General features: G+C 42.4%; 1 protein-coding gene and 1 long non-coding RNA gene across 2 annotated transcripts; both read left to right on the top strand.

Moving 5' to 3' along the window:
* Positions 1–56,927: 56,927 nt before the first annotated feature.
* On the top strand, positions 56,928–121,055 carry Rab2a (RAB2A, member RAS oncogene family). The gene is made up of 8 exons (XM_032906149.1): positions 56,928–57,209; positions 77,695–77,766; positions 88,331–88,398; positions 95,222–95,304; positions 95,819–95,911; positions 97,307–97,418; positions 117,672–117,740; positions 119,756–121,055. The coding sequence occupies exons 1-8, from the start codon at positions 57,164–57,166 to the stop codon at positions 119,849–119,851; spliced, it is 639 nt and encodes a 212-aa protein (XP_032762040.1). The 5' UTR covers positions 56,928–57,163; the 3' UTR covers positions 119,852–121,055.
* A 13,230-nt stretch (positions 121,056–134,285) lies between these two features.
* Positions 134,286–135,666, top strand: LOC116889398. The gene is made up of 3 exons (XR_004386379.1): positions 134,286–135,145; positions 135,394–135,462; positions 135,578–135,666. It is a non-coding gene; the product is annotated as an uncharacterized LOC116889398 (long non-coding RNA).
* Positions 135,667–140,162: the final 4,496 nt, after the last annotated feature.

Here is a 140,162-nt window from a genome sequence, read left to right as displayed (position 1 = left end):
TTGGACAGTTACTGGAAGGCGAAAGTTGCTGGGGTCTTACCTGTGGGCTTAGGGTAGAGGCACTCCTGGGAGGCAACTCTCTCTGGGAGGGATTTGGGTACAGAGGGCTGTGGGACATTCTTAGCTCCAGGCACAGATGGAGACTGTTGATGTATTTATTCTTAAGTAAATCAGTTGTACTTTAAGATACCTCTTCGAGGGAACTTATTTTCTTTGGTCCCAGGACAGTTTAACAACTAACTGCCATATGTCTGTAATTTCATTAAGACTTGAATGAGATAGCAAACTTAAATAATCAATTAAATCAAATAAATACAATTAAATTAATAATCAATTTTCAGAGGGGGAAAAAGGGAAGAAATCCATATAGTTACAGAGAGGCAAACACCTCCATATTAAGTCTCACATACAAGTACAAATGTGAAACAAAAGTGTCAAGTCATAGACACAGATGAACAGCTAGACACACAGACAATCACATGAAATCAATAATTATCATAAATACAGGCAAAAACTAAAAGAACACAAAACATGATTATGTTAAATCCAACTGTACTCTTAGATATTTAAGATAAATTGAGTTGTTTTGTTTTGTTTTGTTTTTAATTTATACAGAGATCTCTGTGCTTGTAGTGCCTAAAAGAGTAAAAGAAGAAAAAAAGAAAAATTTGGAATATTCAATGTACTGGGACTGGCAAACTCACCTTGTTCTCATTCCCCTTGAAAAAGAATCCTATGATACTCATGGGGTTCCCCGTTCTGGCCTAGATTCATCTGTCCAGAGTTGTCATTTATTTAGTATTGGGCCTTCCTGTGACTTGAGTTGCTAACATTTTCTAAGAATTCCTGGAAATTTTCTGCATGGACTTACAGTGCCTCTTTATCACAATTCTAAAAATACAGTCAAGTAGGAAGAGCAGCTATGCAAATAAGAACCCAAGGATTTGAAATCCCCCTATTTGGGGTTCTTTGGATTGTTTTGTTTTGTTTTTGAAACTAGGTTTCACTAGGTAGCTTTGGTGGCTTGAATAAGAATGGACCCCATACACTCATATTTTGAATGATTAGTCACCAGGGAGTGACATTATTTGAAAGAATTAGGCCTCCTTGGAAGAAATGTGTCACTGAGGTTGAGGTTGGGGCTTCTAAAAACCCGTTCTAAGTCTCTCACTTCCTGCTGCCGTGGATCCAGATGTAGAACTCTCAACTACTTCTCTAGCAGCATGGCTGCCTGTGTTGCCATGTTCCCCACCATGATGAGAATGGACTGAACCTCTGAAACTGCAAGCCAGCCCCAGTTAAATGCTGCCCTTTATATGAGCTCTGCAGTCATGGTGTCTCTTCACAACAATAGAACACTAAGACAGTAGCCTTGATTGGAACCTTCCTTTGTAGACCAAGCTGGCTTCAAACTCTCAGAGATCCGTCTGCCTTTGCCTCCAAGTGCTAAGATTGAAGACCGAGTTAAGATGAGCAGTTGACGTGAGAAAGAATAGACTCAGAGCTAGGAAGGTAACAGAATGCTTGGTTTGTATGAACAAGGCCCTGGGTTTGGTCCTCAGCACTACAAACATAAACCCGAAGAAGAAAGGGACTGGAGAGATGGCTCAGTCATTAAGAGCACCAGCTGCTCTTCTGGTGGACCTGGCTTCAATTCACAGCACCCACATGGCAGCTAAGAATTGTCTGAATTCCAGTTCCAGGGGATTTGACACCATTGGACACCAGTCAAGCATTTGGTGCACATATATGCAGTGGGGGTAGGCCAAACTCTGTGTGTGTGTGTGTGTGTGTGTGTGTGTGTGTGTGTGTGTGTGTGTGTGTGTGTAAGACTGTTCCAAACAAAACAGAGCTTTGGAAATCCATAAAGATGCTGATAGAACCATTAAAGTGTCCAGAAACACACAGAAAAGCTGAGCCAACCGGAGCTCAGCCACTTGGCCATTGGTGGGGGTTGGGGGCATGTGGAATGGAAGTGGGACAGAAGCCCCACTCAAAAAGAAAGCCAAGTGACCCTGGTGAGAACCTCCCTTCAAGGGAGCCCATGGCATTCACAAGCCTCAGCTCCGGATGTGAATTTTGTGGGTCCTTACTAGAAAGGTCAAAAGTGTAGAGGACTCTAAATTGTCATTCTGTGTATGACTCTGAGGGCAGCACCCAGACATTCTCTTTTAAAAAACTCATGTTATTTAAAAGTGAGTTACTCTGGGGCCTGAAAACAGGAAATAACAAGACAGAAAGCCTAAACTCAAACGGCCACAGCCCCACCATGAGAGACAGTACTAGAAACTGCCACAGCCCCATGAGAGACAGTACTAGAAGACAAACAGGAGGAACTAGAGGGATAAACCCTCTAGGCTGAGAAGTGCAGGTCACAAGAAGCTCTGCTCTTTAGTGACCAGGGTCTACCTAGTCAACTGAGAGGAACTCAGAAGTTGCATAGCCCTGAGCCTGAGGTCAGCCAGTGGACCAACATCTGGCAAGGCGCCACCTACCTGCCACTCACTGAAGAGTCTTGAGAACTCTGAAGTGTCTCCTTCTAGCAAAGTGATTAATGCTTAAGACATCTTTAAAGAACAAGACAGTTCTCCTATATAGATCTTAGTGTTCCCACATTCTCAACACAGCTGCCGACTAGTAGCCACCTCACAGAGTATGATCTGAGGAGACCCAGAACCCGCCCACTCACAAACTGCAAAGCTAAGTAAGGCCAGCCGAGGCCGCTGGCTCTAAAGTGAAGATATCTGTAGTATACAAGGACAGTTGTCCAATGCTCAATCAAGAGCAGGATAAAGTCCAGCTCACACCCACTCCTATGCAATTAGCTGTCCCCAAGTTTTGAGGACCTAGAAAGAGAACACACTGATACTTTTTTAACAAGCAGGTATGTATGGCCATTCTGATTCTTGATAAGGTAGATTTCAAACCAAACTTAGTTAAGAGAAACAAAGAAGCAATACACAGTATTAAATGGAATAACTCATCAGGATGGTATAACAGCAGTGGGGCCAAGAAGATGACTTGGCAGGTAAAATCGCAGGAAACTCATAAAAACCTGGGTTTGGATCATTTATACATGTGAGATATATATATATATATATATCCTAGCATGACCGTGTGTGTGTGTGTGTGTGTGTGTGTGTGTGTGTGTGTGTGTGTGTGTGTGCCCTTTTACCATTGCTGTGTGGAAATAGACAAGGGATTAGAGGGTTGCTGGGGCTTGCTGTCCACTTGCTTGGCTCCTAGTTCAGTGAGAGACCATGTCTCTCAGGGAATAAAGTAGAGAATAAAAAGAAGACATGCACATGATCACACACACAAACACACATACAAACACACACATACAAACATACACACACAAGGCCGAGGGGACCCAAAAGAAATTCAACAATTGTAAGTATATATGTACAAAATGGTGGGGCTCCCAATCTGATAAAATTAACACAAATATCTATAAAAAAGAAATCAGGTAGATCATGACACAATAGCGATGGATGACTTCAATACCCAACTCTTATGTTTAGAAATGACATCCAAATCCAAAAAGAGGATACTTTAAAGTTAAAAACTATAGCAGGTATCAAATAGATGTTAACAGACAACCACAGAATATTTGTTCAAATGATCAGGACATGGGACAGCCTCTAAAGTAAATGATGTGCTGGACTACACAGCAAATATCAACGAGTACAAAAGAGTCAAAATAACATGTTGGTTTAAAACAAAAAATCTGGTCATAGTGGAATAAACCAGAAGTTGATAGCAAGGAAAAGGATTGAAATTGTACAAATAACTAGAGACTGAAATATATACTTTGGAATGACCCAGTGGATCACTGAAGAAATCAGGAAGGAAAAAAATTTAGAATTGTATTAAAATAGAGATTTATAAGAACTTGGGGATATAACTAAGGCTCTGCTAAGAGGCAAGTTCATGGGTATACGTACATATATTTAAAATTCACATTTAAATAAATAACCTAATGATGAACCTCAAAGTCCTAAACTAACTAACTAAATAAATAAATAAAAACAAAAATTTTAAAAAAAAGAGAAGAACATATCAAGTCCAAAACCAGGAAACAGCAAGAAAAAGTAAAGATTAAAATTAGAATTGAATGTATAAAATGGAGACTACAAGAATAATACAAATGACCAATAAAACAAAGACTTGAATCTTTGAAAAAATAAACAAATCCCTAGACTAACAAAAAGAAAGTGAGAAAATTATCAAATTTGCAAATTTGACATGAAGAAAGTTACAACCGATTCCAGTGAAACCCAAATGATTTTTCGGAAATACCTTTGGAAACACATTTTGAAACAGCAGGAAAGAAGGCAGCAATGGATGAGCTCCTTGACTACATGAACTTCTGAAATTAATTCAGGAATATAGAAACAGAAATGAAATTAACAATTAAAAACTTCCACAACCAAAAAAAAAAAAAAAAAAAAAAAAAGCTCAGAACCGAACAGATTTGATGCAAGATTCTGTCAAGCCTTCAGGAAAAACAAATGCCAATCCTCCTCCAAACAACCCTCAGAGTAAAAGGAAAAGCTCACTACCAAATTCACTGGATGAAGCCAATGTGCTCTGGTACCAAAATTAGATGATACAATCACCAGATGATACAAGCCCTAAGGAAATCAGAGAGCAAGGAACATGCCTCACTCTAAAAAGGATGAACTTATATCTGGCATAGTATTAAATGGAGAGAAACTGAAAAGCATCTGCTCTAAACATAGGAAGGAAGCATTTTCTCATTCAATACAAAGTTCAAAGTCACAGCTAAAGCGCTGAAACCAGAACCTGTTCTTTGAAAAGAAACAGGATAGACAAACACTTAAACCAGTTAACTCAGAGAGAAAGGATATCTAAATTAATAAAATTAGAAACGAAGCGGGAGACGGTAACCAGAAACTCAGGAAATCATAAGTATGGTAATGGTTTGTATATGCTTAGCCCAGGGTGTGGCACTGTTAGAAGGTGTGGCCCTGTTGGAGTAGGTGTGTCACTGTGAGTGTTGGCTTTAAGACCCTCATCCTAGCTGTCTGGAAGTCAGTATTCTCCTAGCAGCCTTCAGATGAAGATGTAGAACTCTCAGCTCCTCCTGCACCGTGCCTGCCTGGATGCTCCTGACTTGATGATAATGGACTGAATCTCTGAACCTGTAAGCCAGCCCCAATTAAATGTTGTTCTTAGAAGAGTTATCTTGGTCATGGTGTCTGTTCACAGCAGTAAAACCCTAACTAAGACAAATGCATACTCTAAAAACCTACATTCCATGAAATTGGAAAATATTTTTAAATGGATGACTTCCTGGGTGCATGTAGCATAGATGAAGGTTATTGACTCTTGACCAGCAGGAAATGCAGCCTAGATATCAAGGTAAAGAGGTTTCTCCCCCTCCCATGCCCCCTTAAATATTCTTTCTATTCTAATTCGAGTGCACAATACAAGGGGTTGGTAGCACTGCAGGCCTGTAACCTTGGCACTGGGGGGTGTGGGTGGGGGGTATCGTAGGAAGACCACTGTATGTTCAAGGCCAGTCTGAGCTACTATGAAGATCAAGCTATGTCCTGCTCTAAGTTTCTCTCGATTGTGCAGACAGTAGCTTTCTACCTGTGCCTTGCCCTGAGTAAGTCCATTTTAAAAGCAGCAGTTGGCTTCACTTTGAAGGCAAGCATAGAGCCATAGTGACCTTCCATCTTCCTTGTGCATGTAGATACCTGTCCAGCATGAACCATGATACACACCTTGGAAAATAATGTGTTCATCGTGCAAGTAAAAAGGTGCAACCTGTGAACCTATGCCGTAGGTTGGGAGTACATGGACTCATGGTCATATTAAAACCATGCCAGAGAGACGAGTTTCATGAGAACTTATGGGCGCAAACAGCTCAAGAGCTTCACATGGACCCCCATAACCAAGAACCTAACACCACCATGGTGACTATAATGGCAGCCTCACCAACCTATTCTTAACTATCCAGTCCAGGGACCAACAGGCAGGGTCCTCTCAATTGTCCCTCAGACTTCAGCTCGGCATGGTCCAAATGCTTAATGCAGCAGGCTTGAGTTACCGTACTGCCATCTGTCTGTCATTTTCATAGACCAATTCACACCTCTCTCAATGATCCAGCATCTCTCAACCCAACCTGACCCTATGGGTGACCAAGCCATCTCAGTCAATGGGTTCTCCAGGCAGGGAAGGAGGATTAAAAAGAAAAAGACAATTAGAAAAGACCATAGCATGACCCCAGCCAGTGCTGAGGCTGAAGGGGGTTTGTTCCCAGTCTACTTCTATACCATTTTAAGTACATGCAAATAATAAGGTCAATCCTAGGTCAAGGAACAAACAGGGCAATAATCAAAGTCCCGTGATCACTGTTTCTAGGGGCTTATCAGGATGACCAAGATAAAAGGAACGCCACACATTCCTTTCTGAGTTTACGCTGAGCTTTTTATTAGCCCAAATGTAAATACTCTTCCTAGCCTCTTTCCTGTCCTAGCCCAAAGTTAAATTCCTACTGAACCTAATGATGTGTTCTGGCCCAATGTCAACTTTGCCAAGTTTCTAGGTCCCAAAAGCTTTCCACATATGAGCCTCTCGCAAGTCTCCAAACTAGGTTCCTAGATAGCTTACCTGGCTACTGCAATGACTCTGCTGACTCCAGGAGGGCGTCTTTGAACTCTGGTCTTTAAAAAACAAATTGCAACTATTTCGTGACACAAAGACCCATTTACATCTTCGCACGGTGATTTGAAAGTTAACATTAGTAAGGAGACATTCTATTTGCTGGGTATTTTTCATATGTATTTAATGTTCCTTAGGACTGGCGTTACAGACTGTCATGAGCCACCATGTTGGTGCTGGAAATGGAACCAGCGTCCTCCATAAGAGCAGTTATGACTGCTTTTAACCAGTCTTCCCAGCCCTATCTGGTGACAGTGTTAGCTTTTAGGTTGGGAGAGGCTAGCCATCTACTAAGTTAGTGTGTTTGAAAAGGTTTTGCCCCACAGCCATAAGGATGTTAGATCAGACATAGATAGGCAATGAATTAAGGGAGCCAAAGATAAGTAGCTCGAGATAATTTTGTTTTGGAACTGCAGCATCACAATTCTCCATACCACAAGGCTCTAGTCTTTTAGAATATTTAACAGACGTGTGGTGGAAGGTCCCTTCTAAGAAGAAGGGAACCTTTAATTCATAGTCACAAAAAAATTTAAAGGAAAGAAGTAAAAGAGATCAATAAATAAATGTGGCTTCATTGTCAACGACTGTAACTTTACACTGTCTGTGTTGTGTCACAACTGTGTCTGAAGTTCTAGACAAACTCCAGCAGCTGACTTTTATGAAAACTTTGGACATAACATTTGGTGTTGATGGTTACTTGTACTAAGGGCAAGCCACTGTTCCCTTCTTGGATGTTCTGAATTCCGTCTCTGGGTTAGATTAGGTCTTTGCCAGGATTCATACTTTGCAATCATCTTGGCACTTCAACAGACTTTCTTTTTGCTCCAATGTACTCGTCTGACCTGTGCCTTGCCTGAGATACCCTTTAGAAAGCAGTTTGCTGTGGAGGGGCCTGCCTGTGATAAGAGCAACCAGGAGGCTGAGACAGGAGGATCTAGTCTGTGATTAGTCTGAGCTACATAGCCAGGTCCTGTCTCAAAAGCAATCAAAAACAGAGAAGCAGCCGCCCACACCTCCACCATGTGCTTATCAGGAACACAGCTTTCGTGTTCACTTCATATGTATGTAAGTCCACATCTGTACGCCTGTGTAAAAGCCAGAGGACAACCTCAGCAGTCATTTCCTGTGTTCCAGTACCTTGTTTTTTGAGATAAGTTCTCCCATTAGCCTGGAACTTGGCAACTAGCTAGTGTCATAAAGACCAGAATTCTACCCTCTCTGCCTCCTCAGTCCTGAGGTTACACGTGTGTCACCACTTTGGGCTTGAGAGACAAGATCTTGGGTTGAGATTCCATCTTACGAAACTTAACCTAAAGTTGAACTCGAGTTAACCAACAAGCCAGCATCTCCAGGTTACTCTCTCTAACAAGCCCGCCCCTGTCACTTCACTTCCTGACAACCACCAATCAGGAGGAAAGCAGAAGTTACGTTCATGATTTGGCTCCCAGAACAGCCAACTATTTTAAAGGGCAACAAAATTCCATAGTAACCCCCCACCCCAAATCAGATGTGTGTGTGTCCAGCTGAGACCTGGAGTCTTCACCCTCCCGTCCTACTGCGTCAAAGATGGTGGTGTGGCCCAAACTTGAGCTTGAATGATGAGACCCTAGTGCAATCACACTGGAGTGGGCTCCTTGGTGGGCTTTGGGGGCTCTCAAACAAGGCACAGTAGACTCTGTTAATGAGAGTTCTGGAGCTATTTCCTGAATCACAGATGTTCTCCTTAAAGGATATTGTTGAGACCCTCTCCACAGCTCTTCAGACTACTGACCCCATCTTTCTGCCCGTATGCCTATGTCTGCTGTGCCTGTCAATGCATAATTGCTCAAAGCTGTGAAATTAGAACATCGTTCTGGACTGGCCAGGCTGTTATCATCTGAAGATGCCTGGGAAACATGCTATACACCATGCTGGTATACAAAGATACTGAAGGCCAGACTCCTCCTCTCTCACCTCAAGGCAGAACAATCACTATACCTCCAACTCTAGGACCTATAGAACCACACTGAGTAGAGAACATCTCTGCTAAGATTCTTCCTCTAGCCTGCCCAGCTCCATTCCTTAAGCCCTTCTTCTAAGAAGTCACCCTCACTCAATCGTCTGTGCAGGAAATCCCATCTATGACTCCATTTTAGGAACCAAACCCAAGGCTCTCCATGTTCAGCATTATTATAGGCTGGAATGAGATTCAGTGCTAGAATAGATTCTCCAAGCAACTCAACTGTTTGTATCTAATTAATTCTTTCTGTCGCTCTGTCTCTCTGTCTCTCTCTCCCAACCCCTCTCCCCCTCCACTCCTCCCCCATTCAAGCTGGCTCCAAACTCTCAATGAATGTGAAAATAACCTTGAACTTTTGATCTCCCTCCCATGTGCCAGTACTGCAGGTGTAAGTGCCATTACACTCAGGAAATCGAGCCTTGGTGTTCAGGCTCATAACCAACTGAATAACATCCCTTCGAGGACTCTGTCAGCAGAGGGCATCTTTCTTTTCTTTTCCTCAGTTCCCATGAGTATCAGAAGGAAGTTCTCAACTCAGCTCTTTTGGATTTCTGCGTGGCTTTATGCTTAACTTTTTCCCTGTGCTTTTATTCTCAGCACCTTTGCAAACAAATTAGGCAGCCACCATGTTTTGAACTGCATGAAATGTCAACGAACTTCGACAGAAGACATGGTTGGAGTGCTAACTCTTGCCCTGAGGACTGTATCAAGCATTGTTGTTTGAGGCCTGCCAGGCTGTCAATCTGTCTTTTGCAGTGACAGCATTTCCAATCACCCTTCTGGGTTCCAGTGTCTGGGTGTAGGTCACTTGGCTCAGATGCACTGACTTCATTCTCCTAGTGAGGGACGGAGCCTGGCCTAGTCAACACAAAATCAAAGCACCATAGTCCCCACGTTGCCAATGGATGGGATAACAGGAATACAATGAAACCATAAGGTTAGATTTGGGAGTTCCAATAAATCAGGCAGAAAATAACACCTCCACCCCCTCACTCATATTTTGAATGCTTATTCCCCAGCTAGCTAGTGTTGCTATTTCAAAGGATTATGGAACCTTTAGCTAGGGCCTAACTGAAAAGAAATAGGTCACTAGAAGAGCCAGGGAAGGGGTTAAAGGTTATACTGTGCTCCCTGTTTCCAGCTCGCGCTCTGCTTCTACTGTGCTTGAGGACTTCTGTCTTGTGTTCCTGATGCCACAACAGAGGGGCTCTGCCACACGTTTCTGCTACAAAGAGCCCTTGAAACTGTGAGGCAAACCAGTCTTCCTCCCTGAGGTGGCTCCTGACATCTACTCTAGTCACAGTGGAGCACGGGTGACTAAGGAGACTGCTTTTATGCAGCTTCTTCCAACATCTGGGAAGATGTTCACAGTGCCACGCTGAAAACTACACGTGCACTCTTCTGTCTTGTAACACAGTAGACAGGCTGAAGGCTGCTTCTTGGGAAAATAGAAATACCGTTTTTACTGGTCAGGTCTGCGTCAACTTGACACAGGTAGAGTCACAGTAGGAATCCTCAGGGGAGGAAACACCTCTACCAGACTGGCTTGCAAGTAAACCCATGGGGCATTCTTGATTAATGATGAGGCAGACCCCGGCCCACTATGGGCAGTGTCACCCCTGGGCAGGGGGTCCAGGAGTTAGTATAAGAAAGCAGTCTGGGTGTTTTCAAACGAGATAGAAAGGGGGTGAATCTGGGTAGGAGGTGAGGTGGGGAGAAACTAAGAGGTGTATAGGAGGGTGGGTGGCACAGGGGAGATATATTATATGAAATATAATGACTATAATGTGAATATGTCAGGATGCATTATACGGAAAGTCTATTTTAAATAAAGAAAAATGCTACCACCATGGAGGATTTTAGTAATTATCGAATTCTCATTTGCTTTTGTTCCTTTTTAAATTTCAAATAAATTACTCGCTTTAAAAAAAGAAGAAGAAGAAGAAGAAGAAGAAGAAGAAGAAGAAGAAGAAGGGAGGAGGAGGAGGAGGAGGAGGAGGAGGAAGGGAGGAGGAGGAGGAAGAGGAAGGAGGAGGAGGAGGAAGAAGGAGGAGGAGGAAGAAGAAGGGAGGAGGGAGGAGGAGGAGGAGGAAGAGGAGGAGGAGGAGGAGGAGGAGGAGAAGAAGAAGAAGAAGAAGAAAAGAAGAAGAAGAAAAGAAGAAGAAGAAAGGAAGCAAATAAGCAGGCAGAGCAAGCCTCTGGGGAGAAAGCCAAAAATCCACATTCTTCCATAGTTCATGCTGTGCTTCCTGCCTCTAGGTTCCTACCTTGAGTTCCTACCCTAACTTCACTTGATGGTATGTTGTGACTGGCCAAATTAACCTTTTCCTCCTCCAGTTGATCTTCATCGGTGTTTAATTACAGCATTACAAAGCAGAATGGAACCCAGTTATAATTAATTTATATCATCCAAACTCTAGCAGTAGTCTTCAGAGAGAAGACTCACCACAGACAATGGGTTAGGAGTGAGAACCTAGGACAAATGGCACAGTGCACATCTCAGAGAAGAGGCGACTAAGTCACCATCTGTGGAGGATCAGCCTCCTCTTGGAGAGGGATTCTGAGGAAGGGGTGTTTGGGAGCAGCAAAAAGAATGACTCAAAGTTAAATCATGGGTACAAGCTGACAGTCTGCAGTCTGCTCGAGATTGCTCCCTAGACTGATGTCTGTAGATAGCTCTTGGCTCTTCATTCTGCTCGAGACAGCTCCTTGCTAGAGATAGCTTTCTGCTCAAGACAGTTCTTCACGCTAAATAAACATCCCAAACTCATGAGCTTTCCATCCAAAGACAGAAAAGCTGCTAGAAAAAAAATTCTTGAATTTTCTAGAAAAAAAAAATTTTCTAAAAGAGTTCTGTTCTCCCTATGGTTTTTCCAACCCAAATCAGAAATTCTGTTAGAAAATATTCTAAAAGAGTTGTGTTTACTCCCCAGAGATCTCCCGGACTCTGAATATCGTGGAGTCGTTAACCTTGGAAGAGAGAACATTCCTTGAAAGGAGGAACATGTAAATGCGTGCATTATTATACAAGCAAGCCTTACATCCACAGCAACTGTCAACACTTGTGGAAGCCCACTCCCTGCTGGCTCTATTCCAGGGGTGGGAACCATGTCACTCTGTCCCTTGCTGGGCCATGCAGGACTTGGCAACCATCAACTGTAAGTAGAATGGTTAACTAAGGGTATGGGGAAGGCAGCACGAATACACGTGCAAGGCTCTGTTTTGATTCCTGATATCACAGAGAGGAGGGGGGAATGACTGCTGCATAGAGTTTCAGTGTGTGACACAATTTCCAACTAACATCCTGAGAAGCCTACGAACTGTGATTTGTGTCTTGTGGTTGTTTTGTTTTATTATCTGTTCACAAGTCTTTGCTTTCTGGTTTTTTTCCCCCTCTCCTCTGGTTTTGCTTGTTTATTTGAGGCAGAGTCTCAGGGGCCCAAGGCTGACTTTGAATGTCTCTGATCCTCCTGCCTTCACCTCCCATGAGCTAGGACAATACTGAGTGTCATTTTGCTGACTCCCTCAGGCTCTAACAGCCTAAGAAATAGAATTGAACACTTTAGAATTTTTACCAGGTTATTTTTAAAAAGGTCTCATAGGTTTATTGTTTAAGTGTTTGTTCCTAAAGTACAGTGGCTTGGATTTGGATTTCAGAATTAGTATTAACTAATCCCACGCCCTCAGGAAAGTTGCACAGCCTTAGGATTCTGTGACTGATGGGGTGGAGCAATGGCTCAGTGGTTAAGAGTACTAGGTATTCAGTTGCTAACATTAAACTAAATGGAGAGAAACTTGAAGCAATCCCACTAAAATCAGGGACTAGACAAGGCTGCCCACTCTCTCCCTACTTATTCAATATAGTTCTTGAAGTTCTAGCCAGAGCAATCAGACAACAAAAGGAGATCAAGGGATACAGATCGGAAAAAGAAGTCAAAATATCACTATTTGCAGATGATATGATAGTATATTTAAGTGATCCCAAAAGTTCCACCAGAGAACTACTAAAGCTGATAAACAACTTCAGCAAAGTGGCTGGGTATAAAATTAACTCAAATAAATCAGTAGCCTTCCTCTACACAAAAAAAAAACAAGCCGAGAAAGAAATTAGGAAACGACACCTTCATAATAGACCTAAATAATATAAAGTACCTCGGTGTGACTTTAACCAAGCAAGTAAAAGATCTGTACAATAAGAACTTCAAGACTCTGAACAAAGAAATTGAAGAAGACCTCAGAAGATGGAAAGATCTCCCATGCTCATGGATTGGCAGGATTAATATAGTAAAAATGGCCATTTTACCAAAAGCGATCTACAGATTCAATGCAATCCCCATCAAAATACCAATCCAATTCTTCAAAGAGTTAGACAGAACAATTTGCAAATTCATCTGGAATAACAAAAAACCCAGGATAACTAAAACTATTCTCAACAATAAAAGGACTTCAGGGGAATCACTATCCCTGAACTCAAGCAGTATTACAGAGCAATAGTGATAAAAACTGCATGGTATTGGTACAGAGACAGACAGATAGACCAATGGAACAGAATTGAAGACCCAGAAATGAACCCACACACCTATGGTCACTTGATTTTTGACAAAGGAGCCAAAACCATCCAATGGAAAAAAGATAGCATTTTCAGCAAATGGTGCTGGTTCAACTGGAGGTCAACATGTAGAAGAATGCAGATCGATCCATGCTTATCACCCTGTACAAAGCTTAAGTCCAAGTGGATCAAGGACCTCCACATCAAACCAGATACACTCAAACTAATAGAAGAAAAACTAGGACAGCATCTCGAACACATGGGCACTGGAAAAATTTCCTGAACAAAACACCAATGGCTTATGCTCTAAGATCAAGAATCGACAAATGGGATCTCATAAAACTGCAAAGCTTCTGTAAGGCAAAGGACACTGTGGTTAGCACAAAACGGCAACCAACAGATTGGGAAAAGATCTTTACCAATCCTACAACAGATAGAGGCCTTATATCCAAAATATACAAAGAACTCAAGAAGTTAGACTGCAGGGAGACAAATAACCCTATTAAAAAATGGGGTTCAGAGCTAAACAAAGAATTCACAGCTGAGGAATGCTGAATGGCTCAGAAACACCTAAAGAAATGTTCAACATCTTTAGTCATCAGGAAATGCAAATCAAAAACAACCCTGAGATTTCACCTCACACCAGTGAGAATGGCTAAGATCAAAACTCAGGTGACAGCAGATGCTGGCGAGGATCATGGAGAAAGAGGAACACTCCTCCATTGTTGGTGGGATTGCAGACTGGTACAACCATTCTGAAATCAGTCTGGAAGTTCCTCAGAAAATTGGACATTGAACTTCCTGAGGATCCAGCTATACCTCTCTTGGGCATATACCCAAAAGATGCCCCAACATATAAAAAAGACACATGCTCCACTATGTTCATATTATTTATAATAGCCAGAAGCTTGGAAAGAACCCAGATGCCCTTCAACAGAGGAATGGATACAAAAAATGTGGTACATCTACACAATGGAATATTACTCAGCTATCAAAAACAATGACTTTATGAAATTGTAGGCAAATGGTTGGAACTGGAAAATATCATCCTGAGTGAGGTAACCCAATCACAGAAAAACACACATGGTATGCACTCATTGATAAGTGGCTATTAGCCCAAATGCTTGAATTACCCTAGATGCCTAGAACAAATGAAACTCAAGACGGATGATCAAAATGTGAATGCTTCACTCCTTCTTTAAAAGGAATAAGAATACCCTTGGCAGGGAATAGAGAGGCAAAAGATTAAAACAGACACAGAAGGAACACCCATTCAGAGCCTGCCCCACAGGTGGCCCATACATATATAGCCATCCAATTAGACAAGATGGATGAAGCAAAGAAGTGCAGGCCGACAGGAACCGGATGTAGATCGCTCCTGAGAGACACAGCCAGAATACAGCAAATACAGAGGCAAATGCCAGCAGCAAACCACTGAACTGAGAACAGGACCCCCGTTGAAGGAATCAGAGAAAGAACTGGAAGAGCTTGAAGGTGCTCGAGACCCCATATGTACAACAATGCCAAGCAACCAGAGCTTCCAGGGACTAAGCCACTACCCAAAGACTATACATGGACTGACCCTGGACCCTGACCTCATAGGTAGCAATGAATATCCTAGTGAGAGCACCAGTGGAAGGGGAAGCCCTGAGTCCTGCTAAGACTGAACCCCAGTGAACTAGATTGTTGGGGGGAGGGCGGCAAGGGGGGGAGGATGGGGAAGGGAACACCCAAAAAGAAGGGGAGGGGGAGGGGGATGTTTGCCCGGAAACTGGGAAAGGGAATAACACTCGAAATATATATAAGAAATACTCAAGCTAATAAAAAAAATAAATAAATAAATAAAAAAGAGTACTAGGTATTCTTCTGAGAGTTTAGTCCCCAGCACACACATGGCAGCTCACAATATAACAGGACTGGATGCCGTCTTCTCTGCGCACATGGATATGTAGCCAAAACCCCCACACACGTTAAATAAATAAACCTTTTAAGAAAAACAAAGATTTTATGATTGAAAAGTAAAGGTTACTACGGTTCCTCTTTCACAGCATTAAATGAATGAGTGTACCCAGAGCACGAAGAACAACGTTCAGCACATAGTAACTGATCAACAAATGGTAACTTAACATCCATTGATTAACCTGAGGGTAGCAGTACATACCTACAATCCCAGCACTCAAGAGGCTGAGATGGGAGGATTAGGTATTCTAGACAAGCTTGAGATATATGACCACAGTCTGTGTCAAAAATAAAATTTCATGGATATGGAGAGATTGCTCAATGGTTAGAAACCCCGCCCTTCCAGACGTCCCAAGTTCAATTCCCAGCAAGCACATGGCAGTTCAGAATCTGATAATGGAATCTGATAATGGAATCTGATGCCCTGTTATGGTGAGCCTGAAGATGGAGCACATGAACACATAAAATGAATAAACCTTTAAATAAGTAAATAAATATTCATTTAAAAACAATCGTTAGCAAACTCAACATTGGCTTAAGGAAATGATAACAATTCCATCCATGTGAGAAACTGGCAACTCAACTAGCTTCAGGGGCTATAACCATGCCTGTGGCACTGGGTGACTCCCTTCTCCTTAGCTTAGCTCCTCAATCTTGGGCAGGCTTTTCTCCATTGACTTAGCACCTGCAAGCTCACTTTCTATAGCTGAGTGAGAACATTCACGGTTTGTCTTCCTCGCAGCTCAAAGCAAAACCTCGGGTAAGAGTCACATCAGGCCTCCTCGGCTTACGTGCCCATCCCCCAAGTCCAGCAGTGTGGTCGGTGTGGTGGTGTGAATGAGACTGGCCACCCCCCCATAGGCTCATACATTGAATGCTTGCTCCCTAGTTAGTGGAACTGCTTGGAAAGGATTGGAAGGTGTGGCATTTTGGAGTGGGTGTGGCCTTGATGGAGCACATGTGTCACCGAGGATGAGCTTTGAGGTTTCAAAACCCACACCAGGCTCAGTCTCTGTCGTCTCCCTCCATCTCTGCCTGCTGGTGCAAATCAGGATGTAAAGCCCTCAGCTGTGGCTCCAGCATCAGTCCTGTCTGTTTACCACCACAGTGATCATGGACTAATCCTCCAAACCAGCAGTTTTCGGCCCGTGGGTTGCAACCCTTAGTGGGGCAGACGTCAAACAACCGTTTCATGGGGATTGCCTAAGACTATTAGAAAACACAGATATCTATATTACGACATATTCATAAGAGTGGGAAATTACAGTTCTGAAGTAGCAATGAGAATAATGGTGTGATTGGAAGTCACCACCACATGAGGAACTGTATTAAAGGAAGGCAGAGAAGCCACTGTACTAAACTGTGAGCAAGCTCTCAATGAAATGCTTTCTTTTATAAGAGTCGCCTTGATCGTGTTGTCCCTTCGCAGCCAAAGGACAGTAGCTAAGATAGCCAGAGAAAATGAATCCAATGCTTCGGTTAGCTAGCCCTAAGCCTCTCATAAAATCCTGGAATGGATATATTCCATCCAGATACATGCACAGTAAGGACAGTTTAAGTGAAGAAGACATGAGTTCTGTCACCAGAAGGGAACAGATTTTAGATAAAGCTACACATGTTAATCTACCGTTGACTATGATGCCACGTGTGTGACAGTGAAAGACCCTGGTTCCCAGCCGAGGATGTTTGAAATTCCGGAGACCCCGAGGGATGGTAGGCGTTTAACCTGACTCATAGGAAACCAGGCTAGTCACTATCCGCAGCCCTCCATAGATTTGTGACCACCAGTCACGTAAGGGCAATGTCCCAAGCCCCTTAACAGGTAGAGGACATGACCACAAGTCACATAGACTCAAGACAGATCGCCATTATAGTGAGGTATCTAAAGGCCTGGAGGCTTAGCCGATGGATTTCCCTTCCCAGACACTCCTCCCTGCAAACTACTTAATCTCAGGCCCACTCTGAGAAGTAGGTAGGGTATGGCTTTACTCATCCATTTTCCGCCATGACAATAAACGCCTGGAAACCATGGACTGCCTCTTTTCATCAGGATCCGCCTTGGGCAGCCACAGAGAAGGCCTTGGCCTACAGAGCCGGCCGCAGTCTAATCTCCCGAAGGAAGCCTCCCTGCGCTTCCAGCAGCAACCGCCAAGCTCAGGCCCACTGCCGACTAGCCAAGCCCCACCCCCACCCCTGCCTCCGAGGGACCAGCCGGAGCACCCCCTCTTTACCCTCTCAGCCCGGAACTAGATCCAGCCCCACAGCCCCCACTCCATTTTCAGCTCTTCCTCAGCATTCCAACGGCGCCTGGATGCCCAAGAACCTGAGAACCCATCTCCTGCTTCCCACAGCCGGACACCAGACCAGGGGCGTAGATAAGCTCTCAGTCAGCTTCCCGCTGCCTCCCCGAGCAGCCCGAGCCCTGTGGCAGAGCAGACGTGGGACCCCACAGTTAATCCTACAGCCATGGTTCTTTTTTAAAACATTTTATTTTAAATTTTGTTTATGTGTCAAGGGGCGAGATACGTGTATGTGAATACAAATAAATGTCTATGGAGTCCAGAAAAGGGTGTTAAATACCTTCGAGCTGGAGTTACAGGCTGATTTAAGTGCTGGGAACTGAACTCAGGTCCTCTTCAGAACATGCTCTTGACTGTTGAGCCCTTTCTCCAGCCCCATAACTTGGTTCTTAAATGGCCCCCAAGAGCTTGTTGAAGGCTTGGTCTCAAGTGTAACAGTCGTCACAGGCGGAGCTTGGGGACAATATTAGGGGCTCTGACCCTGGATTTATCACTTATAGGCCTACTGGGAGGTGGTTGGAAACTTTAGGATGCGGAGTCTGAAGAAGTTGGTGCTTATGCATGTGCCCCTTCAGGAATGTACTTTGCCCCCCCCCACTTCCATTATCTGCCCTCCCCTTTTCTGCATCCTGGCTGTCATGATGTACACAACTTTACACTTCTGTATCTTTGTCCTATAGTTCTCTGGGTCAGGGCTCAAAAAAAAAAAAAAAAAAAAAAAAAAAAGCTCGTAGCTCCGTGACTATGGATGGCAATATTGATCCAAGATCAATCTTTCCTTCTGTAGGCTGATTTGCCCAAGAATGTTTTCACAGCAGTGGAAAACTTACAAATGCAGTGGGTGCCTCTTTCTTGAGAAATATTAAGAGATCAAGGATTTACTTGTCTCCACTCGATGGTGCTTCCTTGTGTATGAAGTGTACAGCTGGGTGCTGAGGCCGATGTGGGTTAGGTCATCTGGGTCCTTAATCACTATGAGAAGGGTGTCATACCACACAGTGAGAAGCAATCAGGATGAGACTAGAGAATGCAGGGGGCTGACACCTACCACTGTGGTGGCAGAGCTCTGGAGAACCACTCTGAGATGGGAGTGTGATCTTGGCAGAGATGAGCATCCTTCACTGAAACCATCTAAAGAGACCGACAGTATCCAAAATGGGGTTGGAATAGACATCTCTCGTTACTTTTGAGGATTTGGACTGCACACGGGTATTGTTGGGGAATCAAGGCTTTCTCCCAAGTTTCCCAAATGTAAAGGGTACATCCTTTTAAACAATAAATGTGAAGTATTTTCCTCACAGTGAAATGATTCATTGAAATTACAAGAGTTTGGGGGAGGGAGGTATGATTTTGTTTTGAGGCACCTTCTCACATTGTATCCCCAGCCCGAGCTGGCCCAGAACTCACTATCCTGCCTCAGCACCTCCACTGTAGGGGTGATGGGCATGAGCCACCAAATCCCAGATACAATTACAGTGATAATTAAGGTATTTTTCTTTCTGCTAGCGCCCAGACTGCTGGCTGGGGCTCTACCTGAAGGCAGGCTCTGCAGCTGTCTCCCATGGGGATTCTGAGTCAGTCATGGATGGCGTCTGTCAGGAACCAGGGCAAATTTCAAGGAGATTAAAAACGAGCTGACAGTGCCTACAATCTGGAGGTATTTATGGTTGCTGAGGCTGAAGTAATAGCAGACCCTAAGGGATTATGGGTAGAGCCTTGTCATGCTGACGGCTTGTCTCTGCTGATTAATAGGACGCTTTGACAGAGCAGGAGCTTAATCTTTTCCACACTGACCTGGTACCCATAACTCACCTTCTGGTTTTAATAGGAAAGTCAGGCACCTTGGTAGGACAGGGTGAAGGTGAGACAGTGCTTCCCCCAGCTCAGTATTGGAACGGGCAGACCAGGATCAAACTAAGAATGTTCGCTCTCGCCTCCAAGGCTGGTCATGACTCATGATTTCCACAGGCTTGCAAGGAAAGATCAGTGAGCATAAGAAAATAGCAAAAGTAAGCGGACCTTAAAGGAAATAAACCGTAGGAGGACAGGGCGAAGGACAGCACCACAAACTGAATATATTTGGGGCTGTGCTTGGTTGGTGATGAGCCCTGCAGACCCAGACTGAATAATCCAAAGACCCATGATCTAGGCATTAATCTGTGGATGGGACACTGTTGGGGCATAGGCTGAACATCAGAGGTGACATGTGATTCATAGGCCTGTGAATGTACAGCTCCACCAATGTCTAGAGTATACTATTGCTTTTTCAAACTAAGTAAGTTTTCTTTACTGATTGCCCAGGACTCTTGGATTTCAGGCCTGGGATTGAATCTGAATTTGTTTTGTGCTATGTGCATGTTCTGCTACAAATGTGCGCTCCTTCTGAGTCCTACGTTTTACTTCACTTTTGTGCATGACAGCATACATGTTTGGGTGAAGAACCATGTGTGCTGCTGGTAGGTGAGTATGTGTGTGCACATGTGCTTACGGAGGTGAGAGGTGAGAGGTTGGCTGTCCTCTTCAGTCACACTCTACCACTCTCACTGAGTTTGCCAGTTACTGTTAAGAAGCCCTGGGGCACCATCCTGTCTCCAGACTCCCAGCAGCTGGGTTTACTGAGAGGAAAGGGGGGAAAAGGAAGGGGAAGGGGAAAGAATGGGAAGGGAAGGGAGGAGAGAGGAGGGGATAGAAGGCTTATTGGTCAGTGAGATATATACATACAAATGCATACGTACATACATACATACATACATACTTACATACATACATACATATGATTTGTTAGAATGTCTTACAGGCTATGGTTCAGCACATAAAACAATGGCTGTCTACCAACAGAAAAATCCAAAAATCAAGTAGTTGCTCAGTCCAAGAGAGTTGACTGTCTCAGCTGGTCTTCAGTATATGCCAGAATCCCAAAGTAGGCTCTAATGCCAGTGAAGGAATGAACATGCTAGCAACAGAGACAGCAATAAAGCAAAGAGAGCAAGCTTCCTTAGAAGCTTGGATATTAGCCCAAAAGCTCAGATTACCCAAGATACAATCCACAGACCACATGAAGAACAAGAAGAAGGACAACCAAAGTGGAGATGCCTCACTCCTTAGAAGGGGGAACAAAAATATTCACAGGAGGAAATACAGAGACAAAGTTTGGAGCAGACTGAAGGAAAGGCCATCCAGAGATTGTCTCACCTGGGGATCCAGCCCATATACAGCCACCAAACCCAGACAATATTGCTGATGCCAAGAAGCGCATGCTAACAGGAGCCTGATATAGCTGTCTCCTCAGAGGCTCTCCCAGAAAATGACAAATACAGAGGCAGATGCTAACAGCCAACCTCTGAATTGAGAATGGGATCCCCATTGGAGGAATTAGAGCAGGGACTGAAGGAGCTGAAAGCAATGACAACCAACCAGAGCTCCCACGGACTAAATCACTACCCAGAGACTATACATGGACAGATCTATGGCTCCAGCTGCATATGTAGCAAAGGATGGCCTTGTTGGGCATCAATGGGAGGAGAAGCCCTTGGTCCTGCCAAGGCTTGGTGCCCCAGTGTAGGGGAATGTCAGGGTTGGGAGGTGGGAAGGGCAGGGTGGGTGGGGGAACACCCTCATAGAAGCAGGGGAAGGGGTATGGGATAGGGGGTTATGGACGGGAAACCAGGAAATGTGATAACATTTGAAATGTAAATTCAATAAATCCAATATAAAATTAAAAGTAAAAAACAAAAAAGAGTTGCCTTGGTCAACCCTAACTGAGATGGTCTTCAAAAGATCCAGGTTAAAAGTTAGCCTTTTTATTTCAAATAATATAATTAAGAAAATTACTTTCACAGATATACCCAGCCACTTTGTTTTTGGTTAATTCCAGATATAGTCAAGTTGACAACCAAGAGTGGACATCACAGAAGCAAAGAGGGAGGGAAGTTGAAGAGGAGAAGAGGGGAATAGAAGGAGCAGAGTTAAAGAAAACTGAGTCCAAAATTCTTGTTAAACAAAAGATCTGCCCTAAATAATCCTAACATAGATTCAGAACTCAAGAACCAGCAGGGTTTCTTGTTATCTATCAATGCCAGGCATCCTCTTCATCAGCAGGACTCCTGTAGGAGGTGGTATGGATGAGGGGATGTGGGGATTGTCGGGGGGATGTACACAAAAGAAAACTTTCACCTTCCCTGGTATAAAGGAATCAACGTTTCTTGGACCTGTATCAGTCACCAGAAGCTAAGGTCAGGTCTATCCCTTGCTAGGTACAGCTCCCTGACTTCTCTCTACACTGGTTTGTCTTCTACCTCCCAGATTTGTGGGGGAGGGGAATCTGTACAGAAGCCACAGCACGAGCACTCTCCACCTCTCATGGATACCCAAACCTTTTGATATCAACACAGCACGACGAACTAATGTCCTAAATTTAATACTGACAACAAGAAATCTTTGACAGCCAGGACAGCCACAACACACCCTGCCTGCCAATTCTGTCATTAATTGCTGGAACTTTTGACACATCCTCTCCAGCGAGTCCCAAGACCACTTGTAGTGCAAGAGGTAAACTAGTGACCCACCTGGAGTTCAATTAATAAGTGAGCGTTTGAGCGACAACACAGCACAGGTAACCGGATTTCTAAGCAATTGTCTTCCCACTGTAATTAATTTGTTTACTTATTCAACCTGCACAAATGTACATCTACATTCTATGTCCTTTATGCGCTGGAAAAATTATTTCCAGTCTTGTAAAGAATCGTGCCCTTTATCTCAACAAAAATAAAGTACAATATGGTGTTTCAGACGCTGGGATCAAAGCACATGGGAAAATGCTGGTTCTCTCTGGAAACTTCAGAAAAGGTTCGGTACCAGAAGTGACTTTAAAGACAAGCAAGGGACTAGAGGGATGACTCAGCAGTTAAGAGATTCTAGATTTGGGACATGGCAGCTCACAAACATCTATTTGTGCTCCGGGGTTGTAAAGCCCTCTTCTGGCCTCCCCCAAGCCCCAGGTACGCACGTGGTGCACAGACGCACAAGCAGACAAACACTCCTCCTCCCCACATAAAATAAAATCAATGCCTTTTAAAAAGACGAGTGAGTGATGAATATTTAGGGAGAGGATGATGAAGACCACACTCAGTACACAAGAGCAGGTCCTTAGTACTGTGCCAGGCAGTTTGGGAGAGAATGAGTGGGGGAGGGGGGGAACCTCAAGCTCTGACTTGATGGGAGTCAAATGGAAAAAAAACCTCATAAAGCAGAAGCAAGGTGACAGACTGGAGGAAAAGATGCCAACGTCCTACCAAAAGCAGTAAACAACGTAGTGGTAAATGCTTTTAATATGATCAAACCATTTGACCAACTAAGCCGACTTCTAGAAGGTTATCCCAAGAAAATAAAAACATACATACACGCATGCATGCATGCATACGTAACATACACACATATGATGAGGTTATAAGCTGTCCATCTGAATATGAGTTTTAGTGGATAAAACAAAACAAGATTTAAAATAAATAAGAAAAATAAGGACTTAAAATAAATGAAGTGGTACATCCTAGGAAATGCAAGATATGGGAGGCTGAGGCAGGAGAAACAGAAATCTTGCCATAGCAAGACCCTGCCTTATTCCTTATTCGGTGTGTGGTGGCTCATGGCTCTAATTCCAGCACCTGGAGGCTGAGGTGGGAAGATGGCTACAAGTGTGAGACTAGATTGGGTGACAGTTTTAGGTCAGCTTGACCCCATTCAAAAAAAAATTAGGGTTGGGGATTTAGAGCAGTGGTAGAGCGTTTGCCAAGAAACAGCAAGGCCCTTGGTTTGGTCCCCAGCACCGAAAAAAAAAAAATAAAAGCAAAATAGATGTACAATCACAGGTTATCGGGCTACCAAGTATGTTCTATCCTGGGAAATTCTCCATCAAGATGAGGAACGCTAAGCTCCGGTCTCTCGTTTACCTAATTCTTTCAATATACTGGGAGAGGCCCTTCCAAGTTCATATAAATAATTTTATACTCCGTTCTTAAAGAGAATTCCACCAGAGACTGCATATCTTTATGACGTCACAAATGCCAGCCCTATCCCCAAAGTCTATCTAGCATTAAATTTATATTTTAAATTATTCAATATTGCCAGGTGGTGGTGGTACATGACCTTAATCTCAACACCCAGGAGGCAAAGGCAGGAGGATCTCTGTGAGTTCAAAGCCAGTCTGGTCTACAGAGTGAGCTTCAGGACAGCTGACATCATTACACAGAGAAACCCTGCCTTTTTTTCTTCCTTTCTTCCTTCGTTCCTTCCTTCCTTCCTTCCTTCCTTTCTTTCTCTCTCTCTCTTCCTTCCTTCCTTCCTTTCTTTCTCTCTCTCCCTTCCTTCCTTCCTTTCTTTCTTCTTTTATTGGATATCTTATTTATTTACATTTCAAATGTTATCCCCTTTCCCAGTTTTCCTCAAGAAACCCATTATCCAATCTTCCCTCCCCCTGCTTCTGTGAGGGTGGTCCCTCACCCACCCACCCACTCCCTCCCACCTACCCACCCTGACATTCCCCTACACTGGGGAATCAAGCCATGACAAGAGCAAGGGCCTCTCCTCCCATCGATGCCCATAAAGGCCATCCTCTGCTACTTATGCAGATGGAACCATAGGTCCATCCCTGTGTACTCTTGGGATGGCTGTTTAGTCCCTGGGAACTGGGGAGGGGGGGGAATCTGGTTGGTTGGTATTATTGTTCTTATGGGATTGAAAACCTCTTCAGCTCCTTCAGTCCTTTCTCTAACTCCTCCATTAGGGACCTTGTTCTCAGTTCAATGGTTGGCTGTGAGCATCCACCTCTATATTTTTCAGGCTGTGGCAGAACCTCTCAGGAAACAGCTATATCAGGATCCTGTCAGCATGCACTTCTTGGCATCTGCAATAATATCTAGGTTTGATATCTGTATATGGAATGGATCCCCCAGGTGGGGCAATCTCCACAAATTTGGTCCACAAATTTGCTCCACAAATTTGTCTCCATATTGCTTCCTGTGAGTATCTTTGTTCCCTCTTCTAAGAAGGTCTGAAGCATCCACAATTTGGTCTTCTATCTTCTTGAGCTTCATGTGGTTTGTGAATTGAATTTTGGGTATCTCGAGTTTTGGGGCTAATATCCGCTTAGCAGTGAGTACATAGCATGTGTGTTCTTTTATGATTGGGTTATGTCACTAAAGATGATCTTTTCTAGTTTCATCCACTTGACTAAGAATTTCATGAAGTTGGAGCATCTACTGAGTATATGCCCAGGAGAGGTATAGCTGGGTCCTCGGGTAGTACTATGTTCAATTTTCTGAGGAAACGCCAGGCTGATTTCCAGAGCGGTTGTACAACCTTGCAATCCCAACAGTGGAGGAGTGTTCCTCTTTCTCCACATCCTTGCAATCATCTGTTGTCACCTGAATTTTGATCTTAGCCATTCTGACTGGTGTGAGGTAAAACCTCAGAGTTGTTTTGATTTACACTTCCCTGATGACTAAGGATGTTGTTTCTTTAGGTGCTTCTCAGCCGTACTATAGTCTTTGAGAATTCTTTGTTTAGCTCTGTACCCCATTTTAATAGGGTTATTTGATTCTCTAGAGTCTAACTTCTTGAGTTCTTTGTATACATTTGATATTAGCCATCTATTGAATGTAAGAAAGGTAAAGATCTTTTCCCAATCTGTTGGTTGCCGTTTTGTCCTAAACACAGTGTCTTTTGCCTTACAGAAGCTTTGCAATTTTATGAAGTCCCATTTGTCAATTCTTGATCTTAAAGCATACATCATTGGTATTCTGTTCAGGAAATTTTCCCCTGTGCCTATGTGTTCAAGGCTCTTCCCCCACTTTCTCTTCTATTAGTTACAGTGTATTTGGTTTTATGTGGAGGTCAAAGATCCACTCAGACTTGAGCTTTGTACAAGGAGAAAAGAATGAATTGATCTGCAGTCTACATGGTGACCTCCAGTTGAGCCAGCACCATTTGTTGAAAATGTCCTTTTGTCCCATTGGATGGTTTTAGCTCCTTTGTCAAAGATCAAGTGACCATAGGTGTGTGGGTTCATTTCTGGGTCTTCAATTCTATTCCATTGATTGACCTGCCTGTCTCTGTACCAATACCATACAGTTTTTATCATGACTGCTCTGTAATACTGCTTGAGGTCAGGAATGGTGATTCCCCCAGAAGTTCTTTTATTGTGGAGAATAGTTTTTCTATCCTGGATTTTTTGTTATTCCAAATGAACTTGCAAATTGCTCTTTCTAACTCTATGAAGAACTGAACTGGGATTATGATGGGAATTGCATTGATCTGTAGATTGACTTTGGCAAGATGAGCATTTTTACAATATTAATCCTGCCAATTCATGAGCATGGGAGAGCTTTCCATCTTCTGAGATCTTCAATTTCTTTCTTCAGAGACTTGAAATTCTTGTTATACAGATCTTTCACTTGCTTGGTTAGAGTCACACCAAGTACTTTATATTGTTGGGGACTATTGTGAAGGGTATCCTTTCCCTAATTTCTTTCTCAGCCTGTTTATCCTTTGGGTGGAGGAAGGCTACTGATTTGTTTGAGTTAATTTTATATCCTGCCACTTTGCTGAAGTTGTTTATCAGCTGTAGGAGTTCTCTAGTGAAATTTTTGGGGTCACTTAAGTATACTATCATATCATCTGCAAATAGTGATATTTTGATTTCTTCTTTTCCGATCTGCATCCCCTTGACCTCCTTTTGTTGTCTGATTGCTCTGGCTAGAACTTCAACAACTGTATTGAATAAGTAGGGAGAGAGTGGGCAGCCTTGTCTAGTCCCTGATTTTAGTAGAATTGCTTCAAGTTTCTCTCCATTTAATGATGGCTACTGATTTTCTGTATATTGTTTTTACTATTTTTAGGTATTGGCTTTGAATTCCTGATCTTTCCAAGACTTTTATCATGAAGCGTCCAAATGCTTTCTCAGCATCTAATAAGATGATCATGTGGTTTCTTTTCTTTGATATAGTTGACTATGTTGATGGATTTCCAAATACTGAACCATACCTGCATCCCGGGGATGTAGCCTAACTGATCATAATGAGTGATCGTTTTGATGTGTTCTTGGATTAGGTTTGCAAGAATCTTATTATTTTGACATCGAATTTCTTAAATGAAATTGTTCTGAAGTTCTCTTTTTCTGTTGAGTCTTGTGACATTTAGGTATAAGAGTAATTGTGGCTTCATAGAACAAATTGGATAGTGTTCCTTCTATTTCTATTGTTATGTCTCCCTGTTCTTTTCTGATTTTGTTCATTTGGATATTGTCTCTCTGCCTTCTGTTTAGTCTAGCTAAGGATTTATCTATCTTGTTGATTTTCTCAAAGAACCAGATCCTGGTTTTGTTGATCCTTTGTATAGATAGTTCTTTTTGTTTCTACTTGGTTGATTTCAACCCTGAGTTTGAACATTTCCTGCCATCTACTCTTGGGTGTGTTTCCTTGCTTTTGTTCTAGAGCTTTAGGTGTGCTGTCAAACTGCTAGTGTATGCTCTCTCCAGTTTCTTTTTGGAGGCACTCAGAGCTATGAGTTCATTAAGTTTGGGTATGTTGTACCTTTATTTTCACTAATTTCTAAAAAGTCTTTTCTTTCTTTATTTCTTCCTTGACCAAGTTATCATTGTTCAACTTCCATGTGATTGTAGGCTTTTGCCATTGTTGTTGTTATTGAAGACCAGCCTTAGTCTGTGGTGATCTGATAGGATGCATAGGATTATTTCTATCTCCTTGTATCTGTTGAGGCCTGTTTTATGACTGATTATATGGTCAATTTTGGAGAAGGTACCATGAGGTGTGAGAAGAAGGTACATTCTTTTGTTTTAGGATGAAATGTTCTTTAGTTATCTGCTAAATCCATTTGGTTCATAACTTCTGTTAATTTCACTGTGTTTCTGTTTAGTTTCTGCTTCCATGATCTGTCCATTGATGAGAGTGAGGTGTTGAAGCCACCCCCTATTATTGTGTGAGATATAATGTGTGCTTTGAGCTTTAGTAAGGTTTCTTTTATGAATGTAGGTGCCCTTGCATTTGAAGCATAGTTATTCAGAATTGAGAGCTCAATTTGGTGGATTTTTCCTTTGACAAATATGAAGTGTCCTGCCTTGTCTTTTTGATAACTTTTGGTTGAAAGTCGATTTCATTCAATATTAACATGGCTACTCCAGTTTGTTTCTTGGGATTTTTTGCTGGAAATTTTTTACTCTGAGAAAGTGTCTGTCTTTGTCACTGAGGTGTGTTTCCTATATGTGGCAACATGCTGGGTCCTATTTACATATTTAGTCTGTTAGTCTATGCCTTTTTATTGGGTAATTGAGTCCATTGATGTTGAGAATATTAGGGACCAATGTTTGTTGTTTCCTATTATTTTTGTTGTTAGAGGTGGAATTATATTTGTGTGGCCATCTTCTTTTGGATGTGTTGAAAAATTACTTTCTTGCTTTTTCTAGGGTGTAGTTTCCCTCCTTGTATTGGAGTTTTCCTGCTACTATCCTTTGTAGGGCTGGATTTGTGGAAAGATATTATGTTAATTTGGTGGTTTTATGGAATATCTTGGTTACTTTATACATGGTAATTGAGAGTTTTGCTAGATATAGTAGCCTAGGCTGGCATTTGTGTTCTCTTAGGGTGTGTATGACATATGCCCAGGTTCTTCTAGCTTTCATAGTTTCTGTTGCAAAGTCTGGTGTGATTCTGATAGATCTGCCTTTATATATTACTTGACCTTTATCCCTTAGTGCTTTTAATATTTGTTCTTTGTTTAGTGAGTTTGGTGTTTTGACTATTATATGTCAGGAGGAATTTCTTTTCTGATCCAATCTATTTGGAGTTCTGTAGGCTTCTTGTATGCTTATGGGCATCTCTTTCTTTAGCTTAGGGAAATATTCTTCTATAGTTTTGTTGAAGATATTTACTGGTTCTTTAAATTTGGGAATTTTCACTCTCTTCTATACCTATTATCCTTAGATTTGATCTTCTCATTGTGTCCTGGATTTCCTAGATGTTTTGGGCTAGGAGCTTTTTGCATTTTACATTTTCTTTGTTGGGTCAATGTTTTCTATGATATCTTCTGCCCCTGAGATTCACTCTTCTATCTCTTGTATTCTGTTGGTAATGCTTATGTCTATGGCTCCTGATCTCTTTCCTAGATTGTCTATCTCCAGGGTTGTCTCCCTTTATGATTTCTTTATTGTTTCTATTTCTATTTTTAGATCCTGAATGGTTTTATTTGGTTGTGCTTTCCTGTAAATCTTTAAGGGATTTTGTGTTTCCTCTTTAAGGCTTCTACCTGTTTACCTGTGTTGTCCCTTATTTCTTTAAGGGAGTTATTTATGTCCTTCTTAAAGTCCTCTAACATCATCATGAGATGTGATTTTTAAATCAGAATCTTGCTTTCCTGGTGTGTTTGGTTATCCAGGACTTGCTGTGGTGGGAGAACTGGGTTCTGATGATACCAAGTCACCTTGGTTTCTATTGCTTATGTTCTTGCACTTGTCTCTCGCCATCTAGTTATCATCTGGTCTTAGCTTGACTTGCTGTCTCTGACAATGGATAGACCCTCCTGTGCTCTCAGGTGTGTCAGCACTCTTAGGAGACTAGCTCTCTCCCAAAGGAATCTGGGTACAAAGAACTGTGGCACAGGGTCAGGTCCAGGCACAGATGGAAACCAAAAGGATCCTGTCCCAGACTGCTCCTCAGTTCCTGTGTCCTGAGGGCTGTAGGTGGGCGCCCTGAAGCAGAAGTGATGGTCACACCTGTGTTCCCAGGTGTGTCAGGACTCCTAGGAGACCAACTCTCCCTGTGGGATCACCCAAGAAACCCTGTTTTAAAAACAAATAAATTATATTAAGACAGGTACTCAACATGAATGGAGGGATGGCCACAAGACCCCACCCCTAACTGATAGCTATTGGCATTGTGTAGCTGCTGGAGGAGGAAAAGGAAGTTTTCTTCAGGAGTGTGACTTCTCATGGGTACTCATGCTCTCATGGCTGGTCCTATACCACGTGCATACTAGCTGGGCTCAGTGAGTTATGAAGAGGGGGAAAAGAGGGTATAAAGTTGGGAGGATATAATTGTTAGCCTTTTGTGCTTTCTTAATATATATTAAATGTATGTAATAATCTGTTCTATATTGATATTTTATGCATGTATATAATGGATTTTACATCAAAGCACCATGTGATGCCATATCCACCTACCATAGGTTAACCTTCTGTGCCTTTATTAATATCTATTAAATGTATGTAATAGTTTGTTTTATATTATTTTATGCATGTATATAATGTATTTTACATCTATGTTTATGTGTGCAAGTATGTGTTACTGTGCATGTCTGTATGTATGAGGGTACACATACATGAAAGCATGTGTGCAAGCCAGAGGTCAGCCTTTGGTATTGTTCTTCATGAGCTGTCCACATTAGTTTGGGAGAAAAGGTCTCCTACTAGGACCTGGGGCCTACTGAGTAGGTAGGCCAGCAAGCCCCAGGTATCTTCCTTTCTCCCTCTCCCTGGCCCTGGCACTACAAGTGCCCATCCCCACTCCTTGCTTTTAACAAGGGTGCTAGAAACTGAATGCCTCGCCTTTGTCATGCGTGCTGAAGATCAAACCCAGGTCTTCATGCTTGCATGGCAAGAATTCTCATGTCCTTTTTTAATTTAATGTAATGTCTTGGTGACCAAGGAAGTTTAATTAGGGTTATGTACAGGAAGGAGCATGTACAACTTTTCAGTGGCCCTTCCTTTCCCAGCAGCCATTAACTGCCTAAGGTCCCTATGAAACCCTTCCTGCTAGCAACCTGTGACTGCCTAAAAGTCTTCAGGAAGGAACAGGCCTCTGTGAGTCCTTTTCCCATCTGTAACTGAATGATCTTGTGCAGGGCTTAGCAGGTAATCATAGCTTTTGAGAGTTCAAGGGTGTAATGGCTGTCTCATGACCAGAAAGTAGCATTCCCCAACACTCGCCCTCTGCCAGGGTGCTCGCCGAGCCTCAGAGTGGTGGTATATACATCCTGTCTAGAGCTGGGCACCCCACAGTCCCTTATTCTGAGCACACTAACCAGCGAGTCTCTATGCAGTAACTGCCACTCACTACCAAAAGCTTCTCTAACCACTGCTGACAGCTCTGTCCTGTATATACAAACATAGATATTTAGAAGGCAATTTGATGGCATATTATGTCCCAATAACAGCAGTAGCATCCCAATCAGGGTCTATAACATCTGACCACAGGCCTTTCTTTCACTGGGCTTATAGTACTAGCTGGGAATTCACTCCTGTGGGGTGAGCCTCAAACTTGACACAAAAGCAGTTGGTTATTCCCGCAAATAACAGCTATGCAGCTATTGTACCAGTGGGCACATTTCGCCTGGAAGGTGGGTAGTGTGACACGCAGAAACCACAGCTGAGCCAAGTGGTTGATGACAATTCTCTCCCAGAAGCCTGCACGGCCCCTTTTCGCGCTGTCAAAGACAGCCAGCAGGAAGGAAGCTTCCGGTTCAATCCTAGTTTGATTCTGTATTCCACGCCCAAAGCATGTGACATCTCCACCAAGAGTCTTAGCATCTGGTTCTGGTGGACAGCCAACAGCAGTGGCCTGTATTGCTTGGGGGACCTTGAGGGCTTCCCTAACCAGGTAGTCCTTAAAATCGTTCTTCCCTTTTTTAAGACAAGCTTTCTCTGTGTAGTCCTGGTTAGCCTGGAACTTGTTGTGTAGACCAGGCTGGCCTTGAACTCATAGACATCAACCTGCCTCTTCTCTCAAATGCCAGGATTAAAGGCGAGCACTCTTGGCTAGTTAATATTTTTAATATTTTTTTAACACTGATGGAAATGTAGAGCAAATTAAGCTGCTCTCTGTTGCTGGAGGGGATGCAAAATATTGGCATGCTTTGGGAAAAAAAAACAGTTAGCAACTTCTTATGAGAAGTAGGTTGGTACAAAAGCCTCTGCATAAATATTTATAGCCACTTTATGATCTCCTCACACTGGAAACAACTGTTATGTTGATGAATAAATAGTATAAGGCATGTCCACACAACGGAATACTACATCGTGGTAAGTAAAAAGGAGCTACCAATACACCCGACAGCATTGCTAATGGGACACACACACTATGACAGGAGACCAAGATATAAGACAGGTGCCAAGACTTTGAGGCTACCATGGCCTCAATAGTTCCAGGCCAGACTGGGCTACAATGTGAGCTTTTGTCTCAAAGAATGAAATCGAAGAGTAGAAAAATACTGAATGGCATTAAACAGTGGCTATACTATCCAGCTTTCTCTACAGGAACAGCACCAGTATGAGGTACATGTATGAGTGTGTATATGTACATGCACACACATGTATGAGCATTTAGCTCACTGACTCACCATGTGACCTTTGACCCTGTCATCAATAGAGAGCCAGAAATCCTGATAGCTCCTCGGTCCAAAAGGCAGAAAGCCTCAGAACAAGAGGACTTATGATTGTGTTTCAACCATGGAGAAAAGCGAGGAAGTTCTCTCATGAGGAAGTGGTATGCAATGTGTCTAAAGGCATCCAAAGCATCCACTGCCCCCCTCCCCCCTGGCAGACAGGACAGCTCCAGATGTGCTCACTCAGCAAGAATGGGGCTTGCACATCTGGCTTCCTGTTGCTGCTATTTGCTCCCCCTGGGCCTGCAGCCCATGGGCGGGTGGCACTGCTCCTGTACAGGGCGGATCCTTCACCTACAGATGCTGTCTCTCCTACGTCAGCAACCTAGAAACACCCTGACAGACAAAGGCAGAAGTGTACCTGCTTTAAGAGACATATCCCACTTCAACCAAATTGACAATCAGAATTAATCATCCTGACAGACACGGATTTAAAAGTGACAGAGCCAGACTCAAGGCCATCGACAAGAATTCCAGCATGAGGGGGAATGAGGCAGGAGGACTTCAGTAAGTCTAAAGTTGCCCTGAACTACATAGTGTAGATAGATTAATAAACAGAGCAAGTTTTATTACTTTTCTCATTATTGTTACAAAATACACGAGAGGACCAATTTATGGTTTCTTTGGTTCAACTTCATGGCAAAAAGATGACAGAACGGCTCCCTGGCCGTGGAAGAGTGCGATGGAATTCTTCACATCAGATGGGATCCGAGAACAGAATCAATATCAGTGCCTGACAATGACCTTCAAAGACCCCACCCTGGTGACACAGCTCTGCCTGGACCAAGTCCTTAAAGTTCCACAACTTTTCAAAGCAGCGCTCTCAGCCGGGGATCCAAGTGTTCAAACACAAGAGCGTGTGGGAAACACTTCCCCTTGAACCACAGTGCAAGGGATAAAATCATCTATAGTTGTTTTTACAAGCCGCCTTAGAGTTACTATTGCTCTGTGACTAAAAGAAATTGAGAAGGGAAGAATGTATTTGGCTTACACTGCCATAGCGCTGTTCACTATTGCAGGGAGTCAGGGGAGGAACCTGGAGACCAGAGCTGCTGCAGACGCCATGGAGGAGCACTGTTTATTGACTTGCTCAGCCTGCTTTCTTACAGAACCCAGTTCCACCAGCCCAGGGGTAGCTCCATCAACAATGACTTGGCCCTCCCACGTTTATCACTAATTAAGAAAATATTCTACAGACTTGCCTGCAGCCTGACCCTGTGAAAGCATTTTCTCCCTTGAGGTTCCCTCCTGTCAGGTGACTTTAGTTGGTGTCAACTTGGCCTAAAACTAGCCAGCACACAGACCAAGCCTTTTATGCACAGCGATAAGAAATGACTGCATTAACACAGAAATAAAAAACATACATCAACATGTTAGCTGAATAATTTTTGAAGTATTAGGTGATGGGCGAGCATGGTGGTTTGAATGAGACTGGCCCCCAACAGGCTCATATGTTTGCATTCTTAATCCCTAGGTGGTGGAACTGTTTGGGAAGGATTAAGTGGTGTAGCCTTGTGGGAGGAGGTATGTCATTTGCGATGGGCTTTGAAGTTTAAAAACCCACTCCAGGCCTAATCTCTCTCTGCCTCCCACTGTAGATCAGGGTGTAAACTCTTAGCTACTGCTCCAGTGCTGTGCCTGCCTGGTACCATGCTGCCAAGTATGTTGGTCATGGACCCGACTTTGAAACAGTAAGCAGGCCCCCAGTGAAATGCTTTCTTTTTATTAAGTCGCTTCGTATCTCTTCACAGTAATAGAAAAGTAAATAAGACAGTGAATTCTAACATCCTTTTAATCATTAGTATTTTCTAATTTTTTCTTTTTTTTTTTTTTTTTTTTTTTTTTTTTTTTTTTTTTTTGTTCATTTTAAGACAGGGTCTCAGATATGTCAGACCAGCCTTGAAGTCATCATGTAAATGTTTCATATTTCTCCTTGTACTTCTCAAGTGCTAAAATTAAGTGTGTGCCACCACTCCCAGATACATTTGTTTTAATAAGTATCTATGTTATAAAAATTTAAAGTGGATTTTGATTGATAGTGACAGGGTTGAAAGTTCTTGGTTGTGTAGTTCATTTTGTTTGGATGCTAGAGATTAACTACAGGGCTTTAAGCATGCTTAGCACATCCTCTACTTTTCAGCTTTGCTTTAGCCCCAAACTGGGGGGAGGGGGTGTTAAAGGGCCTATCAGTCACTCAGAATAAAGTCCAGATCCTAGTGTACCTGAAGTCCTGAGTTTGAGGTACAGCATTACACACACACACACACACACAGAGAGAGAGAGAGAGAGAGAGAGAGAGAGAGAGAGAGAGAGAGAGAAGGGAGAAGGGGACAGACAGACAGACAGACACAGAGACAGAAACAGATAGAGACAGAGAGAATGCATAGAGATTAAAAACAGAATACAAGGGGGCTGGAGAGATGGTTCAGCGGTTAAGAGCACTGACTGCTCTTCCAGAGGTCCTGAGTTCAATTCCCAGCAACTACATGGTGGCTCACAACCATCTGTAATGAGATCTGATGCCTTCTACTGGTGCATCTGAAAACAGCTACAGTGTACTCATATAAATAAAATAAATAAATCTTTAAAAAAAAAAAGAGTACAAGAAGTAGACGAAAAAAAAACCCAAACACTTAGAGTATATCCAATATAATGTCTGATGGTTAAATATTATGATCCAGCCCCAAGGGCAGGATATTTGAAGCATATATCCCACAACTGAGAATGTAGCCCAGGCCCTAGCACCCACAAGGCCTGGAATTTGTTCTTTACTATAAAACAACAACTATAACAGAAAGAAAATAGGAAGAAAAAGGCAAATGCTTGATAGTATAAAACCATGCATGAGAGAGAATTATGATGGATGGATTGCCATCCTCATAAGATCAGGGTCTCTTAAGATACAAAACTCTGGGCATGTCTGTGAAGGAGTTCCGAGGTCAGGTTAACTGTGATAGGAGGACCCACTGTGAGTGTGTACTTCGGAGCTCAGCTACTTTAAAAGGTACAAGAAGAAGGAGAATCAAGGGCAGGGCAGAGGATTGTTTGTGGTTTTAGAGCCTTTTCCTTTAAGAAAAAATAAGGCCCATAGCCTTGCATGATTGTGCTGACACAGCGCTTGCTGAGAGCAGCACTGGGATTGCACGGGCTGGGTATACAGGGCCTCTTTTCATCCAAGTTGATGCTCTCTCTCCAAGCCTGGTGATCCCACCCCACGCTTTTGCTCACTTTTTCCTTGGCACTCGCCCACGCATTCAGGGCTTACTCATCGCAACCACTTCCTGGACGGCCCTGCTCCAAACCTCTGCTCCTTCCTGGCCCTCTGGAATGTTCTCCTGCCCCTCCCTCACCTCCCAGTATTCTTCCAGTCTGTCGGGAGCCCTTTGACACACCCATTGCACTGCTCCGACGCCAAGGCTCACTTTATCTCCTTAGGGTTCTTCACATCTCCTGAGCAGTGAGTACGAACCTGGCTGACCTTGGCAACAGCCTGAGAAAAGCCAAATCAGGATACATTGATGTACTTGGTCACTATATAATGTGCCGTTTCTAGATTAGCCCCAGATACAAACCAATGACAGAAGAGGAAGCACATTCGTTCTTCCTAATACATAAGTCCTCCTACCAACACCACCCGACTCCAGTTTAAATATAACAGAGGTAGATGTATTTAAACAATATTCAAACTGCTTTTTTTGGGGTTTTTTTTTTTTTTTTTTTTTTTTGGTTTCATGTCAGCAGGTCTTTGTAATCAATGTCTGTTTTTCAGTCTACAGGGATAACCATCAGCTTGACTGTCATGTAAGTTCACTGTGAGGGAGGATCTGGTCAGATCATTATGATAAAGAACCGTGCTTCACACAGCTGAAAGACCTAGAAATCTAAAGCTGGTAAATGTTTAAGTGTTTGAGGGTAGCTTGCTCCCATACCCAATCTGCTTTCTCATAATTTCGGATCCTTTTGTGTTCTGTGACATGTCGATACTGGTTGGGTGGAAACAGGAGACTCCTAGAACATCAACCTAAAGAAGAACTGATCAACTTTACTACAGAATTTACAGCTCTGAGCATGGCGAGAGGCAGCACAAAGAACACAAAGCCTGTCTGTCCACCTCCCACAGGCTCTGTGAAGGGTCCTTGGCTTTGTGAGTCAGAAGGGTAGAATAACCTTACAGAGTCAGGGGATCCAGCTTTATGGTGGTGACTGATGTCGTGGGAATGGGGACGATCTTTATTGCAATGAGTAAGGAAAGGCAAGTGCAGGAGGTATATACATAGCAGGGAAAAGAAGAGCCCGTCTGTCTCAGCCCATTTTGAGTGACTATAAGTACATATCACAGAACGGGCAAATGACAAGGAACAGAAATGTATTTCTCAACAGTCCAACAGCCAATGCTTACAACTCCCGAGTGTCTTGTTGCTGCGTCCTTACAGGGTGAAGAGGCAGGCAAAGGGCAAGCTCTTCACTCACCACACAACAAAGGACAATGAACCAACCCAGCAAGCATTCCTTACACAGAAGAGCTCTTCTCTAATCCACACATGAGGTCATAGTTTGGGGGACCCAACTAGGCAGCTCAAACAACCACACTCAGCTGAGAATCTTATTTTCAAACTATTTTAAACAGCCATCTTTGGATGGTGAATTATACTCCATTTCATTTCTACTCCAAGTGAAGTATATGATCTGGGTATGATCCATTTCTGACACTAACTGTGCAGAGCAGAGAGCCCTTACAGGTTAAAGACAAAGTCCTCTACAGGACAGCTCTCACTTCAAACAGTCAGGTTTCCCCAGGACATCCTCACTTCTCACTGACTTAGTAAATACAGAGGCTCTGTAACATCCTCACCTCAGATCTGATCATTTGCTAGAGCATGGTATTTGTAGTAACATTTTATTATGAAGAGTGCATGTGGCTGCATGGGATGCTTAATTATAAATCCACAAGAAGATTGAGGAAGAGGAATTCAAGGCCAACTTGTGTTACACAGCCAGGCGCTCTCTCTCTCTCTCTCTCTCTCTCTCTCTCTCTCTCTCTCTCTCTCTCTCTCTCTCCTCCTCCCATCTCTCTCCCTACTCTCCCTCTCCCCGCTCTCCCACCCCTGTAAGAGCAATGAGATGGCACAGTAAAGACACTCGTTGCCAAGCCTGACCTCAGTCAATGGTGGAAGGAAAGAACTAACTCCTAGAAATTGTCCTCTGACCTCCTGCCTTGTACCACCAAGGCATGTGTGCCCACATATATGTACGTACACTTAATACAATTTTTAAAAGAAAAAGGAACATGCTCAGAGCAACTGAAACCCAGAGAACATGAAACAGCACCCTTTCAGCACATTACTGTGGTTAGATTGTGAAACTCATGGCTGATTACATCAATAACCACATGTGGATTCCTACCTCTGACTTCCTCTCTGCAGTCAAGGTGCACCAATAGCCAGGGGGACATTGGTGTCTCCACGTGACAATGAAGCACCCCAGTCTCCTTACATCTGCAACTTTCTCAAAACAGTGAAGAGGTAGGTGTCAGCACATACCGACTAGAGTAGCTTTGGGCTAATCCCTGTCAAGCACAATAAAGAGTGGCACCTTATGACTTTCTCAGCCACACAGACACCTTCAAAGCCTGAAGATTGCATTTGAAGTTTGTTCTAGTTAGGGTTACTATTGCTGAGATGAAACACCATGGCAAAAACAAGTTGGGGAGGAAAGGACTTATTTGGTTTATGCTTTCATATATGTGATATATACATGAAATATATATATTTAAATATACATGAAGTATATACATATAGAATTTATTTGTATTTTATGCTTATTGGTTATTTTGCCTGCATGTCTGCCTGTGTGAGGGCGTCATGTGGGTGCTGGGAATTGAACCAGGGTCTTCTGGAAGAACAGCCAGTATGCTTAATTGCTGAGCCATCTCTCCAGCATGCGTGTGTGCATGTGTGCGTGCATGCATATGTGTGTGTTTGTGTGTGTGTGTGTGATAAAATACAAATAAATTATATATACTTTATATTTTATATTTTCTTTTCACCTTAGGTTCATTAGTGGTTTACACTTTCACTGCACTGTGCATCATCAAAGAAAGTCTGGACAGGAACTCAAACAGATCAGAAACCCTGATCAGGTTCCTGATCAGTTATCAGATTGAAGTTCCCTCCAATCAGATAACTCCTACCTTGTGTCAAGTTAACATAAAACTAACCAGGACAAGATTCTATCCTACAATGACCAAAGGAGGGAGGAAGGAGGGAATAGAGAGAGGAAGGCAGGAAGGGAAGAAGAAGAGAGGAGGAATGAAGAAAAGAGAGAGAATGAAAGAGAGGACAGAGGAAGGGAGGAAGGAAGGAAGGAAGGAAGGAAGGAAGGAAGGAAGGGAGAGAGGGAGGGAGGGAGGGAGAGGAAGGTAGGTATAAAGTCGTGATCAGTTTTAATGTCCCCTGATGACGCACACCTCCTAGCATTTTACCTTTCGGCAATCCAGAGAGTTTGGCCATATAGCCAACTCTTACCACTTATATAAACAAATATAATTAGAAATTTGATGAGCTTGTGTATTTGGGCTTTTGGAATGCTGTTTTTACAGTCAGCTTTCATGCTGTGAGGAAGCCCAACAACCACGTGCAGGTCCCTGTGTAGAATAACCTGACAGCAATGGCCAGCAACCCCAAGAGCTCCCAGCAGGTAGCCAACACCATCTACCAGTCTTCTCATCAACTACTTCAGCCCACCAGCCGACAGCAAAAGACAAGGACCACATGACCAACCCTGAGGATCATAAGAAACGGTATTTCTAGTGGTCTAAAACACCAATGAATAACACAGACACAAGACTATGAGAGCAGAAGTCTAAGGAACATTACGGGAGCCGCTTGTTGGGAGAGGTAAGAAGCCTTCTCAAGGGAAGCAAGAAAAGTCATATGGCCTAAATGAAACGTATAGAAAGGCAAACAGACAAGTGCTTGCACACATGCATTTATTCCCTGTAGTAATAGTATATTTAAGTAGGAATGGAAAGCCCAGAGCTAGAACGGCTATGTCTATTTTTGTGTCCTAATATAGACTTGCTGTTATGAGCCATCTGTGCCATGAACTCATTGTGCTCAGACCATCTGTAATGTTCCTGATCTAATGGTTTAAATGATGGCTCATGCCCTCATTAGAAGATGTCAACATCTCAAAAAGAAACATTTGTTGCAAATGGCAAGATACTGATCACTCTACATTGCATAAAACAGCTCAGTATAAATGAATCTCCTTAAGGGCAGGAAGAAATGAAACAGCAGGCCCTCAGCCCCTTCTACAGACCTGGGTCTTTTACTGTTTCTTATCTACTCATCCTCTTGGTAATCTCATGAGCAGGTATATTATTCCATTTCTATTAGTCAAGAAATAAGACTTCCAAAGTTTATTAACTTCCCCAAGATTGCACAGCTAAAAAAATAAATAAATAAAAATAAAAATAAAGCAGAACCACGATTTAAACTCCAGGCTCCCTTCTTCCAAAACCTGAAATCTCTGTGGTAGCTGCGGCTGGTTGCCTTCCCTGAAGGCTTCTTCTGTTCTTTGCTCTGTTCAGCTTCTCCATGCAGCCAGTGGGCTACCTTCTAGAATAGGTCTTATCTACAGAGTTGTTTCTTAGCAACGTGTTCAATTGACATTTGAGGCTGGTCAGTTCTTCCCTCTGCAGGCACCGCCCCATGCTCCTTGATATATTTAGCATCCCTGAACTCTGCTGTAATCATTCCACCAGCCCCAGACACCCAGTCGTTCCTGCACACCAGTGTTTTGCTTTAGGACGCCTGGATCCCAGGACGTCTTGTGTGCTTCCTGCGAGAGATGAGATCAGTGGTTTACCTGATGGTTGGTAAGGCAACCATTGGAAAGAAGGGTTCAGGTTAAGCAAGAAGTTTGGACCAATGAGATGCACAGGGAAAGTAGGCTGGGAAGGTCTCTGCAGGAAGCTGAGCACTCTGGCAGAGTATGCCTGAAAGAAACACCTCTTCAGCCCTGGGAGGTTATATGTGGTAAGAAGCACACAATTCCTCTGAGAAGTCATCATTAACCTGAAAATGAAATACTAGAAGCAAGCAGAGCCTTTCAGAAAGGCAGCTCAGGTGCAGCCATCACTCACACATCCATGTTTAGGTGGAAGACAGAGCAATTGATCACTATTGCTGAAGCAATGAAAATGAATAGTATATTCCCAGTGCTGACTTTCAATTTTTATTTATTTATTTACTTTTTACTTCACTTTACATTTCCCCCTCACTGCCCTTCTCCTGGTCTTCCCCTCCCATGACCCCTCCCCCATCCTCCCTCCCCTTTAATTGTTAACTAGGTGAATATCTTACCTGATACCATCTCCTTTATGGCCCTTAAGCCTGCCCTGGGGGTGTAGCTCAATTGGTAAGTCATTTGCCTAGCATACCTGAATTCCTGGTCTCAGCCCCCAAAACCACAGAAAACCGGGCATGGCCGAGGAAGAAGGATCAGTTCAAGGTCATTCTTTGCTACATAGCTAGTTGGATGCTAGGCTGTGCTATGAGACTGAGGTGTGTGTGGTTCAAGCCCTAAAGACTTTCTGCCAAGGGATCACCACGCTCATTTGAGTCACCAACTTCATGGCACAGAAAGTAGCCAGGGATTTCTGTGTAAAACTTCTCTCACGTGTTCCACCAAGCTGCTTCTGGTCACTACCCCACAAAGGGAAAGCTATACATACTTGCTTAACTGGCTCTGCCACTCTAACACACACACACACACACACACACACACACACACACACACACACACACACACAGTGATGTAGTAACCACACCTAGTCACAGTGTGGTGTGACTCTATGGGATTTTCGTCTGCTTGCTTTGACTTAAAACCTTTTAAAATTCATTACAGAAAATTGCTGTCTTACACACACACACACACACACACACACACACGACACACTAGATCCAGCACCACAGTGCCCCAAGATATCTGGTTGATATCTTGCCAGAAACACACATCCCAATTCCGTGGCGGCTTAGTGTCTCTAGCCCCCCCCCACACACACACACACACACTCTTAAACTTCAATCGCTACATGAAAGACCACACAACACAATAACCTCTGATCCAATTGATAAGATATAATTGCCCACCTAGACATACAAAGCCTTGTACACATCCATCCCTTAAGAACATTCATAACAACCTTAAAGGTACAGAGTGGAATCTTAACGTCAGCTTCCATGTTCTCTCGGAGGCTTCTCTCTCCAGTTTCCTCCCCTTCCCTCAAACTTTTCTCCCGCCCATCCTTCCTTTTCGTCCAATGACAGGCCTCGTTCTATCCTGTACCTGCCTTCACCTGCATAATGAAATCGTCCCACGTATGTGTGTCGGCTTTGTTTGCCTGTATGTGTACCCTATGCATGCCTTTCCTGCCGAGTCCAGAACAGGGTGTCAGATCCCCTGGAACTTGTGTTACAAAATGGTTAAGAACAGCCTGATGTGAGCGCTGGGAACCGAACCTAGTCCTCTGAAGGAGCAACCAGTGCTCTTAACGAACGCTCCATTACTCTAGCCCCTTCTGCACTTTGTGAGTAGGCTAGCCTCGAACTCTGTTTTCCTGCCTCTGCCTTCTGAGTGCTACAATTACAAACATCTAGCTGTCCCTACCCTTCCCCAGTCTCTCTTCCCAGCTCGGGGTGCCCCCAGCCTGGGATCTATAAATAAAAATGTTTATACTTTCAAAATCTCATAACTTTCACAACTTTCTGTTCAAATACTCAATTGTGGCTGTTTGGAGGGTTTGTGTGAGCCTTTGTTTGCTTTGGCAGTTGCTATCAACTTGCTACAATCGATCTGTAAGAGAGTCTCATGAGGGGCGGACTGGATTAGGTTGGCCCTTAGACACGCCTGTGAGGGACGTTTTTTAATTGGCTGGGTCATTCTGTGGCTTCTAAGAAGGTGGGAAGAGCCGCCCACAACAGGAGCAGCGCCACCTTATGGGCTTAGCCTTGACTAAATGGAACAGCCCTGACATCCACAGTACTCGGCCTCTAAACTGGAGAAGCAGTCTCGCGTGTCTGCTTCTGTGACTCCTGGATGAGGGTGAACCGCAGCCTGAAACAGGAACGTGAAACAAGCCTTTTCTCCCTTGAATTGCGTTTGTTCAGGGAAAATGAATGAAGTCATTGTTTTGTGGTTTTGTTTGTTTGTTGGGGGGGTGGGGTATGCTCATGCATGGGCTTTCTGTCTTAGTCGGTTTTCTCCACAGAAGACGTTCCCTTCTAGTCCAGGTGGACTTCTATGCATGCTGTCTGGGTCCTGCCTCCTCCAGCCTCTCCCTTTGGTCAGACCTCTCTGCAGCATAGGCCGCTCTGCCCTAGGCTGACACGGACATGTCTTGCTCTAAGACGTCCCTGTTGTCCTCCACAGCGGACTTCCTTCAACAACACCTGGGCCTGCTTCTCTGTCTTTTCGTTGTTCGCAGCCCTTCCAATCCACCCTTAAACATCGCCAATCCTGAGCTCCCTAATGAAGTGCATAGCAGTGTTGACGAGTTTTCTCTAAATGATAAACCTATCTGGATTTCGGCCACCACAGTGCACGTGTCTTCTCTATACTAAATGTATTAACCAGTGCCTCTTCCAAAACTATTTTTTTTTTCAAGGCTAGAGAGATGCACCGGCTGCTCTTCCTAAAGACCCAGGTTCAATTCCCAACACCCACATGGCAGTTCACAAAGTCTGTAACTCCAGTTCTAGAGGACCTAATGCTCTTTTCTGCCCTCTCACTATGGCCTGGACTACATAGTGAGTTCCAGACTGATATGCATCATTAGAAAACAAACAAACATTCTATCACATTTTACATGAGGCTAAATAAAAAGTATAGAATATGGCCCGTGATTCTCAAGAGAACAAACTAAAAATTAAAGTGGAGTCCCTCCTTCTAACCATAGACAGAACCAACTTGAAACTAAGTTGCTTATCTAAACTTCTAAGATATCCTGATTAGAGAAAGAGCAGCCAGATCTTCCAAACAACCCAGTTTCTACAATAGTTGCAAGGAAGTTCTCACTACTGTAATCCTGATACAAAAAGTAACCTGAAATGGCGGCCAGTTGCTTTTCTTTTTCTTTTTTCTTTTTTTAAACTCTGTAAAGAACTAGCTAAAATGGACACTTGGCTCTGGCAGGAATAGGCTACTGTTTTTACTTGTTTGTCTCCTAGCTAAGGGTGGCTTTGAACTTAGATTCTCCTGCCATTGCCTCCCAAGTGCTGAAATTACACACACGGACCACGGTGCCCAGATCAAGCACTGTAAAACCACCCCTTTCTGCTTCCTCGCTAAAAGGCTTACTACATGTAAAATGTGTTGTGAGAGAATCTTGACTCGTGTCCGGACAGACCACGCCAGGCCAATGCAGCTCCACATGAGAGAGGTTTATTGTGGGGGAAGGGGACAAAAGAGGAACAACAGAGACAAAGGGAGAAAGAGAGAGAGGAAGGGGCAAAGATCAGGAAGGGTCTGCCTTTTATTTAGGCTGTGACATAATGGTTCTCAGGTAAATGTGGGAAGTAAACTAAATGGACACTGGGAATGTATGGCGATTGCCATAGCAACAAACACCAGTCCTGGTCGCCTATAGGTGACGTCACCATCATCGCTGGGGTCGGAGGCTATCTGCAAACAACCATAAAGCTGGCTTCTGATACCAACAACAGGGAATAACATGTTATTCAATTCTGGAATCAAAAATCAAGCCAAGTGATATCTTTTAGCCAACCCGATAGAACTTTGTCCCTTAACAATAGGTTCTGCCTAATCAGAGTCTGGGACCACATGGATGGGATGGGGGTAATTTAACCTTTCTTTAGCTCTAACTGAAGCTTAACTGTGGAAGTTAACATGGAAGCCATCAGAGTCACTTATGTAATGTTCTTTTGATAAATTTTTTTTAAAAAGTAAAGCCTGATTTGGTGGTACCTTCCTATAACCTCAGAGGGAAGCCGTGTGGATGGAGTTCAAGGTCAGCCTCAGCTCCTCCGTTTGAGACAAGTTTGGGCAACATGAAACTCACCTCAAAAAACCAAACCAAAACAAAAGAGGTGAAGCTGGGAGGGTTATGCAGTAAGGATGCTTACCCCAGTTGTTTATAGTGACTCACAAGAGTATTAAAAAACAACAACAATAAACAAACAAACAAAAGTCACAGGCTTACAGAGAGGCCACAGAAACCTTGTAGGAAAAGGAGTTCTGAAAACAATACATCTGCCTAGCAACTGTCTGTTCAACCTCCAACCAATACCAACCCTGTTACTAATCACATGAGCAAAGATTACTGTTTCAAAATATCTGATGTATCCTTCCTCAAATGTATCTTTAAATGCCTCCCTTGGAAGTGGTACAGCACTTGCCTAGTATACGTAAGGCCCAGGGGTGGATCCGGAGACTTGGAAGGAGAGGGAAGGATAGGGAGTCTAAGAAGCAACACATACGTTATACTGATAACATTTGCATCTGGAACGTCTTGGTAATTTCAATATAATCCACATGTCTTATTTTGCATATCAGTTGCTTTGATAAGGCAGCCAGAAGCTTTATCAAGTTGCTAAAGAGTCTGTTGTTACAAAGGAAAACAGTATTCACTCCGGTGGTAGAAGCAGGAGGATCAGGAATTCAAGGCCAGCCCAGACTACATATAATGGGAGGGGAGGGAGGGGGAGAGAGTGAGGAGGAATGTAAAGAGAATCTCTTGTATTGTATGGAAGCATCACCTATTAATAAAATTCTGTTATCCTATTAGCTTAGGCAGGAAATAGGGAGGTGGGAGTTTTGGCACAGAGAGAGGAATTCTGGGATAGGGTCAAGCATAGGAGGACCCTAAGGATGAGATGCATGAGACCTGAGCGGAGGTAACTGACCATGTGGCTTACATAGCATAGGATAAATGGGTTATTGCTTGTGAGCTAGTCAAGGAACGTGCCTAGCTATATGGCCTAGGTATATGCATCTCAAAGTCATTTTCCTGGGGCCAGGAGGAAAAGCACATCATACAGAAAACACACTATAACAGGGAAGATGGGGGGAAAGAGGGAGGAAGAAAGGAAAGAAGAAAGAAAAAGGAAGGAAGAGAGCATGAGAGAAAATAAACACGATATTGCTTACTGTTTGCACCTGGCATATGTTCTACCATTAATCTACACCAAATCCCACTGCCTAATTAAAGAAAACCGGGCTGAAGAGATAGCTCAGAAGGGCATTTATTGCTCTTTCAGAAGACTCAGGATCACTTCCTAACTCTCACATGATTGATGATTCCCACCATCTATAGTAACTCCAGTTGCCAAGAATCCAGTGCCTTTTTCTGACCTCCGTGTGCCTGAGGCACACATGTGGTAAGCATACATGCATTCAAACAAAATACTCATACCCAAAATCAATACGTCTTTTTAAATTTTCAAAGAAAAAAAAAACCTTATACTGTTTCTCAGTCTAGTTATTTGCTTTGGGAAACATCTTGCTAGATGGCCCAGGCTACTACCCTTGACTTCTCCATCCCCCTGCCCGGCATGGTGAGTGATGCAATTAGTCCAATTTTGAACCACTGCTCTCCTATTTGGGGCTTCAAGGAAATCTATAACTAGCAATATAGCCTTTGGATTTCATTTCTTTTCTTTTTTTTTTTTTTTTTTTTGGTGTGTTTTTGGGGAGGGAGGCATGTTCAATTGCAACAGAGCATAGTGGAAGTCAGAAAGGAACGTGCCTAGCTATATGGCCTAGGTATATGCATCTCAAAGTCAACTTACTGGAATCAGCTTTCCTCACCCAGTGAACTTAGGTGGTTGAATTAAGATGTCAAACTTAGCCGCGTGCCCTGTCCCTGCTGTGCTAGCTCCCATCCCTGGCCATTGGATTTTATAGTAAGGGCTTATCTACTAATTTTTCTTGTAGCCTGAACATCCAGAGCCTCAATACATCCCTATTTTGTGAACATAACGCACACATCGTTTCCTTGTGGTGGACAAGTATGGCTTTTGCTATTTGTTATGTGCTGGTAACTTCTAAATTTGTCTGTGGAGGTTGGAGCTGCCATGAGACCCACAGATCCAGCAACCCATGCTGTTACTCACCGGCTGTGACCACACGAGGAGTGATTTAGTTTCTTTAAGCTTCTTCCTCTATAAAATATTGTTTAATTATGTCGTAGTTTTTCTCATCTTGACGCACACGGGAAGAAGGAACCTCAGTTGAAGAACCGCCTCCATCGGATTGGCTATGGAGCACGTTTTAATTGGTAACTGATGAGGAAGGCCCTACCCACTGTGGGCGGTACCATCCCTAGGCAGGTGGATGTGAAAGGTAGCTGAGCAGGCCAGGAAAATGAGTTCTGTTGGTTTGGGCTTCAAGGTTCTGCTCAAGTTCCTGCTGTGGCTTTCCTGGGTGATGGATAACGACTGGCAAACTGAGTTTTAAGCTGTGTTTCCTGCTCTCAGCCAGCCTCCTGTGACTGGAAAGGTAAACATAGTTGGCCTTTCATATCCCTGGGCTCAGTATCTGTGAACCAAAAGTATTTGGGGGAAGTAAAAAAAAAAAAAAAAAAAAAAAGCTATATCTGCTTCAAATGAATAGACGTTTTTCTTGTCTTTATTCTGTAAATAATATTACATGGTGTCTTAATCACTGCTCTATTGCTGGGAAGAGAGACCATAACCAAGGCAACTCATAAAAGAAGGCTTTTAATTGGGAGCTTTGCTTACACGTTTAGAGGTTTGGTCTACTATCATCACGGCAGGGAGCATGATGATATGCAAGATGCGGGTACAGTAGCTACGAGCTACATCCTGATCTGAAAACAAAGAAAGGGAGAAAGAGACACAGACAGACTGACGGACAGACAGACAGATTAGGCCTGGCATGGGCTTTTAAAATCTCAAAGCCCACCTCTAGTGACACACTTATTCTAACAAGGCCATCCTTCTAATCCTTATATCAGAGTTCCACTACCTATCCAAATATATAAGCTTATGGGGGTCATTCTTATTCAAACCACTGCGCATGGCAACTATTTATAGAGAACAAATGATAAGTAAAATAATATAATATAATAAAATTAAAAATAATATAAAGTAGACAAGACGGAATGTAGGCTTAGATTTTTCAAAAGCTACTTTAATAAGGGTTCTTAACACTTCACAACTCACAGTCCACCAGAGGTAAGGGAGAAAGATGGCTAATAGAACAAGGGGGATGTGGACCTGTTTAGAAGTAGATCTTTGGGGCAATTCCAATCTTCATTGTCAGACGTCCAGTCCACTAGCAAAACAGCAAACATGAACCAGCAGCAGTGCTGAGAAGAAATTGCGAGGCCCTGACAATATGCAGAAGTCCAATGAAGCAGCAATAAGCAGTCGGAATGCCACCAAAAACTCTTTGGTGAATTTCTGGCTACAAGTGAGGATCAGGGAATAAAGCAAGGCAAACCAATGCCAGAGTGTCATCTGTCTGTTGAGTTACACTTACACTCTTTCCAAACCTCACATGTTCTCTCAAGTATCCACTCTAACAAAACATCACACGCCCTTTCACTAGGGCAGTTCCAGAAAAGCACCATGTGTCTGTTCTCAGCAAAAATCCTCTCATAAGATAGCTTCCAGGAAATCAGAGAAAGGACTGGAAGAGCTTGAAGGGGCTCGAGACCCCATATGAACAACTATGCCAACCAACCAGAGCTTCCAGGGACTAAGCCACTACCCAAAGACTATACATGGACTGACCCTGGGCTCCAACCTCATAGGTAGCAATGAATAACCTAGTAAGAGCACCAGTGGAAGGGAAGCCCTTGGTCCTGCTAAGACTGAACCCCCAGTGAATGTGATTATTGGGGGGAGGGCGGGGAGGGGAACACCCATATAGAAGGGGAGGAGGAGGGGTTAGGGGGATGTTGGCCCAGAAACCAAGAAAGGGAATAACAATCAAAATGTAAATAAGAAATACTCAAGTTAATAAAGAAAAAAAATATATAATAAAAATTTTTTTTAAAAATGTAAAATTATCTTAATTATGTAGAAAAAGAAAAAAGCAGAGTTGATGTTTTATTTTGCTATAAATGGAAAATGTAGATGATATGTTAATATTCCTATATTTCTTTTATTTGGATAAATAAAACCTTTGACATAGTAATAAACGATGCCAAGTCTTTTGGTAGCAAAAATTAAATAAATAAATAAAAAGATAGCTTCCAGAAAAACATCACGTGACACAACTGAGTCGCTAATCAAACCAGCAATTCCCACTTCAAAGATGTACATGGGCTATATGTAAAGTCTGTGCTGTTTTATAAACAAGACTTGAGTGCCTGTATGATTGGGTATCCCTGAGGGTCCCGGGACCAAATTGCCATCCATACCATCTATACCAGGATATGACCACATCTTTGTATGTGGTGGGTTCCATCTCCTGCTATTCTCACTGTTCAAACATCAAATAAGGTGCCGTTGTAAACTGCAAGTATTTCCTAATCAATTAACCTTGAATTAAAGAAATTATCTTAAGTGAGCCAAACCTAATCAGTTGCATCCTTAAAAAAAAGGTCTGCATCCTTCACTGGGCAAGGTGGCAAGTGCCTGTGTCCCAAACATTTGGGAGATAGAGGGAAAAGGAAAAGGAATTTAAGGTCAAGGCTAAGCTAGGCCCTAGCTCAAGCCTTAGCACAAGGCAAACCTGGGCAACTTGAGATATCATATCTCAAAGGAAACCGCAAGGGAGAGAAGGAAGAAAATGAGAGAAGACACAGAGGGAGGATGGAAGGAAGGAAGGAAGGAAAGAAGGAAGGAAAGGAAAGAAGAAAAGAAGGAAGGAAGGAAGGAAAAAAGGAAGGAAGAAAGAAAGGGAAGAACAAAGATAAGAAATAAAATGTTACGGCATGTGTTTATGGTGATAGGTCCCCACCTAATGCGTCATGTGAACCAGCACATGGGGTCAGAGTGTCAGAAATCATTCATATACTGACTAAGTCAGAATAGTTCAACTCTACATACAATGGCCGGGGAAATATAGTCTACGGATCTAAATGTATCCCCAACTCAGCCTTTCCTCGGTATCGGTAAAAACCCATACACATAATCACATGAGGAGTGACAGACGTTAGAATGGGGCTGGCAAGATGGCTCATCAGATAAAGGCACTGGCTGCCAAGTCCTATGATCTGAGTCCAAGTTCTAGATCCTGCGGCGTAAGCATAACTCACATATAACCCATCAGTAGCACACTAAAAAATTAAATACGTTAGAAAGAAGAGGCAGATAGGACTGAGTAAAGTATCTCGGGTTTTTATTTTCCAGTTTTTATTTAAAATATTGACAGTGAGGTGCTTGAGAGGACCTCAGCAGTTAAAAGCGTGTACTGCTCTTGTAGAGGACCTGACTTCAGTTTCCAGCACCCACACTGGGCAGCTTGGAACCACCTGTCACTTCTCTATGTCTTTGGGCTTATAATGGCCAGGTACCAAGATGACTCGACCTGTGCCTCTGGTGTTAACGCCACCACCTGCATTGTCCTGTGGCCGATCTATGAGAACAACTGGACACAGAATTAATAGCATGTTTTAAAGCCATTTTTAAGCATGTTTAAAGGGTTTATTTAGAATGTGCACTTTGGAAGAATCTGATGCCTCGCCATGAGGACACTCAGTCAGTCCCAAGGAGAGAGTCACCTGGCCTAGAACTGAGACCTTTGCCAACAGCCATTACCATCACATTGCCCTGGCTGAGGAAAGAAATGTCGACCAGTGGTGCCTTAAACAAGAACTCCCACCAAAACTACTCTTAGATTTCTGCTTTAGATTTTATTTTGCTTGTTGTTCTTTATGAGATGGGGTGTCTTGTAACCCAGGGTACCCTGCAACTCACCCTGAGCTGGGGATGGCCACAAACTCCCAATCCTTGCGTCTTTACCACCCAAGATGTAGGAATATGAAGGCACACCACCACCACGAACTCTTGATGCACAAAAAGCATGTGACAAAAACCAAAATGCTCTTGTTGTCTGGAGCTATGCTTTACTTTTTCACAATCTATTCATCTGTAGTTCTTTTTGGGGATGGGGCAGGGTCTGGCTACATTGCTGTCGCTGGCCTAATACTATGAAGCCCCGGGTTTGCCTTGAATTCACAATGACCGGTCTCAACCTCACAGATATTGGGATTAAAGGCATATCTCGTCCTTTCTAGGTTCTCAAGAAATGACTTCTAGATTCTCTAAATTAAGAAGCAAGTGAAGATCAAAGACAAGCATGGTGCCAAATGTCCGTGATCCTAGAATTCAGAACACAGAAGCAGGTGGGCTACAAGTTTGAGGTTAGCCTGGCCTACTATAGCTAGACGAGCGTGAGAGCGAGAGTGGGAGATGAGAGAGGGAGAGAGGGAAAAGGAGAGGGGGGGGTGGAGAGAGAGAGAGAGAGAGAGAGAGAGAGAGAGAGAGAGAGAGAGAGAGAATGTGCTTGTATATGCCATTCCACACTTCACATATGGAGGTCAGAGAACAAGTTGAAGACGTGCCTGGTTGACCAAGCTACAAGGATTTTTGCCTCTGCCATGGCCATTTTCCTCTCATTCCCTATGTCAAGAATCAGGAAGAGACTGAAGCAGAGAGATTATACAGCAAAGGGAGGATATAGAAGAGTGCTAACCTGTGACGTCACAGTCCTCTGTAACATTTATTTTGTCTCATACAGAAGACAGCAAGGACGGGTCTCTCTGGGCTCACTTCTCCCAGGGACAGAGCTAGCTTCTCATGTGCCCTGAGAATAGAGACAGGAAGGCTCCCTCCTTACAACATTTGACTCTCTATAAAGAGAAAAGAAAACACATTGGAACACATGAGGTATGTCCCTTACGCGCTGCATCATAAACCCTAATTTTCCAAATCAAGGAATACGTAGAGTTAACACAAAACACAGGACGTCCTCAAGACAAGGTAGGGGTGGGTAAATGAGGGAGGCCAGCTCAACAATGGAGCATGTGCTTAACGTGGATGGGCAGTGGGCATCCTTGGCACCAAATCCTAAAAATGACAACAGTTTTAGAAGGCAAATAGGAGGTGAGGTCTTGGGTCTGCTGACACCAACTTACAAGGCATAAAGTAAACTCTGTTTTTGATGTTACAAAGTTCTGTAGAATGGGCTGGGGTGAGAGTTTATTTCGTTAAGTGCTTGCCACACAATCATGAGGACCCGTCTCAATCTTTACCACCTATGTAAGAAGTGGTGTGATTGGAATCCCAGCACTAGGGAGGCAGACAGGAAGATTTCTGTAGCTTCCCGCCAGCTAGTCTACCCAAAACAGTGAACTCAAGGTCCCGGTGAGAGACCCTGTCTTACAGAAATGAGGTGGATGGCACCTGAAGTCATCTGAAGTTGACTTCTGGCCTCCGTGTGCACATGGACATGCACGCACACATGCACACACACACACACACACACACACACACACACACACACACACTACAATCAATCAATCAATCAAATTGCTTGGTTCTGTAGCAGTCAGTGTTGTTGTGGTTGTTTTAAAGACGGCTCTTCACTGTGTAATCCAGCTTGAAAATCAAGTCCCCTACCTCAGCTGAGATCCCTGGAAGGACTGGGTCTCTTAATATTGTCAGATACACTGTAGAGAACCATACATGTGAAATAGAGCATGCATGCTTTCTCCAAGCAGTAATGTGCTTTTCAGTAATGTGCTATCTGCAGGAACTCGAGTAGGTTCGCAGCTAGACTATCTCTGCTGAACACATGGAAGATTTGAAGAGGAGGTTTTCAAGGTCAATTAGTCATTTGGGAAAAAAACAGACTTCATTTCAGGTCTCCCAGAATCCAACAGTGGACCACCTCCTGACAACTTCTTTCAGAGTTGTGGGGGCTGGGGGAGCTAACACTATTCTGGTTTTTAACTTGCTTTTAAGTTTTTACTAATTATTATTTCAAATATGTACGAAGTGCTGTCTTATGGAAATGAGATTGTTGTCATTTCAGTAATTAATTGTTCCTCCGACCCATTCACTTAGAACATTCCCCAGAACGTCTAGCTTACACATACAAGCAAGTTTCTTACACACTAACTAAGGATATGAACTTACCATTTCAAATTTTGGAACCTGGGGTTGTAGCTCAGTGGTAGAGCCTTGCTTTTATGTGCAAAGTCTTGGGTTCAGTCCCCAGTTCAAACCCCAGTTCATATATATTTTAAAGAATGAGCAGAATGGGACAGTAGATAGAAAAGTGGTTTCAATGGGTCATGCAAAAAGACGTGGTGCTTTGAATGAGAAAGGCCCCCTTAGGCTCCTATATTTGAATACATGGTACCCAGTGGCTAGAACAGTTTGGGAAGGGTTAGGAAGTACGGGCTTGTTGGAGAAGGTGTGTCACTGCGAGCAGGTTTTGAGGTTAAAACATAAAGTCCAGTTAGCTCCCTTTCTTTACCTTGTAAGTACTGTTCCAAGAGAAAAACTTTCAGTTACTGCTCCAGTGCCATGCCTGCCCGCTGCCACCCTCCTTGTCATGACGGTCATGAACGAAACCCTTGGAAACAGAAAGCGAGCCCACAGCAAACTATTACTAGGTTAAGTTGCCTTGGTCATGGTGTCTTCTCACAGCAGTAGAGAAGTAACTAAGATTCTAAATGAGTCAGAGAATGCTAAGAATGTCGCCTCCATTATCCTGGAAAAGGCAAATGAACAAAGCAGCCAAGCAGAGTGAAGGGGTTGATGCACTTGGAGGACTAGGTCTGGCAGCCATTGTAGAAACTAATGCCCTGAAGACGCTCTGTCTGTACAACCCACTCCCATCTCCCAGGAGAAAGTGCAGGCCTCTAAGATAACACAGCCCCTCTCCTGGAGCCTTTACTAGCCAATTCTACTCACGCTCAGTGCAGTGAGACCCTGATGTCCTCCAAGAAACCCCTTAGTGGGCTCATTTCACACCTGCAGTTCTTTGAGAAAAGTGAGAAGGAACATAGGTGTGTGGGTTTGCCTTCGATGTTGACTACTGGCTGCTGTGTGCATGTGCTCCTCACTGGACAGTTTAGATTGAGACTAAGATATAGTTTTTAGCAACATATACCCAAGCTTTTCAATAGATACAGTGGTAAAGTACTTTGAAGCTCATTCTTCCTCCAGAATTGTTGCTGAGCTTATTAAGTATTTGCTAGAAAATCATTTCTATAGGTTGCTTAGAAATGGCTGGGAGAGGCTATTTCACGTGGTTCTCGGTTATTTCTGGGTCGTAGTCCTCTAAAGAATGCCTCCCATAAAATTGTACAAATGGAAATATATACATTATCTCTTTCATAGCATTTCAGAAGACCAGTTAGGAAGAAAAAATTACAGTCTTTCATATTCCTTCCTAGCCTACATTCCTTCCTCCTCTCTCAGAATCTCTGGATTCAAAAACCAGAGAAAATGGAGGCCGAAAATTTGTGTTGGGACACTGACTACAAAATTCAAAAACAGTATACTTTTAAATGTTAAAGAGAACTTGAACAAGGAGTTATTTAAACACATAGTCAGAATATCTTTAAATCCCACAGTTTCAACCCTCAAGCCACCAGAGATGATGTAAGACTGAGACTGAGGTGACTGGAGCTCATTCCTATGAGAACAAAAGTAGCTGAAAATCAAATTCAAGTGGAAAATCCCAGGAAGTCTATTAACACTTAGTTTGGGGAATTTTTATTGAAAAGTACATTTGGGTTTTATAAGCTAATTAAAATGTCTTAAATGGCATGTATTTGTATCCCTCCTTACAAGAAAATTCAAGGCAATGTATATGATTGGAGAAAATAAAACATACTATTATAAGGGACAGAAAAACATAGAGGGAAGAACCCGCCCTCTTTTTGAGACTGGGGTCTTGCTGCGTAACCCAGACTGGCCTCCAATCCACGCTTCCTCCTCAGTCTTTGATGTGCTAGAATTACAGGTGGGTAGCACAATGAGCAGCTCCAAAACTGGCTTGATCTTTCCTTTTAAAGATTTATTTATCTATTTAATGTATATGAGTAGACTGTAGCTGTCTTAGACACACCAGAAGAGGTCCACAATAATCTAGCAAAACACTCAAAAACAAAGAAAACCATGTCCCCACTCTGATTTGATCATACTGCTGTGCTGAAGCTGTCCACTGCGATCTCTGTGCATTAAAAAAACAACGGCCCTGTACATGAACACTACACCAGGGACGCCTGTGGCCCTGGTATCCTCACGGGGAGGGGGAGGGTTATGCCTTAACTGGTACGTTTACATCTGGAGAATGGACAGACACCCAGCCGAGCAAATTCCAAGGTAAAGTAGGCCTCCTAAATGACCAACTTCAGCCTTGTACAGATCCATACACTGAGAGGCAAAAACAATTTGTCACAGTCATCCAATCAGGAGAGAGCCAAGACCAGAAGCCAGGTTTTCTAAGCTCTTTATACCACATTGCCTCTAGCACTGTGTATATATTTCTGGGTTTTTTTTTCCCTGCATACCTAATTCTTTCCCTTCATAATTCCCCTTGGGACTCCTATATAAACTTCATATGTGTATAGCTTTACATGGCCTGACTCAGGCAACTTGTCTGGCTAGCTGTCTGCTCTAGGGAATGTTCTTGATTCCAAAGGAGGATACAGACATTCTAGAGAGCTGTCATTCAGGGACTGAGATAGTCAAGACCACACTCTAAGAGTAAGGACTTGAGTTTCTGAACAGTCTCAGGAAAGATGACTTGGGTGAAGTCAATTAGATAGGAAGCACAAAACAGCCTGAAACCTGAAGGACCCGGGGAAGGCCCTAAAGACCAGTGGACCAGATTTTCAGATTTTCACATCAAATTCCTGAACCTTTAGCAAACCACATCCCACATAATGAAGAAAAGCCTAGTGGGTTTCTGCTTGTCAGTGATGCAAATGAAGTAGCAACCAACTTCAGTCGTCCTAGCATGATGCCATGATCTATAATCACAGAATGGCAGATTCCCAAAGGAAAGCAATGACAGTCAGCAGGAGGCTGGCCACAAAGCCCACTCATTCCTCCTCCAGCAGTGTTTCTTTCTGTTGCCAACAGAAGAGGGTTTGAAGCACTAAATTAGCTTCCTTACACAACTCTTAAATCCCCTGAACAGATCCATGAGCACCATTCTGCTTTATTCCGCGCACACGTGTGCTGTGTGTGTGTGTTGTGCTGTGTGTGTGTGTGTGTGTGTGTGGTGTGTGGTGTGTGTGTTTTGTGTGTGTGGTGTGTGGTGTGTGTGTGTGTGTGTGGTTTGTATGTGTGTGTGTGGTGTGTGGTGTGTGTGTGTGTGGTGTGTGTGTGGCATGTGTGTGGTGTGTGTGTGTGTGTGTGTGGTGTGTGGTGGTGTATGTGTGTGTGTGGTGTGTGGTGTATGTGTTTTGTGTGTGTGTTTGTGTGGTGTGTGTGTGTTTTTGTGTGTGTGTTGGGTGTGTTGTGTTGTGTGTGTGGTTTTTGGGGTGTGGTGTGTTTGTTTGGGGGTGTGGGGGTGTGTGTGGTTTGGTTTTTTGTGTTTTGGGTGTTTGGTGGGGGGGTGTGTGTGTGTGTGTGTTTGTGGTTGGTGGTTTGTTTGTGTGTGTGTGTGTGGTGTGTGTGTGTGTGTGGTTTGTGTGGTATGTGTGTGTGTGGTGTGTTTGTGGTGTGTGTGTGTGTGATGTGTATGTGCATATCTGTGTGTGTGATGTGTGTGTGTGTGTGTGGGGGTGTGTGTGTGTGCTATGTGTGTGTGATATGTGTGTGTGATATGTTTGTGTTTGTTTTTTTTGTTTGTTGGTTTTGTGTGTTTTGTGTGTGTGTGTGTGTGTGTGTGTTTTGTGTGTGTGTGTGTTTTGTTTGTGTGTGTGGTGTGTGATGTGTGTGTGTGTGTGTGTTTTGTTTGTGTGTTTTTGTGTGTGTGTGTGTGGTGTGTGATGTGTGTGTGGTGTGTGGTGTGTGTGTGTGGGGGGGGTGTCCTTCCATTGTGGTTTCTAGAGAATGAACTCAAGACAGGCTTGCCTGGCAGGTGCTTTATCTGTTCATTTTCAGGACACATTTTTTTGAGACAGGGTCCCATGTTTGACCCCTCAGTGTTGTAAAGAATGATCTAGAACTCCTGACCCTCCTTCCTCTATCTATCTCCCAAGGGCTGAGATTATAAATGCATGGCAGGCTTGTAATAACCTTTGTCCTTTTGATACACGCTTTCCGGTAACTGGTTCAGATGCAATCTCTCCAGAAAACTGTTTAGATAGTTAAACTCTGTCCTCCCCCTTCTTCAAAACCTGGGCTTTTAAAGAACTAAGTCTGCTTCTTGCTGGTACCACTAACAATATATACAGGATAGAGTCAAAGGCAAAAACTTTGAACTGCACACACACATACACTTCTTATCAATTCCATCGTGTAACTTAATATCAGGTATTTATTTCAGTGTTTCATACAATACATATACAGAACACGATTAAGCTACATATCGTATACATTACATGAATATACAACATGGCACTTAGAATTATGGTCTGATAAATGGCATGCAAAGGTATATCTACTTCAATATTTATACAGATTTTTTTGTTTTACATATTTTAAGGAACAGCATAACAGCATAGTATTCCATTATAGGGGCATACCACAATTACTAGCTCCCGATTTAGTTTCCCCAAACACTACACACACAAGCACACAGACAGAGACAGACACACACAGACAGACACACACACACACACAGACACACACACACACACACACACACACACACACACACACACACACACACACACACACACACACACACACACAGAGCGGAACCTAACCTAGCCTGCTTGGTCTCCTCGCGACGCCCGGACACCCAGCCTGGTGGGCGGGGCTCCGGGATAGGCGGGACTCCGACCGGAGGGCGCGGCCACGGCTCCTCCCCTCTCCTCCGGCGGCGCCGGCGGCGGCAGCACTTCCGGGTCGGCGCGGAGGCGGGGCGGAGGCGCCGCGGCTGTTATTGTTCCGAAGGGCTGGGCCGCTGCGATCCGCGCTCGGTGCTGTCAGTTCGTCCCGCTGCCCCTCGGCCCTTGCTGCTGGCTCTGACGGCGACCGACGGCGGGCGGGGCCCGGGTTCGCGGCCGAGCGGCGCCGGTGAGGGCGCGGAGGAGGCGCACAGCGGGAGGAGGAGCCGTGAGCCTGGCACGGAGCGGCCGCGGCCATGGCGTACGCCTATCTCTTCAAGTACATCATCATCGGCGACACAGGTGAGGCCGGCGGCGGGCTGTAGGAGACCCAGAGCGGGCAGGAGGGGCAAACGGCGGTGGCGCCGGTAGGTACAGGTCGGGCGGCGCGGCGCCTCCCTTCCTCCCATCCTCCCTCGGTCCCCTGGCCGCCGCTCCATTTCCGCAGTGCTGGCGCTGGTGACGTGGGCGCTGCGAGCGGCCGCGGCCTGGCTGGGCCTTCCCCGCTTCGCCCGGGCCCGCTGCAGCCCAGCCGGCGGCAGCCGTTTGCCACTCCCGGAGAGTGTGACAGCAGGATGGCCGTCCCCGGGGCCCCGCCTCGTCTGTCTCTGCGGCCCGGGGAGTGAGAGAAAAGCCGAGCGAATTAGAGCGTGACAGGCCCCAGTCCGGATTTTTCTCCCTGGTCCCACCTCCCCGACCTGCACGCTTCCGTCTAGGCCCTGGCAAGGCGCACCCCGAAGTGGGACAGCCTGTTGAGGAGAAAAAAAAATTGAAAAAGGAAAAAAAATCTTTTTTTTTTGAAACATCCTCAACCTCCAAGTCCTAGTAAGTCAGGTCACATGACTCAGTGGCAGGGCAATTCTTCTCGGGGTCATTAAAGCACTGTAGACTCTGGCGACTTTTGCCACGTGTATGCTGGGATTATTTGATTGGATAGTAATGCAAGACAGGTCAGTGCTCTGGGTGTGAGCATACAGTGGGTATGCTGACTGACTACTGATTTTTTTCTTTTTTTTTCAGTTGTGTCAAGTCCAAGATCACAACTGCTAATTTTCAAGTGACCTCGTGTACATTTGTAGCAAAAAGAAAAAAAAAATCAGTCCCCACTTAAAAATAGCATCCTAATAAGTTTCTCAAGCAAATAAGCAAGCTGTTCATGAAATACTTTGAATACCTGCGATTTGGGCCTCATTTCGAATCTAATAATAAACGTAAAGCTTGTTTAGGTGTTAAAACTATTAATACATCAGAGTCTGATTTCAGTGCTGACTGTTGCACAACCTAGACCCCTTACACAACTTTGTAAATGTAGAAGCAGCTTTGAGGTTGCCCTATGATGTAGCAGGTTCTATAAGTAACTCTGGAAGTATGTTGATTGCTGCCCAATAAAAACTTCCTGCTGTAAATACAGTTTTTCAGCAAGGGATGTGTGTGTGTGTGTGTGTGTGTGTGTGTGTGTGTGTGTGTGTGTGTAAGGAAACTGGATAGTTTTCTATGCAAGGTACTGGGTAAAGCCATATTTTGTAAACTGGGAAAGTGGTATCTAAAATAAAAGCACTGAGTTATAAAAAAGCAAAATTGGAGATGTCAGATTAACTGCAATATGCCTGGGTTTGTGAAACGGGAGTAACTAAGCACTTGGTTGTCTGAACAGCAGCACAATTTAGATTGAGAATTTGCAAGGTGTCCTGTTTTGATGAGGGATCTATTGTGGATTGACAAAGTAATGTGCAGGGAGTAATGGGAGGACAGATACTACTGAGCTGGTGCTGTGTTCTCAGGAAATGCGTCCCCATCCAAATACAGTCCCTGTGCGTACCTTAGACACTTCTTGGCATTCTGGTCCGACCTAGTTCTGGCATTTGACTGATTGACACTGGGCTGTAGAGTAACACTTCGTCCACACTCCAGTTTATCTAGTGTAGTTTAACATCAGTTTACCCTGAACTACCTTGTCAAGAGGCAAGCTCTTGCTTTCATATGCCTTTGCCTTTTTAGTTTGATCCTCAGTGAACTGAAGTACCTCCTGCTCCTCTAGCATTCTTTCCTACCGCATCACCTTGCTGTTGCCTTCTGAGGCTTGTCTTGTCCGTCCTTCTCCCTCTGTTGGCCTGCCTTCTGCCATTATCTTTCCCTATGAAATTTTGTTAGTCTTTTAATTAAAGCCTTGCCCAGGCCTTCCATAATGCCTGCAGAATCAACATCTCTTGACCTCTTATATACACCAGTATTCTCCTGGTACCTTGGTTAGAAGTGAGTGCTTATTTTCTGGATTATAGTTCTCAATTTATATCATTTTCCTGATGTTTATTCCAGACTTATTTTATAGGTGTTTGTGTGGGCATCTGCATTTGCTTATGTACTTCTTGAGGGTAAAAAAGGTTTGCTGTATGGTTCTGTGCGTTAGGATGAACCTAGTCAAAGGTAGACCTTATATAGTTAACTACGTTAATCAGGAGCCAAATGGACTATACTTCGACTACTATACATTAATAATTTCAATTTTTAATTCCAATTCTGCTACCTTTTTGCTTAGTGCTTTTGCTTGAAATTTTCTACCATTTTATTTCATAGAGTATACTAACAAGTATAATGCGATTTATAAAGTGTAAAGTGTTTTTGCTTTGAGCAAGCCTAGCTGAGTAATGTAAGTACATAATAATTATCAGAAAAGGCCAATTTCAGGAACCGAACATGTCTGTGAGTTTTTAACCTCATCATCAATCCTTCTGTCCCTCATCCAGATACAAAAGTCCACAAGCCACTTGTGTTTACTCACAGCTAAAAATGCCCCCTTTTCTTTTGCCTAGATTGTGGTAAAACTGCCTTTCCTGACCAACTCTCTTCCTTCCCTGTTGGATTACAGTGGTCTTGTCCTCGCCTGCCCCGTTCTCTGGTCCTCCACCCTTCTTCCCCACTCTACTAGATTTGAAATGATCCTTTTTATTAGAAGGCTTTTCTTCTCACTATTGTGTGAAAAAGTTTGTGTACCTTGTGAGGAACTTCTTACTGCAGAGGTAACATTTGAGCTGAAGTTAAATAATGAGCACAGGTTAGGTGACCTAGATTAGAGATTTGAGAACTAATCACGAATGCAGTCCTCTTTGTCCAAGATTTTATTATTTGAACTGTTAAAATTGTGAAGTCTTAATTTTTTGAAATTTTATGTATGTGCATGAGTAACTGCATATACTGTATATGCATGTGTGTTGTGTGTGTGTGTGTGTGTGTGTGTGTGTGTGTGTGTGTGTGTGTGTTTATACCATGTACTTGCCTGATGTCTGTAGAGGCCAGAAGAAGGTGTCATATCAAATCACCTGGAACTGGAGTTGAGCTACCATATATGGTTATTGGGAGCTAATCCATGATCTCTGAAAGGGCAGCAAGTGCCCTCAACAATTGGGCCCTCTCTTAAGTCCCCAAATTAAGAAATCTCGTAGGGAAGAAAAAAGAGTCTCAAAATCTTAATACATTTATAAATAAGCTCCTAGTGTGATTCTCATTTGTCTCCACACTCCTGCTTTGATATCAAGGTTTGATGGCTGTACCATGGGTCAGACAATTGCAGTGCAGAATTACAGATCATGCACCCCAAAATGCAAGGTCTTATTTATTTGGTGAAAATTATTCTGGTGCACTGGTTCACATGTAAAACTATTGACACCTGGGGATCTGACAGTTGCCCTTCTGGAATGAAGTGGGTGGTGACCTTTCTTTCTTATCGAAGAGGAAAGCACTGAGGTCTTCTTCCTGCAGAGAGGAAGAGCCACCTAGCAGTAAGGTGTCGTGATTCCACAGAGGTGTCTCCACTGTTAAACTCAGTAGAAATTGGACTGTTGGTGGAGTGGAATGGTGTGAGTGCTGGATTAGGAGATGAATGGATGCAAAAAGCAAGTTACACAAGTGTAATCTATACTTGCATCCCCTTTTCTTAAGTTTTAATACGGTAATATTGGTGTTCATGTTACTTCCTGTGTGCATGGCCCAGCCAGGTTTCCATAGTGGCTGTCAACTGTATTTCATGTTTTAGAGTGTTTGGGGAAGTTTTCAATTAGCAATAATGACTCCTTGTGTAAATCTCATGGGCTACGACCTACTACCACAGGAAAGTTCCTGCAATTTCATTTGGCTGCTCCTTCTCAGGCTTGGAGGCTGTGTCCTGTACTGCAGAAGACAGAGCCACATAGAGCCTCTCCATCTCACCTCTACCTACCAGTTTTCTGTTAAACCTACCTACTTGATTTCATTCACTTTGCTTATTTCCAAGCTTTAAAATACTCTACATTTTAACTGCTGTTCTTTGCTTAGTAAAAGATGCTGGTTTCCCTGGGCTGCCACTCCAGGTAGTCACCTTCTTTTACTTCTTGTTTTTTAATTCAGAGCACTTGAGTCCTTTCATCTCTTGAGATGGTATTTTATTAGTTCCATGGTGACTTTTTATTCTTTCGCTTGCTCAGTGGTGGTCCTTAATGCTAATTTTTCTAAAGATTTATTTATTTCATGTGTGTGAGTACACTGTCGTTGTTTTCAGACACACCGGAAGAGGGCATCGGATCCCATTACAGATGGTTGTGAGCCACCATGTGGTGCTGGGAATTGAACTCAGGACCTCTGGAAGAGCAGTCAGTGCTCTTAACTGCTGAGCCATCTCCCCATGCTAGTTTTTCTAAATTGACACTTTTCTTACTATTTTCTTTGTTTAAGTAATCCCTGAGGAATACTAAGACTTGGTTTGTATGGACTTTTCTATCACATCAACCTTAGCACTGTCTGGGTGGTAGATTGCCATAAAGAATTCTTAAGGCTTTTTGTGGTTTCTGTGTAATATCAGTGCCCCGTTGTCTGCCCCAGGGCTATTCACTTTTGCTTGCTTGCTTGCCTGCTCGCTTGCTTGCTTAGATAGATAGATAGATAGATAGATAGATAGATAGATAGATAGATAGATAGATAGATAGATAGATAGATAGATTGATTGATTCTCATTTCTGAAATGATTCTTCTGCTCCTGGTTCTTCAGTGCTGGGATTACAGACTTATCTAGTCCTTATTTTTTTGTTTGTTTGTCTGTTTTTTTGGGGAGGGTGTCCTGTGTTAATTTTGTTTTTGCCATTTGTTTTTATAGACAGATTTTATATAGTCCGGGCAGGCCTCAGTTTCTTGGTACAGGGAAGGATGATGTTGAAATGATCTTCTTGCTTAGTCTTCTCAAGTGCTGGGATTACAAAGCAGGCATGTACCAGTTTGCACAGCCCAATTTTTTATCTTATTTATTTATTTATTTATTTATTTATTTATTTATCTTTAGTTAAGGTCTCCCTTTTGTAACATAAGATTCTCCTGTCTCTGTTTCCTCAATGCTGGGTTTACTGGCTTGTACCACTGGGTCTGTTAGCTTTGAATGTTTCAACACATTCATTTGGTTTCATTTTACAGATGAAAAAAGGTAAGCTATGTTTAGAAAGACTTATTTTTAGTAATCGTGGTACAAAGACCTTGGGCTGTTCAATACTGGTGGCCTGCTTCCTTCCCTTTGCGCATCTATCCCCACCTACCTCAGTTTTACCTTTACCTCACTATACATCTTGGATAATCTGGGACTTGCTGTACAGATCAGGCTAACCTCAAACTCATAGAGATTGCCTGCCTCTGCTTCCTGAGTATTGGAATTAAAGGGGTGTACCGCCATGCTAGGCCCCCTCAATTTTGCTTTTTATAGCTGTGATAAAGTTAGGTTTCTCCCAATTATCTTAAATACTCTCATCTTCAGGGGGACAGCTGATTAGTGACTTTGTCTGTGAGCAAATTGGGAGAGGAAGCGAAGATGAACATTGATAGCTGTGCTGTTGCAGCCAACTCCTTGAAGGCAGGATGTGCCTGGCAAGGGCAGAGCTTCCAGGAATGGTAAATGTGTGATATGTAGGTTTTGCTGGGCATGCAGCATGGCATTCACCAAATTATTCTTCATTTCTAGAAATTGTAAAGGGCACAGAGACTGGTGAGTTTTTGTGTAAATAGGGAATATAGGATATATTAATTTCCTGTTGTTAGTGTAACATGCTACCAGAAAATTAGCAGCTCAAATAAAACAAATTTATCTTAGCATTCAACAGTTCAGGTGTATGGCAAAAGTCTTGGCAAAAGTCAAGCCTTTGGCAAAGCTGGGTTTTGTTCTGGAAAGTCCTTTCTCATATAGGTTGTCAGCAGAACTTAGTTCCAATAGCGGTAGCTGGAGGGCTCTTTGATGGCTGTCATTTGAGGGCTTTCCCCAACTTTTCATATCCATAACCATAAGCATATATTCATAGGATATACCATACCTATATTCATAGGATACAGAGAGTACATGCACTGTTTTTTTCTCTTATCTTCAAAGGCAGTAACAGACAGTTGTCCACGTTTTTCTTCTGTCCTGTCTTTCTTTTTTGTGTGTTGGTTTGGTTTGGGGAAGGTCGGTTTTTTGTTTGGTTTGGTTTTGTTGTTGTTGTTGTTGTTGTTGTTGTTTTGGTTGGTTGGTTGGTTTTGTTTTGGTCTTTTGTTTGGGGGGGGTGTTGTTTTGTTTTGTTTTGAGACAGAGTTTCTCTATGTAACAGCTCTGGCTGTCCTGGAACTTGGCCCCAAACTCACAGAGATCCACCTGCCTCTAACTCCTGATGGCTGGGATTAAAGCTATGCACCACCATTGCCAGGCCATGCACTGCCTTTCTAAATCTTCTTCTGTCTCCCATGTCTGGTTAATCTAGACTTTTAAAGGTGCATATAATTACATGAGTCCACCTGGATAACCAAAATAACCTTTCCTTCTCCCAGTCTTGAGTTTTGTTTTTGCTTTTGTTCGTTGGATGTTACTTTCTAGGTCTCATTATATAGTCAATGCTGGTCTGGAGCTTGTAGCAGTTCAGCCTTCTCAGCTGCTCAAGTGCTGACCTTAACATTCATCACCAGATCTAGCTGCTGTGCTGTTGTATAGGGCAGTGTCTCTGCTTTTGTAACTCATGGTATCTGAACATAAGTGTCCATGGAAACACTCTGTTTTCATTAGTTGAGGGTTAGGAAGCAGTACGACACTGCTCAGAACTAAGTTGGATTTTAGACTCCGGCCTTCTGACTCCAGAATCTCTCATTTCCCCTGTATTGTGAAGATTCCTTTGCTTCTCCCAAGCTCCTTATCAAAGTCTTTCGTGAGTTTGCTGATCTCTTGGTTTGTTGAGTTGCTGTTTGGTGCTGCATAGTCCTTTAGTTCCTTTATTTAAAGAAACAGTATCTGCACTCATACAAACCAGGAGTGGCCTCTAATCCAAGCACTCAGGAGGCCAAGGCAGGCAGATCTCTGTGAGGCCAAGGCCGGCCTGGTCTACAAACTTCCAGGACGGCCAGGACTACACAGAGAAATCTTGTCTTGAAAAACCAATTTTTAAAAAAGAAGAAAAAAATACGTTTAATTGGGCTTACTGTCTAAGAGAGTTAGTGTTAGAGTTCATGATGACAGAGCAAAGGCATCGCCACAGGAGCAGCCAGGAAGTTACATTTTGATCCACAACTATGAGACAAAGACTGAGAGAACACTGAGAATGTCTTTCTTTTGTAACCTCAGAGCCTACATACCCCCAACTCCTACCCCCACCCCACCCCCACCCACCACCTTCCAACAAGAACAAGGCCAGACCTCCTAAACCTTTCCAAACAGTTCCACCAACTGGGTGCCAAGTGTTCAAACAGACAAGCTTATGGGTGCCATTCTCATTCAGACCACCACAGTGTGTGACTATGATTCTGTCTTGTTTCCTTGAATGATTTCCGTAATTATCTTACATTTGTTTTTAAAACCAACCCAGATTTGACCATGCTGCCTAGTGTCCAAATAATACAGATTAAAAAACCAAACAAGTTCATTGTTTACTCTCTGTGTGTCCTGATATATTGATTTCCTTTTCCAGCCCCCAGGACATTGCTGCTTACCTTCTTTGTGACCGCTTTCTAAGTGGTTTGCTGCGGCTCGTCTTTAGTGTTCCCAGCCTCTGGTGTATTTTCTTGTACTTAGCATTTTTCCTTTTTTGTATCTACATGGTTTAATAAATATTCTTATATTAAGATGGTTAATAGTCTTTTTGTCCATCCATCCGTCTACAACTCCACTGGTGATTTTTTCAATGTATGTGTGCATTTATTCCTGTGGGTACATATGTGTAGATTCATGCACGCATGCACATGGAATTCAGAGGTTAACATTGGATGTCTTCATTTCTGTCCACCTAGGTTTTTCTTGGGGGAGAGTGTTTTTTGTCTTTTTGGACACAGGATCTCTTGATGAAGCTGGAGCTCACCAGATTGGCTAGACTGGTTAGCCAGAAAGTTCCAGGGATCCTCCATCTCTGCTGTCTCTCTCCCCCCAACCCCAGCCTTGCACATATTCTCACCATACCAGGAAGTGTAGTTCTTGGTCCTCTAGCTCTTGCCAGTCTTTCTACTCCCTTCTTCCTTGATGTTCCCTGAGCCTCAGGTGTAGGGATTATGTTGTGGATATTATCAGCTGGGACTGAGTACTTCATGGTCAGTTGCTGTCTTCATTTTGACAAGTTGCAAGAATTCCTGTAATTTATATAACCCATTACAATATTTTAAAATTTATTTTGAGTCTATAATTTGAAAAATGAAATGTTTTGTATACATAGTAATCATTGAAGATTTTAAATTTATTTCTGCTGCTAGGTGACACTGTTAGACAGGGATTAAGACATAGATGACAAGCATATGGCTTTTTTCACACATCTCACACAGGAAGCAATAATAGGAATATCACATTTGCCAAGATATGTCACCTGTATATTATAGAACATTATAAAGGCTATTGTTCTGTGGGACTAAAATATAAATTTCTGAATTTTCTGTTTGTAAAACTGATATAAGTCCCATTTTTTTCCTCTAACTTCATAGTGGTATTTGAAATTCAAGTGTCAATTATGTGTCTCTTATTTATATACTGCTGGTATGCTGTTCTAAGTAGTGTGTTCGTGCTTGGTATGCTGACAGATGCCTGTAATTCCAACATCTGAGAAGCTGATACAGGAACATTCCGAGTTAGAAGCCAGTTTAGGGTGTATAGTAAACGTCAGGCAAGCCTGACTATATCAAGGTCTTATCTCAAAATTAATTAACTACTGTTAATTAAATAAACTTTGTTGAAGGCAGGCATTTGTCCATTTTTAGCATTAACTGCTATGCATCTAGAAGTCAAATGGTATCACAAGCCCCTCTGGTTATTTTGGCCTACACCACACTCTTGGACACTTTTCAAGAGTTAGTATTTATAATTAGAAGATTTTGATTGGTGTGGTGTCTCCACTGTATGATCTTGTTTAAGCTCAGATCTCTGCATCTTATGTAATGCCAAACTTACATACGTCTCTGGGTTTTTTTGTCTTTTGAGCTTGATATAAAACTATACATGTACTTTATAAACCACAAAGTGGCTTACTAATAATAGTACTTAAAGTTAATTGTTCCCTTCATTGTTCCCTTCATTGAACTTCCTAAAATTAAATTAGTGGGATAGGCCTTGCCTATTTAAAAAGACTAGTTTACTGATTTCAGTCTAATTCCTTGAGTTGAAAACAAGATGATCACAAATTGTAGTTATTTTGATCTTGATGTCCTTTGTATTTAATAAACTTGAAAAGGTTCTTTTCTGTCTCAGATGTCTTCCTGAACTACCAAGACTGGAAAAAGTATCAGAGAAAGATATCCCAGTTTTTACCAGTCTTTGGAAACCAGTGGTAGGGCAGTGGTAACTTTCTCCCTGGACTTCTGTACTTATTTTAATGATGTTCTGGCTACTTTTGTATCAACTTAGCACAAGCTAAAATCACTTGGGAAGTAGGACTTTCAATTGAGAAAAAGGTCTCTACACAGTTGGTTTATAGGGAAGTTTATAGTGCATTTTCTTAGTAATTGATGTGGGCAAGCCCAGCCCATTTTACATGGTGCCACTTCTAGGCTGGTGGTACTGGGTACTGTAAGAAAGCAGACAGAGCAAGCCATGAGGGAGCAAAGCCTTTTAGTAGGCAGCGCTCCCCCATGGCCTCTGCATGACTTCCTGTCTCCAGGTTCCTACCTGTGTTCATGCCCTTCCTTCCCTGGATTACGTGACAACACCTTAAGTAAGATTGGGTGTCAACAATCTAGAACATGAAGTAATCCCTTTTCCTCCTCTAGTTGCTTTTGCTTGTGGTTTTATTAAAGCAATAGAAACCATGAGACATCACATGAGGGATTTCTCTCTTTTTTTAAACCCCTTTTTTAAAGAAGGAGGTTTGTAGCTAATTCTACAGACCTGTTTTGTAAAAATGAATCTGTTGGTAGAGCTATCACATCTGTTTAGATAAAGTAATACTCCCTCAGTTTCAAAGGGGGAAGTAAAAGTGTGCATGGCCCTAATCACTGCTACTTAAAACTTTACCTCAGCCAGTAGATTAAAATAACAGAATGGCTCACCAGTTAGACGTTAGAACAAATAATTTTATGTCTGATCCTTGTATCCTAATTTCATCAATGGAATTGTACAGTAATTACTATTATACTTTTTTCAGAGTCCTTTGTAACACCATGTATGTCTTAGTTTTTAAAATCTCTGCATAGTTAAATCATAATTAAATCTGTTTCTGATGCTCTTAGTCTACCCCTGTGCTGTTCTATTAGAAACCAGCTCTACTTAAACAAGATTTTTTTTCCTTTTTCCTTTTTCTTTTTTCTTTTTTCGGAGCTGGGGACCGAACCCAGGGCCTTGTGCTTGCTAGGCAAGCGCTCTACCACTGAGCTAAATCCCCAACCCCTTAAACAAGATTTTAGTAAAAACCTTGGCTAGTTCACAGAATTTGGAGGAAGGTATAGTAGAACCAAGTTTCAAAATGGACGTGATGGAGGACAGTAGGACACAGTGGTGTCTGTCATACAGCCTACTTAAGGAGGTGGTGGGCTCGTGCCAGCAGCTCTGTCGGGCTCTTCCATCTGTGTTGTGGCAACTGTGGATGGTTCTCCTGGTGACCCTTGGCGTTGTAGCACCCTCTCAAGATTCCAAGTTCTGAGCAGCAGTATCTGATTGGCCCGGTCTCTGTCAGTTTTCCACCTTAGCTTCCAAGGCGCTCAGAGATGCTCAGCCTCCAGAGCTCTGGGATCAAAGGTCTGTGCCAGCACACACAGCCACTTTACCTTTTGTCTTCAATGTTGTTATGGTAATTTGTACATTTGTGTCAAAAGTCAGATTTCTGGATCAGCTGCTATTTGTACTTGAAGTTTTATAGATGTTGCCAGAAGACCTGCATAAGTCTGAGGGTGTTTAATCTAAACTCCCTGTATATTTCATGGTCTTAAATTTAACAAGCTAATTTTAACATTAATTCTGTGGATTAATTAACTAGTCTATATTTTCCTAATTTAGCAATTTGTTTTTGTTAATGTTACTCCTTTGGTTCTTAGCTTAATCTGTAAATTACATAAAATAGTTTATTTTGCTTACAGCTTTTAAACTTTACAATAAAGCATTTATGTCCTAACATACTTCTTATAGGTTATGTATAATAGATTTTATTCCATAGTTATAATATATGATCTACCTTCTTTCCATAGCATTGTGAAAGGATGTTTTCTTTTTAAGCTACTTGATTTTGAGACAGTGTTTTACTTTAGTCCAGGCTGACCATAAGTCCTCAGTGGCCCTTCAACCCCAGTCCCTTGTAGTCTAAAGTTACAGGAATGCAGCACCATGTCTACTTTTGCTTTATTTCCCAACTCTAGAAGCCTTTATTTAATAGGTTTATAGTAGAGTGCAGTTGGCCTCACTTTTTTCCATTTTATTTTTTTAAAGATTTATTCATTTATTATATATGAGTAGACTGTAGCTGTCTTCACACACAGCAGAAGAGGACATCGGATCTCTTTACAGATGGTTGTGAGCCACCATGTGGTTGCTGGGAATCGAACTCAGGACTTCTGGAAGAGCGGTCAGTGCCCTTAACCGCTGAGCCATCTCTCCAGCCCCCATCTTATTTTTGAGATGGGGTTTTTCTGTGTAACCTGGCAGACTTCAAACTTGCAGTTTTGCCACCTTGCCTCCCAGGTACTGGGCTCACAGGTACTTTGCCCTCCAGCTATGTTTCAGATAAGCAAGAGAAAAGTGTTTGGATTTCTCATGATGGATTCATTTTATCATGAACCATAGCAAAAGTAGTGTAGCTGAGATCTTCCAGTAGCTGAGTTGGGTCAGATGCACGTACTTCCATTGTGCTTTGTGATGGCGTGTGTGTTTAAGGTCAGGATGATGCTGGGTGTCCTTCCCCAGGAGCTTCCCTTGTTTGAATTCTTTGAGAAAGGATCTCACTAACCTGGCACTTGTCGATTGGGCGAGTGAGCCAGTGAGCTGGCTCCAGAGCGCTCCCTGGCCTTAGCTCTGCAGTGCCGGGTTTACACACACAGGCCACTGTACTTGGACTTTTCACCTATGTGCTTGGGATTGAACTCAGACTCTCCTGTGTCCATTGCAAGTACTTTGCCTACTGAACCATCTCCCTAGCCCCTCCAAGGTTTCTTTTAGACAAGGCACAGGGTGTGCTACATTTTACATAGTAGCCTCGGGCTCAGAAGTATGTGCAAGCGTATTCTAACCTTGTGCAGTCAGGTTTAACATTCTGTGTTTTGTTCTAGTTCATTTTGTGTTGGCTATGACTCACTAAGTTGAGCCCATGACCTAGCTAGCTATACTCAGAATTTAAGACCATTATCCTGGGGCTGGAGAGATGGTTCAGTAGTTAGCGCACATGCTGCTCTTCCAGAGGACCCAAGTGTAATTCCCAGTGCTCACATCAGGTCGCTTGCAACTCCCTGTAACTCCAGCTCCAGGAGTTAGCTCATAACTCTGGCATCTTCAAGCACCTGCACACAGGTACACAGCAAACACAATTTAAAATAATAAAAAATATTTTTAAAAGTTATTATCTTGGGGTTTTATTGCTGTGAAGAGATACTATGACCACAGTAACTCTTATAAAGAAATTTAATTGAGGCTTAATTAAAATTTAATTGGAGCTTGCTTATAGTTTCAAAGATTTAGTCCATTATCATCATGTCAAGAAGCATGGCAGTGTACAGGCAGTTGTGGTGCAGAAAATGGAGCTGAGAGCCCTATATATTGATCTGCAGGCACCAGAAAGAGACTGTGTGCCACACAGTGTAGCTTGAACATAGGAGATTCAAAGTCTGCTCCTACAGTGACACTTCCTCCAACAAGGCCACACTTTCTTTCTAATAGTGCTATTCAAACACATGAGTTTCTGGGGAATCATTCCTATTCAAACCACCACACTTATCCTGAGTGACTCTCTGGTTCCAGCGACAGACATATGTGTTGAGAAGTAGGGTGTGCTTTGTCCGGATTTTACCCCAGCACTGGTGACTTTCTATGATTGAAGCAAACCAGTGGGGAAAGCAGAATGAGCTGCGAGGAAGAAAGGAACAGGCATAGTATTATTTTGAAAATACTTATTTGCCCTACTTGCTATTAGATTAACACATAAGTTACTCCCTAAGAAAAGTACTAAATGTTTTCTATTTTTTATTCATTTGTTTTTATTTCATATAGACGTGTATGTGTGTGCCTGAGTATATTGTCTGCACCACATTCGTGCTAAGGGGCTGTGATGATCAGAAGAGGTATTGGAGCCTCTGGAATCAGAGTTACAGCTCTGAGCTGCTGTGTGGGTGCTGGGAACTGAGCCTGGGTCCTCTACAAGAGCAACAAGTGCTCCTGACCACTGAGCCATCCTTCTTAGTCCTATTTTCTGATTTTGAATTAACATATCTAGCTTTGTATTTGTGAATGCATTACACTTAAGCTAAGCTTTTCTACACTTAACCTATATTCTAGATCTTCCTATTTCAGCAATTGAATTTGGCTTATCTTACTGGAGGATGTTGTTAATTATGCCAAGTATATTAGCCAGAGTTTACCTGGCTGACAGGAAGTCATCCAAAATTTGAACAAAGCAGAAACAAAATCAGCAATTCTAAACTGTAAGAAATTAGAGTCAAGATGGGGAGAAGACTGGCGAAGGGATAGAGAAAAAAAAAATTAAGGAACACAATGAAAGGACTGAGGGTGTGGCTCTATTAAAGCTGCCTAGTATGCACAAAGCCTTGGGTTTACTCCCCAGCACCACATAAAAGCTGGCTAGGCATGGTGTAATCTCAGCACACCTGTAATCTCAGCATGTAGGAGATAGAGGCAGGAAACCAAATGTTTAAAGTCATTCCCGTCTACATACCAAATTTGAGACCAGCCTGGGCTACATTGGACTCAGCCTCAATAAAAATACAGAAAGAAAGAACACTGGTGGGGGAAAACTGAGAGAAGGCCCTCCCTCTGCCATTATAGTGAGGCAGGACATAATGGAACAGATCTGGCACCTAGGTGTCTTTGGAGGGATTGCGGCTCAGGTCAGCCCATAGCAGTTTACTGAGGAGCTTAGATAGGTAGGATCCTGCTGGAACTCCAGAGGCAGCTGAAGCAATACTGGGGGAGTTGGCCATAGAGAGGCACAAGTGCTGTTGCTGTCCGGAAGCTGGGCTGTGCCCTGCTGCAGATCCTCTGATCTCACTAGCAGACAATTATCAGTTGACTACCGTCCTAGTATACTCCTGTGAGTTTACCTTTTCAAAGGAAAATCACATGTAAATTCAGGATAGATCATGGCAGACATATGAGATTCTAATGTAGCACAGTCACACTTTATTCCCTAGAATACTATCCTGTCTGAAAACGTCCCATTTAAAAAATAATGTTGGGAGGCTGGAGAGATGGCTCAGCAGTTAAGAGCACTGACTGTTCTTCTAGAGGTCCTGAGGTCAGTTCCCAGCAACCACACAGTGGCTCACAACCATCTGTAATGAGATCCGATGCCCTCTTCTAGTGTGTCTGAAGACAGCTACAGTGTACTCACATACATAGAAAAAAGTTGAAAAAGTAGTCATTTTTCTTGAAGTGTAGACTAGATTTATCATAGAGGAATGAGTAGTCTCTGTTCCCCTACGCAAACAGGACATTAACTCAGCGTTCCCTGAGCATCTGCTTTCTGAGGCTGTTGACTATTAGAATCATTTTCAAATGACCAAAGAGTACATCTTAACTGCACCTGAGGAAGGAAGCACAATTGCACTCAGACAGTAAAGGTACAGTTTGCTAAAGTAGGCCTGAGTGGGCAAAATGTCAGGCTTGTCTTTAGGTTCTAGGAAAGGGAAAAGTACCAGCTTGCTGCCACTTTGTGTCTTCTTCATGTGTCTCAGTAGATGTCATTAGGTCAGTAGTGTGGTCACTGTAATATGAGCAAGCAAGGCTTGAAAACCTAAAGCAGTCCTTCTTGTCAGTGCTGTACAGGATTCAAGTCTAGTCCAGTAAATAGTAGGCACCTCTCACATTTGTTGGATGGTAGTAATCACTGAAATACAGAAGGTTCACCAAATGCTTAAAAAATAACAATAGACACTACTTTGAAGAATTAGATACGCCCCCTGCTCTACAGAGTTAATATCCACAGAGCTGGAAATTGGGAGTAGTTATCTTAGTGGAGGATACTCCTTTCTAGCAAGCATTAGGCCCTGGATTTAGTACTTAACATGGGGATGGGGGTGGAGGAGAGTCAACAGAGCCAGCCATGATAAGGTCTCTGGTCAAGGAACTGGATATAGACTATCTTCTGAAACACCAGCTTATGAGTGAATATATACTTGTAATGGCATAGCAGGAGTATCAGATGTTAAAATAACCTTCCCCTTCTACTTCTTTACTCCCATATTTCTGGCACAGTTGTATCTAGTAGAGATTGGATAAAAAAAATGGATACTGATAAAAGTTAGAAAATACCTTGTTTGCGTAAGCTAATAAATTTCTAAAGAATGGACACTTCAAATGTGTGCTCCTTTATTTTTAAATAAAAGTTATGTGTATACTAGTACAAAAATATTAAAGGTCTGAAAACTGTCTGTGGAGATGAAAAATGGCGCTGTACAGGAGAGGTATAGAGCTCCCGAAGTGCATGTGCCCACATGGTAGTCTTTACTGAATACAGCATGGAGTAGGTGGGGGAGTTTCTCTGCAGTGGAGAAACCTGACAAATTGCTTCAACCAGGATGAACAGTTACTTTTTATGTGTTAAAAATAGAAATCTTCTCTGTGGCCTTCCTCTCAAACACTCATGACCTGAACCTAGTCATGACAAAAATGAAATTACAGGCATCACCAGCACAGTTTTTTATTGATTATGTAGCAGTCTTTCAGCTTTGTCAAAGTGCTTGTTTTTACTGCTTTCCGTTTTTCAGGAGAGTATCTTGCATTGTTCAAACTATGGGTGGCATTAATTTCTTTATTTCTGTGCCCAAGTAGTAGTATTCAGAACATAAGCAGGTGAACATTCAATAAACAGCTGCCATCTTCCTTTTGTGGGGTTATTGCCTTTTCAGGGTGTTAGGTTGCTGGTTGGTTTTTTGTTTTGTTTATAGCAGCATGGCTGTCTTCCTGACTTTCTTCCCTATGTCTTTGTTTCTTTAACCTTAAGACAAAGCCTCTTATAACCCAAGCTGGCCTCAAACTCTGTAACCAAGAGTGAACTAAAACTTATGATCCTTTTGCTTCTGCCTCTAGTGCTGATATTTCTGATGTATGCCACCATGCCTTGTCCTTTTTATTAACACAGAGAAATGTATAAAATATCAGATTTTGTTGCATTTTCACATATGTATAGAACACACATTGATTATATTCACCCTCTATTACCTTGTTCCCCTCTTCCTCTTCTCTAATAATCCTTCCCTCCTCCCTCCCCCACCCCTCTTTTCCATAGATAGGACATTCCAGAAAAGAAGTGAAGCTTTTCTTTCTAAGTCTGCTTTATTCTGTCTAACACGGTCCTTTCCAGTTATGTCATCCTCTTAATCTTTACTAATACTCCATTATGTATATACATCCTGCATTTGCCTTAGTTCTTTATGAGGCCACCTGCCCTTAGATTTAGTCCACATCTCAGTTCCCGATTAGTTTATCTTGAAATTCTTAGACACATCTGCAGTGCCTTCTTTCCAAATGAGATTGTGGATTGAAACTGTCATATGTCTTTAGGGTCCCTATCTGCTCAGCTTGCTGTCATCAGTGACCAGAGAAGTGTGCAGTGGGACAATGGAAAGACACACAAAATCAATAATAATGTTAAATTTTAAAAACAGCTGGGGCTCTCAGTATGAACCACCAATCAAAGAACATGCACAGGCTGGACCTAGGCCTCCCACACATATGTAGCTGATGTGCAGCTTGGTCTTCATGTGGTTCTGACCAACTGGAATGGGGGCTGTCCCAAAGCTGTTGCTGATAGGTGGGACATGTTCTTCTAGCTGGGCTGCTTTGTCTAGCCCCACTGGGGGAAGAAGCGCCTAGCCACACAGAGACTTGAAGTGCCAGGGAAGGAGGAATGGGGGAAAGACTGTGGGAGAGGGTGACCAGGAAGGGGACAGTGAATGGGGTGTAAAGTAAATAAATAAAAAAATTAATTAAAAAAATGAAGATTGCTCTTCTGGACAATATTGGCCTGCCAACAGCATGCAAACAGTTCTGAAGTCACTTTCCTTAGCCAGAAGCTGATATGCTTAAAGATATTCTTAAAATATACCTTTAAAACTTTTGACTAGGCCAGATAAATTTTGATAGACATTTTCTATTTTCTATATTTCTGTATTCATCTTGAAGAATCATTAATGCTTGTATTAAAGTCTTGAATTTTCAGAATACTTTTAAATTTTGTTATTTGAACCTGTGATATTCCTTTGAGGGAGGAATAGTGTTCTCTCTTTCTCTGTTTAGTTTTCGTTTTTTCTTTTGCATAATCTGTGCATGTGTGTGTCCGTGTATGTGTATGTTAGTATTATTGAGTACCAGACCAGGGCTTTGTGCATGTTAGGCAATGCTCTACCACTGAGCCACGCAAGTCACAGTCCTGATAGGATTTTCTTTTTCTCATTTTACAGACAGAAAAATTGAGCTGAATTTTTATAACTTTTTTGTTCAAGATTTATGAGTTAATGGCTAAAAGAGATTTTAATTAAAGTTAAAAGGAAAGACTAGTGAATATTATAATGAAGTTGTTTATAGCAAAATGGTTTCTAAAAAGCTTTTGTCTGGTTACAAAATAAACTTTTTTTTTTTTTTAATTCTCTTTTTCGGAGCTGGGGACCAAACCCAGGGCCTTGCGCTTCCTAGGCAAGCACTCTACCACTGAGCCAAATCCCCAACCCCAAAATAAACTTTTAATATTTAAGTTATACTTGAATTTCTACTATAGGATCTGTATTTGAATTGTATCAACATTTAGAGTTCTAATCACAGATTCTCAGAAGACTGAGACTGGAAGATTGGTGTAAGTTCAAGGACATAGCAAGACACTGTCTTAGAAAACCAAAATTAAGCAAACTTAAACCTAGACTGTTCATTAACTGGAGTTTTGTTTCCCACCCCTACCCCTTCCCCCTCTTCCTCTTCCCCTGTAGGACCATTGTACAACACTGTTCTGTACTAGTTAGCAGTATTCCACGCTGTTCTGTACTAGTTAGCAGTATTCCATGCTGTTCTGTACTAGTTAGCAGTATTCCACGCTGTTCTGTACTAGTTAGCAGTATTCCATGCTGTTCTGTACTAGTTAGCAGTATTCCATGCTGTTCTGTATTAGTTAGCAGTATACCACGCTGTTCTGTACTAATTAGCAGTATATCACGCTGTTCTGTACTAATTAGCAGTATTCCATGCTGTTCTGTACTAGTTAGCAGTATACCATGCTGTTCTGTATTAGTTAGCAGTATTCCATGCTGTTCTGTACTAGTTAGCAGTATTCCATGCTGTTCTGTACTAGTTAGCAGTGGCCCTGGCGCTTTCCAGACCGGTGACTTTTCCCCCTGTCATATTTTGAATGTAAATTGTTTGGCTTGGGAAAAATAGGATCATCACCAATTTTTAAGACTCTTGAAATTACCAGAAATTCTAAAACGACCCATTGATTTCTTAGGAATCTGAGTTTCTTGCAAAGTGTTTCTTGCCCAAAATCTCTTGAGGACTAAGTAGATGAAACTTCAAGCTTTAAGACCGACCTTATAGATAGCTTCAGGAATTTGAATTTTAATGTACCTTGATGTTAATTGTTTGCTACGGACATGGTCTTTAGGGACTTGATTCTCACAGTGCTATGTCCTACAAAGGGAACAATCAGTGACTTGAACCCTAAGTTAAATAAAAAATAAATTAAAATAAAAGGCTGAGGTAGAAGGATTGCTTTGTTTTGAGTTCAAGGACAGCCTCTGCTACATAAACCACGGCAGGAAAAAAAGAAGAGAAGCAGACGAGATGGCTGCAGCACTATTACATGCATCATGTGTGTTCACAGAGAAGTCATGAGCCTAATGAAGGCCTTAAAGTGTAGTATTTCTTATCAGCTTGTCAAGATGGAGCAGTGGGAATACCTGACAGGAAGCCTGCTAGCCTAACTCTGAGCCCTGAGCCCCTCTGGTGGAATTGGTTAATTGCTGCAGTTGTCCTTTGACCACCACCCATGCATCATAGCACACACTTTTCCATACATACACATACACACCACGAAGAGTATTTTCCACATCAGATGTTTTGGAAGAAGAAATGATGACTAAATTTTAGATCTTTCCCCAAGGAACTTTGTTTATAAAAGAGATGAAATAGCCATTTAAATAACTGATAGTATAAATTAAAATTAGTAATACATGCCTTTTCAGAAATAGAAGTCCATTAAAGATCACATCTAGCTAATGGAAAAAAGGCCTTCACAAATGGAGGTGATCAGCCTCACCAAGCTCAGGGAGAGGTAGGAGACGATGGTCGTTAATTGTTTGCTGAGGAAAGGAGTCTTTGCCTTCTAAACACATCTGTCGTTTCCACATTCTCAAAATACCGCTGCCTTGGTCTTCTCCTTTTTCTGAAGCCATTTCAAGCAAAGGCAGTGTGGAAGTCTGGCTTACTAACTGCTGTGTGATAACTGCGAGGTTGCTGAACAAAACTAAGTCACCCTCCTCGAAAGATGTGGGCGTGTGATGTGAGGTTCTTGACGGCTGTGCACCGAAGAAAGGATTCAGTACAGCGAGAAGCGTAACCGTGGGGGTGAACGGGGCTGGCTAGCTAGTGCTCAGAACCTACAGAAAGGCCTGGCCTACCTGTGAAGAAAAGGGATGCTGGGTGCTCTAGGACTGAAGGGACTCGGACAGCGCAGATGCATGGAGGAAGCTTGGCATAAAGAAGTGAAACATTTGGTAAAAGAAAAAAAAAAACTCTTGGATTTAGACGTTTTAATTAAATTAGATAATGAGTTCTAGAGTTACTCTGTGTTCTAAGTGTGGTATGTGATAACTGATTTAGTTCGCCCAACTCTGTGATAAACATGCATTCTTATCCCCATTTTATAAATGACACAGAGGACAACACACGTCTTATCCATCTTCCCAGGGGTGGGGGGTGCTGTGGAAGGATTACTAAGACCTAGTTGCTGTTCTAGAACTTCAGCCGCCATGCCTCCTTTGCATGGAAAGCTAGTGAGTAAGAGCAAAGGGTTATTTTAAGAAATTGAGAACTGCAAATTATGACTGGCTGTTCACAGCAGCAAAGGCCCTTGCTGCCAGTCTTCTAAAGCCAGTCTTAAGTTCTGTGAGATATTTTTTTCTGATCGTTTATTCGTGTTTTAATTTCCAGGTGTTGGTAAATCGTGCTTATTGCTACAGTTTACAGACAAGAGGTTTCAGCCGGTGCATGACCTCACAATTGGTAAGTTTTCTGAAAGAAAACACATTAAATGTTTTGAATAACTTATGTATAGTATACTAGGGGTCCATTGAACAAGCAGTGAAACTAGATTTGTTGTTGTGCAAGATGTAGTCTCTATTCATTTTACAAACAAATATATAATAAAAATAAATATTAACTAACTTTTCATACAGGATTAGAGTATGAAGGACATTAATATTAAAATTTCAATTCTATTTAATTATGAATTATATTTTTAAGAGACAAAATTGCACCACAATGGATGCTTACTGGAAACTGAAACAAGTCAAATTGTTTCTCCACTTCCCATTTCACCTTTTCTGTGTCTACAGTGAAAACAACAGTACCTCTCCACATTACCATAGCAGTAAGTGAGCTGTAATGGAAGGCACTAGAGCAGTGCCCTCAGTGTGGCCATACTGCATGTGGCCTGTAGTCACTGCCCACTACGAAGTGTAAATGAGACAGGTACTAGTAACAAATAGTCAGTCAGTGTTAGTTACTACTTTACATAGTGTAAAATACTACTTTTTATCAATACACAAAGCTTCGAAAGTTAAAATGAGTGAAAAACTAAACGTTTTAGATGGACACTGTTTGTTTGAAAATTCTATTGGTGGTCAGGCATGGTGGCATGATCTTGCAAACCCAGTACTTAGGAAACAGAGACAGGAGCTTCACCACAAGTTCAGAGCTAGTGTGGTCATCATAGCAAGTTCTAGGGCAGCCAGAGCTATGTACCAAAATGTCTCTTTAAAAAATTAAATTTATTTATCACTAGATGGATGGGTGGGTGAGTGGGTGTTGGATGGATGGATGGATGGATGGATGGATGGATGGATGGATGGATGGGTGGGTGGGTGGATGGATGGATGGATGGATGGATGGATGGGTGGATAATCTAGAGCAGTGGTTCTCACCCTGTGGTTTGCTACCCCTTTGGGGATTGAACTATCCTTTCACAGGATTCAAACATTAGACATCCTGCATATCAGACATTTACATTAGGATTCTCACACAAAATTACAATTATGAAATAGAATAAAATGATTTTATGGTTGGAGGTTACCAGCCCACAACTTGAGGAACTGGTTTAAGAGTCATTGCATTAGGAAGGTTGAGACCCATGGGAGATATGGGGGATCTGACAGGTAAGTAATCTAGCTGGATGATTCTTCTGCAACCTGCTAACAACTGGAATTGAATTAAATAGAGAAAGGGGGAGTACTTGGCAGTTGTAGTTCTTTTGTTGAGTGACATTCTCTCACTGGATGCCTGGTCCTGCTGGTGAGTTGTGTTAAGACAGATCTCCAGGTATAAACAGACAGTCCTTTGCAGTCCTCTGCTTTCACCTCCTGAATTCTGGGTCACAGTTGTGTCCTACCACACTCAGTCTCTTCATTTTATTATTTTATTTACTCATTACACTTTACTAACAGTGAATACAGAAGGATCTAGGCGTTCAAGGCTAACCAACCTCAGCTATGTAGTGCGTTTAAGTCTAGTCTAGACAGCATGAAACCCTATCTCAAAAAACCAAAACCAAAGGACTGGTGAGAGGAGGGTTAACAAAAAAATAAGGATGTGTGAAAACCTCTTAAGTCTTTTGTTTGTGTGTGGGTTTGGTTTTTGTTTGTTTTAGTGGTTGTGGGGTTTGTTGTTGTTGTTGGTTGGTTGGTTTTGTTTTTGGAGTTGTTCTACATGGATAGTGCTTTCCCCAGACAACATGGCGATTAAATGTAAAACTTAGTACTGGGCATAGGATTTCTCACTGTGAGTCTTTATTGGTCAAGGAAGTTCCAGAAGTACCTACAATAACTCAGGTTGTTACCATTGCTCTTGGTTACCCACAAGAACTTAATAAAAGACCAACCCCGATGCTAAAAGTACAACCCAGTATTATTACAGGACACAAAGAAATCAAATAGAACTGATCTGGAAATTTCTTATGTGTTGGCCAATGTTTGTAATGCGGGAAGATGCTGCAGCTTGTGTGGGGGAGACAAGCTATCAAGGCTCTTACCGGGCAGCAAACCCTGCATGTTACAATATCCTTTCAGGCAATGTGTGCCCACTTGTGCAACGGTGGCACAAAAGTTATGTCAGCAACTAAACGCCTTTTGATTAGATGTGAGGCCTGCTCCACATATCTGAAACTGTAAATTTGATCAAAAGCCCATGGCTAGGGAGGTCATAGGCCCTAGGCGCCTTAGGCCTTGGATATATTACTGTTGTCTTATTAGATGAACATAATGTTAAGCTGCCTTCCAAATAGTTGTACAGATAGTATTGTCCTTAACAGTTAATGCAGAGCTTCACGACTGGTCCAAGTGCTGAGAATAAGTAAGTGACTATCAGCTTCCAGTCCTTAGTAGGACATCTATATCAGGCATCCACCCCCAAGCTCCGATAAAAGAGGTAGTACAAAGAAGGTAAAAATTGGAAGATGGAGAAGATTGCTAGGAAGCGGTATCTTCTGGATACCATATGACCAATTCACTCATGAACTCACTGCAGCTATGGTGACTTACACAAGAGCAAGAAACAAGATGTCAGCATTCCAGTAGGCAGCACTAAAACTAGGATTCAGAGATTAAAGAATAAAGAGGACATGCATCTGAAGTGGGGATGCGTTTGGCAGTGGGAACAGAATTGGAGGTGTATATGATCAAGATACATTGTTTATGTTGTGTTTATAAAACATGATATGAGACCGGGAGAGGGTGCCTTAGCAGGCCCTGGCTGAGGCCTCTCCCTGAGGTATCAGCCATATGACAGGACTAGTGTAAAAGGAAGTTTATTTGGGACCTGGAAAGGGGGTCTGGAGAAGGGAGTAGAGGCAGAGAAAGGAAGGGGACAGAGAAGGACAAAAACAGAGAAAGAGGAGAAGAGGCCGGCTGCGGATACAAGGGAAGAAAGAGAATAGATGGAGAGAGGAAAGCTTGGGGGTGGGTGGGGGACAGGCAGGCCAAACAGTCCTTTTAATGTGGGCCAGGCACGGCATAGCCACCTGGCTGCGGCTAGCTAACGGAGCATTGAGGAAATACTAGAGGTTACACTTATGAAACTGTCAAAGAGTAAAAGATACTTTCAAAAAGATGTAGTAGTGGCCTTTTTTTATTGCTGTGATAAAATATCATGACTAAGGAACTTAGAAAGCATTTGATTGGGCTTATGGATCCAAAGGGTTAGTCGCTGATGGTGGAGTGAAGGCATGATAGCAGGAACAGCAGGAAGCTCATTTCTGGAATCATAAGCAGGAGGCAGAGAATACACTAGGAGTGGCACAAGCTTTATAAACCTCAAAGCCATACTTCCTCATCCTTCCTAAACAGCTACACCAACTAGGAACCAAGTGTTCAGATATGAGCCTGTGAAGGCTCTGCTCATTCAAACCATCACAACAGAAAGACTGTATCAACAGATATACCCATAATCTACTTGTTTGGATAATCTCTAGTATATACAGTGATGATGGGTGGAATGGGCAATATTGTTTAAATCTAGTTCCATGGCTTTAAAAAAACAATTTTTTCCTCAATGGCTTTGGAATCCTGGTAACTAGTTGTAGGAGAGAGTATGTCCTAAAATGACTAGCCAAACAGTTGTTTCAATGTAGAGTATTTCTAAAACTTGTTCTTCCTCTTGCCTGACTCCTGTGCATAGATACATAAATTGGTGCACTGCACCCAGTAGAGTAAACAGACCTGAACCCATCACAAAATGGCATACCCTGTCCTGTGAAGAGAGACTAAGAAAGTTGTTGGAAATTCACACGCTGCCAGCTGACTTCACGCTAGGTTGTTGGCTGACAGCAGACACTGAAGATTGGAGGCTAAAGGAAAAGAGAAGTCAGAGGTCTTTTCTATTTCACTCTTAGCCTGGGTTGACTTATGTTCCCCATGTCCTCTGATCAAGAAACAGCAGCAGTTTCTTCTTTGGTTCATCTCTGAGCGGAGTTCCCACCTTTCTTTGAGTCTCTTGCCTCTTTCTGTGTTATAACAAATTCTTTATACCAGACATTTAAGTATTTAAGTGTGGTCTCCGCCTTTCTGACCAAGACCCTGCTTAGTATACCTTCCTTCTTCACATCCTACTCTCAGAATTTTTATTTCATTTTAGAATTTGTTTTTATTCTTTGTCAGATGTATGTATGTATGTATGTATGTATGTATGTATGTATGTATGTATGATTTGTATGTATGATTTTAGCCCCAGTTGCCCATAACACTGTTAATTCCTCTTTTCGTTGAAACTCTTCTCAGCAAGCCTCTCTCTTACTTTCACATTTCTTTTTTAATGTTATAATAAGGTTCCCTGCATAAGCATGGGTGGGAAGTTATTTACTGGAGCATGGGCAACTTGCTAGTGATAAAACTGAAGAAAGCGACCCCTGCCTCCAGGCACCATTAACTATCCTTCAAGGAGGAGCAGAGCCTCCTGAACCCTTCCTTCTTCCATGATGAAATTTGATAGATGTATAGTGAGCACAGCTGCAGTGAGTCCGTGAGTCTCTCAGCTGTCTTCTGTCTGTCCAACACTCTGCCAGTGTTCCCTAAGGCTTGAAGGTAGGTGTGATATACGTCTCACTTACGATCAGGGACTCCATAGTCATTTATTCTCTGTACTCTGACCAGTTGTGAGCCTCTGTATTAACCCTTTGCACTGCAAAAAGAAGCATCTCTGTTCAGGGCTGGCTGGAAGCTACACTGTCCTATAGGTAGAAGTGTAAGTGTTTTGTCCGTTCAGTTAAATAAGAGTAGATTCCCCTTTACAGCCTTAGGCCTCCTTTGTCATGTATGCTTGGCCAGGTTTACAGAACCTGCCGTGAGTGTTCTCCTGTGCAGTGAGCCTTAAATCCAATCAAAAAAGCAATTAGTTATCTACATAATTTTCATGGCACTATTATACCAATAGACATATCTTGGCAGGCAAGTTGATTTTTATAGTTGACAGTAGTCACAGCTGGGTCTCTGTAGCACCTTTTGGCACAATGTAAGCTAACCAATGGGAAGAAAGCTTCCAGGTCAATTCTAGCTGGATTGATTCATGTCCTGTGACCCAAGTATCTAGTACCTAGGCAGTGTCAATAGCTTGTACTGTTTTAAGTGTCTGGCACCTCCCTTACCAACAACTTTAGGGAAGTAGAGTTGTTGGCACTGGGTGTTTTCATGTTGCCTCTTAAATAACAAAATGCACCTAACAGATTAAGCAGATCAAAACTTTATTGTTTTAAGTACTTCTTTGTGTCCCATAAAAACTGAAGAAGGGAGAACCTGGGTCTCAGCGGAAGAGGAGCTTAAGCCTGTAACGAGATGGAACGTCTGTCTCTGCCACCCATTCCCCTAGGCTTTATTTTTCTCTGCCTGTTCCCAGTGGAGGGTGGGTGGGTTGGTTGGTTGGTTGGTTGGTTGGTTGATTGGTTGGTTGGTTGTTTGGTTGATTTTCGGGGTTTTGGTGGCGGCAGCGGTGGTGGTGGTGGTGGTGGTGGTGGTGGTGGTGGAGGAGGAGGAGGAAGAGGAAGAGGATGATTTTTGTTGTTGTTGGTTTGGGGGGTTTTTGGGGTTTTTTTCCTATCTCTATGACAAGAAATAGTTACTATAATCAGTTCCAAAGTTGTATCATTCAGAAGATTAAAGAGTTTTGTAAATGTAAATCCAAGTTCTTTGCAAAAGAAAGTTCACTGGTTCAATTGGTACAGACCCACTTATTATCTGGGAGCTACAGATGTGTGTCAGCTCAGGTAAGAGGCCCAGGGTCAGCTTGCTCGTCTTACCAACTGTCCTGGTAGTGGGGTTTAGATGCTTAGTCACATAATTCCTAGCCCTTAAATGTTAGCTGCTTACTTTACTTACTCTTCTGTTGCTGTGAAGAGACACCATGACCAAAGCAACTTATGAAATATTTAGCTGGATCTAATGGCAAATAACTTTAATCCCAGCAGTTGAGAAGTAGAGGGAGGTGGATCTCTATGAATTCAAGACCAGCCTGGTCTACATAGACCCTTAAAAACAAAAGAAACAAAACAACAAAAGAAAGCATTTAATTGGAGGCTTGCTTAGAATGTCAGAGGATGAGTCTGTGACGATCATTGAGGGGAGTATGGTGGCAGACAGGAAGGCATGATATTGGATCAGTAGCTAAACATTTACATTCTGATTTTCAAGTTGTGGGGAGAGAGAGACTAGACCTGAGTAGCTTTTAAAACCTCAGAGTCCATCCCCAGTGACACCTCCTTCAACAAAGCCACACTTAATTCTTCTGAAAATAGTTCCTCCACCTTAGAACCAAGCATTCAAATTATGAGCCTTAGGGGACCATTCTCATTCAAACCACCACACTAGCTATCTTTTTTTTTTAACTTAGTTTTATGACAAGCAGTTCTATTCTCTTCATACACCCTGTCTCCTGAGCATATGGTTTCTATCAGTTTGCTTTCTCAACCTTGTCTCTTGCTTTTTTCTAAGTCATGGAGGCAGTGTACACTGTTGAAGCTTAGCTGTTTGCTCTCCACTGAATACCCAGCAGCTTTTATTCCTCACAGCTCCTCTTCTCAGTAGGAATTGGCTTGCCACTGCTGCTGTTTCCAAATTGTTCATATCTCACACTGTAGCTTCCAGTTATAGGAAATGAAATTGTATATCTATTACTGTAAGTATTTTTATTCAGAAAAGACACAGAAATGCTAGAAAACAGCCAGAGTAAATGAATTTTGGTGTGATACCCAGCATCAATTTAGGTAGTGAATAGTAAGTCTTCCTTTAAAACTTTATGATTAGGATTGTTTTTCCTAAAAAGCTAACAAGTCTTATGGAAGAAGGATGTGGTCATTTCAGCTTTTGAGCTTTGTTCAGAGAAACTGCATTCAGTGGGTTGGAATATTTGCTAAGTATCTTCATCCTGTTGCACAGGTGGGTTTGCCCTTTGGATATGACATACTTAAGTTTAGGCTGTCACTGTAGTGGTTTGAATTAGAATGTCCCCCATATGCTTATATATTTGAATACTTAGTCACCATAGAGTACAATTGTTTGAGAAGGACTATAAGGACTAGAGGGCGTGGCCTCGTTAGAGTGGGTCTGGGGATAGACTTTGAGGTTTCAAAAGCCTATGGCAGGCCAAGTCTTCCTCTCCCTGCTGGTTGCCTGTCGATCAGGATGTAACATTCTCAGTTACTGACCAATGTCATGCCTGTCTCCTTCCCACCATGATGATAATGGACTAACCTTCTAAATTAAGCAAGCCTCCAGTTAAATGCTTTCTCTTACAAGAGATGCTTTGGTCATGCTGTCTCTTCACAGCAATAAAACAGTAACAAAGACAATGACCAAGAAAGTGTTAAATGGTAGAGGGCTTGAGAGGTGTTTCCATAGTGAAGAGTGCGTGCTGTACAATCATGAGGACCAGAGTTCTGTCCCAGTACCCATAAACCCCAGCTCTGAGGAATCTGACAGCCTCTTTGGACCTCCATGCCCACACAGGACTGTGCATCTGTTTTATTCAAAATACACTCACAGACTCATTCACACACAAGTCTTTCGTTAAATATTAAGTGATAGAAGAAAAGAAATAAAAGATTAGGTTACACACATATATACATATAAAATGACTTACAGGCTGTGGTCCAGCTAACCCAACAAATGGGCCCAAGAATCCAGTAGTTGTTCAGTCCACAAGGCTGGGTGTCTTAGCTGGTCTTAAGACTGTGCTGGAATCTCAAAGAGGTAGGCTCTACTGCCAGTGAAGAAATGGCCTTGTTAGTGAGGGCAAGAGCAAGAAGGAGAGAGCAAGGCTTCCTTCCTTCCTCACAGGTGTGCCCAGCCATTTTGGGATTTTAGTTGATTCCAAATGTTGTTAAATTGACAACCAAAATGGCTATCACAGATAGGGAATACTCTCATATGTTGTTTATCCTTTGTCTCTGGGAGTTGTTAAGATAAACCCAAACAGCGATTTATAACTAGCTTCATGAATGTAATTGCATTATAAAATCTAGAGGCCAGCATGGACCTTCATCGTGGGTGTGACGTAGAAACGTAAACAGAAGTTAAATACTGACCACAGACTTCATCAGGCCTGCCACTCTCGGCCCCTCTTTTCCTCCACTGCAGTTGACCCGGACACTCTACATCAGCTGCCCAGTGTCCAAAGCACAGCCAGGACCTTGCTCGTACCGGTGCTTAAAACCACTCAACAGTTTCAGTTTCACACATCTCCTGTCTTCTAAGTCAGTTCCTCTGGATTCCGTGCCACCTGTAATCCATTGACACTACCTTGTCCCTGATCTGCTCACTTCCTCTTTGCCAGGCTCAGCATGCTCATTACCATTCCTGCGTGCACTTCTCTTCCCTCTCACGCCCTCCCTGAGCAAACTGTAGATTAAATCTGACTCTCTGCTCCATCTTCCCGTACCATTAGACATGGCTGGAGACAAACATGCTGCAAGTCTCATTTTTAATTTCTTAGACCCCAACTCAAGGGAACTTGCTGTATTGCCTGATAGTTGTACCTTATTCCTCGTTTGTAAAACTGTACCATATTTTTTTTATATATTTAGCCATGCAATACTCTAATTTGATTACCTTGGTTTGTATTTCATTCAGAAAAAAAAAATGGGCAAGTCAAGAAACTTTTTCATAGGTTCCCAGCAGCTCCGCCTTGAGAAGCCTGTGCCCAGGAACTGCCTACCCTCCCTCACCCCCCGCCCATCGTAGAGGAACTCTGCAGATCCAAACAGCATGCTCACAGATGTCTGCCCACCTTAGTGGTTCATTTTCTTTCCAGTTATCATTAACTTTTCCATTTTAAGTGATTGCTTTTTATGACTCTTTTTCTTTCAATAATTTGCCTTCATTTTAACAAAATTTCTCACAAAAAAAATTATCCATATTTTCTACCCTTAATGTCTCTGTCTGTCTCCTCTTCCCTCCTCCTCTCTCCACTTCCCTCTCTTATTTGGTATTAGTGTTGGTTTTTCTGAGACAAGGTCTCATATAGCCCAATGTGGTCTTAGATTCAATGTGTAGCTGAGGATGGCCTTGAACTCTTGGTCTTGTCTCTGCTTCCCAAGTGAAAGAATCATAGGTTTGTACCACTACATCCAGTTTTCCACTTTCCTTCCTGAACTCTCTCATTAACCCCTCCCACTGTGCCTATTAAGCTGTACATCTAAATATGTCCCTTTCTTAGATGTTGAATAGATAGCTAACACATCCCAAATGGCTTCCATATCAGTGTGGTAAAAGAACCCTTTTCTTTTCACCCTCGCTTTTATTCAGCTTGCTCTCTTCCAATTTTATCAATCAAAATAACAAAAAGTGGTTGTTGCCAATTTTTAAATAACTATTGTGAATATGAATATACTCCGTAGACCTGTAAGATGTTTCAGTAATTAAGGGTTCTTGCTGCCAAGCCTAGCGATCCAAGTTTGATCCCAAAGACTCATGGTGAAAGGAAAGAAGTATCTTCTGGAAGTTGTCTCTGGTCCTCTCCATGCACTGTGTGAGATCCAGACACACACACACACACACACACACACACACACACACACACACACACACACAAACACACGTGCATGCATGCATAAATACATACATGCATGCATACATACATACATACATACATACATACATACATACATACATACATATGTGAATAAAGATGTTGGCTTATCTGTTCACTTGTTTGAAGGGCTTTTATGCCATTGGGTGGTGGGTGGTTTATGTGTATCTCTAGCCAGAAGAGATATTTTTAAAAGTATTCGTGCTATGAATGTACATCTGTGTGTAGATGAACAGATGTGAAAACACTATGTTTTCTGTAGCGTAATTTTTAGTTTTACATTTTTTATTCTAGTACCTCATGACTCCTGTGTCTCTCTTCTCTAGATTTCCACTATTTCTGACCTGAAAATCATGAGCATAACCATTAGTTTCTAGGTTATGTATCCCAAGAGTAGAATAAGTATTAAAATGCCAAGTGAAAACCGTAGCACGCTGTATATCAATTCTCCTTCTGTCTACCTCCTGATCACAGATAAAGGATTGTAAGGTGGTAAACTGTATATATTTTCTTGTTGGCTTTGCTTTTTGGAAAACGGTCTCTGGAAAACGCAGGCTGTTCCAGGCTCACTTTGTAACTGAGGATGGCCTTGAACTCTTGATTCTCCAGCCTCTCAATATTGGCTTTACAAGCATATGCTATCATGCCTAACTGTAATTGTGAATTGTTTTTCTTTTCTTTTTTGAGTCAGGGTCTTTCTGTATATCCTTAGCTATCCTAGAACTCACTTCGTAGGCCAGGCTAGCTTTGAACTCAGGAAAGTCAAGCTGCTTCTGCCTCCCATGGATGATTGAAGGCATGTGCTTGCCTTGGTTATCTAGAGTCTAGGTGATAGCAATTTGGTTTCAGTGATAACTTCCAGGGTACCTGTGACTTAACTTCTATATTTTCCAGGGTTAGCAGCTATGTATATCAGATATCTCCAAACCAAGCATTCCGTGTTCAATAGTCAGGTGTGAGGTATTTACTTGGTTCTTTTAACATTGTTTTCTGTTCTATTCAGGTGTAGAGTTTGGTGCTCGAATGATAACCATTGATGGGAAACAGATAAAACTCCAGATCTGGGATACAGTAAGTATAGCATTTATGAGAGTACCTTTGCATTTGTGGTTAAGATTAAATGTGTCAGTCACCAAATTTCTACAACCCTGAAATGAAATGGACCTAGAAAAGATTTTTCTTAATATTTAGTGATTTCAACAGGTAAATGTGCCTGCAGGAACTGAATATTGGTTGACAAATCTGTGGGAATCCTTAGGCCTTGTGATCTGAATAGAAACACTCCAGGAACTGTATATATGTATAGTTTTTAAATGTTTACTTTTATGAGTATATATGTACCCCACACAGGTGCAGGGCACATGGAGGCAGAATAGGGCATTGATGCCCTAGCACTAGAGTTACAGGTGGTTATGAACTGTCACATGGGTGCTGGGAACCGACCTCAGGGTCATATGTAAAATCAGCAACTTCTCTCAGCCATGGAGCCATGTCTCCAGCTCCTAACAACTGTATTTTTAAGAAAAAGAATCACCAAGTCTCGATTTTTAAGAAGGAATAAATGTGATGTAAAATAAAAATACTATTATGTAGATATTGATCCTGAGCACTTATAAGTTTGTTTGATTCAGTCCTTATTACTGTAAGCCTCTTAACAAACCCGTCCTATTTCCATCACTTCCCATTCGACGAACTAATGCTGCATGTAAGCTATATGGTTTTAAATGGTGTTTTCTCATATGAATCCAGAATAAGAAAATGATTTGAATTTGCAAACACTATTCTAATTACTGCCCACCTTTGTGAACCCTCTTACACTATACTCAGAAACTTATTTTTCCTTTTTTTTTTTAAGATTTATTTATTTATTATATATAAGCACACTGTGGCTGTCTTCAGAGGGCATCAGATCCCATTACAGATGGTTGTGAGCCACCATGTGGTTGCTGGGATTTGAACTCAGAACCTCTGGAAGAGCAGTCAGTGCTCTTAACCACTGAGCCATCTCTCCAGCCCTTATTTTTCCTTTTTAAAAAATTGTTTCTGAGTGAATATTTTTTAGATGCATAAAGTGAAGCTACAGTAGCTACCATAAGGCAGCAGTTTTCAAATCCTACGTATTTAAAAAACCATGAAGAGCTTCAGCTTTTATGGGTTATTAGTATAAGTAGTACTATATTAAAAGTTAAAATTGGGAAACTTATTAGATACTTGGGTCTTTTGCTTTCATATCTGGTATTAGGGGATCTAACAAGACTTGATGTATATTAGGCATCAGTATATTAGTAGAAGTGATAAGCACTGAGCTATATCCTCGGTTTCTAATTCATTTTAAAGTAATATTAATAAGATGTTTTAAGGCACATAAACAATACAATATAAATGAAAATTAATTCTACTTTTCCAAAGCAAAAATAATCAGCTATATTTTTGTAGGAAGAAGATTGATGTAGTGTTATGGTTTTGAAAATCTCTCCTGTCTGCTTAGCACAAGATACTGGAATCCCTAGTTTCCTCCTACATCAAGTCCCACATGTGTTTAGCTAAAGGGTACAAAGTCCTGCAAGTAGCTAGTTGAGGATCGCATCCCCGTACGCAGTACAAGGGGATGTAGTCTCCATATGGCCCTGTTCTCCTTCCCTCCATTCACTCATTTTACTTTCTCCCTTGACAATGCATGCAGAAGCTCTTGAGAAAATAATCAAAGAGAGTACCCACTCTCAGACTGCATTGCTGAGAACAAGCAGGTTGCTGGGGGTTGTTTGCCGTATATGGATTACCTGTTATTTCCCAAGTGTGCCACAGTTGTATTTCAGATGGTACAAGGTGACTAGATCTCTCTGCTCTGCTCTGCCTTGGAGTTGTCCATTGCACTTCATTTTTCTGCCTTCTGACCTCCTCTCAGTGGAAAGCTGACTTACCCGTGTCCTTTTTGTCTGTCTGGTCAGTTGGATTTGTGCTTTGTTTTGAGATAGGGTCTCCCAGACTGTCCTGGAGCTAAGCTGTAGAACTGCTCTGTAGACTAGGCTAGCCTCGAACTCAGAGGTCTTCCTGCCTGTGCCTCTTGAGTTCTGGGATTAATGGTGTGCACCAACACACCCAGCATGTGTCTATTTCATAAGGGTTTCTACAGCCAGCCTAAAAGAGTCGGCCTAAAATGTGTTAACACTGCCTATGATACATGTATGTGTTGGTGTACATGTGACTGTTTGGAGATGCCAGCAGTCAATGTCAGGTATTTTCCTTGATCATGGTCCACCTTGGTATCCTTTTGTTTGTGTCAGAGTCTGCAGCTCATCAGTTGTACTAGGCTGGCAGTGAATTCCAGGGAGTTCCCACTTTACCTCCAAAGCCTTGGGGTTATAAGCACACCACCATGCCAAGCCTTTGACCCGAAGACCGGGTGTTTGAGTGTAGGTCCTCATACTTGTGAGACAGGCACTGTAACAACTGAGTTGTGTCCCTGGCCCAACACATTTTTTGACTTAGATTTTTCTCAAGTAACCTGACTTCAAATCAAAACTACATGGATAATCTAGGCGCAGTGGCCCATGCCTCTAAACCTTGCATTTGGGAGGGTGGAAGCAGGAAGATCAGGAATTGAAGATCATCCTTGGCTACATATGAATTAGAGGCCAATATAGACTATATTAGACTTTGTCTCAGAGAAACAAATGGAAAGGAAAAAAACCCTACATGGAAGGGCTTGAAAGTATGTATCTCATAGATCAAGTGCTTGCCTAGCATGCATAAAAGTCTCGAATCTTCCTCTCACATCTTAAAAGGCAGAAGGCAGGAAAGAAAAAGCATGTTAAGAGGAAAATAATATATGTAAAGTCTTTCTCTCTTAGACATTTAAGAGTATGATCTCCAATTGTCTTAGTTAGGATTTCATTGCTGTGAACAGACACCATGACCAAGGCAACTCATATAAAGGCAAACATTTAATTGGGGCTGGCTTTCAGTTTCAGAGGTTCAGTTCATTATCATCATGGTCAGAAGCACGGCAGCATGCAGGCAGACATAGTGCTGGAGGAGCTAAGAGTTCTACATCTTGATCTGCAGGAAGCAGAAGGGACACCGCCTGTAGCCAAGAGTCTCTTTTCTGCATTGGGTGGAGCTTGAGCACTGGGAAACCTCAGGGCTCACCTACACAGTGACACACTTCTTCCAACAAGGCCACACCTCCTAACAGTGCCATTTCCCATGGGCCAAGCATATGCAAACCACCACACCAACTAAAAGGAAGTATTTTCTGCTTCACTAAAAGCGTTACATAAAATAAGTTGCTTTCTTAACTGATATCCTTATACAACATACATCACTAGGCATTGTTTAATGTGATCAAGACTACTTGCTGTGTTTCCTAAGCATGCCTTCATACCTTAAAGAAGAAAGGAAAATAATCATAGCATGCAGAAAGCTGAGACAGGAAGATCAGAAGTTCAAGGCCAGCCTGGGCTATGGGTGACTGACTCATAATCAAAAGAAATTGTTTTCTGCCTACACCCTGTGTTTAAGTCACCATGTGTTAGGATGTTGTTATTTAGTATATTCTTTAATATTTTTTTACAGTCCATTCTTTATCCCCTTCCCGGTTTACCCTCTGACTGTTCACATTTCATACCTCTTCCCCCTCAACACCCCTCCACCCCCGTCTCCCAAGAGGATGTTCCCACCAGACCTCCCCACTCCCTGGGGCCTCAAGTCTCTTGAGTGTTTTTGTTTTGTTTTGTTTTCTTTTCTTTTTTTTGGATCTGGGGACCGAACCCAGGGCCTTGCGCTTGCTAGGCCAGCGCTCTACCACTGAGCTGAATCCCCAACCCCAAGTCTCTTGAGTGTTAAGTGCATCTCTTCTCACTGAGGCTGGACCAGGCAGTCCTCCGCTGTATATGTGTTGGGGGCCTCATATCAGCTGGCGTATGCTGCCTGGTTGGTAGCTCAGTGTCTGAACAATCTTGGGGGTCCAGGTTAGTTGAGGTTGCTGGTCCTCCAATGGAGCCGCTTTCCTCCTCAGCTTCTTCCAGCTTTTCCCTAGTTCAGCCGCAGGGGTCAGCAGCTTCTGTCCATTGGTTGGGTGTAAATATCTGCATGTGACTCAGCTGCTTGTTGGGCCTTTGGAGTCATGCTAGGCTCCTGTTTGTAAGCACGCCGTGACATCAGTAATAGTGTTGGGGCCTCTCCTTTAGCTGGATCCTGTTCTTGGCCTGTCACTGGACCGCCTTTCCTCAGGCTCTTCTACATTTTTGTCCCTGCAGTTCTTGTAGACAGGAACAATTCTGGGTCACTTGATGCCCTATCTTTCTACTGGAGGTGGACTCTACAAGTTCCCTCTCCCCACTGTAGGGCCTTTCATCTAAGGTTCCTACCTTTGAGTCCTTAGTGTCTCTGACCTCCCAGGTCTCTGGTATATTCTAGAGTGTCCCCCCACCTCTTACCTCCTGAGGTTGCCTGTTTCCATCCTTTCTGCTGGCCCTCAGAGCTTCACTCACCACCACCCCCAGTACCTGATCATGTTCCCCTCTTCCCCTCCCTGTCCCCTTTCCCACCCAGGTCTCTCCCCTCCCACTGCCACCCCATGATTGCTTTCTTCTCCCTTCCAAATGGGATTGAGGTAGCCTCACGTGGGCCCTTCGACTTGTTAACCTCTTGAGTTCTGTGGATTGTATCCTGGGCATTCTGACTTTTTTGGCTAATGTCCACTTATTAGTGAGTACACACCATGCATGTCCTTTTGGCTCTGAGTTACTCGCTCAGGATATTTTCTAGTTCCATCCATTTTCCTGCAAAACTCATGATGTCATCATTCTTAATAGCTGAATAGTATTCCATTTTGTAAATAAACCACATTTTCTGTATCCATTCTCCTGTCGTGTGACAGCTGGGTCACACATACAGCTTCTAAATAACTTTTTCTTACAAAATTTTCATCTTCCTTTTAAAATGTTGTTCTTATTTACATAGCTAGAGTTTTATTGTTAGGTGAATGGCTGGCTAACAATCAGAAATAAGTATTACTGTAATACTGACTCTCACAAGTCTAAAGTATTGAATAGCTAGCTCTTTGGGAACAATCAAGATAACACATTAAAGTGCCTTCTATAAACACACTTAGGTTAGCCCTGCTGGGACTAAAGAAGAAGTGCATTTGAGCATTGGATTCATTTCATTTAATCAATAGTGTTAAGACAAAACCACTTGGAAGTGCTTTTGGATCTATGAGGACAAAAGGGTTGAATGTGGAGTGTAGTAGCCAAGCCCTTGCACTTTTTGAAACCCTGGAGGGTTTGAACTGATCCTGTAAGGAATAGAAAGTGGATGGATAGGTGGAAGGCAAAGAATAGGTTTTTAGGAAAGGAATAAGAGAAACGACGTTAGAGAGATTTAGAATATTGGTGATACCAGTAGGAAAAAATTAGCTCTGAGTTTGTGTGTGTGTGTGTGTGTGTTGTGCTGTGTGTTGCTTGTTCTTGTTGTGTTTGAGACATGGTCTGGGGTAGCCCAGGCTAACCTAGAACTTACTTTTTGTCCTAGTATAGCCTAAGCTCAACAGCCATCTTCCTACCTCAACCTTCTAGGTATTCGAATAGCAGGCATGAGTTGTGTGGCTGTGTACTTTCTAGGGGTTGGTTGGTTGGTTGGTTTGTTTACCCTCAAACTATGTGAAAGGAACTGGTTGGGTTTTGTTTGTTTTTCCATGCTCCCATTCAACTTAAGACATTTTAAATATTAGAACTGGTTTCTGGGAGAGGGCATGTTAACTTAGATCTGGTCGTTATTGTTGTTGAATGAGTCTACTTGTGTGCAGTGGAATACTGACTATTTTATGCATGTGCTAAGACACTTGATTACACAGTTCCCTTCAGCATGCTTTCTCTGAGTGTCATATGAGGACCAGTCCCAGTTCTAGGCACTGAGAGTAAGTGACATTCTAGGCAGGGAATATTCTTGAAGGGTCAACAAGAGAAGTTATTGGAACAAATCAGAACATGATAAAAAGACTTTATATTTGCATCAGAAACTCAAGACTCAGAGCATGAAAACCTAAATATCTTTCACGTTCATATATTTTAAGTGCAAAAATTATTTTATAGTTATAACCTTCCTCAGCCTTGCTTAGCAGAATGTTAATACTATGAGATAGAAAAATTATTGAACTGGACTTAATCTCTGGAGCCTGTTTCACAGGATATAAAGATGACATTTACATCCGGTTGCCTCTTGACAAGCATTATATGTCAGATGCAGAGGAAATTGATTGTGTGAAGAAAAATTATATAAATTCAATTCAGAACCTTTTTCTGTTTTTCATAATAAAATGATTGCTCAGAGAATTCCATCTTGTGGCTGTTGAGAGCCCACTGCAGTTTATGGTATAACTGATAAAATCTGCATCCTTGGCCTTCTGACAACCTTTCCACCAGCAGATGGTGGGCGTAAAGATGTCATTCATCATTTATTTACAATGGGCTTTATTTATTCTAGTGTCAACAGCTGCCCCAGGGAGTGGGTTATTGAATTCAAATGTGAGGCTCTGGGTTATTTGCTTCCTTTCAAATTTGTCTTCAGGGCTTAGTTGCTAGGAGTCCATTCTGTGCTCTAATAATGATTCATGTATTGTGAAGCCATTCAGTAAATTGGGTTGTCAGGGATTGCCAAAAAGGGTTAGGGGTCTTGTTTGGGAGAGGGAGGGTAGTGGGAATTGCCGTCTGTGCATCCTGGTGAGTGGAGCAATAGTGCTGTTGTATGATTTCTCCTAAGACCAGTGAGTTTTCCCCTCTGCTTATGACTGCCTTTCCTTTATATTTAATATGTAATATGTTAGCACGTAATATGGAAATGTAAGAAGAATATCATTTTAAAGGAAACTTTTCAACCTTTTGTTCCTTCACAGGCAGGGCAGGAGTCCTTTCGTTCTATCACAAGGTCATATTACAGAGGTGCAGCGGGGGCTTTACTAGTGTATGATATTACAAGGTAAGTATATGCTAGTTTTTCAGCTCACTACAAGGAGACTATTTCTAAATAAGTGTGGCTACCAATAATAAAATGGTATTACCTTTACACTTTAGCTACTCACCCTTAAAACTGTGTCTTGAGTCAAATGTAAATGTATTCTCAAAGTCTGCATCTCAATTCTTTCTTATTTAAATAAGCACCCCAGATCGATCAATATTATATACTTTATATGTATTATATATATAATATAATATAATATAATATAATATTTTAAATATATAATATTGTATATTTACAATTGTAATATTATATTATAGTATATAATATAAATTTTCTAAACTCTGCTAGCAGTTGTGCTTATTCTAACTGAAATGTAATCAGTGAGCATTAAACCCAAATACTGTGCTTTAAATCTGGCTCTCATGGTGTGGGTGGCTGTGGCTAACATGGCTAATGCTGGGGAGTGTAGACTGCTTTACTGTGTACTATGCAGAGAGATGGTGAAACTGTAACCACATACCATCATGTTTAGGAGAGACACGTTCAACCACTTGACAACCTGGTTAGAAGACGCCCGTCAGCATTCCAATTCCAACATGGTCATCATGCTTATTGGAAATAAAAGGTAACTGAAAGCTTCACTTGCATTAATGGTGAGCGGTGTGGTTAGTCTCTGTGACTACTTTTCCTGTAGATTCGTCTGCGTGAACATTCCTGGCTTCTTAAATTTAAAGTTTTATTTAAATCCTGAATGTCATTTAGATCTTACTGTTATTGAGTGTTTATTCCTTGGTTTTTATTGTCCTCTGGTTCTTAGAAGAGTGGCAGCTTTATGGTGCCTGGTAGGAAATTTTAGGACTTTTTTTAGGCATGGCACTGTAGGCTCCAGGTAGAATGTGTTTCTAGGTATTGGGAACTGACCCTTAGGAATGGGGATGGGCTAGTGGAGGGCTGAGGGAGTCCATAGAAGGGAGGAACGTGGTGTTCTGCCAGGGTTTGCTTAGTTCCTTGGGGATGGGAGCAGAGAGTGAGGAGACACCACAACAGGTAGACTGCTAAGGAGCTGTGGATTGGATTTTGAGGAATGGAGGGAGAGGTGAAGCTCTGCTTCTCATTCTGGAATGGACTTTGGGGTCCCAAGGAGTGCCTCCTGGAGTTGGAGGCTGGCATAAAGCAATGAGTGAGGAGAGGGCAGTTTGGAGGGGAAGATCTGTGTGATCCTCTGGGGAAGGGGGCAGAGAATGAGGAGAGGCTGCAGCAGGTGGTGTGCTACAGAGGTCTGGATATGCCTCAGGGATTGGATTAGAGGAGCTGAGGGAGAGGTGAAGATCTGCTGTTAGCCTATCTGCTTCCCTGTCTGGCCTGACCTGTGGGTTCCCAGGAACTGCCTGCTCTGTCCTGCACTAATCCAGTTCTCTATGAAAGAAACTGCAAGGAGACCACCCAGGCTCGTAGCTTAGACTTCTGTTTGTCCCTGCCCATCTCCTATTGGTTTGGCTTTAAAAACAAACAGGATTAAACCAAGATAAATAGTCTAATCCGTGTTTCTTTAACACCTTGGGTTTTACAGTTTCCTACAACTTTGGGGAGTTGGATGGCAGATATATTTATCTCCTTTTCAGAAGCGCAGGCACTGTGGACAGTGGGTGAGGAGATGGGCTAGTCCTCCTCTTTTAAACCATTATTTTTAGCCAAGGAACTTTCTGCTTTGGTAACCCACTATGTTTGAAGATGGGGTTCCAGACCGAGCTGTCTTCCCACTACTCCTATAAGCATCTTAACAGTCTGGAGCTCAGAGTTGGAATATTTTTCTGCTGGAATTCTAGTCACTTGAAAGTAGGCGATGTATTTCAAACATTTTGACCTTCATAGCACCCTGAAAAATGGAGCTAATTATTATGTATGAAACTGTTAATAAAAACGGTCTGTATGATGTTGAGTTCCATGGCACATTTCCCACTGCCTGACTCCTATCTCTACTGTGTTGTTACTAACACAGCTCTTTCTCTTCTGTGCTCAGTGACTTAGAATCTAGGAGAGAAGTGAAAAAGGAAGAAGGTGAAGCTTTTGCACGAGAGCATGGACTTATCTTCATGGAAACTTCTGCCAAGACTGCTTCTAATGTAGAGGAGGTAAGTTCGCGAGGGCCCATCATTGGCTTGTAAGTCTGTTCCACAGACCTTAACACTGTATTCACTGGTCTTTGTTTTGTAAGATTAAGTTGTAGTAGTTGTTGAATATTAAAGTAGAACAGTTGCCATCTGACTTCTTGCATGGTCTTCTGAAGCCCTGTGGCCTGCATGTGTCAGTATATCTGGGTTCAGTTGTCACTTCATGAGACTCCTGCTGTCTTTAATGAATGAAAATTAAATTATCTCATTTTTGTTGCTCTAATCATCCTGAACTGTTAATTTTCTGACATATTTTTTGCTATATTATTTGGATGCACTGCACTAGAAGTTTAGAATTACTCTATTTTTGTATTTTATCAAAAGAGGAAATGAGGCTAAGAAAGTTTACTTGAAATAATGCTGAATTTGAATTTCTTCGTCATGGTTGAGAACAGCTTATAAAAATGACTGAACGGGGCCCTAGAAAATAGTGGCTGGCAAAGCTTATTAAGTATAGTTGAGGACAGGCCCTGTGCACCAGCTAGCATAGTGCTTTAGACAAAGTATTTTATTATTAAATATTAAGTTTTTTAATTAACCCTTACTTAGTATGGGTTTTACTGCTGTGAACAAACACTATGATCAAGGCAGCTCTTATAAAGAAGAGCATTTAATGTGCACTGGCTTTCAGGTTCAGAGGTTCAGTCCATTATTATTATTATCATCAAGGTGGGAGTATAGGGAGGAGCTGGGAGTTCTGCAGCTCGTTCCCAAGGCAAACAGGAGAAGACTGACTGACTTCCAGGCAGCTAGGACTAGGGTCTTAAAGCCCAAGGCCACAGTGACACACCTAATCCAATCAGGACACGCCTCCTAATAGTGCCACTCCCTGGGCCAAGAATATATAAACCATCACAACCCTTGAATGCAAAAATGAACTGTAGTGGGGTTGGGGATTTAGCTCAGTGGTAGAGCGCTTGCCTAGCAAGCGCAAGGCCCTGGGTTCGGTCCTCAGCTCTGAGAGAAAAAAAAAAAAAAAAATGAACTGTAGTGATTCTATGATGCTGGTTTATTCAATGAAGACGTCTTCCTTAGTGAGGTAGACTGATCTGTACTTGATGAGGAACCCTGTGATGATCCTAAATGCATTTCCTACAGGCACTAACTAGTGCTTGTTAGACAAATAATTACAGCTTGATAACATACATCTCTCTTCACACAGAACACCAAGTGAGAAACCTCTTCCACACTTTGTCTGTCTTCAAGGAGAAACTGTCTGTTTCAGAGAGCTTCTCCTCTATTGGAGGTGTACTTGAGATCATAAGGCCAGTCTTTGGTGAGGAAGGGTTTCAAGACATCTAAGGCGTAGCTGATTAATGAAGAATCACACTGTGAGGTCAGACACAGGGCATCGATTCATGGAAACACTTTAACTGATTCTGCCTCTAATGCCTTTGCATGCTTTTTGTCTTAACGAATACAGTGTTTATTTGTAAGCAGTAAATTGCTGTTGTCCTTATGCTTGAGTATTTGAAGGAATGCTGTGTCCCTGAAGTAGATGAACAGGACTATAAATCTATATTTATGATTTATAGACTAAAATTATGTTTAAATTTCATCTGAGCAGGAATTTGCCTTAAAGAAAATAGCATTTTTACACAATGGTGAAAACTAACTTGCCTCCCAAAAGCTAACTATGTCATGATGAAGTATTGTAAGATGAACGACGATGACTGTAACATAAAAACAGGTGGACTCGAGGGATGCAGGGGTTAATACTGCAATCCCAGCTCTCAGGACGCTGCTTCAAATAGAATTGCCATGAGTTTGATACTAACTTAGTAGCTAACTTTTGCTACTGAGAGGATAGACTAGCTTAACTTTTCCTGCTGTCATGTACAACTAAGAAAAAGCCCAAAGTGTCGGGGAAGGGGCCCTTAGATGCAGCAGACCCTGGAGAGTCCTTAGTTGCTGTTCTAGGCTGGGGTATGATAAAGGGCTTATCTGACCTACATAAGGCCTGGGCTAGATCCCCAGTACCACCAAGAAAGAAAAGGGAAAGGGAGGGACAGAAGCTCTTGGTAAGATTCTAGCCAGTCTGGCTACACAGGGCTAGAGAGATGGCTCAATGGTTAAAAGCCCTGGCTGCTCTTTGAGAGATCCTGAGTTCAGTTCCCAGCACCCACCTAGCAGACCACAACCATCTAAAACTATACCAGACATTACAGAAAAAAGAGGAACCATATCCACTACCAGACTATATTTCCCAGTGTTACTTACCAGTAGAGAAACGGCCTAAATGCAATCCAGAGTCTTAGAACTTAGTCCTCAGAATCCCTAGCATCAAGTGGAAGATTCCCAGCATACCTACACCAGGAAGATCCACGTTGAATAAGTAAGATAGACTGGGTTTGTTGGCGAACACTTGTAATCCTGTGCTGTTTATATAAATAAACCTGAAGCATGACTACTAGAAATTATAAAAATAAATTTTAGAACTTAAAACTATAATAATTGAAATTAGTAAATCCGAAAGAGGCAGGACTGAGAAAAGAAATAGCAAATGGTGCCATAGTATGATAGAAGCTGGATCAGGGGAGACAGCTCAGGCCTTACAAGCACTGGCTGCTCCTCCAGCAGACCTGTATTCAATTCCCAGCACCTACATGACAGACAGCTAACCTTTTAACTACCGTTCCGGGAAATGTGCTACCCTCTCTGGCCTTTGTAGACAGTGTGTGCACATGTGCATGCATAGAAGGAGGCAGCGCGTCTCTACATAATGGTCTCTACATAATGGCTTTTCTTAGGTTTTCTTTTTTTTTTCCTTTTTTTTTTTAAGATTAATTTATTTATACGTAAGTACACTGCCACTCTCTTCACACACTCCAGAAGAGGGCATCAGATCTCATTACAGATGGTTGTGAGCCACCATGTGGTTGCTGGAATTTGAACTCAGGACCTCTGGAAGAACAGTCAGTGCTCTTCAGCCCGTTTTTTTAGGTTTTAAAACAATAGAAACTACCCAGTTTAAAGTACAGTGATAGACTAGGGGTGTGGCTTATGGTATAGCATTTTCCTTGCATACATTAAACCCTGGATTTGACCCCTAGCATCCCAAAAGGTAAATTTTAAAGCAGCTTCTGAACTGCAGGGAAAAATAGCCTGGGAGGAAGAATGAATAGTACCAAACAGATTTGTGGGATCATATCAAAGGTAGTTATGTGAAATATTTAAAACAAACAAATGAAAAATGACTGATTATAAGGATGGGGGAAAGGTAGGTACAGATACAAGCCAAACCAGTCCAAACAGAATAATACCAGATAAATCCATAGCAAAGAAAGCTCCATATGGTCAAATTTCTGCAAGTGAAAGAAAAAGAAACCTTAAAGCCCAGTTGGGTTGGAGTTTGGGACACAGCAATTCAGGTGACCGCTCTCTCATCAAAAATCATCAGACCGGCAGGATGGAAATGGCTGTGTGGCTAAAAGCACTTGCTGCCCCTGCAGAGGGCTGAGGTTCCATTCCTGACATTTATGTGGCAGCTCACAAATATCTGTAGCTCCAGTTCCAGGGGTTCCCACGCCCTTATCTGGCCTCCATGAGGATTGCACACATGGGGTGCACATACATACATACAGGCAAAACACAAGAATTTTTTACAAGAAACCATGGGAACCAGAAGAAAATGACACATTTTTCAAGAGTTCAAAGCAAACAATTATTAACCTAGAATCCTATAGCTACAACAAATGTCTTTCAGGAATGAAAGCATTGTCAGATAAATAAATTTATCAATTGCAGATCTACCATAGAAGAATGTTTATATGAAATAAAATGATTAAAAAAAGAAAGAAAATCATGATGAATATAAAGATGGATGTGATGCTCTGTTGAGTATGTTGTAAAGTGTGTCTGATGGTTGAAGTGGCCTTGTGTAGTCAGAGGGACCAAAGATTACAAAGAAATGTCATGGGAAGGAAAGTCTCTAAATGTCACTCAGTTTGGTAAAACAAGGTCACTAGTAGATGGTGGTTACTTATGTATGTATAATATAGTACCTGTGCTGTACTTGAAAGATGTTATAGAGATACACAAGAAACTATCTATAAATCATAAGTCTAAAAATATTTAAATTACAAGAAAGCAGTAACACTGGGCATGGTGGTTCGTTTCTGTGATCCCAGCTACTTGGGAGGCTGAGTGAGGCAGGAGGATCACAATCAATCTGGGTAACAAAATCCTAGCAAGTAAAATTTCAGTATGCATACATATACTCATATAAATATGAGATATATACATCACAACCAAATGAATTTCTGCAAAGTAACCAGTGCTTGCTCAGTATCCAAAATTGAATCACTATAACCTGGTCATTGCAGTTGATGCATGGAAAGCATTTGAAAAATGCATTACTCGCCTATGCTCTTTTTCATTTTAGTCTCAGAAAATAAAATTGAAGAGAACTTCCTCACCTTGGTAAAGAGTATGTATGTGTGTACGCGCGCGGACACACACACACACACACACACACACACACACACACACTACAACTAAAGTTGATGAAAAGCTGAATGCCTTGCCCCTTCGTTCAGGAACAAGGAAAAGATGTGTTTGGTCATAATTGCATTATTGAATATGTTGATAGATGATAAGCTAGTGTGCACACTAAAGCACTAATGTAAAAAAGAAAAAGCTGTACAGCTCAGGACAGAAAAATTAAAACTTTTTACATTAGTAGGAAAATCTCTAGGAATTTACAAGGTAAACATCTACAATCATTAAAGGTACTTCAGCAAGGTTGTTAGACCCATGATGAACACAAAATTCAATTATATTTCTGTTAAATTCTAACAGTGAAAACATGAATACATTTCAGACCATCTATAATCACAAAAATTAAACGCTTAGATGTAAATCTAAAAATCTGTATAGTGGGCTAGAGATATGGCTCAGTGTGTAGTGTGCTTGATCTGCAAACAAAAGAACCTGCATTGGAATTACTCCACCCACTGAAAACGCCAGACACATCACAAATGCTTTCCCCAGTGTTGGGAGTCGGGGACGGCAAAACACTGCCAGGTCCCAGGAGCCACCCAGTCTAGTGTATCAGTGAGTATCAGGTTCACTGAGAGATACTGTCTCAAATTTAAGGGAGAGCTGGGCATGGTGACAGACACCTTTAGTCTCAGCACTTGAGAGGTAGAGGCAGGAGGATCTCAGTTTCAGGCCAGTCTGGTCTACACAGCCAGGCTAGGACAACCAGCTCTACATAGAGACCTCATCTCAACAAAGACTTGAAGACTGAGATGGGAAAGCAACTAAGGGTGACAGCCAATGTTGACCTCTGCTTTCCACACTCACATGTAACCATACATGTAAATTACCAAACACACAAATTTAAATGTGCCATAGTTTGTGTACATGTAAAACATACAGTGAAAACTACTAAAGCTGATGAAAGAAGGAAAAGGCGGAAGGAGATGGAGAAACATAGGGTGTTCCTTGTGTGAAGTGTTCAGCTTCTTAGTGGTGACTATGGTGGTTTGAATGAAAATGGCTCCCATAGGTTTATAGGGAGCGGTATTAGGAGGTCTGGTCCTGTTGGAGTAGGTGTGGCCTTGTCACGGGGGGAATGGGCTTTGAGATTTCAAAAGCCTACACTAGGCCCAGAGGAGTTCAAGGCCAGCCTGGTCTACAGAGCAAGTTCCAGGACAACCAGTACTACATGGCTACATAGAGAAATCCTGCCTCAAAAAGAAAAAAGGACAGACTTGTCATGGTCTTAGTCTCTCAATAGGACACTGACTAAAACAATGACACTTACAGATTGACATAAAGCACAAAGGTTTAACAGTATTTCTATCAAAACAAATTCCATTTTTAATAAATGTAGAAAATATAAGATACATACAGACATGCAGAAGGACAACAGTAGCTAAAACAACCTGGAAGGAAAAACAGGGTGTGTCTCGTACTTGGCTTCAGGTTTCACATAGCCATGACCACTAAGCTCCTGCAGGCTAGCTCTGCATTTGGAGAGAGCAGTAATGAGTAGCATAGAAATCTGTTCACGGATGCTGCAGCTGACTTAACAAAGGCGCAGGGCACGTCAGCGATGAGACCACCTAATAACAACGAGTTCTGCTGCAACTGAAGGCAAACCCCAGGAGTCTCACGTGTTATACGAGAAGATCAACTCCAAGTGGTCTGTGAAAGCAAGTATAAAAGCTTCAACTGTTTCATCTCTTAGCAGATTAAAAAAAAGGACACTAGGGGCATAGGCATACTTGCCTCCGAAGGAATAACTCTTAAAAGGAAAATTAATAAATTGACCTTTCAGAACTTGTGCTCTGTGAAGCATTCTTATGTAGATTAAAAAAAAAAAAAAAAAAGACAGCTCTACACACCAAGAGAAAACATTCTGTAAGCCAGGCCAATAAAAGACTAAAATCTAGACCTTAAAACCAAAAGCTCAGCCGTGTGGTGCTGGTGCTCACCTTCATCCTCACACTCAGGAAGCAGAGGCAGGCAGGTCCTTTCTCGAGACTCGTCTATATCGTCTATATCGTCTATATCGTGAGTTCCAGGCCTACCCGTGCTCCACAGCGAGACCTTGTCTCAAACAAATAAGGCCTCAAGGAAATAACACTGCATACCTATCAAAGTAGCCCAGACAAAAGCCCATGCTGGTGGGGAGTCATCACTCACACATGGATGGTAGGACTGAGTAACACAGCCTCTCTAGAAAACAGCTCAGCAATCTACACTAAAACGCAGCTACCAGAAGCTAGCAATTATACCTGTGGGCACTTAAGAGAAATAAGTGTCTGCACAGCACTCTGTAGACCGATAATCATAACACCTTTATTCATAATAGTCTCAAGCTAGAAGTAACCTAGCACCCTTTGAGTCTAAGGACGCTTCCTTACTAAAAAATAAAATGTTGTTATATGGACAATAGTGGATGAAGCTCCAGGTAACTGAGCTTAGTCAGACACCACGCTCTGTCCACTGTGTGCTTCCTTCTGCCCCCTTTCCTTGAGGTGATGAACTCAGAGTCCACAGGACAGATGAATCACTGCCAGGGCCCAGGAAGGTGTCGCATGGGAGGAAGTGTTAAGACTATAAAAAGACAACACTTAAAAGTCTATCTTAGTCACTGTTCTGTTGCTGTGAAGAGATACTATGACCGAGGCAGCTCATGAAGAAAGGAGTTGATTGGAAGTTTGCTGTGGTTTCAGAGACTCGGTCTGTCTCATCATGGCGGAGCACGGCAGCATGCAGGTAGACATGGTGCTGGAGAGTGCATGAGTTCTACTGCCTGAGAGGCCTGATCCACAGGCTGCAGGAAGACAGCGACTGACTCTAGGCCTGGTGTGGGCTTTCCAAACCTCAAACTCCCAGGGATACACTTCCGCCAAGAAGGCCACATCTAATCCTTCTAATCCTACCAAACAGTTCCTCTCCTGGAGACTAAGCCTTCAAATCTGTGAGCCTGAGGGGCTGCTCCTGTTCAGCCCGCACAGTGTGCTGCAGTGATGATCTTTGTTTTACTTTACTTTTGATACTTTGTAACAGTGTACTATAGTTTTCTAGGAAGTCACCATTGGCAAAACTAAGGAAAAGCCATACTGTATTACTTCATACATTGCATACCAAATGACAGTTGTTTCAAAATAAAAAGGTTGATCAAAAAAATAAGTAAATAACTTTGTGACCGGAGAAGTCACTTAATAGTTAAAAGCACTTGCTGCACTGCCAGAGGACTCAGGTTCAGTTCCTACACCCAGGATGGTTCACAGTCCTCTATCCAGTTATAGGGGAACTGATGGTATATTCTGGCCTCAGTGAGCAGCTACACATGTGGTACACGTATGTACGTCCAGGTAAAACACACAAACACATAAAATAGAAATAAATCTTTTTAAAAAGTACTAACAACTTTAAATTTAATCCTTTATAAAGTTTTATTAGTAGACTCTGAAGATTAAATTATACTTTGATTCTTGAATACTAAATTTATTTTTCACATTACTAAGTTAATAAAATTATATTAAGTGTGACACTTAAGAGTTTTCATGTATCCTTTCTGCAAAAAGAGTACCTTTTTCTGTAGTTCAGTCTCTTAATTGTTGTGTTTACCATGTATCAAACATAATGGAGTTAATATTCAGGCTTGTGTTTTATATATGTATACACACACACACACACACACACACATATGTATATGGAGGGAGAGAGACAGAGAGAAAGAGACAGAGAGACAGAAAGAGACAGAGAGAGACTGTCTCCAAAGTAATTAAAGATGTTTGACGACTAATTCGTAAAAACAAAAAGAGGACTAGTATGTATGGCTAAGAGAGACCTAATTTGAAGGTAAAACAACCAACTGTTTATTCATTGTCTACATGGCAGACTTTTTTTATTGTCAGAGTTTTACATTTTTATGTGTGATATTTTGCCTGCATATATGTATATTTCCCACATGTGTCCCTGGTGCTGGAGTTCGATGGTTCGAGGTACCTTGTGGGTACTTGGATCCAAACCCAGGTCCTCTATAAAAACAAGTGCTTTTAACTGCTGAGCCATCTCTCCAGCCCCCGACCCCCATACGTATAAGATTTTTAAGCACAGTTATTTGTATCATTCAGTAAAAGGCAGTTTAAAGCCAAACACATTCACCCATTAGCTCAGTTTGGTAGATTCCCACTGCAGCCGTCTAAGCAGTCTCATGTGTTACAGGAAGAGTAACACCATCAAGCTCAGGGTATGTCTCGTGCTTAGAACATTGTCCTAGCTTTTTGAGACCCTGTGCTCAAAGTCCCAGCTGTAAAAACAGCCAGATGAGTAAATATCTCACGCATGAATCATCCTTTAACATGTATGGTGTATTTAAAGATATGTGTGATAAAAGATAAGTGATTCATAAATGTGCCTATTTTTTGATTAATGGACCATCTAATTATGAGTTCTTTTTAGAAAATTAAGGCTACATAATTTTGCATTGGCTAAGTCCCAGTGGAATGCTGTTGGTCTTTAGAATAGGCCTGTTGTTTCCTTTTATATATTTTAACAAAGATGTGTTTTTTGTAATAAAAGTAGGAACCAAGAGATGTGGGTTATATCTCCTCGAAGGGAGTAGACTATTTAAAACAGCATACCACTGTTGTCTCAGCATTAGCTGGAAATAAGCTTATATAATCTGTACATTTACTGTTTACTATTAGTCAGCTTAATGATTTCGTTCATAAAAGATGTATTTAGGAACAAAACAGGATTAGGGAATCTGGTCCATAGAGTCATTAGTCCTGGTTGACAACTACTGAGTTAGAATAATAGAACATAAACTCCCAAGAACTGAATTAGCAGCAACTCTTCTTAGTGAACAGGAGGTGTGGTACTATAATTTTGATATTAAAAATGCTCTCTTTCATCTGTTGCCTGAAAGAAGAAGTAAAGACATCATCCCTTGTGTTCAGTGCTGCTTCTGACAAATGCTACAGTGAGGAACCTCAGTATTCTGACACCCTGGTGTTCCCCGCCCTCCTGCACTCACCCTTTCCGGTGCAGGAGCCGTCAGCGTCATTCCTCAGCACCTCCCTACTCTTATGTATTTTCTTTAGTAACAACCTCTGATGAGCCAACCATTTTGCTCTTGCCAGAATTAAGGCCATCTTTCTTGAACTAGGATCTTAAATTTAAAACAGTACCAAAACAATTCAAATACTTGAAGTTAATTTATAAAGAATATGAAACAAAGTGAAACCCCATTGCCTAAATTAGTTATTACTAATGAAGGTAAGAATTTCTCAGACATATCTATGGATATGAAAAGGCGGGTTGGGGATTTAGCTCAGTGCTAGGCAAGTGCAAGGCCCTGGGTTCGGTCCCCAGCTCAAAAAAAAAAAAGAAAAGGCAAGTAGAGAAATCACGTATTAACATTAACACACACATAATTTGTACACATAAACATTAATTACACAAACATGGAAAGCCTTTTCTATTATAAACATGTATTTGTTAGCAAGCTACTAGTTTTCTGGATTTATTTCCAAATGATACATTATAACTTCTACATAGCAGGTTATAATGAGAGTACATTGCTTTAGGTTGTGGTGGTGACTCTGAACACTGAAGGAATACACCCATATTCATTTCCCTATATGGCAGTGTAATCTAAGGACCGGTGTCCTGGTTGGTTTTCTGTCAATTTGACACAAGTTAAAGTTATATGAGAAAATGAACCTCAGTTGAGAAAATCTATCAGATTGCGGGTAGGCAAATTTTCATGTCTATATTCTTGATTACTGATTGATGCAGGTGGACCTTAGGCCCACAAGGGACTATGCTGCCCCTGGGCTTGTGGACTTGAGTTGCAGAAACAAGCAAGCTGAGTCATCTGTGGGGAGAAAGCCAGTAAGCAGCACTCTTCTGTGGCCTATGCTCCAGATTCTCCTGCCCTGACTCCTTCCCAGTATGGGCTGCTTGATGTCTGAAAGTGTGAGAAAAAATGATTCCTGTTCTTTCCCAAGTTCATGGCATTTATCACAACAGAAGAAACCTAAGACAATCAGTTTCAACCAGAATGTTCTTGTTCTGTTGCCCCTAATAAGTCACCTTTGATGAGTTTGGTAAATGTCACTAGTCTTTTTAAACATAAGTCCTAAGTAGTGTACATGCTTACAGTAATACTGCAGGCAGATCCAGAGTGTTCTCCTAAGTGCTTTCATGTGTAAGAGTCATTGTTCACAGGGCTCAGACCAAGGCGGGGCAGGTTCTTATTCTCCGTTATACTGCCACACAGTTGAGAATGCCTGTAGTGATTGTTTGGCTTGGGATTCCAAGGGCAAACAAGTATAGGAGAAATTAGATGTGCTTCCTCTTCAAGAACCAGAAATTACAGTAATATATTAATGTTTGAGAAACCACTGTAGAGAAATCTGAAAAAGCTGGTGTGGTGGCTTTTGCCCGTGATGTCAGCACTCAGTAGGCTGAGGGCAGGAGGCTTGCTGTGTGTTTGAGGCTGGTCTAGGCACAGAGTAAATTGCTGTTTTATTTAACTTCTAATTTTCTAAGCAACCCCCACCCCTGTATTTTGGAGAAATTACTCATCTGTTAGCACAGCCCACCCAGTATCTCCAGGGTTTTTCCTGACCTGACATGTGGCAGAAGGCTTTTCTTCCAATGGGCTGTCAGATGAGTGCTCTCCGTGATCCTGTGCACACATTGCACAGACTCCTGCTGCAGTGCAGGCTGCACTCGGCTGCCTCACAGGAAAGGCCGACAGCACCCCCACCCTTCCAAAGCACAGGGTTCCCACCCTCTCGTGATCCTCATCCCTTTATTCGCTCCTGGCAAGAGCATGTAATTATATAATCAGGGTTCAGCTGTCTTCAGAATAAAAACCCGCCCTCCAGTTCCCAGTGTGCTCTCTTCCCGTTTCCAATGAGAGTTTCCTAGTCCTTGTTTGTACTGAGTTTCTCATCTGCATTCTTTCCCCATTGGTAAGTTCATCCTAGTTATGATTGCCATAGCGAACAAGTGGGTTTCCACCTACCATAAACAGTCTCTTGCATAGTTTTGACTACTCCTATAAATAGCCTATGTGTCTGCTTAGCCCTTCAGTCACTCGTCCATTAATCTGTATTGCCTTCCTGTTGCTTTATTGACCCTAATTGCTTCCTAATAAGACTTCCTGTCTTCATTTTTCAGCCTTCCACTGTTGTTTGAGAGCTTCCAAAAAGTGAAAAATGATTGTTGCTCTCCAATTTCTTTAAAACTGTGTAGTGGTCCCCCACAGTCAGAGCATCGGATTCCATAATTTGACAGCCAAAGCCCTTTGGTTGCCAGCAACCCACAATGTATTCTCTGTATTAAAGTAGGAATTAGTCAGCTGTGAAGTGTATCCTCTCCTCCACAGAAGTGTCCTCTCATTGGAAATACCCTTCAGGGACAATCAGCCTTCTTTGGGGTGCCCTCTGTGATACTTACTGTGTCTCCCCACACTATCAGCCAGTTCATACACAGTCAGCATTTGGCTTTAGGTTTTCCATGGTTTCTGTGCCACAGGTATTCTATTAACCTCTTTCCCCATACTTAAGACCACTTTTCTACTCTCAGTCTCCTTTCTGACCTCATGACCTATATCCACATATCCATGCATATTTAAATACATACCCACAAAATTTGTCTTTCTGAATCTAGAAATTATATCCTACAGATGCCATAATTTTATTTTTCTTAATAGCTGAATAAAATTCTGTATTTGTGTGTATGTGTGTGTGTGTGTGTGTCTGTGTGTGTGATTCATTCTTTTGTTGATTGTCACCAAGGCTGGTCCATTCCCTGGCTACTGTAAATAGTGTACCAGTAAACATGGGCTTCTCTGATAGAACTTGAGAGGTCTTTGGAGGCCAGGTGATGGCTGGATGATTAAGAGCACTTTTTTTCCCCTCTGAGACAGGGTAATTCTATGTAACCCTAGCTGTCCTAGAACTCACTCTGTAACCCAGGCTGGCCTGGAATTCAGGAATTACTTGCTTCTACCTCCTGAGTGCTGGATTTAAAAGCATATGCCACCCAATTTTCTTCTTAGAACTATTTGATAGTTCTTTTTCTCCCTATATTCATTTGCTTAAAAGATTATGGATGTGTGTGAAACCAGGGGAAAAAACTCTTAAGGCACAAAAGTCCTTAGAGTTCTGCAAAGGAATGCTCTCTCAAACTTACCATAATCTCTTTCGATCTTCATAACATAGATATAACCATATTACAGCAGATACTAGTAAATATGTGGAGAAAAGGCGTCCTCACACACTGCAGGTTAGAATGTAGGACACTGTAGCCATTGTAGAACAAACAATATTGGGGGTGGGGGTCTTCAAAAAACTTGGCAGAACTCCTGTATCATCTGGCAATTGATCCTACTACTGATCTATATTCAAAGGCAATTAAATTAACATGTCAAGGAGATGTCTGAACTCCCTGGCTTATTTCCACAGTTCATTTCATGAAGCCTATCACATCATATGCTGGTTTTAAAACCAGCTCAAACAAGAAAGGAGAAGGAGATTGACATACTTAACCCACACTACACTGTGTTACATACAAGCATGCCCATACTTGTGGTGTGTATGAAATTTTTATGGATTTACATATTCATCTAAATTAATTTAAAAGTTTTAAATTTCAAATACTTTTAAAATGCAGTATAATAGAAAAAATTAAGTGACAAAAAATATATTAATTACTTAAAATATTTCAACCTATTGACAAGTCAAGATTAAATATCTTTGGCTCATCTGCTCAGGCACCAAAGAGCCAAGCAAGTAGCTGAAAATACAGCGGGGGAGTCCTAAGACTGATGGTGCTAACTTGCCAAGCTACCAAAAGACAGGACAGACAGATTTCTATGACCATGGAGAGCACATGATTTGAGAAGATGGTGCTAAGTAGGAAGAGGACCACTTCAAGGCCCCTTGCTTAAATTATCAGAGGCTGTGCTTCTCGGTGATGGTCGTAGGGAGTGAAAAAGTACTTTAGGGAGCTGGAATGTGACTGTAAGCTAGAGGTGTTTTTGTCCTCTACATATGGATCTGTGTTGAAGCCCAAGAAGATGGCTTCACAAACAATTGGAGCATCTTGCCAGATTGGATCATCTCTCCCTGGAGGGAAGCTTACTGTCATAACCACCACTCTCCTTGTATATCAAGGAGGGCTGACTCAGCTTCACTACCTCTGGTTTGGCCACCAGTCTTGGAAACGCCAAAGATGGTCCTACTTTTTATATCCAAAGAATTATTTATTATACACACACACACACTGTAGCTGTCTTCAGACACACCAGAAGAGGGCATCGGATCCCATTACAGATGGTGTAAGCCACCATGTGGTTGCTGGGAATTGAACTCAGGACCTCTGGAAGGGCAGTCAAGGCTCTTAACCACCAAGCCATCTCTCCAGCCCAGATGGTCCTACTTGTAACTCTTGGAAGTTGCATCTACTTTGCTAACCAAGGTAGCATTCATGTGTCTCACATTCACCCAAAATGGACATTTATTTATAAGCATGCATAATATATCTAAAACACCGACTACTCAGACTTTCATGCAGCTTTAGAGTTCCACATGGTATCTTTCATTCCATACACAACCTGATTTTCTTCCATTTAATTTACATGATTTCATGCTGCCCTTCTATTGATACAGATAACAAGCAGCAGGGCCTCTCCTCGTGAGACAGGAAGCTGAAGAAGCTAAGGTAGATTGACTAGCCTCCATTACGCTTTACCTCATCCCAAAGAGTAGCCCCATCAGCACTCTGCCTTGAGATAGGGTATGAAAGCTACTGTGATCTGAGGCCTCTTGCACTAAAGTAAAGTGTATAGCATCCAAATAAAGTTACAGAGTCTGAAGGAGGTGTTGAATTCATCTCCCTAGTACTAGAGTTTGCTTAGTGTTTTCATAGGACTTTCCACGGATGTATACTTGTTTTCTCGTATATATTACTCTTTAGTGTCACTCTGCATAGCTTGTGGGCTAATGCTCTTTTTCATGTTTTTTTAAATCAGGATATTTTAATTTTCTGGTGAGCATTGACCATGATCATTACTCTGCAGTGTCTGCAGGGTTTGCTGACTTACGCACCTGCATGCGCCCTAGCACTGCGTCTCAGGCCACACACTAGTAAGACATGGAGCGGAGTTTGAACCAGAAGAACCTCATTCCCCTGTAACTGGTGTGCAAGTTTCAGAGGCATAACATCATCCCATACCTATAAGCTTTCTTGAAAGAAACTTAAATTTTTGATTTTCTAAATATAATTTGAATGTCTTTGAGGAAACAGGGTAAGCTATATAAATACTTAGTGTAGTGATGTACCAATAGTGAGCACTTCGTAAATTATTGCAACCTGTAGTTGCTTTCAGCATTTGAGAAGAAAATTAAAGACTTCTGCCTATGTCATGTTTTCCAGCTCAGAGAGAACACTACAAAGCCATTTGTCTCGCATAACACCTTGTTCTCCAGCATCTGTTAATACATTAAGTGAAATTGTTCAAGATACTTAAGAGTTGCTTTGAAGTCTGACTTAACCGATGTCATATCTGTCTTGCCACCAGGTGGCAGTATGTTACATAAGGAAATCAGTGCAGTCTGCTGAAGCTGTCAGTGTTTCCACGTCAAAGCTATAAAGCCGTAATAAAAAGTGAACTGCGGCATCCCTGCCCCTCGTCTCTCCAGTGCACACGCAGAGCACCGTGTGTATTGTATGTTAGGACCCAGTGCCGCCCAGCACTCATCTCCTGTCAGCTAATGCAGAAAGCCTTGTTCTCTGTCCTGGCCTAAAATGTGAGCTCTTGTGCTTAGATTCTCCCAACCAACTGGTGTTAGTTCAGCAACAGTGGAAACTATGCCCTCTTGTTACGCCTGTACTCAGCACTTACTAGATCCCCTTGTCAGTGATCCCCACGCAATAGGATGCAATGAACGTGCTCTTGAATCACACCCCATTTGTAGCTGCAGTTGGTTAGTTGATTGGTTTTGTCTGTAGGTCTCATGTAGTCCAGGGTGCTCTCAAACCCACTAAGAGGCCAAAGATGGCCTTCAACTCCTGATCCCCCTGCTCTACCACCCACGTGCTGGGACTACAGGCATATGTGCTTTATATGGTGCTGAGGGTCAAACCGAGGGCCGTGTACACGCTAGGCATGCTCCCTCCTAGCCACTGCACCCACAGCCCTGCATCCGCTGGGCTCTTAACTTAGGCTGGCTGTACAGGCCTTGAAATGTTGCCATGCACCTAGTGCCTGAAGTAGAAGGCAAGAAAATTCATGAGTTACGAAGAAAATGAATATAAAGGACCGGCTGTAGGAACTACCAAAGCACAGACGGTAAAGGGCGACTGGCGCTCAGTGTCGATGGCTGCAGGATCACAGTGCTCAGACAGCAGTGCGCAGGAGCCGCATTCCCACTGCTGGCTGTGAGGAACTATCTCTGCTTCATAGACCTGTCTGCCTGGGCATTGATTTACAGCACTTACGGTGAACCAGCTTGACATCAGTTTCTCAGGAAGGTTTTGCCCTATGGTAATATCAATTTTGCCTTGTTGCTTGCTCCCTTCCTCTTAGTAAAGTCCTAAAAGAATCTTCCCTCAAAGAGATCTACATAAACTGAAACCAACATTTCAGCCAGATACTATGGCAGATGCTTGTAATCCCAGGGGGCTGAAGCAAGGGAATGAATGAAGCCTACTGGGCTTGTGTAGTGAGACCCTGTCTCAAAAAAAAAAAGAAAGAAAAGAAAACCATTGGCTACTTTACATGCTGCTAGGAAATAAATACCTAACAAAAGCAACTTAAGGGAGGAAGGATTTGTCTGGGTTCACAGTTGAAGAATGCAGTATAGTGAGGATGTTAGGTGACAGACGCTTGAGGCACCTGGCACATTGTGCTCACGAGGAGGCAGAAAGAACTGTGCTGGTACTCAGAGAGTCAGACCAGGGCTATGTGTTACGCCCCTCTCTCTATTCATTCAGAACGATAGTCCGTAAAATGGTACTTCCCCGCCTCAGTTAACCTACACAGTCCCTCACAGGCACTTCCAGAGTCTAACCTAATCGGGATGAGCCCTAACTGGCGTGCTCAGAGGCCTGTCTCCTGGGTTATCCCTAAATCTTGTCAACTGACAGTATGAACTAGCACTTGAAGAATATCTGTGAAGATTGATAAGAAATGAAGAGTCAAGTTAGCATTTTTTAAAGACCTGTATATTCTTATTTTATGTGTAGGAGTATTTTACATTAATGTATGTAAGTTCACCATGTGTGCTGCTGATACCTGTGGAGGTCAGAAAAGGAGATTGGATCCCCTGAAATCAAGAATTATAGATAGTTCTGAGCTTCCATGTATGTGCTGGGAATTAAAGCTGTGTTCCCTGCAAGGGTACCAAGTGCTCTTAACCATTGAGCCATGCCCATTAAAATTATTGTTTTTAATCCCAACCAGTTTATTATTATATCCTTGAATATTTCTCATGACTGAAATTTTTAAATGTTGAGAAGAGAGAATTCGTGTGTGATCCCAGTACTAACTTGGAAGTTTGACCGCTATTGACCCTTAATAATGTTGATTATATATTCATTTTATTTGGAAAATCTTCCATTCTAGCCAATAGTTCTACAGTTTAAAATAGGTATACTGATGTCTACTTTTGGCATGCTGGATTTCACATTCTAAAGAATCATTAAAACGGTCATTAGTTGACTAATAATATCTAGTAAATGTTAATTTTGAAGTATCTAAATAGTGCATTTATGTAGTGTTTTCTATATTGTACTCAGAAAGAGAAAAAATTTAATGTCTTCAGTGTTTTATCAGAGAATTACAGTTAGAGGTGGCATCATTCAACAACTACTCCATTGAGAAACCAAATTAATGAAAAATTTATAACCGTTTATATAGTTCAGTTCAAAGAAAATTAATTTCATACCTTCCAGATATAAAATACCTCTCGAATGTGGTACAACTATGCTTTTAAAAGTGTGTAATAAATTAGTAAATACTGTTTAGGGAATAAAATTAGTATTGGAAATTTTTACATAGCATAGCTTTCTTACGCCAGGTTTTAAATGATTTCTCGAGTTAGCAGAACAACAGTTTGTGTAACTGTTAGGGTTACTAGGTTAGGGTCAGAGCTGTTTGTTACTGTGAAGTCTAGCAATGTTAGCACTGTCACACATGGTGCCCTACATATATGGGACCTCGCAGTCAGTCCAGCCTTGTGTCAGCATGCACACACGTGGTGCTCCTACAGGAAGAGTTGCAGCCTCACAAAGTCTGTGTCTTTAATTCAGTTAGCCAGGTTTCAGAGGCCATTATTGTAATCGACTTGTTATTAGTAATAGTTAAGCTTTTACTTATTTATAGGATAACCACAGTTTTGAAGACTGTGAATCAGTTCTTAGGTGAAAACTCATTTCCCCTTTACTTTAATGCCGACACACGTGAAAACCATGCTTGCATGCTAAGTGCCTTACGAGTCATCAGTGGTTAATTCTTCTCATTATTTTGCAGCAGATTCTCATGACTCTCTGTGATGATTCGATCGGCCACTTAGATTGTATGCATATTCATACCTCTGTGTTCCTGCTCAGTCGTTCAGGTCTCCTTTGCTGACTGGGCTGTGCTTGGTACAGTAATTGAGCTGCCGTAGATTGATTACTCTGGGGAGCTGTAAGGCCTTTAAAGGTGAAAATGTAACAGTCCTGTTAATTGGAAGCAAAAGCTATGATAGGAACGTCAGCAGTCAAATGTTTCCAGTGTCTGAGAGAGGAGTGCTAGGATTTCTACCTCTCCGTGATCCTTTACTTTTTAATTTCCATTAGATCTGTGCTGGTGGTGGTTCAGAAGACCTCCTGTGAATTTTCCTAAGAGATTACTTGAAGATGCCTTTCCTCGTCATACTGGTTAACAAAATCTGATAGTTTAGACCCAGTCAGAGTTTGTGCACCCTCTGTAGCACTGAGATTCACATAAAAGACTACATAAACATAGGGACTTGTGAATAATTTACATAAACATAGGGACTTGTGAATAATTTACAGGCTTAATTTGATGAGTGGTTTCTCGCACTCATCCCAATTTTCTGCAGTACAGTAGTGCACTGTGAAGCAAAGGGCAAAACTCTTCAACATGAACGGTGTCCCTTTATTGTCCAAACCCTGATTCTCATTGATAAAGATTTGTAAGAGAGAGAGCACACATGCAATATGTATATGTGTGTCCCACTTTGTGCCACTGTGCTGCACACATAGATCCCAGTTGGTGCCTTTCCCTTCTGCCTTACTGTAGGAATGCTGGCACATGGGCCACTATATCTGGTTTTTGGAATGTGTTCCTAGGATTGAATTTGAGTCTTTAGAATTTTATGATAAACACTTTGACCTGCTGAGCCATCTCCTGGCCTGACTCTGACTCTGCCTTTTAGACTACATATGGCAAAAGCAGTTTCATGTGGAACATTGTCCTCTAAAATTAGCTGGTGCAAACATGTCGGCGTGTGTGAAGGACCTAGTTGATGTGGGTTCTCCTGCACACACTTAAGACATCTTCCCCTCCTTGGCAATGATTGCTTTGGGGTTAACATTCACTTTCCACAAAGTCCACACTTTCCAATGTGCATTTAGTTAACTTTTAATTACTTACAGAATTGCAAAGCTATCACCACAGTCTGATAATTCAAGAATATTTTTAAGACCACACAAAGAAATCCTAGTTGCCAGTCAGTCCTTTAAATATCTGATTGTTACATCAGCAGCTCGTAGAGTTCCACTCACTAGTGGGTAAACCTTCATGTTGTTTTGTATTTTGGCCATTATGAACAAACAATGTTTATGATTCAAATGGAGTTTGGCGTGCATACTTGCTTCCTCGGGTTAGAGGGAAAGTGTTTTGTCTCCACCAATGAAGATGTCATCAGGTGTGCCTTGTCCTAGATCAGCAGTTCTCTACTTGGGGTCTCAACCCCTGTGTGAGTCACATATCAGAGCTGCATATAAGAGATTTACATTACGATTCATAACAGTAGCAAAATTGCAGTTCTGAAGTAGCAATGGAATGTCACAACCTGAGGAGCTGTACTAAGGGTCGTTGCAGCATTAGGGAGGTTGAGAACCACTGCTTTCGATAGTTTATTACTCAAGAGCATTCCATTGTATTCCTACTTCATTGGATGTTTTCATGGTGAAAGGCTGTTGAATTTAATCAAATGCTTTTTCTGCATCTATTGAGATGATCAAGGTTTTGTCATTAATAAGGATATACAAAAAGTGTTCCAATATACCAAGTGTTCCGATATTGTCAAGAACATTTTTTTATATTAGCATGTGGCACATATATGGAGGGTACTTTCTGGGGTCTTTTTTGGGGGATCAAATTCAGATCATCAAGCTTTTATGGCAAGTACTTTTACCCTAAGTCTGAGTCAGCTTATCTAACCCTCAAGAGCTCTTCATCAGCATCGTGGTGGGACAGTAGTGCCCACAGAGGCCATAGGAAGGCATCACATTCCCTAGAGCTGGGGTTTACAGTTAGCTGAGGTCGTTGTGAACCACCAGTGTAAGTGGTGGGAATCAAACTCAAGTCCTTTGGAAGAGCAGTAAGCTCTTTTAACCGTTGAGCCATCTCTCCAGTCTCATAGACCTTGTATATGATATTCCTTTACTGTTGTGATTTCGAATAATACAAACCAGTTTTTCTACTTTATATTTCAGGCATTTATTAACACAGCAAAAGAAATTTATGAAAAAATCCAAGAAGGGGTCTTTGACATTAATAATGAGGTATGTATGTGCAAATATTGTTCACTAAGCACTAATTTTGAATTGATATCTACTTAGGATTTGGAGTCATGATTTTGTTATTTATTTCTAACATGGTTCAATTGATCATCCATTGCCACATTAGTTAACAGTCATCTGTCTGAAAGCCTGGTCCATGTAGTACCATGGCAGGTGCTTATGTCGCTCGGTGTTTGCTCAGATTCCAGTAGAGGATCACTATGAAATAGGGTTAAGATGAATGGCCCTGTGCATTCACTCTAACAATGAGAATAATATAAATTCCCTCAGTTGCAAAGAAGACCTGCATTTATTCACATGGACTCATTCTTTGGGGTTAATATCCTAGCGTGTAAATGTATGGCCCATGGACTTCTGCAGTGCACGCTCTTCTGTTATGAGAGAAGGCAATTCCCGGGGTTGGGGATTCAGCTCAGTGGTAGAGCGCTTGCCTAGCAAGCACAAGGCCCTGGGTTCAGTCCCCCGCTCTGAAAAAAAGAAAAAAAAGGGGGGGAGGGGCTGGAGAGATGGCTCCGCCGTTAAAGGCTAGGCTCACAACCAAATATATAAGAGAGAAGGCGATTCCCAATTCGCAAATGTCTCATTAGAGCAAAGCACAGCTTTCAGAAGGCCAAATAAATACATATAGCTAACAGCTGGCCTAGCTTTCTCTAATGTTATTTTGAGCCCAACTTGGTCTACACGATTAGGACCAAGTGTGACATTTTAGATGATAGTAAATGTCCGCTAGTTGTCATTTTGACCTAAATTCCCCTCTCTGTGTTTATCCTTATTTCAGAATATTTAAGTAAATAGAATATGTTATTTACTTTCACATAAGCATTTCTGTTACTTTGTATTAAAGACATCTAAGAGATGCTCTTGGCTAGTACCAACATGAGACTGTCAGCAGTTTGCCTTCACTTTCCAAAAAGCACTCGATTTTTAAAATTTGGAATAGCGTGGCTTTAAATCTTACCTTTAGACTTACATGGCAATACTTCTTGAGTTAATTTAAAGGTGACACCATTCGGAGACTAATACCCTATAAATTGAACAGTAATTGGCCCTCTGGTTAAAGGGCACGTGTGCTGTTTCTGTCTGGTTGCGTGCAGTAGCTAACTGCCTTGCCGTGCCTTCTGCAGCTCTGATGGCTGTCAGAAGCCAGCAGGCCGTGCTGTTTACTTGGCCTGATGCCAGGCCTGACTCCTTGATTCCTCAAGAAGTTGCTACCAGCCCAGAGGGGGCAGAACCAATGAGCCATAGGGCATGCTTTTTATTAAAGAGGAGTCAAAAGAGCGAGGAGAAACCACACCAGCCACTGTCAATAGTGTGCTAGTGCCAGAAGCCCCAAGGCTCCTACTGCTGCAGAGCAACTGCCAAGCACATAAATCTGAGATCTACTGTGACGCGAAGTTTCCTTAAGAGCTTAATTTCTGGAGCTACTGTATTACTTTTCTCAAAGTGTTGTATTTTTAGGTAAAATCCACTTGAGGGAGTGAGGGTTAAGACACAAGTGTGAATTTGACGAATGAAAGAACCACTCTGTGTGTGGGTTCTTGGCAACCTGCCACGTCTTTGGGGATCACAGAAATTATTGATGACACAGAACACTCATGTCCCTCAGCCTGCACAGCTGATTCAACATGGAACAGAAGTGCTGTCTAAAAGGAAGATTTTACATCCGCTAGAGCAGTGAAGGCTTTGGGTAGTTTTATTCTTTAATAATCGCTCCATGTACTAATTGTTACAAGTAATCTCCTCACTATGGAGCCCCGACAAGCAGCATTATCTGACGTCTGCTGACCAGTTCCCTGGTAAACTCCTTCCAAAACATTCCCTCTGGGTTGTCTTTAAAGAAGAAGCCACCTCGTTTCAAAAGTCTACTCAAAATATGTTTTACTGTTGGTTGGCACAATTAAGTCACTAAGAATTACGTGAATGTAAAAAAGAGTAATCTAGTTGGTCTGCTGCCTGCTCAGGCCCGCTTCTGTTTACCGTCCTGTCTTCTCCTTCAGGCAAACGGCATCAAAATTGGCCCTCAGCATGCTGCTACCAATGCATCTCACGGAGGCAACCAAGGAGGGCAGCAGGCAGGGGGAGGCTGCTGTTGAGTCTGCTGTTGCCGGCTAGCTGCCCAGTGGAGCCACGCACTCTGTCACCCTCTCTCCTCATGCTCAGCTGAGACATGAAACTATTGAAATGGCTTTGTGTCACAGGAGACTTTAATCCTTCAGATTCTTGTATAACTTTGAATAAATGGTTAATGTTCACTTAAAAAGACAGATTTTGGAGATTGTATTCATATCTATTTGCATTTGATTTCTAGGTCAATTGATGTGATTATTTTTGTTAAATGTTGTCTTGTGCCCTTAACTACGAGCTGAATTGTATTAAAACACTACAAAGTCATGGTGAGTATTTTAAATCAGTTTGTGTAGTTAGGTCTCCCGACACCCGTGGTTACCTAATGTTTAATATTATAGGACTGTCCTCAAAAGGTTTGTCAACTTTCAAGGATGTAAGGAAAAGCAGAACTCTTTGAATTCTGTATTTATCATTTGCTTTCTGTATATATAGTTTAATAACCTGCTTGGGTGTGATTTGCCAAGCTTGAACTCTAATGCATTTGCATAAATTCTACCACTGTTCGGAGCTTAAAGCTACAGAAGCATTGTTAGGAATTGCTTGGACACTGACTTTTAAACTTTTTGACATCGTTAACGAGCATGTTCATCTTTTCTTGTCACTAGTCCAAGAAACTGCGCTTCCTGTGTACTACTAAGGCTGTGTGTGTTAACCTGTGTTAATGCCAAAAGTTTGCTCTTTGTCCACAGTTTCTTGAGACCGCTTCATAAAAGGATTTGTTTGCCTTAATGAGTGCTGTTGGGTAAAACACGGTGTAATGAGTGGGAAGGGCAGACACAAACTCCAACACTACGCAACTCCCTAGAGCGAGGACCACGGAGAGGGCACGCCATGCCACTTAATCTTCCCTTAGATACAATAATGTTCCCTTTTATTCACACAGTTTCTAAGTATATTTTCATGCAGGGCAGTTTGTCAACCTTGATGTACAGTGACTGTGTAAAATTTTTTCTTTCAGTGGCAACCTATCTATAATCTTTAAAATATGGTAAGCTTACTGTCTGTCTGAGGGGGATACGAAAATAAATCTACCAGATGGAAAATCCTGTTCAAAGTAGAAAAGTTTTAGTTGTTTACTCACTGTGGTGGTTTTACCCTTTCTTTTTCTCCCTTGGTCTAGAATGAAATTGTTCCAGCAGTGCAAAATAAAATCCTATGTATAAAAGTGTCCTCTTCATGGTGAGCACATTTTAAATATCGTTTGTAAGTACATGTGTTCCGGCATGCTGTCCTCAGTGTCGGAGTGCTGAGCGCTCCCTTGTGAAAGTGTGGAAGGACTCACCAGTGGACTCCTCCTCGCTGTTCACCTTGCAGAAAAGATGTGTGCCAGGAGGATGTGAGCTGACTGAGACCCTGCACTCCCGCCGCCTGCTATCACAGCTGTCAGTGCTCTAGCAGGGAATCGTCAAATGCTGTCATAAGGCTGCTTGTGGCACAGAGAAGGGAGCAAGGACATGTAGTTTTCTGAGCATTTTTTTTTTTTTCTGAGCGCTTTCCCCTTCAAAGTGGGCAGCCCATGGACGGTGCTGTTTTCCCATTACTGTTGTATAGCAAACGTCCAGACAGCCTGGGTTCTGCTGTATTCCAGGAGACAGTGGGACCTCAAATACGTAACAACTTTGGTAACTGTCACAACTTGAAATACTTTTTTGCATCCCTTCTCCTCTAACCCTAATACTTTCCTGAATCAAACACAAGAGAAGTGATGGCTAAGAGCAAGAACCAGTGTGGCATGCATTCTAATCCCCACCAGAGACGGCCTAAGGGTGGCTCAGCCATGGCACAGGCGCACCAGTGGGCTGCCGGCTGACATCCGCTGCCATTTTCTCTACAGAACTCGGAGCCAAGGGCACTCTGTGGCTCAACAGAAAGCGCTCGTTTATTGTCCTGTTGCAGATAATATAGTGTCGGCACCCTGTTGAATCAGACTGTAACGCTGGCTTTATTGATCTTGGATCAATTTTTGTAGCATATGTGGTCATATTTGAATAACAATCAGTCATAGAAACAAATCCAACGCAGTGATCAAAATGTAGCTGTCTAACATGGCAGTGTTCAATGAAGACTTGTTGCCATTTGTCTTCTAACTTTAAGACGAACGGATGAAGGAGGAGCAGACAGTAGATTCACTGTTTAGACAGCCAAGTGGTGCACGGAACTGGACTGAATCTGTAGTGTTTCCATTGTTCTGCTTGAGACCTTACCTATATCTCAGGCTGTTCATAATCTGCCTCCTGCCTGGCTAGAATTACAGCTGTGTAACCACACTCACCTGGAGTTCTCAGTTTGTCGTTAAGGATATTCTAAAATAACCCGTAGACACAAGAGCAGGGTCAACAAGACGGTAGATGAAACCACTTGTGTTCAGTCCCCGAGAATTGCCTGGGAGTGTGTGGACCGTGTAGCATGGATAGCTCACTTGTGCTGCCTCGACAAGGCGGGAGGGAAGAACACCCTCCCCCAAAGCTGTCTCCTCTCACACACGGACCGTGGGTTACATGCGCTCACCGGCATCCCACACATGACCCTTTAAAAATTAAAACAGGTAATGGAGTAAACGGTACCACACGGGACACACACACAGCCCACAGTTTAGATGTGATTTGGTATTAATAGAGCCAGCCCAGTAGGGCTCCTGCTCTTGCCGTGCTGCAGATAACATTACTTGTTTGAAGTTGTGATAGGAAACTATTTGAAATGCCGGCTACATTTTAGTATTCATTAGCTTCGGAGTCATGAGAACTGCTCTTAAATATTAAAAGGGCAAAGAACCAAAAGTGTGATAGAAAAATGAGAGCAATGAAAAGATAATTCATAAAGGAAATTAAGTCTAGTTTCTAAAAAGTGATCATCGAGGTTGGGAGAGATGGCTCACCAGTTAAGAGCATTCACTGCTCTGCAAAGGACCTAGATTCAGTTTCCAGCACCTGTATGGCCCCTAACAACCACTGGAACTTCATTCCCAGGGAGTCTGATACTCTCTTGACCTCCATTAGGTTGGTGCACATAAAATGCATGCCAACAGGGCTGGAGAGATAGCTCCGAGGTTAAGAGCACTGGCGCTCTTCCAGCGGTCCTGCCTGAGTCCATCATGAAGCAACATGGTGACTTCCAACCATCAGTAATGGGATCTGATACCCTCCTCTGGCCTGCAAACACACATGCAAGCGAGACACTGTACACGTTAATAACTCCTTTAAAAAAAATTAAATCCAAAGATGGAGCTTAGGGCTGGGGCTCAGAGGCCTGAGTTTCATCCCTGGGACCCAAAAGAGAAAATGTTTTTAAGCATAAAATTAGTTGATGGATATGTTGATTTGCTTCCCCAACATTTTTACCCTACTAACATTGGATACCTTGTATACACATGATTATTTAAAATAAAAAGAACCAGTAAAATGGTTCATCTTGTAAAGGCACCAACCACCGGGGTTGGGGATTTAGCTCAGTGGTAGAGCACTTGCCTAGCAAGCGCAAGGCCCTGGGTTCGGTCCCCAGCTCCGAAAAAAAGAAAAAAGAAAAAAGAAAAAAGAAAAAAGGCACCAACCACAAAGCCTGCTACTTTAAGTTCATTCCCCGGGTGGCACATGGTCGAAGGAGAGAATTAATTCCTACAACTTTCCCTCTCACCACATTTGTATATGCACACACAAATAAGAATATACTTTAAGCCTTATTTTTTACCTAAAATGTTAAAGACAAGTCATGTTACCAATTTCTCCCATGAAACTGAACAAATTATGCCATTCTGGAGACAATCGTAATAAAGCTACTGTCTACTGCTGTCGTCTTCGCAATCCAGATCTCTTCTGAGACCCGCCTTAACGGTGCTAGCAACACAGAAGATCACACGCACAAGGCTGCCCTGAGGCACTGGGAATAGCCGAGAAGACTGGGAAACTGAGCAAGGTGCTTTCTCTCAGCACATCCCACGGCTGGAGCACCTGATCGCCAGGGAGCAGTGTGACCAGGTGTGTGCTGTTAAAGTGAGACCCATCCTTACAGTAAGGCAATCCAAGGACGTACAAATGTACCCACTCCTCTGCAAAAACCACAAAGCGGAGGCTGGTTCCCTACGTGACGGATTCATGTAGAGTGCAGAGTCAGAGTTGGGAACTGGGCGAAGGAGATGAGAGGAAATGGCACTAATCTCAGCTCACATTTTTCTATAGTGCAGACTTCAAATGTGGTCACGTTTCTTATACCCCCAGACATAACTAAAACCAACATTAACACCAGGAAGGCAAAGTGAAAGGTGTATGAGCCTGGCTACTGTCCAAAAGAGCATGAATTAGCACACTGACAGGGTAGGGAAGTAAACTAGCACACAAGGTTAAGAACAGTGACAACACTTTACAGAGGAGTTGTAGGCTGGCAATTGTAGAGTTGGTTGTTACTGTAAAATTATAAAAAATGCTGTCTTTTATCCAGCATCAGATCCAGCACCACAGTGCCTCAAGATATCCAATAGATCTCATCATCTCAGTCAGCAAAGCTTCTCACCGGCTTTGCTCCATCCCATATCACACTGCCGATGGCTACTTTCTGAGCCTGGCGACAATCTCTCTACCCATCTAGTTCCCAAGGCAGGTTGCCACCATGCCAGACATACAGGTCTCCAGCCACCACACACTTTCTCGAACTTAAATCACCACATGAAAGAACACACAACACAAACAATACCCTCTGATCCAACTGATAATATAATTTGCTCATCTAAACATACAAAGCCCTGTACACATCCATCCCTTAAGAATATACATAACCTGTAAAGATGCAGAGAGGAATCTTAACATCCGCCTCCATGTTCTCTCAGCTGCTTCTCTCCCCTCGCTCCAGTCTCCTCCCCTCTCTAAAGCTTTTCTCCCACCCATCCTTCCTTCTCGTCCAATGACAGGCCTCGTTCTATCTTGTACCTGCCTCACCTGTATAATGACATCATCCCACATTTCGCCCTTTTTGTCTAATTAAAAAAAAATTTTCTCTCAAATATAAGCTGAGCACAACTATTATCATTTTGTAATTAAAAGCATAAAATACACCTAACATCCAGTCCAACACTTTATCAGTTAAACAGAACATTTAGTTATTCATTACAGCTTAAGAAAGGCTTTAAGGGTTGGGGATTTAGCTCAGTGGTAGAGCACTTGCCTAGCAAGCGCCAAAGGCCCTGGGTTCGGTCCCCAGCTCGAAAAAAAAAAAAAAAAAAAAAGGCTTTAAAATCTATGTTATATCCTGGCTAGCTTGTATACTATCTGATAACTATCTAATAAAATACGTATTTTCAAAGTTAAACAGCCTGATAGGCTATGAGACTATAATCAGTCTTCAACCCCATCAGAAATCTGAGAATGACCAAATATCTATACACATCGGAAGCCTAACATGGCTTCCAGAACTGAGGTTGTAGAAATAAATCTCCAGTAGCACAGTCCTCTGTTAGTAACATGTGAGTGCAAGTCTTCAACCTGATCCAAAAGCAACTGGCAGACTCTTGAAATGCAGAAACCTCGAAGAGCTGATAATTCTGGCTCGGTAGAGATTATCAGTTGACTCTTCTGCATAAGGTGTCCCTTTTTGGACAGTATTAGTCTGTAGATGAAACAGACAGCTTCTGCCCAGTGGCTGCCTAGCCTCAAAGTATTGCCTCACCTGGAGGTAGAGATGTTCAACTTCTTCATTAAATCCACCAAAGGGGAACTGTTAGGAGCAGATATGTCTCAACAAAAGATAAATAACTTTAAATCTCATATTTTGTGGATTTCTGACATTTTTGAAAACCATCTATCTATATAAGGTAATCTGGACTGTTGTCTGTTAACTATCTTAATATTATCTTGAAATCACTCTAACAAACTTAGAGCCATGAATTTGCTATTTGACCCTTAACTCACATGTGTAATCAACTCAGAAGTTTGTCATGGCATCAATAGAAGGACTGGCTCTAAATCTTGTACTTTTAAAATTTTTTAACAAGTAAATTCTATACCAAAGTAAAGGTAAGATTTTAGTTTAGTTACCAAATGAGAGTATAGCTGTACAATTCAATCTAGCTAATTCCTCCGTGTTAAATTATGACCATTTCTAAATTCCTCATAAGAACAGCTTTAGAATAACCACTTTCGGCCCCCCCAAAAGTCCAGGGAATTGGGGCAATGACTCTTTCATAACTTCTTCAAGCTGTAGTGGGCATTGGGATACCCTTGGGGGTAGGGGGTAGGGAAAATGGAGCACATGGTGTAGCTTGATTTGTCTGGGTCTTGACTGGATCCAGCTGAAAGTCCTTGAGATCAGCAATCCAAGTAGGCACACTCTGCAAATATAATTCTCAAGGCAAACGTTTAGAATAGAGATGTCTTTTTGTTTGATTCTCTTGAGCCTAGTTTTTCAGGCCGTCTCCCTCTATCAAATCTGATCAATATAGCTCTGGAAGGTGTCCAGAGCCTAATCACCCTTTTTAAAAACACAAAGACAAAACCTTTCTCACAAAATACTGTGTTCCTCAGTCTGTAACCAGAAAAGCTTGTACCTTGCAGTCTCTCCCAGAGGAAGAATATAACCATAAAACTCAAAGTCACACCCATCATGAAGACTTAACAAGTTTAAAGAAGGAAGTAAGGTAAACAGTAGTGCATGAGCCTGTTAGGCTGTTCTAACCTGTCATATCAGGAAATTAACCCAAAATTCCTGTGGAGCCCAGGTTAAGGGAATCCGAGCTTCCTGTTGTGGTAAATACCAAAAATAACCACAAACCCTCACTAGCCAGCATCATCGAGCCATATGGCCTTCAGTGGGGTAATTCATAAAACAAACTAAGCACCTTCTATCAATTCCAATATCAAAAAGCAACTTATCAAACCAGGACTTTAGCCCAAAATATCCCATCTGTTAAACTCTCTACCCGGAGCCTCAGATTTTTTTTTTAAATAAAACAAATCTTTATTTAAAAAATGAAAGTTGTCTTCCAAGCAGGAGTGTGAAGGTTCAGTGCAGGCATAGATATTGAGAGTGAAGACCAAGTACTGGGCTCATGAGCTCATGAGTGGGTCTAACATCTTTACACAGGGCAGTTACAAGAATTATCTGCCAGTATTGATGTCCCAACAGATATCCTTCATTCTCATTCTAAGTTTTATGTCTTCTATTCATCCATAAAATTCTTTTGCGACAGGTGTTAGGATTTTTATACATATAATCATATGTATCAGTGAAAAGATGATTTATTTATCTTTATCCAGTAACTAATCATTAATTTCATGGTAGTTTTTTTCCTCCATCTTTATTAACTTGGGTAATTCTTATTTACATTTCAATTGTTATTACCTTTCCCGGTTTCCAGGCAAACATCCCCCTAACCCCTCCCCCTCCCCTTCTATATGGGTGTTACCCTCCCATCCTCCTCCCACTACTGCCCTCCCCGCAACAATCCTGTTCACTGGAGGTTCAGTCTTGTCAGGACCAAGGGCTTCCCCTTCCACTGGTGGGTCCTCATTGCATATCCAGTTTGTTAATCTGTGTCTTTTTATTGGGGAATTAAGCCCATTGATGTTGAGAGATATTAAGGAATAGTGATTGTTGCTTCCTATTACATTCGTATTCGGATGTGACATTATGTTTGTGTGCTTGTCTTCTCTTTGTTTTGTTGCAAAATGATTAGTTTCTTGCTTTTTCTAGGGTGTAGCTTGCCTCCTTGTGTTGAGCTTTACCATTTGTTATCCTTTGTAGTGCTGGATTTGTAGAAAGATATTGTGTAAATTTGGTTTTGTCATGGAATATCTTGGTTTCTCCATCTATGTTAATTGAGAGTTTTGCTGGATACAGTAGCCTGGGCTGGCATTTGTGTTCTCTTAGAGTCTGTATGACATCAGTCCAGGATCTTCTGGCCTTCATAGTTTCTGGCGAGAAGTCTGGTGTGATTCTGATAGGTCTGCCTTTATATGTTACTTGACCTTTTTCCCTTACTGCTTTTAATATTCTTTCTTTATTTTGTGTGTTTGGTGTTTTGACTATTATGTGACAGAAGGAGTTTCTTTTCTGGTCCAATCTATTTGAAGTAGGCTTCTTGTATGCTTATGGGCATCTCTTTTTTTAGGTTAGGGAAGTTTTCTTCTATGATTTTGTTGAAGATATTTACTGGTCCTTTGAGCTGGGAGTCTTCACTCTCTTCTGTACCTATTATCCTTAGGTTTGATCTTCTCATTGAGTCCTGGATTTCCTGTATGTTTTGGACCAGTAGCTTTTTCCATTTTACATTATCTTTGACAGTTGTGTCGATGATTTCTATGGAATCTTCTGCTCCTGAGATTCTCTCTTCTATCTCTTGTATTCTGTTGGTGATGCTTGTATCTACGGCTCCTTGTCTCTTCCTTTGGCTTTCTATATCCAGGGTTGTCTCCCTTTGTGCTTTCTTTATTGCTTCTATTTCCATTTTTAATTCCTTCACCTATTTGATTTTGTTTTCCTGGAATTCTTTCAGAGATTTTTGTGATTCCTCTACATAGGCTTCTACTTGTTTATGTTTTCCTGAGTTTCTCTAAGGGAGTTCTTTATGTCTTTCTTGAAGTCCTCTATCATCATGATCAAATGTGATTTAAAATCAAGATCTTGCTTTTCTGGTGTGTTTGGATATTCAGTGTTTGCTTTGGTGGGAGAATTGGGCTCTGATGATACCATGTAGTCTTGGTATCTATTGCTTGGGTTCCTGCGCTTGCCTCTTGCAATCAGGTTGTCTCTGGTGTTACCTTATTCTGCTATTTCTGACAGTGGCTAGACCGTCCTATAGGCCTGTGTGTCAGGAGTGCTGTAGACCTGTTTTCCTGTTCTCTTTCAGCCAGTTATGGGAACAGAGTGTTCTGCTTTTGGGCGTGTAGTCTTTCCTGTCTACTGGTCTTAAGCTGTTCCTGTGGGCCTGTGTCCTGAGTCCACCAGGCAGGTCACTTGAAGCAGAAAAGTTGGTCTTACCTCTGGTCTCGGGCCTGAAGTCGATCCTCAGGAGCTGTGTTTCAGCTCTCCTTGAGGGCAGCAACCAGAAGGGCCTGCCTCATCTTCTCTTGGGTCCCTGTGCACAGGGGGCCCAGATGGCGCTAGGCGTTTTCCTCTAGAGTCAGAAATGTGGGCAGAGAGTAGTCTCCTCTGGCTTCCCAGGCGTGTCTCTCAGATTATTATTTAACTTCAATAACTTGTAAATATCACAATTCTCTACTTGGAGTCAGTGACTAATTTTCCCTAAATTCTGAACCATGGGTGAAAATCCCCACGTGATTTGGGTAATCTCTGTACTCTCTCTTTCTTAAAAACAAACTTAATCACCTTCTAATAATACCTGTCATTAAGAAGCAGCTTGTCTAATTAGGATTTTAACCCAAAATTCCTGTGGAGCCCATGTTAGAAGGAATATGAGTATCCTAAAAGACTTTCTAAACAACTTTCTAAAAAAGCAATTTTTAATCTCTAACTCTCTGAGCTGCCACTACTTATCACACAGCAGGGGACCCACAGCCCAGCAAGCCTAGGCTGCTTTGTTTAAGGTTCCCACGCTTGGGCCATCATGTGATTCAACATGGCGCTGGCCCCCTCTTACTTAGAAAATAAAACTTTCTCTCAACTTTTAGGGTTACTAGTGGATTCCTGCCCACCACATTGGTTCGACACCTGTTACTGTAAAATCATTTTTAAAAAACTCTTTTACCCCACACTAGATCCGGCACCACAGTGCCCCAGGACATCTTCATCTCAGTCAGCAAAACCTCTCACCCTCTTTGCTCCATCCCATATCACACTATCGATGGCTTCTCTCTGAGCCTGGCAGCAATCTCTCTACCCCTTAGTTCCCAAGGCAGGTTGCCACCATGCCAGACATACACATCCCCAATTTCGTGGTGGCCTAGTGTCCCCAGCCACCATATACTCTCTTGATCTTAAATCGCCACATGAAAGAACATACAACACAGTAACCTCTGATCCAATTGATAAGATATAATTGCCCACCTAGACATACAAAGTCCTGTACACATCCATCCTTTAAGAACATTTATAACAATCTGTAAATGCACAGACTGGAATCTTAACATCCACCTCCATGTTCTCCAGGCTGCTTCTCTCCCCTTGCTCCAGTCTCCTCCCCCTCTAAAACTTTTCTCCCGCCCATCCTTCCTTTTCGTCCAATGACAGGCCTCGTCCTACCTGTCTTCACCTGTATAATGACATCATCCTATAGTTGATCAATTAAACATTACAGGTAGTGAGTGATTTCTAAGGAGAGTGGGAAATACTCGGGGGCAGAATTGAGCCTGTGGTATCAGTGTGAAGAAGGTAGAAGGCTCTCACAGTTTACTATTCAAATGCATCAGCTTTGTTATACTGAGTGACCACATATCACGAAGGTGCAAATAATATGTATTTCCCATCTCTGTCCACCAAGACGCCCCCGAAACATCCCAGTAACATCCCTGTCCGGATGCCAATTTCTAAATATTATCCTCCCGTAAAGAGAACTCATTAGGATTTATATATGGCTGCCTCCCCCACTTGGGAGGCAGAGGCAGGCAGATCTCTGTGAGTTTGAGGGCAGCCTGGTAGTCTACAGAGTTCCAGGACAGCCAGGGATACCCAGAGAAACCCTGTCTGGAAAAACAAAACAAAGCAAAAAACTATGTGATTCCTGGATTGGGCAGAGAAATTTTCAATATACACTGGAATATCTTACTCCTTTTTTTGCACAGAGGAATGGGTATATTTGTATTTCCTTGAGTCCCACTGGTTCCTAGAGATCAGGTGCTCCAGCTGTGTAGGGCTCCACTGTGAGGAATCTGATGTGAAGGACAAATTAGGAAGTGTTTGAGGGATGATGGGAGGAGGAGGGGCATGCCCAAGGATGGAGGAGTGATCTCTGCTTCTTCTGGCCAACATGGGCAAGCTAAAAAATTAATGCTGGGAAAGGATTGTAAACTCTGGAAAGGAAAAGCTATGAACTTATAATAATGCAAACAAATGAATTAGTAAATAGGCAGAGAGAAGCGACTCCTGCCTGTACCCTCACACCGTTCCAGGGATTGACCTATCCGCACAGTGAGTAAATGAGAAATAAGAAGTTATGGACACTCAAAAGCTGGGATCCGGTACACTGGGCTCCCCCATAGGGAAGCCACAGTACCCCAGGACAGCGTGTTTGTTTTCAATTAAACATGGAAGTGGGGTTATTAAATGCAACATGCGCTTGCAAACACAGAGGGAGGGGTTTAGCTAATCTCAGTAGGCGCAGTATACAGGGGAGTCTTCAGGCAATAAATAATCAGGATGAGAAAGCTACGGTGAACATTTTCTGCACATGTTATCAACATCCACACTTGGATCATTTGCCCTCTGGGCTGAGGCGTGGGATTCCTTAACACAGTCATGCCATGACAACAACATAGATCCATTCATGACATCATTCATTCAGGGCTCCCCATTCTGTGCAATAGAACTGCAGTGTAAACGAAAACATTCATTGCCTCCAGGCCAATACAAAAGGAAGTACTTGTTCCTGTAGAGGGAGGTGTCGATTCCCTAATTGGTTCTTGACTGTGTCAATAAAGGAGGCAGAAGCCAATTGCTGGGCGAAGGGGGAAAGGTGGGACTTCAGGATGGAAGGGAAGGGACACAGGGAAAGAGGATTTCGGACCAGGCTTTGGATCCCGGAGGAAGAAGCTGCAGTCATGTAGGTCATAGGGCCCCTAGAGTTTGTAGCCTCCTTGTTGAGCAGGGGCCGAGGAGGACGGAGGCAGGCATCTAGTTGATAAGATTAGGGCAGAAAATTCTTTGCCCAGCCATTGAGCTATCTGGCTAGTTTTAAAATAATAAAACTAGTGTCTTCCATCCGTGGGACTAAGGTGGGCAGGAGGAGAAAGAGGTGTTGGCAGCTTGGCGAAGCTATCTCTGAGGGGTTGCGGGGAGTAGTTGCAATTCCAGGGAAGAAAAATGGCCTCTGGCTGTTGGCGGAGCTGAGTGAAAATCTCTGAACCTATCCTGGAGCGCAGGCAGAGCTCCCAAGAAGGTGGAAGTGTGTGTGTGTGTGTGTGTGTGTGTGTGTGTGTGTGTGTGTGTGTGTGTGTGTGTGTGTGTCTAAATTACATGCAACAAATTCAAGTATTATACAATCAAAGTACTTCCCTAGTGGAGTTTATGAACTTTAAATTGTTAGCATGATTCTGTTCTAAGAGCGTAATGAGTTTTCCCATCTTTTTGTTAAAATCCAGTATTGTCGTTTTCTATTGCTGTTCTTATAAATCACCAGAAGTGGGACTTAATACCTACAAATGTATCATTACACAGGACTGTAGATTCCAACTGTCATTAAACTAAAACCAAGGTGTTTGTGTTTCTTTCTGAGGTTCTCAGGACTGGTTTATTTTCCTGCCTTTCTGTATTAAAGGCGGCTTGCGTCTCTTGGTTTGTATACTCTCCTCCATGTTCAAACACTGATGGACAGTTAAATTATTCTCATACCACATTTCTCTAATACTGTCTCTTCTTTCTCGCTTTCACTCCTGAGGACCCTCATCGATTCAGACAGCTAATCAAAGATAAATCCTTTCATCTCAAAGTCCACTGGTGAGCAAATTTATTTCTTGTTTAGTGTTTGAGACAGGGTCTGGAACTTCATATGTAGACTGGCTGACCTTGAACTCACAGAAGCCCACCTGCTTCTGCCTTCCCAGTCTTGGTGCCACCACACGAATAGCTTCTCAAACCAAAGGAGCTGGAACCCATGCTATGCAGTGGATGTAGCCCTGGTCCCTCAGAATAAATGGAGGGGAAAGGCCCAGAAAACCAAGACACATGTGAGTCAGTGCCCCTTGTAAAATAGAGCTAATCCCCCATTGACTAGGAGGGGCCCCAGAGACAGGCAGAAGAGATACCTTGTAATAGAAAGGAGAGGAGAGTGCAGGTAGGAGATGAGAAGTCACATGACATGCTAGCAATTGGATGAGCAAGGAGGACCAGTCAAGCACCCCTCTCAGGGATACAAAAGATGTAGCAAGTGTTTTTTTTATTAACCTACTTATTCCTTCAGTGCTGGGAATTGAACCCAGAGCCCTGAGCTCTTTTATTCGGCTACACCTCCAGCCCTTATTAAACGTCTTAAAAAGTTAAGTACACGGGCGCTGGGGAGATGGCTCAGGGCAGGGGTTCTCTCACGCTGTGAGTCGCCACCCCTTTGGGGTCAAACAATCCTTTCACAAAGGTTGTCTAAAACCATTGGAAAGCACAGATATCTACATTCTGATTCATAACGGCGGCAAAATTACAGTTACAAAGGAGCAATGAAAATAATTTATGGTTGGGGGTCACCACAACATGAGGAACTGTATTAAAGGGTCCTAGCATCCGGGGGGTTTGAAGCACCAACTCGCGTTAAAAGCTCTGGCTGTTCTTGGCACCCACATGATGGCTCACAACTCCCGGCCCAGGAGATCTGACACGTGCCTCTGGCCTCCATGACAACTGCCTTCACTTGATGCACAAACACGCATGCAAGCATAATGTTTATCCATACACATACAATTAATAAACTCCTGTTGGGTACAAGAAAGGCTAACGCAGAAAATGTTTCCTAGGTCTCTAATTAAATTAGTCAACTACTCAGCAGTTTGCATCATCAAATATATTTGCATAATTAAAAATTAAACTTGAGCCAGACAGGGTGATGTATGCCTGTGACCAGCACTTAGAAGGCAGAAGTAGTTGGTGATTAAAGCCAGCCTGGGCTACCTGTCAAGAGCTTGAGGTGTAGCTCAGTGGCACAGTACTTGCCCAGAATATGCAAATTGGATATACAAAACCAGCACTCACAGGATTCCTTGATAAATACATTTTAAAATACTGTTAACTTATCTGGTCACTGGCTCAAACCTGTAATCTCAGCCCCTTGGAAGACTGCAGCAGGAGAAGACCAGCAGGCGAAGGCCAGCAGGGCAAGTGACTGATACCTCATTTCAAGAGAAGTTTAAGGGGTCTGCAAAGTAGCTAGTGGTAGAGTACTTCTTGGTCACGTGCAAGGCCCTACGATTAATCACCAGTACTGCAACGAAGAAAAATAGTAACAAGTAAGAAGATTTCACACATGCATATTCGTGTAGATCTGTATATGTGTGCTTTTAGTGCAGTGCTAATAAGACGACTAAGCAGGAAGGGCAGGCAGCTGGGCCGGGGAGTCGGAGTTGCAGAGCCAAGAACAGCTCTGCCCATTGGTGCAGCCAGTGCGGACTCTGGCATCCTGCTAAACCACGCCCTCCTGAGCCCAGATGAGGACTGCATTAAGTGCTCACTTCATCAGATCCCACACAGACTTGGTGTGCGGCTTTTAGGCCTTTCAAGACATAATTTAGAAAATCCTAGTTAGTGCTTTTAGAAAATCCTAGTTAGGCTGTATATGGTGGTGCAGCATCCGACATTTTTCTGAGACTGGCTTAGTTCACATCCGTGATTACCTCAAGTCTCAGCTGTTTCCCTACAAGTGATAAAGCTTCATTCTTTATGGCTAAACAAATTTTGCATAGTGCAGATAGACCACATTTTCTCTGTCCATTTTTCTGTTGGTGGCCACCTAGGTTGGTTCAGTAACTTAGCCGTTGTGAATGACGCCGCAGACCGTACTGAAGGGAAGGGTCTCTGTCACGTGTTAACTTGGAGTCTTTCGGCTAAATAGGAATGGCATACCGCTTGTTCATTTTTAAAGAAACATTCAAAAATAAGAATACGGACTTCCGCAGTGGCCAGTCCAGTTTCCTTTCCCATCAGCAGTGTTTAAGGGATTCCTCGCCCATCTCCTCACCAGCACTGGTTGCCATGTGTTTTCTTAGTGACCGTAGGGCACAGAGTGAAGAGAAACGGACATTGACAGTGGAGAAATTGTTTCAATCCTGTAAGGACTGAAAGGAGAAAGGATGAATCGTAAGGGGCTGTGGGCCGAGGATCACCGTTCTTGTTGGAGATCCTGACATCATTTGGGGTGATTTGAATCTGGCTGCGTAGGCACAGGCATCGGAGACAAGAGTAGAGATGTGGGTTGGAGGCAAGGCAACTGACTGCCTTGGGAAAGGCTGAGGCAGTCTTACGTTTGGTAATTCATTTTGAATTAAAATAGCCACCTTACAGCCCTCCTGAGAGAACCCTGCTGCAGAGAACCCTGGAGCACAGTGACGGACCAGAAAGCCAGCCGTGCAACGTGCGCTGCCTTCTCGCAGATGGATGCAAACTGAGGGCTGTCCCGGCATGAGGTATAATCCTTCCCTTCCCACCTTTCTCTCAAGCAGAGGGTGCTGTAGTGGAAGCACCTATCTTCACACGGTCTCGTCAATGAATACTGCTTAAGTGTTCGTTAAGGACCATAACCACTGATGACCTCTCTCTCTCTCTCTCTCTCTCTCTCTCTCTCTCTCTGTGTGTGTGTGTGTGTGTGTGTGTGTGTGTGTGTGTGTGTGTGTGTAGCCAGGAACCTTCAGAGGAATACTCTGATCTTTCCTAGGGAAATGTGTAACGACAGAAGACTGTGGCCTTGTATCCCAGGACCAACCAATGCAGGAGGATCGGTCAGGTAGAATCCATTTTGGAGCTTAACAGCAAAAAGCATTATGCTATGTAATATCCCTTTGCCCCAGCTTCCCTCTCCCTGGCTTGCATCTGCCCTCCTATCTCTTGTCTCTTCACAGCATCTTCACCTTACATGTATTTCTACATCCAGTTTTCCCGTTCTTCCTGGTACCAATCACAGTGGCTTAGGGACAACCATCTTAATGACAACCTTTTTTAAGTTTAATTGCCATCAAGTCCTGCCTCCAGGCACAGTCACCCCTCAGGAACCAATGGTGAGCATTGCACACATGGAGTTTTGTCTGGGGCTGGCTAAGCCTGGACCACAGCAAATGTGGCTACGGGTGGCAGCCTCTCAAGGAAAACCGAGTGCTTCACTTGTCCAGAGCCCTGTCAGGTATGGTGGTGAAGGTGGGACTGGGAAAGACTACATGTGACATGAGCTGGAAGCTGGAGAGAGACCCTGAAAGAGTACGTTCTCCGTATTTACAATGGCTTGACTGAGTTTTGAGAAAGCTCTGCCGTAGAGTAACAGCCCTCCTCCTTTGACACATTTCTCCAAAGTTGGCATGGAGGCTTCAGCTTCCTTAGGCAGAAAGACCAGGAGATCCTTGGCCTGCACTGTCTTTGGCTATTTTGTGGGTTCTTCTTTCTTCCTCTCTTCACCCTTTTTCTAGCCATTCAGCCCCTTAATACTGGATAAGAGAGAAAAAAGGATAGAGGGGGAAAGAGAAGATACCCCTGAATAATGTCAGGGGTGGGAAAGGAGGCCACATTATTGTTGAGTTGCTTGGGGCAGGTTTGATCTTTCACCATCCATTTCTTCTTGTTGTTTCTTCGCACAGGACTACTTAACAAACCATGAAACAACAGCTAACCAACGGCCCAGCCCACCTCGTGGGCTCTAGCATTTACGTACCCTCTGAGAAGTCCTCGGAATTCCAAATGTCACACATTTGCAGAAACTATCTGCAGCCGGAGAAATCACCATGCCTGAGGCAAATCATGGTTAGCTACTGTGGACAGCCTGAAAAAGTCCCACAGCCCACACCTGAATTAAATCAAAAACATATTCTTACGATAGCTCAGTTAAAGAAACAAAAAATTCTAAAGTTGTCGCTACACGCCACTTCTGTTTTAAACAGTCAATTGTGCTGCGTGTAGTAGAAAACTATAACCAGAAGAAATTTCCTTGGATCGCTCTCTTAGACCTACACTCATTGCTCCAATGGCAACCCTTGACACATCGCCTGCAACCGCCCTGGAAGCCTAGGCCTTTTTTCTGGTTTATATTTATAAGAAACATTGCCCTTAGAGATGCCTTGTTCACAGTTTTGTTGCAATGACCATATTTTCCACAGGTAAAGCACTGGGCATTGAGATGTGAGACCTCTAGCAAATTGGTTAGTTTCTTGCAAATGAGGGTATGTCCCACGACTGAAGCACCAGGCATTTTGATATCAGAGACCTCTAGCTATGACTTGACCTGATGTTAGTATGATACACATTAGAATCTATACCAGTGGTACCCCTTTAATGATCTAATAACATTTTTAATTCGGTATTTGCATATTCGTATGCCAAGGTCTGAATCAACACCTGCCTCGTGTCAGGTCTGATGTGGCTTTGTTCGCAGCTTAGACTAATCTTTGCAAAACATCAGTAAAGGCTTCTCTAGAGCCCTGTACAATCCTCTACAAATAAGGGAGACCTTTTCCTGAACTCGACTTTGTCCCAAGCTCTTAAAACCACTAAGTGATGCTGTTCTACAGCAGTTGCCATCAAATCGGATCTGTCCCTGTTTGTCCAAGCACCGCCCTTCACTCAGCAACCCATCTTTCACTATATCCATTCTCCTCATTCTGTTTCACTGTCCAATACTGGCAGCTTCCTCCTCCCACCATGTTATCCGAACTTCAGATCGGTCTCTAGTTCCCCTCTCACCCATTCCTTCTTGTCCTGGGGAATAATTTTATTCTGAGTAGCCCAGTTATTTAGAGTTCCCAAGTGTGTATTCTATATGAAACCATGGCCTGATTAAAATGTCTTAGGTTGGGCTGGAGAGATGGCTCAGTGGCTAAGAGCACCCGACTGTTCTTCCAGAGGTCCTGAGTTCAATTCCCAGCAACCACATGGTGGCTCACAACCATCTGGTAATGGGATCTGATGCCCTCTTCTGGTGTGTCTGAAGACAGCTACAGTGTACTTATATATAATAAATGAATAAATCTTTTTAAAAAAGTCTTAGGTCTATCGTTTCTATAGGATGCCATCCTATCTCTTCATAACCTTGTTCCCCGTCAGTAGTGGGCATGTTCTGTACAACTACTGGGAAAGCTGAGAGTGATCTCCTAACCCCGGGCCACCCCACCTCCCACTCTGGTGTGAACAAACCAGATTAATCTTTTTGCTCTAAATGAGCTGTTTCATCAGATTTTCCCCCTGCCCCTTCAGCCTTCTTTTTGTGACCCAACTGCCCTCTGAGGCTGGTTCTCTGCTTCTTTCTTCCTGCAGGAAGCTCCCGGACTGAGCCTTTCTGTTCCTCTCCTCCCTAGCACTTCCACCTCCACCCGCAGTTTTTCCAGTTTTGCTCTCTGGAATGAGAGGGCAGAGGGAATCCTTTTGTTTTCCCAGCTCAGCCACTTTTTATTTCTCAGGCCCCTCCCTTTCCACCTGAAATTTTTCCAGTTGCACAGCCTTTCTCCCAATCTTTTTTGAAACAGAATATAGAAAGAAGGAAGAAAAACCAGAGAAGCCCCAGTAGGGAAAGAGCAGAGGATGTCCCAGAGGTAGCAGTCACAATAAAAATTTTGCTGATGTTGGAAAAAAAATTTTCCTTTGTCCCCTGCTGTTTCTCTACAACATTTGAAATCAAATTTCTCATTTAGTCTGCCTGTGTCTGGGCACCACTTGTAGCCTATCTTTTGCTACTTTCTGGGTTCTTCTTTTTTCCACCCTTCCCCACCTTTCAACCCCCTAACACTACATAGAAGAGAAAAAAGATAGAAGAAAAAGAAAAGAGATTTCAGAATAAATTCAGGGGTTGGAAAGAGGTTGTCTTAGTTAGGGTCTTATTGCTGTGAACAGGCACCATGACCAATGTAAGTTTTATAAAGGACAACATTTAAATGGGGCTGGCTTACAGATTCAGAGGTTCAGTCTATTATCATCAGGGCGGGAGCATGGCAACATCCAGGCAGGCATGGTGCAGGAGGAGCTGAGTTCTACATCTTCACCCGAAGGAAGCCAGGAACAGACTGAGCATCCTCAGGCAGCTAGGAGGAGGGTCTCCAAGCCCAGCCCACAGTGACACACGTCCTCCAACAAGGCCACGCCTTCTAATAGTGCCACTCCCTGGCCAAACATATGCAAACCATCGCAGAGGTGTTATTACCATTCGACTGCTTCCTGCTGATTAGAGGTGTTAAGTTTCTGGGGGGCAAGTTTGATTTTTAATGTCAGAATATCTAATTTCTTCTTTTTTTAAGCTTTTGTAAAAAAATTATTTTATTTATGTATTTTTTTAAGGAATGCTCTGTTTGCATGTGTACCTACATGCCAGAAGAAAGCATCAGATCTCTTTATAGATGGTCATCTTGGCAATTGAACTCAGGACCTCTGGAAAAGCGGCCAGTGTTCTTAATTGCCAAGCCATCTCACCTTTCTTGATTCTTTGCCCAAGACTACTTAACAAACCACAACCAAAAACCAGCAATCCACCCCCACGTGGCCCTCAGGGCCCTAAAATTTACATACCCTATGAAAAGTTCCCAAATGTCACTCATTTGCAGAAACTATCTGCAGCTGGAAAAATCACACCCCTCACAGAGCACGAGGCAAATCACAGTCTCCTGCTGTGGACAATCTGATGCTGTGCCACACCCCACACCTGGAATTAAAACAAACACATTCTTATATTTCTGTGTTTTGTTTTGTTTTGTTTTTTAAGAAACCAAAATTCCAAAAGTGTCATTACACTGTACCAGAAGAACTTTGGGCAATTTAGACTTTACCAAAAGACCTAGCATCCCATGACTCAGAGAAAACAATTTAGTGTGCGGCTGGACAGTGAATGCTCCTGACATCTCAGCAATTGGTCCCAAGACCCCAAGGCTGCCAAAATAGTCTGATGATGCTCCAACTCCAAGAAAACTGGTACAACACTTGCTCGCAGCCTCACTCAGCGCCCGTGCACAGTAGGTCATCTCTAAGGGACCCGTAACTCTAGACACAACGCCAATGCTTTGTAAGTAGTTGTGCTGGACTGTTTAGGGATGAGGAGAAGAGAATATCTACATATGCTCAGTATAGATGCACATTTTAAAAATACTTTGATCTACAGTTCTTTGACTAAGGATGAAGAACTCAAAGAGAAGAGGTCACGCTCTCTTGGTTCTTACTAACATTCTGCGCACATACAAGCATTTATCAAAATGGCTTTGACGCTGGATGCCCCCACTTTTGCATACTTCTCGCATTGTAGACCTTCCGTTGTTACGGTGATGGCTAATCTTGGTTATCAACTTGACTACATCTGTCGCGCCCAACCTCGACCAGCAAGGAAGACACGACCAGCAAGATCTTCTTCAAGCAGTTTTACTCAGGAACCTTAATACAATCTTCTGACCCCGGGAAATCCCTGCACCACACTTAAATAGCTAGCACTAGCCAATCCCAGCAAGCCATGTGGGATAGGTTGTACTT

Source organism: Rattus rattus, chromosome 1 (assembly GCF_011064425.1).
Source record: "Rattus rattus isolate New Zealand chromosome 1, Rrattus_CSIRO_v1, whole genome shotgun sequence".
In the NCBI taxonomy this organism is placed as follows: domain Eukaryota; kingdom Metazoa; phylum Chordata; class Mammalia; order Rodentia; family Muridae; genus Rattus; species Rattus rattus.
The sequence above is the reverse complement of the archived record's forward strand: the minus strand, read 5'-3'. Positions and strand labels throughout refer to the sequence as shown.

Excerpts from the sequence above, each read along its gene's own strand:
- Rab2a (XM_032906149.1), top strand. The coding sequence starts at position 57,164 with ATGGCGTACGCCTATCTCTTCAAGTACATCATCATCGGCGACACAG. Across the intron at positions 77,767-88,330 it reads GGTGCATGACCTCACAATTG|GTGTAGAGTTTGGTGCTCGA; the intron begins GTAAGTTTTCTG and ends TGTTCTATTCAG. Across the intron at positions 117,741-119,755 it reads TCTTTGACATTAATAATGAG|GCAAACGGCATCAAAATTGG; the intron begins GTATGTATGTGC and ends CTTCTCCTTCAG.